This window comes from Eubalaena glacialis, chromosome 17 (assembly GCF_028564815.1).
Source record: "Eubalaena glacialis isolate mEubGla1 chromosome 17, mEubGla1.1.hap2.+ XY, whole genome shotgun sequence".
Classification (NCBI taxonomy): domain Eukaryota; kingdom Metazoa; phylum Chordata; class Mammalia; order Artiodactyla; family Balaenidae; genus Eubalaena; species Eubalaena glacialis.
The window spans coordinates 46,566,493-46,710,671 of NC_083732.1; the positions used below are offsets into that span (position 1 = coordinate 46,566,493).

General features: G+C 40.3%; 1 protein-coding gene and 1 pseudogene across 7 annotated transcripts; one reads left to right on the top strand and one right to left on the bottom strand.

The window, feature by feature from the left end:
* Positions 1-18,937: 18,937 nt before the first annotated feature.
* Positions 18,938-90,823, bottom strand: CDH17 (cadherin 17). 7 transcript variants are annotated; one of them, XM_061171626.1, is made up of 17 exons: positions 90,773-90,823; positions 85,414-85,512; positions 67,395-67,529; positions 66,327-66,465; positions 64,223-64,381; positions 63,916-64,115; positions 59,768-59,899; positions 59,303-59,453; positions 54,068-54,283; positions 50,399-50,475; positions 48,239-48,430; positions 32,602-32,846; positions 29,392-29,522; positions 27,009-27,248; positions 22,330-22,446; positions 22,082-22,195; positions 18,938-19,038 (listed from the first exon to the last, which is right to left on the bottom strand). In XM_061171626.1, the coding sequence occupies exons 1-17, from the start codon at positions 90,821-90,823 to the stop codon at positions 18,938-18,940; spliced, it is 2,499 nt and encodes an 832-aa protein (XP_061027609.1). The 7 variants fall into 7 exon arrangements, with proteins under 7 accessions (XP_061027609.1, XP_061027612.1, XP_061027611.1 ...); XM_061171629.1 differs by lacking the exon at positions 64,223-64,381; XM_061171628.1 differs by lacking the exon at positions 59,768-59,899.
* Positions 68,483-80,355, top strand: LOC133077425 (formiminotransferase N-terminal subdomain-containing protein-like; annotated as a pseudogene).
* Positions 90,824-144,179: the final 53,356 nt, after the last annotated feature.

Here is a 144,179-nt window from a genome sequence, read left to right on the forward strand (position 1 = left end):
TGTTTTGGAATTTTTAGCAATAAAATATTTTAAAATTAAAAAAAAAGATACATGCACCCCAATGTTCATAGCAGCATTGTTTATAATTGTCAGGATATGGAAGCAACCTAAGTGTCCATCAACAGATAAATGGATAAAAAGAGATGGTATGTATACACATTGGAATATTTCTCAGCCATAAAAAAATGAAATTTTGCCATTTGCAACAGCATGGATATATTGTACAACACAGGGAATATAGCCAATATTGTATAACTATAAATGGAATATAACCTTTAAAAATTGTGAGTAACTATGTTGTACACCTGAAACTTACCTAATATTGTACATCAACTATACCTCAATAAAAAAAAATAAATATCAAAAATAAATTTAAAAAAAGAAAAAAGAAAAAGAAGCAATGTCCCCATTCTTTTCCCCTCCTTTTCCTTCCTGCTGCTTGGAATGCAGACATGATGGCAGGAGCAGGGGTACCATCTAGAATCATGAAGTGGAAGCCACATATTCAGGATGGCAGAGCAGCAACATAGAAGGAGCTAGGACCGTGATGATTATGTAGCTGCCATATCAACCTTGGACTATCTCTCTGTACTTTTACCTGAGAGGGAAGTCAACTTATCATTTAAATCACTGTTATTTAGGTCTCTTTGTTAAAGACACCAATTAATAGAAATGTGAACACAAATACCTGTAAATCAGTGCTCAATAACTGGGTAAGCCCCGTTTGCATAATGGTGTCCCCACTTACTCCTGGGAGCCCCAGAAGGTGCTTTACAAGTGGCCCACAACTAGTTTGTTAATGTGCACACTTCTTCTATCCTTCCTTTTCTGCTCCGTCACCCACATTGCCTTCAGCCTAGCCTGCCTTGCCACAGTCACAGCCCATCACAAGATGGCCACTACCCAGGCCAAGAGACTATTTCCCCCACTTCCAACCTCTCCAGCCTTCTGGGTAAATAGTGGTGCCAAAGTTCTTTACAAGGTAAGTAGGGACTCTTTTGCAAATCTGGCCACCTTGTGTCTCCTGGGGCATCTGGGCAGCTCTACCCAGAACCCCTCCAGACACTGGTGTCAGCTTCAGGCTCTCCCTCTTCACCATGAGGCACACTCAGTCCATAGGGCCAGCCCTTGAGGAAGAGACCAAATCATCCTTTCTAATGTCCTCCTCCTCCTCTTCTCCCTGCCCCCACCAAGGCTCCTCCTCCTCTACCGCTCACCAACCAAAAGCTCAGACACATATGAACAGAGGGGAATAGACCCCAAGATGCAATCACGGTGTAGGCAGTCAAAGTTAAACCATATATATAGCCAAAGCTGACTGAAGTGTGTGTGTGTGTGTGTGTGTGTGTATGTGTGTGTGTGTGTGTGTTGAGTTTGAGGGTCCTGTATTAGCAGGAGCAACCATGGAAGACTTCATGGAGGAAGCATTAGCTCCAGATCCTGGCCAGTTACAGGAAGCTCAGAGAGACTTACAATTTGCCATTCACTCCAAATTCTTAATAGATAGCCAGAGGACGGAGCTGATAGGAAAACTGATGGAGAAATTGAAGAGTCTATCTCTGCTTGATCCAATTGTCTTGGTTCATTTATCAAGAGTTCATAAAACAAAAGTACCTAGAGGGTCCACGGAGGAAATGTCAATGAGTGAAGTGGAAAACTGGGGACATGTGTCCTCCCCATGGTGACAGTGGATGCTCAGATCCTCTAAGTGTTGCCATATAGGAATAGGGACCCAGATCAAATTAAATCAGATTTGTCCAAAAAATGACCAAAACATATGAATATTTTATGTGAAATATCCCAATTTTAAAAAGCCGATTATTAAATCTTTTAAAGTAACTAAGTGGGACAAATTAAATTAACCTTTGGGCCACATTCAGACTTTGGGCCTGCATCCTGACATTTTGAGGCCATGTTTCTATCTGTGCTCATTGTTGCTAAATACTAGCTTTGAGCAGGGCACTGTATTAGTTCTAGGTTGTATGTGTATATATGTATGTGGAGAAAGAGATAAAAACAAAGTCACTGCACTCAAGGAATTAATAATCTAGAACAGATATGACATAGACACATGCAATTGCAGGAAGGAGGAAGTCACATCTCATTTGGGGAAATCAGGGATAGACAGCTACCCCAAGGAAGCACCTCTGTCAGGAAGAGGAGCCAGAAGAAGGAAGAGAATTTCAGGAAGGGTGTGGTGAGTAAACAGCACCAAATAGTACCGAGTGCTTAAGGAGGACAAAAACCAGGGAAAGGTTGTTGACTTTGACAAGTAGGAGGTCATAGGTCATCAAGCAGAGGGTATTTTTAAAGGGAAATAAGACTGAGGTAGTGGCAAAGCTGAAACTACAAGTGATACCACTTGTTGGAGAGAACTGACCACTGTGGGAAGGAAGTAAGAAGACAGCAGAGGGGACTAGTGTGCTAAAGGGACAAGAGGTCAATGAGACTGTGGGAAGTGGGGACACAGGAGAGGGAGTGATGGATGATGGTGGAAGAGAAGAGTAAGAGTGGACTCAAAGGGGAAGAAGGAGAGAAGGAGCCAAGGGTGTGCACAGGAGGTTAACCTTGGTCAGAGGGCAAGACCTCTGGGAAAGGAAGGAGTCATCTCTCTGAGAATATTACAAATCACAAGATAGTTCCCAAAGGTCCCATATATCAGAACAGAAAGCTGTGTTGGAGAGTTGTAAAAAAGAAAGAAAAAAAAAACCTTAAAATTATTTCCATGAAGTTCATTAAGGAATAAATCTTTTTGATTGCAGAAAAAATCTTTGAGAAAATAGCTCAGTGAATAGTTCTAAACTGGGTTGGAGGCGATACAAGTAAAGATGCATAAAATTCAGCTTGGCTAAAGATGAAATCAAGAGTGGATTAGCAGTAAGTATATCTTGGGGAATGGAAAAAATGTTCTAAGAGTCCATATTAATAGAAGGGGTTGTCTGGGGAGCAGAAAGATAGCCAGTGACTCTTTAATTATGAAATAGAAAAACAAAAGGATTAGATCACTGTAGATTATTTTGGAAAGAAGTGGGAATGTGTCTGTTTCAGGGTTACCCACTTTACATTCTCTTATAGCTCCCCTGCCATTGTGAGAATTCAGCATTTGTTTCTCTCCTAAGCTTGACTTTAGTTCTCCATTGACAATGGCTCTGTATCTGGTTTGTGCTGGCTGCTTCTCCCGAAAGGCTTCCAAGAAAACTGTTGCAACTGCCTTACCCAACATGTTCCTATCCCACTAACTTGGTTTTCAATGAAAAGATTCAGTGCTTTTATTTGTGGTACTTTCCCTACTCATGGCCTCCAATAGATTCCTATAATTGTTTCTAAGGTGACATCATGGGCAAAAGGTGACCTAAAAATAACAACTAGCATTTATCATGGCACATACCTACTACGTGCCAGGCAAGGCTTTACATACATACATTATTGCATTCAATCCTGACAGTGACCCTCTATCTAATCTCTGCCACTTACCAGCTATGTGACCTCAGGAAGGTTCTTACCCTTTCTTGAATTTTTTTCAACATAAAATACAATAATGATAATAGAGTCTACGTCATAGAGTTGTGAAGATTACAGGAGTTTAACATACTTAATGTGCTTAAAATAGTGTTCTGTATGAAGTAAACGCTCAATAAATTTAATATTATTGTTATTATTATTATTATTATTATTGAGGGGCTATTATTATCCTTATTTTACATATGACAAAACTGAGACACAACTTGTTTATTTCCCCAATATCAACTCAGCCGGTTGGTAAGTGGTGGAGCTGGGTGATGTCAGAGCCCTTCTTTTTATACAAGAAACCAATTAGACTAGCAAGCTAACAGAGCTCCATGCTTCAAGAAAGAAAGGTAAGGCACCATGGTTGTGTGTATTCCAATCTTATTACCTTTCCTTTTCAACTGGAAGTGGCGCATGACTGTGGCTTTCTCTGTTTGCTTACATGCCCATTTGGTTTGCATGGATTTCCCTGGGCAGTTGCAGTCTTCTGAAATTCCATGAGCCCTCCTTTCCTCCAGCTGGATAGAGCACAAGCCATTTATGGGCAAAAATCTTCTCTGAACCTTGACCACAAATATCTGCTAAACAAGGAGTTATTCTGGGGGAACCCTGGTGGTTTGTCATGTAAAAAGAAACACGGGTCATGGGATTTGCAGTGAATCACAGAGGCAAAGATTCCTTCATATGAAATATTGTCACAGGCTTCTGTTGGGGGAACACTGAATGTGCTTAATTTACTTTTCCTGTTCCTCTTAGGAGTTGACTCCTTCTTAGTGTCAGTGCCTCTAAAAAATTTCAAGACTCTTCATATTCATACTAAAGCTGATGCTTAGTGAAGTTTTCTTATGCCACATGGAGAATCACAGCCTAGATTTAGCAATTCTGTTGTGTAAAAAATTCCTGTATTGACATACTGTCTTTCTTTCCAGTGGCCAAAAGGGATTCTGAAGCCTCTTTCTTCCCTCTCTCAGCACTGTTTTTACTAGATAGCTATTATTGTTGTTATTATTTTCATTAATCTATTGGTGTCAAAACTCAGGTTCATTGATGCTAAGTAAAGGTTCTAAGATTTTGTAGCCAGTCAAGGGAAGAGCTGAATGATGGTTCCTTTTTTGCCTTAGTTGTTTCCTTCATTATGGGGGTATATAAATGTGCCCTAGTTTTCTTTGGTTAAGACTGTGTTTAGTTGCAAGTAAATGAAAGCTCAACATCAACTGTTTAAATAAATATTTTTCTCACATAACAACAATAAAAAATCAATAAGAAGGCCATTACTTCCATTACTGATTCAACAGCTAAAAATGTTAGGACTACTGTCTCTGCAATTTTCTCATTTGCAAGATGGCTGCTGAACTTTGTTTCCTTTTATCAAGGTGTTTCCCCCACCCTCTGGCAGACATCTGCTTATAACTCTTGCCAGATTGGTGCATATGGCCACCTTTATTTAGCTGCAAGGGAGGCTTAGAAAATAAGCAAGAGGGAAGGGGAAAGGCTGTTGAGTAAGCCAACCCACAGTGCCTTCACATCTAAATCTTGAAGGTTAGGTTTATAAAACTCCTAAATAACTGACTCAAGTTGTTCAGCAACTCAATGAAAAATATTTGATTTGTTTGGTGGTGCAGCCATCAATTGCATTGTATATTTTATTATTTAATGGGTTGTTTGGCTTTATTTGGACACCCTAATCTTGTTCAAATCTTCTGTAATTTTGATCCACTGATGTATTTAGATAAAATCTGATCAAAACTAGTCATTTTCAATAGCATTCAGTGAATCAGTGCTAGGTTGACTCCATAAGTATCATCTACTTATTCCTGAGTCAGTTTTGGTAATTTGAGTCTTTCAAGAATTTGTCCATTTTGTCTAAATTTTTAAATTTGTTGGTATAAAGTTGCCCATAATATTACCTTATTATCATTTTAATGTCTATAAGATCTATAGTGATGTTCCTTCTTTCATTTCTGATATTGGTAATTTGTGTCTTCTCTCTCTCTCTCTCTCTCTCTCTCTCTGTGATCAGTCCAGCTAAATGTTCATCAATTTCATTGATCTTTTTTTTTAAATTAATTAATTAATTTATTTATGGCTGTGTTGGGTCTTCGTTTCTGTGCGAGGGCTTTCTCTAGTTGTGGCAAGCAGGGGCCACTCTTCATCACGGTGCGCAGGCCTCTCACTATCGTGGCCTCTCTTATTGCGGAGCACAGGCTCCAGACGCGCAAGCTCAGTAATTGTGGCTCACGGGCCCAGTTGCTCCGCAGCATGTGGGATCTTCCCAGACAACGGCTCGAACCCGTGTCCCCTGCATTGGCAGGCAGATTCTCAACCACTGCGTCACCAGGGAAGCCCCTCATTGATCTTTTCAAAGAATCAGCTTTTACATAAATTGATTTTTGCTATTTCTTTCCATTTTCTAATTTATTGTTTTCTGCTCTTTATTATTTTCTTCCTTCTTGTTACTTTAGGTTTAACTTACCCTTCTTTTTCTTGTTTTTTAAGGTGAACTTTTAGATCATTGATTTTGGCCCTCCTTTTTTATAATATAAGCTTGTAGAGTTATAAAATTCCCTCTTAGGAACTGCTTTAGCTGAATCCTACACATTTTATATGTTGTGTTTTAATTTTCATTTAAATCTAAATGTTTTCTAAATTTTTTGTAGTGGTGTCTCATTGTTTTTTTAATTTGCAATTCCCTAATGACATATGATGTTGACTATATTTTCATGTACATTTTTATCTGTATATCTTCTTTAGTGTGGTCTCTGTTTAGGTCTTTTGCCCATTTTTAAATCAGGTTCATTTTCTTATTGTTGAGTTTTATGAGTTATTCATGTATTTTGGGTAACAATCCCTTTTCATATATGTCTTTTGCAAATATTTCTTCACAGTCTGTGACTTGTCTTTTCATTCTACTGAGTTGCTCATTTTTTACAGTCTTTTTTCTCTCTGCTTCAGTTTGTATAGATTCTATTGTTATGTCTTCAAATTCACTAATCTTTTCTTCTGTAGTGGCTAATTGGCTATTAATATCATCCAGTGAACTTTTTAAAATTTCAGATATTGAAGTTTTTATCTCTAGAATTTCCATTTCAGTTCTTATTTATAGCTCTACTGATCTCAATATTTTGTCTTTAAACACTCAAATACAGCTGTTTTACCATCCTTGTCTGCTAGTTCCTTGTAATGTAAAATTTTACATTTTAAATATTATTCTGCGATATTGTGAAGTTGTCGTCCTTACCCAATCCCCAAGTTTCATCCCATCGTCAACTTGTACCTGGAAATTAAGATCAAAGTGATCTAGGATGGGGGAGGATCAGAGTAGAAATATCCACTAATTTATTGGGTATATCAGTCGGTAATTTTAAAAAATAAACAGTAATTTTTCATTCTGTTGAAGCAACAGAATACTGTGATCAAAACAGTTACATCAAAATACTTCCTATATCAAAATAACCACAACCAAATGGCTGTGTTAATCAATCCTGTTAAAATGTTTTTCTTCAGGTATTTTTTTTCAAAAGAGAAAGTGACTTTAAAACACATCCCATTTTAAAAGATCACAATTTCTGAAATATTTTGTTTTGGCTCTTAGTTATCTATTTTGTCTATTTAGTCAAAACAGATTGGAATTTTCTAAATGGACCTTGAAGCAATAGGTGAAACCATGAATTGAGAGACTAAAGCGTAAACTGAATATGAGAAGACATACATCTTCTTAGCTCAGTCATTTAGGAGGGATGTCTTCCATAGTTATCCTTAAGCCCATAGGGCCACCACTCTTTGCTGTTAGGTGAGAGAATGGCTACCCTGTGATCTTCAGCAATAGCATAGCAGTACTTCTTGAGACCAATGAAAATAGTCCATGTCTATTAATACATATTCCTAACAGGGTAAGTGACTGCAGAAATGTGCTTGGGTACATATGGCTGCTGGCAGGCCTCAGGTCCACCCTGGCTACCAGCCAGAAACATTAGGGGTTTTGTTATGTGACTCTCTCCTTAGGACAGCTCACAACGTGGCAGCTGGCTTCCCCAGAAAAAGCAAATCAGAGAGTAAGAATGAGAGGGCAGCCCAAGAGAGAAGCCACAGTCTTTCTGCTACCTAACACCAGAAGTGACATCCATAACTTCTGCCAGATTCTATTCACTAGGATTCTGTCACTAAATCCAGCCCACGCTCCTGGTAGGAGATTATACAAGGGTGTGAACGCAGGAAGTTGGAGGTAGTGGTAAAGGCTGCCTACTTAATTGGTCTCATATGCACATTGCAACTATCATCATCCAGATTACCACTTTGTTATTAAATCCACTTGACACTTATCAGTCCAAGGCATCTCACTACATTTGATCTTGTCAACCACTTACTCCTTTTTGTAATTTTCTTCTCTGATTGTTGTCAACCCTTTAGTCTGCAAGTTTTTGTCTTACTTTTTTGACCTCTGTTTTTATCCTCTTTCATAGGGCTATCTTATGCCCTTTATCCTTATCTTAAAATAAGGAGTTTTCACCTTATTCTCTTCATCACATGTTATTTATCCATGTGTTTATGTATCAGTGAAATGAACATTACTGAACATCTACCACGTATGAAGTGTCCTGACATTAACCACTCTAATTGGCAGAACCATTTAAAGATTAAACTCCTTGGAATCAGTGGTCCAAGCTTATTCACATTATTGGCGCTGGTGGCAGACATACTGGAGATTTCTTTGTGTTAAATCTGAAATCACCTGCATAAGCCAGTGAGGGAACAGACCTTTCTGCTTTATTGTTTTCCATTTTACTTTTGGAACATATGATGTAGTTTAAAAGCTTGGTAATGTTTGCTCTGAATTTGCTCATCTGAAAGTGATTTCAGTTGAGTAATTTAATGATTGGAACATTTCAGAGCTTTTTCCAGGGCACCAAAACTTTTAACATGGTTTATGAATTCTGCATCACTCTCTGGCTGACTGTTCCCAGCTGCTGGGGAGAATTTACTAAGTCTCTCTGTAATTCCGTAGTTCCGCCCTCACAAAGGGATTTTACCTTTTATTTCCTTAAAATGTTTCCCAGTTGATCTTAGGATCAGGCTCTGATTGTGGTGAAATACCAGAGATAGGAACAGTCGAAAGTGGGTAAATATTACTGCAAACATTTACTTAATAATCGCTTGGTGGAAGAGTCCTTGAACCTGGAGTCTGGGAACATCCACAATTCCTTCTGAAGACTTGACAGAGTTCTGTTGAATGAGAAGATTAATGGAGAGGAAATTGCATGAACAAAAGCTATAGGGGTTGTTACCACTGTTTCTGCCTGCTTCGTAGGAATAAAAAAGTAATAAATAGTCGTTTGTGGATTAAGTGAATAATGCATGAATCTGAAGAAGATAATCCTTAGCTAAATTCAGAGTGTCCTAATTCAGGGAGCAAATGTCATGTCAATCATTGGGATGACTCTTTGGATAAGGCTCTCATTGACAGAGCAATCTCATCATGCACTCTCAGGGTAAATGCTCACTCATCCTCAACAACTGCTTTTTTTCCTTACTTTTCTCTCCTTTCCCTGACTCTGAGCATTTTTCCATGCTTCCTTTATATTCTAAACATGATTTTTATAAACAAACTATGAGTATTACTAATGTTAAGCTGTATTAAAGAGCTGGACATATGTCAAGAAGAAAACTATTCAGGGCACAGTTCCAGAAAACACATACCAAAATGACTTCATTCCTAGCTCCATTGCATGGTGTTGTCCTTGGCTGAAAAGTGGCGATTAATATTCCCTACAAATTCTGAAATAACTAGATGCTTTTTAAAGGGTTGAAGTTTATGGCAAAGAGTTTTGCTTAAATTTTTAAATTGTTGTTCCAATATAGCAGAAAGTTATTTTAGTTCATTCTTCTGTATTCTTGTTCAATAATGTCTAATCTTGGGTAAGGCAAGGTTTCCCAAATTAAGTCACAGATCAATTAAAGCTAAAATGAGATTTCTGCTCTTTAATAGTCTTTGCCAAGGAGGACACGAATTTGGTTTATATGGTTAACAGGCAACAACCTTGGGCTCAGGTGAATTGAGGCAACTTGCTCTGCTAAAAAGAGAACTGAACTTCTGGACGGTCTTGGAACTCTTCAATTTAATTCAACATTTACCAAGAAACTTTTATTAAAGATGCTTTGCTAGCAGCAGAGTTACAATGATAATAAGACATGATCTCCTGCCCTCAGGAGGTGGGGTGAGGAGAGGTAAACACATGAATAAATAATAAAAATAAGACTTGATACTCTATAGACAGACATCCTTCTAGACATGTAAGATAAATAAGGCAAAACATGTATAAAATGGTAACAAACCTTGACCTTCAAAATTTATGGTGTGGAAATCCATGAAATTCAAAGTTGTACAACTATTAAGAGAGTGAATCAAATGATGTGCTCTATTAGATCTGTGGGTGGGTGGAGAGGGGACAGGAATAGCTGACTGAAGACACTGTAATTGTTGAGCTGTATCTCTGCTTCTAAAATCCTTGAAGGGGGCTTCCCTGGTGGCGCAGTGGTTGAGAGTCTGCCTGCCAATGCAGGGGACATGGGTTCAAGCCCTGGTCTGGGAAGATCCCACATGCCGCGGAGCAACTAGGCCCTTGAGCGACAACTACTGAGCCTGCGCGTCTGGAGCCTGTGCTCCTCAACAAGAGAGGCCGCGATAGTGAGAGGCCCGCGCACCGCGATGAAGAGTGGCCCCCGCTTGCCGCAACTAGAGAAAACCCTCGCACAGAAACGAAGACCCAACACAGCCAAAAATAAAAATAAATAAAATCCTTCCCTCTACTTTAAAAAAAATAAAACATAAAAAAAAAAAATCTTGAAGGGATTCTAAAATATGGCCATCTGAGGTCCTTTCTGGACATTGGGAATCACTTTGTTCATGATGCTCGAAGTGAGCACAGCATCCATAATGGTTTCCGCCAAACATCCTCATTCCTAGGCTGAGGAGCCATATGAGAGTTCAGTCTCAATGTTGTGTTTGGTCCCCGAAGGGAGTCCACCAAAGCACTCTGCAGAGAGATGTCTGGACAACTGGCCACCATGGCTTTCACCCATGTTACAGTAAGTTGAAGGAGAGCTCAGGAGGTAAGGAAAGCTAGAGTGATTCCAGATACTGAAAATAAAGGTGCTTCAAACCTGCAGGAAAGAGAAAACTATTTTTTGTACTCCCACAGACTGCATTATCTCCCCCAGCTGGTTCTTCTCCAAGGCCATCCCTAAGTCTCTGAATTCTGCCCACGCTGTTCAATGCTTGTGTCTCCTTGACAGTTTCCACCCACATCAATCTCTCCATTCCTTGAGAAGTTCAGCAGCTATTTTCTGTATCATAGATGTACCTCTTGGCTCCATGATTAGATTCGAAGCTAAGCCATTCATCCATTCAAATAGGGAGTGTCTACTATATGCCAGCACCATGCTCAGTGCTGGGACAAAACAGTGAACAAAATTTCTGCCCCCAAAGATGCAAACTAATAAAGGACATATTATACACTATGAAAAGTGCTAGGAAGAAAATTAACAGGTAGAAAATAACTGACAGGACAGCTCGGAGGAGACCAACTTTACAGAGACCTAAAGCAAGAGAAAAGGCAAGCCATACAAAAGAGGCTGAAGCTGGGAGAATGTTCCAGGCAAGGCACGCATAAAGGAACGAAATGGAAGGCATTCAGCCTTCTCAAGGAAGTGCCGGATGGTCAGTGTGGCTAAAGCATGGTGAGCAAGAGGAAGGAGGCAGGAGACCAGGTCAGAGTGCCGCACCAGGCAGGCCTGTGAAGGGATTCAACGCTATACTTCTTTCATTCAGCATTTGGCTCTCAGGCCACGACTTCCTTCAACAGTCCCCTTAATGCCTGGCACAGACCTTTGCTCAGGATGAGATTTCAGCAGATACTTGATAGTTGAAATGACTGAGGTCCTGGTCTTGAGCAACCCTTCCAGAACCTCCCACCCATCAGTCATTCTCTGCCCAAATTCAGAGTCAGGTCTCCCAAAGGTCTCTCTTCAATCCTTGTGTTTGACAATGTCCAGCCCTCACTCGTGCTTATCCCAGGAAATGGAGAGCTCAGTGGATGAGAATGACTTTGGTGAGCATGTCTCATCACTAACTCTCCTCTTTTTCTTTTTTTCAGTTTTATTGAGATGTATAGTAATTGACAAATAAAATAAAATTTGATTGGCCAAAAAATTCGTCCGAGTTTTTCTGTAAGATGTTACAAATGAACTTTTTGGCCAATCCAGTATTCAAAAGTGTACAACGTGATGATTTGAGTTACGTACACATTATGAAAGGATTCCTCCCATTGAACTATTTAAATTAACACAATCATCACCACACATATTTACCTTTTGTGTGTGTGTGTGTGTGAGAACATTGAAGTTCTACTGTCTTCCAAATTTCAGTTATACAATACAGTGTTATCAGACTAATTTACTTCTGAGAGTTGGTCCAGCAGTGTGGTTAAAGTCTGAAACTTGGGAGTCAGGCTTCCGGAGACCCTTATCCTGGTATATTTCCCTCTAGCTGTGCCCTGCAGGATGAATCGGTTCACCTCCTTAGCCTCAGGTTTCTTCCTGACAAGAGTGCTTTTCTCGTAGAGTTTTTGTGGGGATTAAACGGGATGATGCATAGAAAGCCCTTAGGCAGTGCCTGGCACACAGTGAGTGCTTCATGATTAGCTGTTGTTAGCTATAGCTATATTATTAGCATTAGCATTATCAACCATGGCCCTTAAAATGCCCCAGATTTCCCATTTCGTCCTCCCCTTCTGTATTTGGAGAAACGCTAAGGCACAGCTGGGTGTCACTTCTGTGATGGGTTCCCAGACCCTCAGGCAAAAGTGAAGGTCTCTCTTCTCTCATCACCGCAGCGATCTGTGTGCTCCACCTTGGTGTTACCTGATGCTCACCTCAGTGCATGATGACTGTTTAGGTTGTCTCTCCTGTGCAACTGTGCAGCCCATGAGAACAGGGAAAGTGCCTCTGTGTAACAACTGTCGATTCAAGACTCACATTTTTTCACATTTTAACATCTCTGAAGTTGAGGATGCAATCATATAATGGTACAGCAAAGTTAACTGATAGTGCTCTTTTCTTTTTTTTTTTTTTTTTGAAGTGGTTTATTTATTTATTTATTTATTTATTTATTTATTTATGGCTGTGTTGGGTCTTCGTTTCGTGCGAGGGCTTTCTCTAGTTGTGGTGAGCGGGGGCCACTCTTCATCGTGGTGCGCGGGCCTCTCACTATCGCGGCCTCTCTTGTTGCCGAGCACAGGCTCCAGATGCGCAGGCTCAGTAGTTGTGGCTCACGGGCCTAGTTGCTCCGCGGCATGTGGGATCTTCCCAGACCAGGGCTCGAACCCGTGTCCCCTGCATTGGCAGGCAGATTCTCAACCACTGCGCCACCAGGGAAGCCCGATAGTGCTCTTTTCTTTCTTAGTGTCACATAAAATAACAACACATCTTACAATATACGGTTCCATAGATTAGATGAAATATGGTAGCTTTGGGCATGGCCTTCAGAGTAAGACTTCTGGGATCGTTTATTTGTGACCTTGAGCAAGTTACATGCTTAAGCTTTCTCTATCACTGTTTCTGATCTGTACAATAAACATAATAATTGTATCTCACTCATACAATTGTTGTAAGGATTCAATGACAATATTTTGTAAGGCATTTAGAATAGTTCAGGGCACATTATAAATGTTGTAGAATTATTAGCTACTGCTGTTTGTGTTCCTAGTGACCAACTCAGTATCTGGCCATGATGGGGGTTCGATAAATATCTGACAAATAAGCAAAAGAGCAAAACAGCAAACTAACTATGACAGCCATGGGAGGGCAGGCTCAGACCTTCCCTCAAGAGGCCCCCACTGCAGGAGCTGGCTGACTGCCATCTTCACCTTCAGGATCACACCCCTAGTCAGCAACCTGGCAGAGTAGGGGTTCTAAGATCAGTGGTTTCTGCCGAACATGGGTTCCTCCATCAGTCTTTGCTTCGGGGCTCTGCTCCTGCCTGGCCCAGGCTCTCTCAGAGCTGTATAATGGGCCTGAGGCTCTTCACATCAATACCCCCTCCCTCCTTCTCTTCTTTAACACCTGTCAACCTTCCATCATGGCTCAAGGTCAAAATCCCTGTGCTGGGATTTCTGCGAGCATATACCAAGCCACGTTTGCTTACTCAGGGGAATCCCTCCCCCTCGTAGGCCCCAGGAAGGCTGTCTGAGACTCCACCACAAAAGGCAAAACTCAGCAGGGAACCTCAGCTGGGGCCTCTCCCCTCCTGCCCCACAGTGGACCTTCCCCTGGTTCTTTGTGTCCACCGCCAACCAAGGCCATGGCTGACTCTGGCTGTCCCAGAGCAGAGCCCCCGAAAACTCTGCCTCCGGGATCTCTTCTTGGCCAGGAGCCAAAGAGGCGCAGTTTAACTTCCGTTACTAAAAATATATTCTGTTTTCTCCCTGTCCTGTGCTTAATTCAAGAGACTAACTGAAATGCTGGGTACACACAGGGGCTATTTTTATTCCCACCTCCTTCTGCATACCCTCCTCCCCTTCCAAATGCAGCCCTCCAAATCCTGGACTTACCCTCAGCCCAAGTGTTGCAATGGAAAAAACGAGAACTCTTTCTCTCAATCAGATGAACGCTTGTTTCCATAACCGGCCATTCGTCACACCCCTTCCTGTCGCACTGTGCACTCAGTCGGCCCTTCCAGGATAAGGACCACGTGAAAAAAACGAGAGTTTTGATTTCCGCCCAAAGAAACCAATGACTGTTCGAGGCAAGGAACTTGTGGAGGCCTAAAGTGGGACTTGTGCTTTAGCCATAGACATTATTAGCCCTGGATTCCAGGGCAGCATCTTACCCTTTAGAATTATCTACCATCTCGGGAAGCCGTCCTCCTTGTCTTAAGGGCCCAGATGGCTGACACACGACTAACACATAGCATATAGTCATTTTGAAATGTTGAATGGAGCCTGAACTATGCTAGGAGGTAAAAGTGGAAAACCAATAAAATGGGAAATAATTGTTTGTGTTATAAAAAATGTTATTTATTTTTGTTAACACTGTCAGGAATTTCCCTTTAAATAGCCAGTTCTCCAAGCACAAGCGCAAGAAGATCACTTTACAGAAATGTGTGTTTTCACAGTAATTTTTGCTCTGGTCTACAAAGGGGCGACTCTCCTTCAGGTGAAACCAGCTTCTTTCTTCTCAGCTTCGTGGCTGGAGTTCATAGGCTCCGATGTGCTGGCAAGAGTGACCTGGGTCTGGACCCACCAGGCTGCTCTTAGCTGAAGGATCTCTGTGGGCCAAGGAGTGGCTCTTTTGACAGCATCCCTTCCTACCTTCCCTGAACTCTGGGGCATGGCCCATGTTTGCATTGGGAAAGGGTCTAAGCAGGCCTGGTTAGGATTAAAGGTGCCCAGAAAGTTGAGAGGATTGGGAAGCTGATGTTCTGAAGAAAGACGCTGATTCAGACCCTACAAAAGATCATATTCCACACCAGTCTGGTACTAACTCCTCTGGGGATTGTCTGGAATAAGGGATCTCAGCTGTGGTTGCACATTAGACTCACATGGGGATATTTTTTCAGAATATTAAAGCTAGGGCGCCCTGCCCAGAGATGCTGACTCAGTTGGGGATAGGACTCTGGAATGAGTATTTTTGAAAAACTCCCCCAGGTGTTTCTAACCTGCAACCATTGAGCACTCCTGTGGTAGAGAGCTGGGTATCCGACACCTGACCACAGTCTTGAGACTCAGTCAGAATAAGACAAGCTTTCGTGAGAAGAAATTTAGGAGCAATGAGTGGTGTTTGGAGAACACACCTGCATTGTGTATACATTGTATGGATATCTTCACAGGTGTGTAAAATGTATATTTAAGTATATACAATGTGTGACACATTTGAATGCAACAAAATAAAAAATAGCATTAGTCTTGAGAGAGTCTCCTCATAAGATAACTTTTAGGTTTGAATTCTATTTTTTTCTCTCTTACTATTTTAAAACCTGTTTTAAAACATTGATATTATGAACAAATATTGTATGATTCCATTTATACCTAGCACACTCAAATTCATGGAGACAGAAAGTTAGAATAGTGGTTACCAGGGACTGGAGGTAGGAAGGAATGGGGAGTTCTTATTTAATGAGTAGAGTTTCATTTAGGAAGATGAAAAGGTTCTGGAGGTGGATGATGGTGATGATTGCCCAACAACGTGAACGGACTTAATGCAACTGAACTGTACATTTCAAAACAGTTTAAATGAGTTTTTAAAATCAAATTGTAAGATATTGTATCTTTTCAGGTAACTTTTAAGGTTCCAAGTTTAACAAGTTCCCATGATGCATATGGCATTACACAGAATCTTGGAAACAAATTATTTCCTTCTTGCCCTAGATACTTCAGAGGTAATCTCAGCTTCCTGCTTGTGAGCTATCTAGACCATGGACCAGCACCCTGAGATCTCTACTCTTAATTTACTGCTCTCCAGAAACCCCTGAGACTTTCTACGTAGCTGCTCACAGGAGTTGCCCCTATACTTCCCACCCCCACCCTGAGACCCTCTCACTCTCCCTGCTATTTCTTAACCATCCAGAAATTCTTGAGGGCTTTGTCACTCACAGCCTCATTCACCACTGCATTCAGCTCTGAGGATGTTTGAACGGAGCATCAGAGTTTGTATGTAGGGAAACGGAGTGTAGTGAAGTGGGAGTTTAAGGCCTCTTTGAGGATACTGTAACTAAAAACAGAGAGAGGATTAGTTTCAGTTTTGTCAAGTGGGTGGCTCTAAGACGACAACAGCATAAGTGGCCTACATGAATCAGCTATTTCATGTATTCATTCTTCAAAAACTTATAAAGGAGCCACTATGAGCCAAGACTTGTCATAGAGACATTGAAAGGATTCCAAGAAGTCCCAGACTAGTTGGGGGGATCAAATGGGCTCTAACTGTAGAACATAAGGTCCATAAGCAAGGCACAAATATGCACTCCTGGTTGCAAGGGCAGAAATATATTGAGCTTTAAGTAATAAGGAGTGTACTGGCTCACAGGATAGGAAAGTCCAGGGCAAGGTTGCCTTCAGACACAGCTGGATCCAGGCACTCAACATCTTCAGAATCTTCTCTCAAGTGTCTGTGGTCCTTGTTCTGGGGTAGGCTTACCTTTTGTGGTAACTAGAATGCTCTGAGTTTATTTTCTACTAGTTTAGCAAATTCCACTTAAAGAGAGCTATTTTCTAAGAGTTTCAACAAAATTCTAGAAGTGAGAGATGGGAAGATGGGGGAAAACAGGAAGTTGACTCTACTCAAACCATACAGACTAGGTGTGGAAGAGCCAGGTGAAGGGGAGGGGAAGATGTTTTTCAGTGGAAATGGAACTATCTTTACCAGAAGAGGGAATAGATCCTAGAATTTTCCTCACCACAGTATAGAAGTTTAGATGAGGTAGTGGCCTGGTACCCTGTAGTTTCCTAAGACAAGGCTTCCCAAAGGGACCAGTATGTAAGTTGGTCTTTAAGCCTTTAGGAATGGGTGGGATCTGGTCGTGGAAGGAAGAGAAGGTTTAGAGGGAAGGCCCACCCAGAGGAAGAACAGCACAAGAAATGTGAATACTAATCAGTGATTTTAGACAAGAAGGTTATGTGTGATCAGTCTATTATTAGGTGATACAAGTTGGTCCAGAGAGAACAACCCTGAACTGAGGCAGGAGGCATCCCTGAGCCCTCTGAGCAGACCTGCCTTGGGACTGCCTCAGTCTTTCAGGAATGATAAAGTGATTTCCGGAAAATAAGCAGGGCTAGCAATGATGCAATTTTAAGTGAACTAAATGTCATATCACAGTCACTCTTGGTCAAAAACACACAAGAAAATACCTATAGAAGTTGCTGAGAAAGTTAAACCATTCCTTAGGTTGCAGTATAATTTGCTGTTGGTGCTCTTAGATTTTTGTTTTCTTGTTTTGTCTTTCAGCGTATGGTGAGACAAGAGAGAACCTCACCATTATGAGATTTCCGATGAGCCTTGTGTGGAAAAAAAACAGGTGAAAGAGCTCAATATCATCCTGAAGCACGGGATAACATTATATCAATACAAGAAAGTAATACTGAGGTCTTAGAAATAGAGTTTGGATATTTTCTTTTGTTTTACTTTTTTGTCTTTAAAAAATATAATAAAAGCCCACAAAGAGGATTATTTATGAAAAACAGAACTCCATGGCCTGCTTCAGCCATCATTGTAGGAGCACCTTTTCAGATACAAGTTGTTTTCCCAAAAATTCTTGAAAATTCTGAGAGGCTGTGTAATGTTAAATGCTTTCAAGCCTTGAATAAGGAGCCAGAAAACAGCTCCAGGGCCTCGAAATGCTTCCAAATCTCTAAGGTTTTCTTATTTAAAATTTTAAAATTCCTAGTGTATCTGCCTTGAACACCCCAATCCACAGTCATGAGCACAGGGAATTTTTATTTCATTGTGGACCCCCTCTTTATGGGTTAATTCTACATGGGAGGCAATTTTGATAAATGACAGATAACCATTGTTATCTAGTCCTTCCCTCAACAAATGCAGAGAACCAGGAAGCAGAGACAAAGAGATCCAAGAAACAAAACCAAAGCCAATGTTTATTCTTGATTTTTGTCACTACATCTTTTGTGCTTCCTTATCTTCCTCTACTGTTAAATATATAATAACCGAAACTTTATTAATATACACATAAAGAAAACATGCGCAGCATGCGAGCATGGTAGGTAGTGAGTAAACACGGTTAGCAGCTGGTGTTGGCACCAGGGTTTATGAAGCAGGCCTCTGCATGGTCTGCAGTGGGTTCATGCTGTTCCCAAGTGCAAAATCCTCCAAGGAAAAGCAACATAAGCCACGTGGGGCTAAAGGAGGCTAATAACAACAAAGAGTTTCCGTTCAAACTAAGGGACAGGTCTGCGCTTTAACGTTTTTCCTGAGACTTAGCTTTGTTCTTTCCTCCAACAAATGTTTTAAAATTAGTGAAATACCAAAGGAGATATGGAGGAAGGAGACACGGGATGGAATTAGAAAAAGCATAAATGGAATCCAGGATGCGCTGTGATGGATGACTGATAGATCTCTTGATGACGAAAAAATGCACAGAGTATTTCATCAGCCCCTCTTTCCCTAAGAGGGAAAAGCACATACATTTTTGTGTTTGGATAAATAGCTAAGGCTTTTGCAGGGTGGAAAAGTGTCATGAGAAAATGGAAAATATCTCTAATGTCTATAGCACATGAAATATCTAAGAGTAATAAAATAGTAAAGGGCAAGAGGGTATATCGTAAAAAATTATAGTGCACATGTTGGATGAAAAGCAAAATTATGGGATTAAATGGTTGTGTTACTGAAATAGCACTTGGTACATAGACTCAAACATTCCTTTTCATATTCAGTTTCTCAGAGGCTTGACTTCAGATGCCTGAGCACTTTCAACATTACGTTGGCCTTTATTCTTCTTTATCTGGAAAAACACAACTGCTAAAATTATACCTAAAAGAGAAAATTCAGAGTCAAATAGATGGAGTCTTAAAATGTACTGTCACATTCATTTATAAAGTAGCACCCACATAGGAAAAAATGACTCATATAATTTCATTTTTGTTTGTGGTTCAACAAAGTTTCATTGTCCTGGTGATTAAGGGATTCTAGGCATGGGCTTTCTTAGATAAGTAAGCTTACCACTTATCTTGTTGTCAGTAAGTATGTAACAAGTCCCAAGTCATATCGAAGCTGGTGGCTATCGCTGGGTCTCTATCAAGGAATATAGGACCTAATGCCCGCACTACCCTGAAGACTAAGTGTATGAGCATCGGACAGAATTCCTGAACTTCAGACACAGTCAATAAATGTTGATTCCAGTTCTTCTTCCTCTTCCCTAGAGGAAGTAGTCCAATGAGAAAAACCAGAAAGCTGTTCTTAGACCAATTCACCTACCTAAAGCCTACTTTCACCATGTCCACATCAAGTATTACATTTTCTTTGCCGTCTTCCTCATCGTTCCAGCTTGAGTAGACTACCTAACCTCTCTGGTTTCCCCAATCTCTGACCTCCTACAAAATTACATTGTGCATTTTAGCACTAAATGTATACTATAAATCAGAGACTTATCTGGAAAAGTAAGTTGTTTTTAAGAAATTAACCTGTCACTAAGTTTACAAGAGGAATCATGGCAAAAAAGACTGGTTGCTCAGAAGCCCGTTAAGAATCTTGCAATATTCCCAACCCTCCTATTTTGAAAAAAGTAAGGATATGAAACTACAAGATCCTATTACTTCTATCTTTAGATCACCAAACTCATCCAATCTTTAACTTGTGGTAAAATTATGAGAGTAAATGGTCATGTTAGAAAACCATGGCATATAAACTCAAAAATCCTTCCAAGATGAGAGGACAAATAGAATAAGAAAAGGCATAGAGGTAGAGGGGAGTTTGATAAGTGAGTAAACCTCAAAAGCCAGCTCAATTAGTATAAAAGGTGTGCACCAAACTGGTTCTCAAAGAGAAATGATGGTCACCATGCAATATTAGGATGCATAATGGTCATGTCACAAAGGCCCTTCTATGTCATAATAATGAGGAATTCGAATGGAAGGGTATAAGGAAATGAGATCCCTTTTAGAGATGTGAATCAGAGTCCAATGTGGTAGATTGGATGGCAGCAGAAAAGACCAGATGCCAAGAGAGCAATTAAGAAGACTTAGAATAATCCCAGCTCTTCCTTTAAAAGAGAAAGGATGTGGAACTGTATAAACCCCTTTACACAGGTGAATTGATGAAGTATCTACTTTTTATTTTTAATACATCTTTTTTGGAGTATAATTGCTTCCCAATGCTGTGTTAGTTTCTGTTGTACAACAAAATGAATCAGCCATATGCATACATATATCCCCATATCCCCTCCCTCTTGAGCCTCCCTCCCACCCTCCCTATCCCATCCCTCTAGGTTGTCGCAAAGCACCGAGCTGATCTCCCTGTGCTATGCTGCTGCATCCCACTAGCTATCTATTTTACATTTGGTAGTGTACATACGTTGATGCTACTCTCACTTCACCCCAGCTTCCCCCTCCCCACCCTGTGTCCTCAAGTCTATCCTCTATGTCTACGTCTTTATTCCTGCCCTGCCACTAGGTTCATCAGTACCTTTTTTTTTTTTTTTAGATTCCATATGTATATATACGTTAGCATACAGTATTTGTTTTTCTCTTTCTGACTTACTTCACTCTGTATGACAGACATTAGCATACAGTTTTGTTTTTCTCTTTCTGACTTACTTCACTCTGTATGACAGACTCTAGGTCCACCCACCTCACTACAAATAACTCAATTTCGTTTCTTTTCATGGCTGAGTAATATTCCATTGTATATATGTGCCACATCTTCTTTATCCATTCATCTGTTGATGGACACTTAGGTTGCTTCCATGTCCTGGCTATTGTAAATAGTGCTGCAATGAATATTGGGGTACATGTCTCTTTTTGAATTATGGTTTTCTCAGGGTATATGCCCAGTAGTGGGATTGCTGGGTCATATGGTAGTTCTATTTTTAGTTTTTTAAGGAACCTCCATACTGTTCTCCATAGTGGTTGTATCAATTTACATTTCCACCAACAGTGCAGGAGGGTTCCCTTTTCACCACACCCTTTCCAGCATTCATTGTTTGTAGATTTTTTGATGATGGCCATTCTGACCCGTGTGAGGTGATACCTCATTGTAGTTTTGATTTGCATTTCTCTAATAATTAGTGATTTTGAGCATCTTTTCATGTGCCTCTTGGCCACCTATATGTCTTCTTTGGTGAAATACAAGTAGCTCATGGAGCTCAACAGCAAAAAAACAAACAACTCAATTAAAAAATGGGCAGAAGAAGTATCTACTTCTAATACTTAACTTGTGGTGAGGACATCAGTTGAAAGAGGGTAAGGACTACAGTAGGCACTGAGCTGTTTACAAAAAAGAAGACAGGGAACTCTGCTGTCTAGCATGGCCTGTGATGCAGTGGGATTATTCTGAGATAATAAAGAATCAAGGCCCACAGTCACGAAACATAAAAAGGGGAGTTCTGCAAAATTTCAGGTATGCCAGCATCTCCACTGGAAGGCTAGCTTCTACCTATTCCAACAATGGCAGACTAGACCATAAGCTCTGTGAGTGAAGGATCTGTGTATGTCTGTCACTGTGTTCCCCACCAAGCACAGTGCCTGACACACAGCAGAGGCACAGCTACTGCATTTCTTTCTCTTTCATCATGAAAGCTTGGTAACTAGGCATAAAATACATTAATTTATTCTTTAAAGCCTCTTATGTTGTATTTCCCAAACTAACCAGCAAGGAAGTGATAGGTAGAGGGTGGTACTAAAGCAGTAGTTCCCAATCAGGAAAGTTGGATATGGTTTACTGGTGATCTATATTCTTGGTTATTGCATAGATTGCCATTTGAGGAGCCCCAGACCAGTCCATGAAGTCAGACCCTGATGTGAGCTTATGTTTCCAAGGCCCAGAACAGAAATCCTTGAATCTGAGAAATTATACTCACCAATGACCAAAAAGGTGGTAAGGAGTACACCAACTGTCACGCCCACAGTGGGTATCCCAGGCATGTGACCTGCTGGTTGGAAACAACTATCTTCCACACACTTGCAGAAAGTAACTGAAAAACAGAACAATATTTCGTAGATAAATTTTCGAGCGAACAATTGCAGAATCCCATATCAAAGACAAGAATTCCTACAAACTACCATATTGACAGACATTATCCCAAGTTGCCTGCAGCAAAATATCTACCTGGTAAAGAGACAGTCCCTTCCAAGGGTGGCCGACCACCATCATTGATGCGGACTGGGATGTGGTAAACTCTCTCCTCAAAGTCCGTGTGCTTGGTGGAGAGGCTGGCATGAGTTCCTGTCAGAATAGGGAAAAAATGACTGACATGAAAACACAACTGTAGGCCCCTGGATGAGCAGGAATAAAGCTCATCTCTGTATCATATAATACTAAAGTTGACTGGGAAATGGTTAGATATAAGTATGAGTTAAACTACCAAAAGTATCACCACTCCACAGGTACCCTCCATAATGTCAAAAAGGATGCTAAAGCATCCTTCAAGTTCTCAATTCATGACTTCTCTGTAGAAATGAATACTAAATATAGTAGGTTGTCATTACTCATGGTAGTTATGTTCTATATAGTGACCGCAAACACTGAATTAGAAAGAGAAAACATATTTGAAAAAATAACTGCTAACTTTTTTCCAAATTTGATGAAAAGTCTAAATCCTCAGATCCAAGAAGACAGACAAATCTTAGGAAAAAGAAAAACGAACAAAACTACACCAAGGCACATAATACTCAAATTACTTAAAACTAGTGAAAAAGAAAATCTTAAAGACATCCAGAGAAAAAAGACACATGACATTCAAAGGAACGAAGAAGAAACAATACAATCCAGAACACAATGGAGAAATATCTTTAAAGTACTCAAAGAAAAAAGTCTCAATAAGTTTAAAAATATTCCAGTCAAATGTTCTCTGTTCACTACAGAATTAAATTAGAAATCAGTAACCAGGAATATGTGGGAAATCCCCACATATATGAGAACTAAATAGCCCACTTCTAAATAACCCATGTGTCACAGGAGAAATCTAAAGGGAAATTAGAAAGTATTTTGAACTGAATGAAAATGAAAACATATCAAACTTTATAGAATACAGCTAACATGACACTAAGAGATAAATTTATAGCACCAAATGCCTGTGTTAACAAAGAAAAAGTTCTCAATTGTCTCAGCTTCCATCTAAATAAAAATAGAACCAGAAGAACAAGCTAAATACAACATAAGAATAATAAAGGAAATAACAAAGATCTGAACAATGAAATACAAAACAAAAAAATAGAGCAAAATCAATGAAACCAAAAGCTGGTTCATTGAGAATATATCAACAAAATTAATAACCTCTAGCCAGCTTGATCAGGACCAAAAAAGAGGCAAAATTTTCCAATATCGGAATGAGGTGATATCACTACATATTCTGCAGATATTAAAAGAATAATAAAATAACATTATGAATAACTTTGTGCCAATAAATTAGACAAATCAAATGAAATAGAGAAATTATTTGAAAGATACAAACTAACAAGCTCAACCAAAAATAAATCTATAACTTGAATAGCCCTATATCTATTAAAGAAATTGAATTTGTAGTTAACTTATGGTAAGGACACCAGTTGAAAGAGGGTAAGGACTACAGTAGGCACTGAGTCCTACTGTAGAAAACTTTGGGCCAGAAACCTTCACTGGTGAATTCTATCAAACATTAAGGAAGAAATAAAAAACAATTTTACACAAACTTCCAGGTAATTGAAGAGGTAGAACCCTTCCTAACTCATTCTATGAAGCCAGCACTACTCTGATACCAAAATCAGACGAAGACACTGCAAGAAGAGAAAAATACAGACCAATATCCCTTATGAATATAGATAGAAATATCCTTAAAATTTTAGCAGATAAAATCCAACCGCATATAAAAATGCTAATATTTCACCACCAAGTAAGCTTTATCCCAGGAAGAGAAGATTGAATTAACATCCAAAAGTTGATTGATATACTTCTCCAATTAACAGACAAAAACAACAACAACCAAAACCCCAAATCAACCATACAATCATCTCAATAGATGCAGAAAAAAACCCTGAAATTTTTAGCACCCATTCCTAATTTAAAAAAACCAAAAAACACCTCTCAGCAAGTTAAGAATAGAATATAAAGTCCTTAGTCTGATAAAGGGCATCTACAAAAAACCTATAGCTAACTTTATACTTAATGGTGAAAGACTATGAATGCCTTCTCCCTAAGATCAGGAACAAGCTAAGTTGTTTCTGCTCTCACTACCTTCATTCAATATTGTCCTGAAGATTTTAGCCGCTAAGAAAGCAAGCTAAAGATATAAAAGCCATCCAGACTGGAAAGGAAATAAAACATAATTCACAGACAACATGACTGTCTATGTAGAAAATCTATGAAAATGTAAGAAAAAGAGGGAGAGAGAACTTACAAGTGAGGTCAGCAATGTTATAGGCTACAAGATCAATATACAAAAATCATCAATTATATTTCCACATCCTGGAATTACTTAAAAATTTTAAATTTTTAAATATTTAAAATAGCATAAACATATGAAATGCTTAGGGGAAATTCTATAAGAACTATACATTGAAAATTAAAACACATTGCTCAGAGAAAGTAACGAGGACCTAAATAAGTGGAGACATAATCATATTCATGGATTGGAAAATTCAATTTTGTTCAGATGTAAATTCTCCCCCAAATTCAGCTATAGATTCACACAATCTCAATCACAATCTGCATAGGTTTTTTGGGTAGAAATAGACAAGTTCAATTCTAAAATTTATATAGAAATGCAAAATAAATGTTTTGAAAAAGAACAAAGCAAGGACATTTACACTACCTGATTTCAAGTCCTATTATTGAGCTGCAGTAATCAAAACATTAGAGTATTGCTATAAAGACAAAGAGATCAGTGAAACAAAAAAGAAAGTCCAGAAATAGACTCATATATATGTGGTCACTTGATTTTTGACAAAGCTGCCAAGACAATTCAATAGTGTTTAAACAATTAGATAGCCGTAACTGTAAAAGCTAAAACTATAAGACCTCTGAGAGAAAAAAAATTAGAAAAATTTAGTGACCTTGGCAAAAATTTCTTAATACCCAAAATAGTCACAGATTATAGAAGAAAAAAATCAGTAAACCAGATGTCATCAAAAAATTTTAATTTGCTCTTCAAAAGGCACTGTTACAAAATAAAAACATAAGCCATGGCCTGGGAAAAAATATTTATAAACATATATCTGACAAAGAACTTGAATCTAGACTATATAAAGAATGTTTACGACGCAACAACGGAAGTCAAACTGCTAAATATTTTAAGCAGGCACAATATTTGACCAGACACTATACCAGTGAAGATATATGGATGGCAAATAAGCATATGAAAAGATGTTCAACACCATTAGTCATTAAGAAAATATAAATTAAAACCATAATGAAATACTACACTCTCACTACAATGGCTAAAATTAAAAAGACTGAGCATAGCAAGCATTGGGAAGAATACTAAGCAACTAGAATTCTCATTCACTGGTGGGAATGTAAAATGTTACAGACTATTCGGGAAGCAATTTGATATTCTCTTAAAAATTGGACTGTATAGCTACCACATGATGACTTGTAGGTATTTAACCAAGAAAAATGAAAGCATAGCTCCTACAAAGCACTTGTTCACAAATGTTCATAGCAGCTTTATTTGAAATAGCAAAAATTGGAAGCAATTTAAGTAATAATCAATATGTTAATGAATAATAAATCATGATATAGTCATACAATGCAATACTACTCTACAATATAAAGGAGTGAAGTGTTGATATATGCAACAACATGGTGAAATCCCCAAATAAGTATACTAAGTGATATTCGCCAAACAAAAAAAGAGTACATGCTCTTATTTTATTTAGATCAAATTCTTGAAAATGCAAACGAATCTATAGTGACAGGAAGCAGATCAGTGATTACCTGGGGATGAGGGATGGACAGTGTGGGGTGGAAAATAGGGATTGCAGCAGAGCATGAATAAAACTTTGGGGGTGGTGGAACTGTTCTTATCTGATTGTGCTGATGGCTTCAATGGTATATACATATATTGATTTTTATAAAATTGTATGCTTTAAATATGTGCTGTTAATTGTAAGTCAATTACATTTCAATAAAGCTCTTTTTGAAAATCATGATGAGCGGGTTTCCCTAGTGTGCAGTGGTTAAGAATCCACCTGCCAATGCAGGGGACACGGGTTCGAGCCCTGGTCCGGGAAGATCCCACATGCCGTGGAGCAACTAAGCCCATGTGCCACACTACTGAGCCTGCACTCTAGAGCCCACGTGCCACAACTACTGAGCCCGTGCACCACAACTACTGAAGCCCTCATGCCTAGAGCCCATGCTCGGCAACAAGAGAAGCCACCGCAATGAGAAACCCGCGCGCCGCAACCAAGAGTAGCCCCCGCTCGCCGCAACTAGAGAAAGCCCGCGCAGCAAGGAAAACCCAACACAGCCAAAAATAAAAATAAATAAAATAAATAAATTTATTTTTTTTAAAATCATGATGAAACCTGTTTCTCAGCTGCCGCTGGAAATTTTGCAGTGCTGCTCTGATTGTCCAACTATTCATGTACACTAAGAGAGAGGTTGTGTATTAAAAATCTTTCTTTCCTCCAAACGCCGGGGGCTTTCAACCCTCCGGAGAGCTTGCCTGTGCAAGTTTCCACAGCATGAACTTCCTTCCTGGAGCGTGGAAGAAAGCTCTGTGTTGAGTGCTGCATGCATACCAAGGCAAATAAAAACTCATTCCATCGCCCATCAGTGTTTTTCTCGATGTTCTTTTGACAACTCACCATTGATTTTGGAAACTTCCCAGTCTTTTTGTAAGCTTTCACTGCCAAGGGAAAATGTAAAGTGTCGACCCCGAAATGACTGCTGATCATCATCAGTGGCCTCGAAAATGAGACTTTCAGGTGCTTTAGGGGGATAGCAGAAGAACAAGCCTGTGTACTCCTTGGCCAGCCGCGGCGGGTTGTCGTTCACATCCATGAGGGTCAGGTGCAATTGCGCCGTGGAGCTTAAGGAGGCTCCACCTAAGGAATTGAATCATTGAAATATGGTATCTGCTTTCTCATTCTCCTCTCAATAAGAAAGGATATTTCCTTTTCTTTAAACAAGAATTTACAATTCAGACCTAGTTTCATTTTCTGCTTAGAAAGTCTTGATAATAATAAGAACTATGTGCTAATATTTTATATACTTACTTCAAAACAACAATGGTGTACATTTACAGATGAGAAGACAGGTTCAGAGAAGTTGTGTGACTTGCCCAAGGTCACATAGTGGTAGAGAGGCTTCCAACCCAGGGGATCTGACTCTAGAGCCCACACCTTTAATTGCTCAACACTGACTTAGGCATGTTCGTTAAGTTTTCTAAGGCTCATTTCTTCAGCTGTAAAACGTGACTTTATGAGGATCTGACATGTATTCTTAGAAAATTGTACAGAGCTGTACAAATGTTATTTGCTGTGGTATCGTGGAGAAAATTTTGACCTCTGTAGCCTGAACAATTTGTAACTGTGTGATCATGGGCAAGTTACTTCTCAGTACCTTGGTTTCTTCATACATCAAATACGGTCAATAACAGTACCTACCCCCATAGTGTTGTATGAGGGGTAAGTGCTTAGAACAGGACGGTCAGTACAACGTAAACACTTACTGTTCTCATTCTCCCTGATGTTTCTACAATTTCTGACTCCGACCTGCTTCCATTCCAGTAAACCCTATCTGCCTGCTTTTCTTGTCGGCTGTCTCCTTAACCAAAGGAGGAAGTCATTTCATCAATGTGTATCATTTCAGGGCCAACAACTGCAAGCAGAGCAGGGTTTTGAACCCTGGTTTTGATTCATGAAACTTCTAAAATGTGAGACGCCTTTAGGACACATCCAAAGCGAAGTGCTGACCCCACAGTACATTTTAGCAGAAGGCACAGCACAAAGGCTTAGCCAGAAATTTCCTGCTGATTAAATCAGGAACTTTTAAATTGAGAGTTAGATTTATAGAGTGTGATAGTGGTATGTGCTAGAAGCACATCAACTAGAAGTAAGAGAGCGAGCCAGTCCCCGACCTGCCTCAGCGAGGCCGGTCCACTCACACACCATCATTCCAAGTTCGACACACGCTTCTGCATGTCTACCCTCATTGGTTTAACGTGACTGCAGTACTTTCGTTTTTCTTCATCTTTTCACAGACAGGGACCATTTTCATGATTCCCACCTATTGGAATGTTCCGCATTCCAGCTCCCAACCCTGGGCTTCACATTTTGAAAGTTTCCTTCTTTGGTATAAAACTATATTTATTTAGTCATAATTTGTTCAATTCTAATTTTTTGGTAAGCCAGGCAGATATATTTATTGTCTAATTAGAGGCTCTGACCAGCATAAGATCAACAGAATCCCGACTCCAAGTTGGAAAATTCCATTTAAACGTAAAGAAACTCAGTGTTTTCATCACGAGCCTTATCCCTGGTAAGCATAATATTCCTGTGAGTTTATTTTTATAGATTATATAAGATTCAAACATCCTTGGCTTATCTTTATAATAAATCTTTCCTTTCAAAAGTTCACCCGGTTTCATCAAAACAGATATCCAGGGCCACCCAAATCTACCAAATCAGAATCTGCAAGGTGAATTCCTATCTGTATTGAACAAGCTCCCGGGTGATTCTGGCATATATAAAGTTGAGAACATTGAACAAAACATTTTATGTTTCAAAAGGATGAGACCTCGGTCACTGCAATTTAAGCTTGAAGGAGCAAGTAATAGTCTAGGTCAGCAGGGCAGTGGTTTGACCCTGCTCCCTGGAGAAACCCACAGCCACTTTGGAGGAAGGGAGGTAGCTCAGTGGGGACACAGGAACCTTCCTAGAAGCTGTGGTCCCTTCAGGACACCCCAGAGTGAGCAGCAGCCCTGAAGCCTAGCCAGCCTCCAGGTGCATCCCTGCCTGAAAGAGCCCTGCTACCGAGCACGGGAGTTCTCATCTTGAACAAAACTGAGGTGTGAGCACTTCTCTCCACTTGTGTACCCTTCTCATTTTTCCAATGTAAGATATTCTGACAATTCGACCCAGTTTCCCACCCACCTCACCCTCCTTCCCATTTCTACTGATGTAGCCCCTAATCATTTGTGTTACCTTTTATATTATTTTTTTAATTTATTTATCTATTTAGGCTCACCTACTTCTGTTGCCACCACTTGTACCCGATACAGACTTTCAGCTTCCCTGTCCAGCGGAGCCACACTAAAGATCTCGCCGGTGACGGGGTCAATTTTTAGCCAACCTCTCTTGTCACCTCTTAATGAATAACTTTAGTAAGAGAAAAGAGCAAAAGGAAGCCCACGTTACTCTGCATGAAAATGTAAAGATAGTTTATGCATCACTATGCTATTATATCAGCACTATCCCTTGCATATTACTGACAACATATTTAAAGAAGCATGATCTAATATTATTACTGCTTTATTTGTATACCATCTGCCTTCAAAGGGAGGATTTGTTCATCCTTACAAAGTGGTTTTTGTACTTGTTTAAAAGAAAAGGTATAGTCACAAACCCTAGCAGAAAAAAAGTTAAACTTTTCTGGCAATCAAAGATTTTCAATTAAAACAACCTGGAATTATCTTTTAAAATTGATTAGCAAACCGCCCCCTCTCAGAAAACTTGAACACTCATTGGTGGAAATGTGTGAATGGGTGGATACTCAGAGGCTACTGGTGGGTGGCGCAGTAAATTCCTCATTCAGCAGACATCTATTGAGGGCTTAGCAAATATCAGGCTGTGGACCAAGAGAGGAGATTACAAAAAGGGGTTCTAGGCCAGTGGAGGAGACAGACACAGAGACAGATAATTCCAGTAAAATGTGGTGAATACAAAGAGGCCATGTGGAATCCCAGATAAGTTAATGGGAATCAGAGAAGTCTTTCTGAAAGAGTAGATGTTAACTAAAGCAAGAAAAAGAGGGATGCTTTAAGCAGAAGGAATTGTATGAACTAAGGCTGAGAGGCCAAGGAGTAGCTTAGGGTGTGGAGGAATCAGACATTCCAGCAGTGGTGGAATAAAATATCAATAGGACGCAGTGGATGGCACAAGATGAAGCCAGAGAGATTGGAAAGAGCTGGATCATGAGTAGCAGTGGGCAGCCAGGGAATGGTGGTAAGCAGGACAGTGACCTAGTCATGTTTGTGTCTTCAGTGGGACTCATTGGTAGGTGTATGAAAGGTGAATTTGAGAGAGACAAGCCCAGAACCACAGGAAAACCAATTTCTATAGCCTTTTGGGAACAACACATCAGAGCCATAAGGATGTCTATATCTTTAGGTCAAAGAATCCCACCTCTGGAAATGTTCTCCAAATAAAAAACAATTGAATAGAAGTTAAAAAAAAGAATTATATACATACATTCAAAACTTTTCTAGAATTAAAAAAAAAAAAAAACTGGAAGCAACCTACATGTCCAGTAGTAGGAGAATGATTAAGAAGTTATGATGTGATGATGTGTTAGTTCAAATTAATTTTTCCCCAGTGTTAGAATATTCTATATGCCAAGCACTGTGTTAGGTTATGTGTATGGTCAGTGAATTAAAAATTCCTATGTAGTTGGGATTTCTGAGTGAGACAGACACCCTTTGGAGGGTTTTCAGAGGAGTCACATGATCTGATTTACTTTTTTAAAGACCCACACTCTGATTGCAGTGAATGGACTCAGGGAGGGGTGGAGGAGATGATTATGGTGACCTGGACCATTGCAGAAGTGGTGAGAAGCAGGTGGATTCTGGATATATTTCAATGAAAGAATCTCTAATATTTACTGATACATTGGATTAGGAGCCATTGGGTGCTAATGGATTCTAAGTTTGTGGACCTGAAAGAAAGAAAAGAATTAAACTGCTCAGGCTTTGGCAGCTTTGGAGTCATCCTTAATTCTTAACTGACTCATTACTAGCATTCGAACTATTGATTATTCCTCATTCATGAAGTATTTTTTTCATTTGTCTCTTACAGGACACTCCCTTTCTCAGTCTTCTTTCTCATCTTCCTGATTTTAACTTAATAGTACATGCGTTATATCTTTTCCTGGATCCATCTAAGGAATGATCTTAAATGCCTTTGTTTTCTCCACTCATAAACTCAAATTTTTACTCACTTGTCTCTGACTAATAACTTTCATAGCATTCTCATAAGGGAGATAGAAGCATTTGTTAAACAATAAATGGTTGTTAAATTAGGAACATTTTGTGCCCCATCATAATTAGTGACTCTGATGTATGGAGCAGTATCTACACTATCCATACAGTACAACCCAAGTCTTCTTTCCTTTCTCATATTTGTTTTTTTATGAAAGGTGACAAGTGCTTGCAGAGCAAAACAGTAGGTGGGAACTTTACTCTGACAGACAATAAGAAAAAGGTTTTGGAACTGATTCCAATTGCCTAAATGATCGCTCAATGGGAGGCAAAACTCCCCTTAAATGTTTAGAGGCACTTAAGGAATTGTCATTCATAACCACATGCATGGGTTTTAAGTCATGCTAAAATATTTGTCATGCCATGGACAGTAGGACTGATGTTATACAATAGAAGCAAAAGATCCGGGTTCAAGTCCTATCTGTGTGCTTACTAACTAGATGATCTTAAAAAGGTTATAGATATTGATACAGATATGGTTACATACACATACATATGTCATCTTGGAAAAATTAATTATCATTGTACATATTTAAGGCAAATCTGTGTGGGTTTTATTGCACTGGAAAAAAAAAAAAAGATTGAGAATTCCTAAGATAGAAAGAGTTATACATCTTGTTTAACCTTCTTAGCCCATGTACTCATCTCTCCAGGGCTGAGTTCTGGAATGAGCCTTGTTGCCCCAGACCTGCTCTCTGCAACGCTGAGGATCCTATACAACCCCCTTTGAGAAGATTCCCTTCACCCTGGCAGGTGGCTGAGTCTGCCCAGTCAGGTTTTTGCTTCATTCTTTTTTTAGAACTCCAGTCCGCCTTAGGGGCTGGAACTCTTCCCCAGATCCTGGTCCCATGACTGGTCCAGACAGAGGGCCTAGCTTTGGACAGTCTAGTCTCTAGACCCCACCTCCTGAACTCACCAGCTCTCAGCTGGGACCTGCAGTAGGCAGGCTGGGGTGGAATCTGACCCACTTCCCGCTTGCCCGAGCCTGGATTCTCACTGATGCCCCCCAGGGTACTGGCACCTGCCAGAACCAAGGGCAGATTCACCAAGTGCACTGGGACATGGCCTCAGATTGCTGGCTGCTCCCTTAGGGGAGAGTCCTGGAGTCAGGCCAGCTTCTCTGCCCCTCCCAGCCCTTCTTCCTCCCCACCATCTGTGGTCATAGCGCGCGGCTAGGTCTGCCCAGCACTTCTCTCCTCTACCTTATGTCCAGACCTTCCGGATCCTTGGCAGTCACGTTGCCCACTTTAGTGCCTTTAGCCACATCCTCACTGACTTTTGCTTGGTATACTTGTTGGGAAAATTGTGGTGCTTCATTCACATCTGTCACAGTAAGTCTGAATGTAGCAGAAGAGCTGGCATTGTACTGTACACCAAGCACCAGAGGCTCAGGATTTTCTGCTTGGAACACAATATTGTGAACGGCTACTGCTTCAAAATCAAGAGGCTGTGTAGGGAAAAAAAAGAAGGAAAATTAATTGGGGGATAATTAGCTCTCTTAAGATTCATTCCCTATGTTCCTTGAAAAACGCTTACAGAGCAGCAGTTCTTAATCTAGTGTCAGCAAAAACTTACTTTTCAGGATAATAGAGCCATGGAAAAGTTTTTGCTGCAGGACTTCTCAGGACTTTTAAGATGCTAATGTGTGTTCTGACTCTCCTAGAAGAGGAAATCAATGCAGTACTCCTCAAATTTATTAACCCTGGAGTAATTCATTCATTCAGCGGAAACTTACTGATTCTCTCAAGACGGTTCTCAGAAGTCATTGGGAAATGCTTATGCAGAGATTTTCACGTTGGTGGAGGATGATTTCCCAGAAACCTCAGGACTCAAACCTCAAAATAAAAGACTTTAAACTCATGGGGGTGGGAGAGGTTAGCAGAGACAATCAAGAAATCGATGGTCTGCTCTGGTTCAAGCCATGTCGGACAGGACCAGGAATGAAAATCAAGAAACTAATTTTGGTTTCGTTTGAGGAAGAATTTAACGGTTAGGGTTACCCAAGACAGAAAGAGTTGCTTCAAAAAGCAAGTTCGTAACTCTGGAAGCTTTCAAGAATAGGCTTAAACAATACATGTCAGGCTAGCATAAAAGGACTTAAGTATCATTTAAGCAATTGGTTTTTTTAAAAATATCACCCAAACGATTGGTTTACATTCTTTTAAGGTTCCTCTCAAGGCAGAGTTCATAATTCTATGGGGAAAAAGTCCTAATCCTAGAGACCTGCTGAGGAGTGAGACAGACCCTAAAGTAGGGCTTCTAAAGGGGGAAAAAGGGGCTTCCTGGGATCCATGAACTCCTAGAAACCAAAATCTAAATATTGTATTGTTAAAAAGAAACAGGAGGCCCAAAATGGGGTCACTTGTGCTAAACCCCATGTCAACAAACCAAAACTTAATACCTAACCTAATTACAGTCTCAACCCCCACCCAGAAATGCAACCTTTAACCAATCAACCTGGAATTACCTCATCAGAACTAGTGAGGTAATCTGCCCAATAGGCCCTTTTGTTCCCTTTAGGAGGGCAACCTTGTCTGCAACAATGCATTCTTTGCTAATAATTTCCTTTTTCCGCCTCGTTTCTGCCTTTAATAAACTCTCCTTTTCTACAGCTTGGCAGAGGTTCTTTCTACTTGCTAGATTGCTAATGCCCAATCCATTAATTGTTTACTAAAGCCAATTGGATCCTTAAATTTCCTCAGTTGAATTTTTGTTAACAAATTTGGTGGCAGTGGTGGGATTGAAGGAGACTTATAACAACTTTGAGGACAATGAGAAACACAGGTGTGGTACCCCTCAAAAAACTCTAAGTTCACCGTCCTTCTTGCCATTTCCAAGAGCTGGGGGTAAACCCCTCTGAGCTCCACTCTCTTTGTGTTTAGCTCCTGATCCAATTGGCTTTCCAGTCCAGGGCTCAGTGGGTCAACTTGAGCTGGCAGAGGGTTCCATGCAGAATCTGAGCCCCTAGCCCTTGGTTCTGTCTGAAGTTCCCCTCGGTTGTATAGAATCCCTTTCCCTAGTTCCACTCCACAGTCCCCATTTAATGGAGTCTGTTGACTTAATCCATGCTGGGAATTGCTGATGGTGTGCACAGCCTTCTCTTGGTCAGTCTGCAGTAACATCTCTTGGTTACCTCTGGTGTGTTAAGGTGTACATGTTTGTTTGTCTTATTTTGTGTAGATAAGGGCTATTGCTAGCAGAGATCTCAGAAGCCAAAAACAAAAAAGCTGCAAAATTTGGTGGGTACAGATGGAGCATTTAAGGGCTGTTAGAGTGCTCACCACCTAACTCAAAGACTCCTGTATTAGGATAAGTTGGTCATAGAACAGGTTAGATTGATACAGACCACCTGCCAACCTAAAGAAAATTTCTGTGCAACAAGGTACAATACATGGTAAAACAATGCACAATCCCCAAGTAAGTGGCACAGCCCTTTTAGGTATTAGTTCAGCATAGCTAATGGGATCCATAAACTCTAAAGAGTTAAGTGCACCACCTTCCAGCATACCTGCTTATTTTATGTCTAAAAACTATGTCTCAGGAGCTATAAATACCTACCAAAAAATGGCCAAAATTTTACTAAAGACAACCTAGAATTTTGTGCATAAGAACTTGGCTTGGTAACCATCGGACTGAGGTCCCAAATATGGCTGAACAGAAAGTAATGGAAGTTGAACTCCATTTGCTGCTAAGGGTCCTAGCAAACTGCTGCCAGCCCTCAGGGGAATGACAATGACCATCATGAGGAACGTTCCAATTAGATAAAAGCATTTAAGAATTGCACTTAAAATCAAGGAATACCTATTTTAATTGGCATGCAGAAGCCTCCAAAAGACTTAAAAATTCCAAAATAATGTCATTGAAAATTTCATTGCAAGAGACTAATAAAAAATTAGAGATATAAAAGGTACCCAAAAAAGACTATAGGACTGACATAATTCCTACTACTCCCCTCCATCCTCCTTTATTTGAATATTCATTCTGGTAATCTTCTGTCTGAATTGCCTCTCCACTCTGAAGAAACTATTAATTAGTTACCTTTTATTAATAAAATAAGAGCTTGGCTTGGCTTTCTTCCTACCTAGGGCAAGCAGGCTGTCAGTTTTTTCCTTTCGCTATCTTTGGGAGTAACTCTGGACCTTGGAAAGGTAGTAACCTTTGCACCCTCTTTGAGGATACCTCTTGGGTCTATGGAGTTCTTTAATACTGCCAGAAACATTTACCATTTAAACAGGCTGAAAACTGACAAGCTATTTATGATGTCATTTAGGTTTCAACCCAATTCCTTGAGGAATCAAGAGCAATTCTTTTCATCTTACAAATCTTTGCAAAACTAGATATGCAGCTCTAGAGGTGATTCAAAGTTCACCTATTCCTTCTACCAATCTCCAAACCTCCCCTATTTTATCTTAAAAGGCTTATAACTTGCATTCTTTCCTTGTGCCTCTGAGATGTAAATGTTAAAGTACGAACTTCAGGGAGGTAAGTTTTATCAGAAGAAAAACAAAAAGGTGAAAGGTCATTTGAAATTTAGGACCAAAAAAAGCAACTTAAATTCAACTCTTTTAATAGCTAGTAAAACAAGCGATAAGGTCTCTGCGTCCGTCTGTATGTTCGTGTGTGTCTACATATACATGTGTTGCAGATGTATGGTATTGCTAAAACTCATTTACAAAAGAGTTCTATTTAGCTGGCTTAAACAAACAAGCATTTATATAAATTTAGTCTTCATAGAAAGTCTCAAAAATATAATAGAGGCTAATCCAAATGTTTTTCAGGTTTATATATTCTGGGAAAATATTTTATATCAAAGTTAATTTAAAGTTGCTGGTTTGATTAAAATAGAATGTGTCTAGAATTACACTGAATATAATACAGGCACACAAATTTTATTCTACATGGGTTTATTAGTCAAATAAGTCCATGTTATCTCTGTTACAAAATTTGTCAGCAAAAAATTAAAAAAAAAATAGCTTGGGGTGATGGCTGACTTTGTCTAATGTCTCATGAAGTTTTCATGGGTAATCTAAACATAATAGTTGGGAGCAAGTGATTTAGATAGATGTAACTGGGATAAGAGTTTTTAGGTAAACTTTTTTCTGCAATAATTATATTTTATGGTATGTGTACTTAGTCTCCCAAATCTCTTTAATAACTTACACCCTTAGCGTTTTGCTAAATTAAATGATAGTTCATTGAATATCTAGATCACTTCTAAATAATATAAAATACTAAAACATTAATTACTGAACATAGATTTTTTACCTACTTTTGGTTTCCTTTTGCAGAGGAACTAAAGGTATTTGGCTCTATTAGTATATACGGTTTGTGCCACATTAAAAGTTTTACTATGAAGAAGCATGTATTTCTAAAAATTATGAAATATATTCACAAATTTGCTAATCTAAAGAATGCTAGTGTAATAGTTCACAACTGCTTACTAAGTTTTCACTATAAATTAAGGTTTCTAAGGGTTAAGAATTCTAATATATGCAATTTAAAATAATAAGAAACAACTCTGTATGCAAGGAAAATTGAATGTGTTTTTTGTTTTGGAGTTGGTGTGTTTTTTTTGGTTAAAAGGGTATGAAGTATGGAGATACATTTTGTTGAGGGAAATAAAAGTGATTTTGCTCGAAAGTAAAACTAGTTATTTCAAAATGGGAAGAAAAAAAAAGGACAAACTATGGACATAGGAAGTTAAGAAGAATGAAAGAGAGAAAAAGAAAAAGAGAGGAAAAAAGAGGAAATCTTGTGTGGTCAAGTTGGCTAAAAATTAAATTGTTATTATAAGGGTTTTAAAATAAGCTTTAATACCAATAGTATACTTATGTAAAACTAAAACTTAATTTTCTTTCCTCTGTTAAAAGGACAAAGTTTTATTAGATTTACTAATAAATGAGATCTACTCTTAATAAGAAATTTAAACAAAGTTTTTTCTTTATCTTTAAAATAACCTGCCTGGAAAGCAAAGATTTTGTGTTTTCTCAAAATAACTTTTTGTGTTTTATATCTTTATTATCAGGTCTTTGATTACTTACTGAGTCTTCTCAATATTAAAAGAGCAAAGTTTGGCTCAGAAGTATGTAACATATTGCATTTGCTCTTGAAATCTTTTATTGTCACTTTGGATAATTAAGTGGATAATTAAGTATTGTTTCATAATGATCTGTGATCCTTTTTAGCCAAGTGTCCAAAACCTTTTGAATTTTTTGGCAAACTTCCCCAAACCAAATTCTAAGTGAAGCCTTTTTGACCTGGAAATAACTTTGGGATTTTCCAGAGGGCCTTTGGAAAAATCAGAAAAGATTTCTTCTTTCTCCTTATAAAAAGAGAGATGTTACACTAATTAGGCTTATTTGATATTTAAATTACATGGGAAAAATCGTCAAACAAGTAATACCGAGCCTTCTTTATGTTATATTTGTATAGGTACATGTTATAAGTGTTACAGAAATGGAATAAAATTCCTGGAAACCTATTATTTCCTGGTGTGATGTTATCAGTCATAATTGTAATTATTATCTTAAACATTACATACTACAAAAATAACCAAATTTCCTTGTCAATTCCATTATAATGAATTCTCATCAGATCTTTAATAATGGGCATTTTAAGGATTTTGTCATTTACAGATAGTTAATTTTTTTATTCTAATGCTTTTGCAAAAATGTTCCTACAAAATTGCTTCATCTTCAGAGAAATCCATAAAAAGGACTCTGACAGGTATTCTAGAATACAGGTTTCTGATCATTTTAAGATCATAAAACTAAACTGAGTAAGAATTTCCAGAACTAGTGGAAAAACTAGATTCAAATAGAGCATGTATTAATTACATTGGAATAAATAAACTGAGGAGGATGATTGATTATAATTTGTATGACTTTTAAAACACTGCTGGTTCCTTAATGTTTTGGTTTTCCAGATTTAAAGAAATCTTTTCTCTTAAGCAATCTATGACTTACAGCAATTGATACACTATGACTTTGTAAACAAAAATGACATTTTTTTCTACATGATCTCTCCAGAATTCAGAAACTCTTAATGTATTCTTTTCATGGCAATATAGGTAGTCATTCACATAAGTTCAATAAGAATCTGTTCTCCTGTAATGGAACACAACTGGAAACATTGACCATATTACCAAGGCTTGGACTGAATTGTCACATTTGAGAGAGATGTACATAGACTCAGAGAGTACCTTGCTTCCAAGGTTCCAGCAAAGCAATCTTAAAAAGAGCTTATATAGTCAATCACTATTCTTGCTGCACTTATGTAAATAATCAAGGCAAATTTAATGCAAACAAATTAAGTTTTAGTGGGATTATCCTTAAAAAGAATTTTTTTAAAAATCAGGAATAACTGCTTAAATTTATTAACTGCTTAATAAATTATGTTTCCACCTTTATCTATATTAGATTCTAATCCTTCTAATTATCTTTAAGGATTTGTTATATACCTGTAAACTGGACTGGATCCTGAATTTTTCTACTTTCCTCAAATATCTGGCTACAACTTTCCAAACTAATGTTTCCAGTTTTCTCCCACCCTTCTGAATTGGAATCACTAAGAACAAAGACTGCCCTTGAATCGCCTTGGAATGGACTATACCAGGTCCCCCTCACTACCCAGATGGCAGCCAAACTTCAGGGTCTTAAACCTTGGATACACATCTCACAGCTGAAGAAGACTCCACCTGACATCTGGTCTTGCACAAATGCTGGAAATCTCCAAATCAAATTGACTGGGAAGAGAAGTAGCTGACACTGAGGTAGATGCCTCCTTCCAAGACACCACATCAAGACTTCACCCTTCAACTGAACAAGAAACTTTTTTTTTCTTTCCCTTTCTTTACTCTGGCATTGGCCTGGAAAGGTAACACCATTATCTGTATCTTCCAGGCCATTGCTAAGGGAGGTAACCTCTGAAATTTAAAACAACTACTATTTTAGGCTAGGAGAAAACCTAACTGACATCTGGCTTGAACAGGCAAATGCAACTATCCCTGCAAGTGAATCTATTAACAGTGCCACCTTGGTGGAAGTGATTTGTGTCCCGACAGGATTTATCTTTGTCTGTGGTGGTTGTCATTCTTCTTATGTACCTAGACGGCTGGTACATATCAGGCAATGTCTCTTAGGTTATCTAACTGTTCCCCTAACTGTTCACAAACAAACTGAGACACCTCATTGGTTGACTCCCCTGGATTTACATCATTGAGTTAGAAAGGAATTATCAAGACGTATTCATGACTCAGGATTCACTTCCTTTAGCAGGGCCATACTTCCCCGGTTAAGAGTATATGTAAATAAGAGGGAAAAAAAAGAGTATATGTAAATGAGACTAGATCAGGAACCTTTCCTTAACTCTTGAAAATATTGAAACATATTGAAAAATCCTCTGTTAGAGCAATAGCTGCCCAAAAAAAAATCTTTAGACTTTCTGGCCAAAGTTGTTCTTGATAATAATACAGCCCTTGATTCTCTGTTAGCTGAGCAAGGAGGTGTCTGCACTGTGGCCAACACCACCTGCTGCACCTGGAGTAACACTTCTGGGGAAGCTGAAATTCAGTTCCATAAGATCACTGAGCAAGCCACTCCTCTTGGCTTAAAAGGGTGACTCCTGCAATGGAGTCTTTCTTTGACTTATTTGATTTGATTGGTTTGGGTCTTGGAGACCATGGCTCCAAAGTGCACTCCAAACATTGGGAATTATCCTGCTTGTTAGAATCAGAGTACTCTCCCTCATGCGCTGTATTCTCTCAAAAGCATTAAATGCATGCTCACAACTGTTAACTACCAAGTCTCCCTAAGACTAGAACATCAGAAAAGAGACAAAGAGAATGACCAACTTAAAAATTGTGAACCTGAAGCTGATGCCTGTGACTATCACAGAGATTAAGCAAAAAAACATTATGACTTGTGAATACCACACAGAGGATCAACAGAAGCTGAGAGAACTACAGAGAGGTATGTGATAGTGGCATTTAATGCCTTAAATTTTGATCACATCTCTCAGATAAGCTGAGAGTCTGATCAAAAGGGGAAAATTGTTAAAAAGAAACAGCAGGCCCAAAATGGAGTCACTTGTGCTAAACCCCATGTAAGCAAATCAAAACTTAATAACTAACCTATTGCAGTTTCAATCCCTGCTCCAGGAATGCAACCTTTAACCAGTCAGTCTTGAATTATCTGGTCAGCACTAGTGAGGTAATCCACCCCATAGGCCCTTTTGTTCCCCTTAGGGGGGCAACCTTGTCTGAAACAATGAATTCTTTGCTAATAATTTCCTTTGTCCGCCCCCTTTCTACCTTTAAAAAATCTTTTCTTTTCTACAGCTTGGTGGAGCTTCTTTCTTTTTGCTAAATGGGATGACACTTGATTTATGAAGTATTTAATAAAGCCAATTTGATCCTTAAATTTACTCAACTGAATTTTTGTTGTTTAACAATACATATGTTCATATGTGAATCTTTTGGTAGGGAGAGGATAGCTTTTGTCAGAGTCTCAGAGGGACCCATGACCTCAAAAAGATGAAGGAACCAAAGTAAAGCCCAAAAGGCACATTATAGATTATGGGAACTGCACTGTTTTATTCCCTCTTCCAGGCCTGGAGCACCCAGGATTTCCTGGTGAGCTGTCAGCTCTTTAACTTGAGTTTATATCAGTTTCTCATCAGTTAAACAAAAATGGTAGTATCCTTTCATGAAGAGAAAAAACTGACACGATTGCATTAGCTTGGCCTGCCCTTCTCCAACATCTGAAAAAATTCTCCCCCTCAATCAAAAATTGGCTCAATGCTGTCCTCTCCATATTGGCTTCCCTGGACCTTCCTCTCTATCCCCAAATGGGTGAGCTCCATGTCCTCTGTAATCTCATCGTACTTAACTCAGGATTCTAATTGTTTGGTTATGTATTCTAGATCCTTATTGACCATGAGCTCTCTGAGAAGAGGAATTGTGTTATATTCTTCCTTGCTTCTCATCACTGCCCTGACATGCAGTGCCCATAGTATATCCATTAGGAAAGATAAAAATGAGAAGGCCTTGGTCCTTCTCAAGCCCTTGCAGACTCCAGTGGGAAAGAGATTCTGGAGAAAATCCCCACTCTCTAGAAACCCTCTCCTCCATGTACACACAAACACACACAACATCACAACCCAAGTTCAAAAGAAAGTATAATAGAAAGTTTGCCCATATGGAAGAGAAAGAATTATGTATGAAGACTCAAGGTCATTTGAGATAGAAAATAAGAATCAATTGACCTTTGTTAAAATACAGGATATAAAATTTTGTATAATTTTGTAAGCTAGCTAAGATGTAAAAAAAGAGGTTTTTTCAGAGAGATAAGCACCCACTGCCTGCAGGGCACAACCCAATGATGACCCCTTGATCACTACCACATGGTCTGAAAGGGCCCCTCACCTGGAGGGTTGTGAGGAGGTGTGTGCAACCTGGAGCATCTGACTCCCAGGGACCCATTCATCATCTCAGGGGATAAGGTCAGGGGTGTCAAACTGAGAAGGTCTGGTTGATGGAGCAGGAAGGCAGCGGCCTCCAGAGCAAGCCTGCCATGTGGATAAAGGACACAGCACTCTGTTCCTTGTGGGTCCAGCCACACCCAGGCTCAGACAGGCAACACAGCATTCTATGTGCTCAGGCAGAGGATGCACCCCCCCCCCATTCTTACCATCAGGTCCTAAGTCCCCTCCCTGGCTTTTCCATCCCTTCATGTGGTCACCAGAGGTGAGGGGTAAAGAAATGAGATGGTATATCTGCAGATGAGGAGCAGCCTGTGTTACCAAAACAGAACATGTGAAGCTGAGAGAAGAGAGAGATGACAGAGAAGATGCACATCAAGCTAAGAAGTTGGGACTTTATTCTTGATGAGCAGAGAGAGGTGGTGAGCACAAGACTGACAAGGCAGGGATTTGTATTGTAGAAAGTTAACTCTGGGAGCAGCCATGGGAGGGATGGATTTGAATTTATCTGACCTGGGCAGGGAGACCAGTGTCAGTCTCCTGGGAGTCACCCTCCTAGGAGAGGGTGTCAGTGCTCCTGAAACACTTACTGAATGGAAGAATCAGCCTGCCATCAATCAGTCTGCTTAACTTTCACACCAGGAAAAACACTGAACCAAATTTTCCAGGGATAAAATTAGAAATGGAAGATGCTAAATTTGCAAATGATAATCAGCAGAGTTTAATCAAGGACAAGCCTTGTCAAACCACATATACTGTCTTTCATGACATGGCAGGCCTGCAAAGCCAAGTCAAGAGACCCTCACGGCCTCTTGGGATTACCTCGGGCCCATCTGGGCAACTTACTCATCAGGTAAGCTGAAAACACACACTCATGCCACAATCCTTCTTCTGCATACAACTGCTCAAAAGGTCAAACCCCATGATTTAGATTCAACCTGGAAGCAGAGATAAAGTGCTGAAGGAAAGGACTTGAGACTGGGGATATTTAACATTTTCACCAATCATCAGTGATGAGAAAAAAGTGCACATTAGTTTTCCAGATGATACTCTGGCTGGTTAAAAATAAGTCACGTACTAAGAATTAAAAAGGATCAGCCATAATGAAGAAGTGACAAAATTTGTATATAAAAAAAAAATTAAACCCAAAACAAACCCCTGAATTTCAAGAAAGGGGGTGCCAGGAGAATTATTGATGAGCCAGGCAGGGCTCAAAGAAATAGCCTTCCTGGCTCCTGACACCTGCTTTGTCCCAAGAGTATGATGATCTACCACACAACAGGTGAGAGCTTGGGGCAGCAGTAAACAGAGAGAGGACAGCACTTCTAAAACTTGCTTAATCCTAAGCATCACTTGGGGCAAGTGAAACAATAAAAAATGTATATATTGGTCTCTGCCCCTGGTTCCTGACACTGAGCTCCTAAATCCCTTGGAATTTCCTGGATGATAGGAGCGCCTTTTATTCTAATGAGGTGACTCTTGGTGGCTCCTTGAATGGTTTCAGGATGGGGGCTGGTTACCAGAAAGACCAAGCCATGATTAGAAGCTTGGAACTTTCAGCCCCACACACCCCCCACCCCGGAAGGGGAGAGGGGCTGGAGATTGAGTTAATGATCAATCATGTCTACATGATGAAGCCTCAGTAAAAATCCCCAAAGTAAGGCCTTCAGAGAGTTTGTGGGTTAGTGAACACATCCATGTGCTGGGAAAGTGATACACACCCTAACTCCATGGGACAGAAGCTCCTACTCTTGGGGCCCTCCCAGACCTCGCCCTATGTATCTCCTCATCTGGCTGCTCATCTGTATCCCTTATCATATCCTTTATTAAATAAAAATTGGTAAATATGTTTCCCTGAGCTCTGTGAGCTGTTCTAGCAAATGATCCAACCCAAGGAGAGAGTCATGGGAACCTCTGCTTTATAGCCAGTCAGTCAGAAGTACAGGTGACAACCTAGGACTTGCAATTGACTCTTGCAGTGGGGTGGGGGGAGTCTTGTGGGACTGAGCCCTTAACCTGTGGGGTCTGATGTTATCTCCAGGTAGACAGTGTCAGAACTGAGTTAAATTGTAGGACATCAGGCTGGTGTTGGAGAATGGCTTGATGTGTGGAAAACCCACAAACCTGGTGTCAAAAGGGAAGTGTGGTAGTAATGCAAGAGTAAAGGAGGAACATTTTGCAGGGCACTAAAATTACTGATTTCCAGGTCCTCCCATAGAGAGGCTGAGTCAGCAGTCCCCAGTGGGTGCCATTTGATTCTTGGATTAGACAAGTTTGGTCCCCTTGGCAAGAAGCGAAAACACATCTGTCCACAGGCAGAATCCTGGCTTCTGCCCTCACTCTAATTAATTAGAATTAAGAATGCTGGACATTTATTAAATTGACTGCTACCTTCTGGGGGCTGTGTTAAGAGCTATATATGTATTTTCACACTGAATCCTCCAATGTCCTTATCAAGAGGGTGCTGCCATTTCACCAATGTTTTAGATCAGAAAACTGAGGTCTGAGGTTACAACATTTGGTCAAGGTCGCAGAGCTAGTAAATGGCAATGCCAGGCCCCAACAGAAATCATTTCCTGAAGGGAGTCAGAAGCCTGGGGTCAAGTTCCCAACTCTGCCATCCCTGGGGGACTGACTGTATCTTGCTGTGGGCCTGAACCTCATCTGTACAACGGGGCTATTTCTGCCTCCCTCAGAGTCGGCGTGAGAAGAAAAGGAGCGTGTGCAGAAGTGCTTCATGAAGCACAAGGGGCTTCAGCTGTGGAGTGTGTGCTCCTCAGTGAATTTTACCTGCCATTAGCACATTTGTAATTCAGATGAACAGGTGTTGATAGAATTGTGATTAAGCAAATATCAGGGAGAGGGCCTTCAAGATGGCAGAGGAGTAAGCTGAGATCACCTTCCTCCCCACAAATACATCAGAAATACATCTACATGTGGAACAACTCCTACAGAACACCTACTGAACGCTGGCAGAAGACCTCAGACTTCCCAAAAGGCAAGAAACTCCCCACGTACCTGGGTAGGGCAAAAGAAACAAGAAAAAACAGAGACAAAAGAATAGGGACGGGACCTGCCCCTCTGAGAGGGAGTGGTGAAGGAGGAAAAGTTTCCACACACTAGGAAGCCCCTTCACTGGTGGAGATGGGGGGTGGAGTTTCCTTAAAAAACTAGAAATAGAACTACCATACGACCCAGCAATCCCACTACTGGGCATATACCCTGAAAAAAACCATAATTCAAAAAGAGACATGTACCATAATGTTCATTGCAGCTCTATTTACAATAGCCAGGATATGGAAGCAACCTAAGTATCCATCGACAGATGAATGGATAAATAAGATGTGGCACATATATACAATGGAATATTACTCAGCCATAAAAAGAAACAAAATTGAGTTATTTGTAGTGAGGTGGATGGACCTAGAGACTGTCATACAGAGTGAAGTAAGTCAGAAAGAGAAAAACAAATACTATATGCTAACACATATATATGGAATCTAAAAAAAAAAAAAACAATAGTTCTGAAGAACCTAGGAGCAGGACAGGAATAAAGACACAGAAGTAGAGAGTGGACCTGAGGACATGGGGAGGGGTAGGGTAAGCTGAGACAAAGTGAGAGAGTGGCATGGTCATATATACACTACCAAATGTAAAATAGATAGCTAGTGGGAAGCAGCTGCATAGCACAGGGAAATCAGCTCAGTGCTTTGTGAGCACCTAGGGGGTGGGATAGCGAGGGTGGGAGGGAGACGCAAGAGGGAGGGGATATGGGGATATATGTATATGTATAGCTGATTCACTTTGTTATACAGCAGCAAATAACACAACAATGTAAACCAGTTATACTCCAATAAAGATGTTAAAAAAAAAGAAGAAGAAAATATCAGGAAATAAAAGTAGTCTACACTGGGATTTTAAATTTTTAAAAAATGGTCAACACAATGGTTCTGAAGCAATGGATGGCTTAATGGGGAGGGAATTAGAAGTAAGGCTAAGCTACACACGAAAAACCACATAATAGAGTCTAATTTATTTAAAATACTGAAAACTGTATGAATACATACATCTGTCAATGTGAGTACACACATCCTAGGGGCAGTTGGCTAACATCTAGTGTATCCTCATCAAGAATCCACACCTCTGGGCTGGCTGTCACTTAGCATTTGACAGATCCTAATCAGAGATCCACACTCCAGGGGCAGCAACTACAGGCTTTGAGCTCATACTATCTCAAGCTGCACTAGAAGGTTTGTTAATTAGCAAAGTGATCTCACAAAGAGGTTTTGTGATATTAGTGGTATTCAAGACAGGCAGTTTGGTTAAAAATATAGTATATCTCTTGGTCATTAAATGAACAAGAGTGTAGCATCTGGCTAGTCCAGCAGCTTATACCCTTCATAGTTCCAGAGTGCCAGTTCTGTTCTGTCTATCAACACCTTTTCTGTGGACAGTCAGATGAATCCTCTCACTAGAGTACTGTGCCCACAGTGTCTGCGGGACAGAGAGCTGGGACATCACAAGCCTAAAGCACAAGTTGGATGATGGTTTTTGTCCCTGCTTGTTATTAATTGTACGTGGCACAGAATTCAATTATTTATTCAACGCAACCAATGTTTATTGAACCTCCACTGTGTGCCAGGCAATATTCTGGACATTTGGAATATAACCACAAACAAAATAAGGATGTGACAAAGATTTTGGCCAGAGGCCTGCTGTACTGTAACATACCTCCTCATGTCAAGAGCGTGTGGGAGGATACTTACAGCCCTCACCTACTGCTAATCATCAACGTTGCCAATTTTTCCCTATAGGTGCCCTTTAGCCACAAATGGTCCAATTAACTTAAGTTGATTCACAACAAGCCACCATGAAAAATTACTGACATGTGGGACTCATTCATACTGAGATGGACAGGGCTTTATCTTCTCTTAGATGCCTAGAGAGCTCTGGGCCTGTGGGAGGATAGAAGCTATCTGCCCCCACCTCCTGCAAAAAGATCACGTATGTTGCCTGGACCACCCACTGCAAACTCTGAAAACTGCCCTTTCCTTCTGGGTTCTTTGTCTCCATGTAGGCAGCCATGAATAGAGGGGGAAGATGTTATGGCACCTTTTCCAAATGTCTAGACTCACACAAAATACTAATGGCTTGAGTAGGTCCACACAAAAACCTCGCAGCTAAAACCCAGCGAGGCCCTTTGTCAGAGGTGGGTTATATAGTCATAATGGTATCAGAATTATGAGATTCTGCCCCAGGGCTTCTTTCAGCACTAGTACTTTTCTCCCTGTGCTTCTATCCATTTTCTGGGAAATTATTCTATTTTGTCTTCATTTTTAGCATCTACTTCAGCTTTCCTTTATTCTGGGTCAAAACATTCCTCCAGAGCTTTCTTTTGCAGCCTCCAACACACTGCCCTACAAACCTTCAGCATTCAACCATGTCTGCGAAGTCTCTATTGCTGTAACTCTGACCCCTTTTAATTCTAACTACATTGGATGACAAGTGCTGCTTCCTATTGAGTCATCTGGTAAACGGTTTACATGCTCTAAAGCATAAATGAGGTAGCCATGGAGGAAAGGGTCAAACTTCAGCTGTACACAGTGGGGGATGGGAGTAGATTGAGGGAAGGATGGGAAGACCCTCTATTAAAAAGCAAGTATCATGATAATCAAGATTTTGGCTCTAGACTACCCAGTCCTTACAAAGGGAGAGACGAAGCAAGAGCCAGTGGACTCAGCAATACCATAAAAGATGAAAGTAAGGGGTAGGCAGGGAAGAAGCCATGAAAGAATAAACTTGTTTATTAAAACTTGTCTATTAAAGGAGACCTACCAATTTCCAGTCATTATTAAAGAGGAGCCAATGGCTGGCCCATTAGAATAAAGAGTCTACAGCCTAAAGGGCTCATAGGGTTCGTCTAGTCTAATACCCCACATTTGCAAAGAGAGAAATAAAGCCCGGAGCACCACCTTGCCCAAGATTTAGCAAATAAAAATATAGAACAACTGGTTATATTGGAATTTCAGGTAAACAACAAGCAATTTTTTAGTATAAGTATGTCCCAAGTATTTCATGGGACATACTTATACTGAAAATTTTTCTATCTTGTAGTTTATATATTTTATATGTCAATTCTACCTCACTCTGCAAAGGCTGCTTGGTCAGTTAGTGACAGACCCAGAACAAGAATCCTGCCTTCTGTCTTTTGGGAGGACAGGAATGACTGAGAGTGTTCCAGGAGTCCATCACACACCTGAGAGGTCACTGCTAATATGTCACCTCTGCTTATAGGTCCTTGAATGGTCCTAAGTAAATTAACCTTTGAAAAAGACAAATTCCATTCAATGTGCTATTTACCTTTTTAACCTTGACATATCCAGTATTGGTTTCGGGATCTGTTTCAATCTCCAAACGTCCCTCACTGTCTCCCTGTGTAATTCGGTACAGGATTTTAGAACTTCCCGTATGTGGTTCATCGGCATCGGTGGCCTGGATGGTTAAGATGACAGTTCCAATGGCTGTATCTTCAGGGAGAGTTAGGTTTCCATACTAAGAAGGAAACAGGGGAAGGAAACAATGAGAATGTCCATTGTCAGCGAGTACAATTGTCAAAGGGCAAACTTGTCTCCTTGGTTTCAGAATGGACACAAGTCACAGTTTGCATCAATACTTACCAAGCATGTTTCTTTCTATTAATGAGTGGGTTACAGTTGATTTTGACATCAGTCATACTTGTAGACTGATATCCATCGTACCAGGAAACACAACGTCTCAGAGATCTACTGATAGGATTCTAAAACATATCCCTCCACTCACATCCAATATGTTTAATAACTGTAATTATCATTATAGTTGAGACAAATAGATAGCTACTATGTATGGCGTACCTACAATGTGGCAGGCACTTTACATTATTTTAATTAATTCTTAAATCAATCAGGGAATAGTGGTTAAGAGCCTGAACTTCGGAGTCAAATGGCCTGGGTATGAATCCTAGGCTTGTCACTTATGACCTGGGTGAACTGAAATAAGTTATCTAATTTTTTAAAGTCTCAGGTTCATCATCTGTCCTTGGAGATGATGATGATGATAATAATAATAATAATAATAACAGAACCTACTTCATGTGTGCTGTGGTGATTTACAGAGACAATGCATATAAAACCCCTGAATGCCTGGCACATAATAAGTGCTCAATAAAGATAAGCAACAAAACAAAGCACCCTACTGAGTAGCTATATTATCATCTCCATTTGACAGAGGAGCAAAAGACTGGAGAGGTAAAACCCACCCAAGACCACACAGCTAGCTGGTCACAGAATTGGGATTCAAACCAATGTTTGTCCAACTCCAAAGCAGGTGCTCTTAATTAACACTGACCTAGACCATCTCCCACTCCTCCGCTGAAAATCCCCCAGATCATGTCTCTTGGCATGATGATCATGAAGATGGTAACAGGCAGAGTCCAGGAAAGGACCACGGCAATGAAAGAAGTGGACTCACCTTTCTAAGGCCCAGTTTGCCTTTCGAAGCTCTGAGATTCCCAAAGCAGGACTCTTACCCTCAATCTAAAAACACTGTCTAGATGTAATGCAAGGAAACTACAACACACAGAAAGGACCAAATGCCCAAGAGAATGGAGGCAGAGTAGAAACAGGCTCTTAGTCTCACACTTGCTTAACCTCAGTGCCTACTATACAAGTTATATTGTCACACCTTTTACCTCCTCAAACCCTCCCATAAATCAATTCCCGTTCTGTGTCACTGCCTTATCCCTATTGTGATTTATGAACATAATCACAAGGCTCTGGGCTGCCTCATAAACTGACTTCAAACATAACAATCCAGCCAAAAGGGCTTCTCTCTTCTCCAGAATAAATAAATAGAGGCATCCATTTTAAGGGAAGCAACGGTCAAACTACCCCCACATTAATAATAAGTTAACTTGAATTCTTCTTGATATACTCAACTGATCTTTTTTCTCCTGCTCTTTTCTCCCAATTCTAATTCTTGCAGATGTCTTGGGCACATTTTTTGGCATAAACCAGAGATTAGTTTTTTCTTCCCCTTTTCTCTTATCCAATAATTACAAAATGAGTTTAAATTGCCAATATTCAAAATTTTAAATTCTGACTACACATGCTTGTTTGAGACCTAGCAGTAATCTATTTATTGTCCTACTACCCACAAAATATATAATGACAAACTGCAAGCAGCCACTCAACTCCTTTCAATTGGACAAAGATTGTGGTTGTAGCTTCCAAGCAGTCCTTGAAATAAATGAGTTGTTGGCAAAAGTTTCTAATAAAAAGAATAGATGATCCCAGATACTATAACAGTGATTGTTACTGTTCCCTGAAGATTTCCACTGAAGATGATGCTTGAGTTTGGTACCAGTGCATTGACTAAGATATTAAGTCTGGCATTTTCCCTAACTACTGTTTGTGTCTTTATTCCAGAAGTAGGGGTCAGGTAATATGAACAAAGTAAAGAAAAAACAAGGTGATAACTACTCACATCTGGTTTTTCAAAGATGGGGATCTGATCATTGATATCAATAATGTTGATCTGCACAAAGCAGAGGGTCTTGAAATCTGAAAATCAAAGTCATATCACAAAAATTTTCACTGAAAATCATGCATTAAAATCAGAAATCTGCAAGAAAAACAGTTGGCATGTAAAGTGACAGCCATAGCCACAATTTTACTATTGACATGCTATTTGTGTGGTGAGGGGATTCTCTGCTCCCCACCTGCACCCATGAGCAGGTCACCAAGGGCTGAAGAAAACCCCATGAGAGGCTCCCCTGGGCTTCCCACTCCCTCTACCTGCCCCCTCCTCAGTAAGGCTTGTCCCTGAGCAAGATGGTTTCTTTTCTGTGAAGCAGCCTCTTTTCTGGCTAGTGAAACTTATGTAGCCTTCAAAGCCCAGTACAAAACTATCCTTCTAGAAAGACTTCTTTGAGCATCCCAGAGGGTTGTCTTTCCTACTCTGAACACTTCCAGCACTTACTGTCCTGTATCCCTTCTGCCCCCCTAAAGGGAAGGCCCAAGTGAGGGAGGAAAGGTACAATTAGCCCCCTTCAAAAGGCCTGGCTGCCCAGCCTACAGAGGCAGAGGTAGCTCATAGAACTCTGGGAGATGGCATAGGCTTTGAGGGGTGGGTTTGACAATTCAGAGACCTAGTCAGAGACATCAGGTTCAACCTAGGTCCAAGATGAGCATGGAGTACACGTGGGGATGGGGTCCCCAGGGAAATATCCACAGTGAGAACCAATATGATAGGTTTTTTGTTGGGGTTTCCATTGTTCTAGCTATGAAGTAGTGTATTATACAAGGGCTAAGACTCTGGGCTTTGAAACCCCACTGTTCAAATTCTGTCTCTGCTACTTATCAGACGTGTGAGAACTTGGGAATGTCACTCAAAATTTCTGTACAGCAGTCAGTTTATCTAGAAAATGTAGATTGCAACAGAGCCAAGGTTCTCATCCTAACTGACATTGTTAGCACTCTCTATGTACTAGGCACCATATTAAGTGCTTTGCTTGCATGACTCATTTCATCTTCATTCTAACTCCGTGATGTAGGTACAATTATCATTCTCATTGAGTTCACAAACGAGGAAGCCAAGGACAGAGAAGTTGGTGACCTGACCAAGGTCATACAACGAACTAGTGGTCCAGCCAGAATTCAAATCCATGTGCTTCTTTTCCCTCTCTGTCCACTCTACGCCCTTCACCCTGCTTTGTGCCCTGGAGGCTGACCTTACGAACTGCATCAGTGGGCATCCTGGCCCTCTGGGTTCTACCAGTGGGAGCACTGGCAGGAGATCTAAGGAAGGGCAGGACGAACAGGGTCAGGGTCTAGTTCCCCACCTGCCAGCAGCCTTTTCTATAGTCAAAGGAACAGGCTTTGCTCCTTCAGGGAATGTTACCTTCTCTCATCCCTTCTCACCTTCAGGTAAGAAAGGCTGCCATTGTGCTTCACACTTCCTGTTGGTTTCCCATAACCCCTACCCCCAGCCTTTACAAATAATCCCCTCTCTAAACACTTTTTGGTTACTTCTTTTGAGGGGGCTGTCTGTTTCCTGCTGGGATCCTGACAAATATACTCACACAGCCTAGCTCTAAAGCTTGCACTCGACGCACTGAGCACAAAGCCAGGCATGCAATCTAATAATAACAGTATTACAAAGAAGTGGATGTTAACTCAAGTCAGGTCCAGTCCCCAGAACGTTTGTAGACAGCAAGAATGGCTGAAGATTTCAGGAGGTCCCAGGGCCTGAACTCACTGGCTCCCTGCTCTGCACAAACCTTATTTGGGCCAGCAGTGGACCTCCTGGCTAACAGACCTTCCCTGATTTTAGGTAAAACTATGTTCATTACAGCCTACCAGTCTAATTTTCTATAGTACACAACTGGATGTTTAACTCCATCAATACACATCTATAGTTATATATAAATATACTGTATAATCTGGTCCATATAGTCTATAGATGTACTCAGGTACATAGACAATTTGTAATCTGATGCTCTTGCAGCCTCAAACTGCTTCAGGTCCCCATGCATTTTCACATGGGCTTTCTTCTCCTCTGTAAGCCTCTACACTATTTTGTAACTTGTCATATTCATCCATCAAAATTCAGATCAATGACACCTCTTCCAGAAAGCTTTATCAGCTCTCTCCCTCTCCACTGAGTCACTCATTGCCTTCATGGGCTACCTTGTACATATTTCTTACAATTTATTTAGTCTCATGTCCATCTCCTCTACCACAAATGCTCCTTGAGGACAGACACTGGGTCTTATTCATTTGTGTATCCCTAGTACCTTGAATGGTGCCTCAATCATGGTAAATGCTCAATAGCTGCTGAAAGAATGGCTGGCTAATGGTGTGAGATTGTCAGCTCATCATGGACAGGGATGATTTATTATACCCACTTCTGTTGTACCTCTTAACGTAATGCTAGACATTATGTTAGGCCCTCAATATTTGCCTAATCACTATGTCTCAAACATTCTGCTTCGGGGGCCTGCTAAACCCCAGCTCTCTTCAGTATCTCAGCAACTGTGTAATGAAAAAAAAAAAGTGAAGCACAGTATGAAATGATGCTCTTCACTTCAGCACACCTATATAATCTCTCTCTCGTAGCATAACAATCACTGAACTATTTGGTAATCTAAGATTCAGTGCTAGTTAAAGAAAGATTCTTAACCTAGGAGTATTAATGATCTTAAAATAAGCCTGCCCCTGAGTTCATGTAAGTTTGTGTGTCTGTGCGATTTGTTGATAATGTGTACATTTGTTTAGGAATTCATAGTTTCCATCAGATTCTCAAAGGGTCTCATGACTTAACAAAGATTAAAAACCACTTGCTTTGAAATTGTATAAGGCGTAAGGTAGAATGTCTCCAGATATCGTCAAATGGCCAACTAGAAGCTAATATAAGAAGACAAAACTTCCCAAACGATACATTTTTCCTTCACTGTCATACAGTAGAATCCTTTGAGTCTGAAAGGGAGACTTGGGAAATACAACTAATTTTCTTGTTTGTGACCATGGTGGCCATGACAACGTGCCTTGCCAACCCCTAACACCAGGGATCTTAATTGACAACATGCCGCCTTGCTCTGAAACCCATCACCACATTTGCACCAAGGCCTTGCTTCCCATTGGCTGCCCCAAGCCAGTGACAGAGCAAGGCCGGCAGGCTAAGGTAGGCCTGTTTTGGAGATCACAGACTCCTTCCACGGCCAACTTTGGACTCCTAATGACCTTGCTGAGCTTCCCTTTGACTGCTTAGTGGTCTACGGTACTCCCACCACTGTCCTTCCTTCTCTCCTTCACTCAGCGTCCAGCTTGTATTGAGGACTGATGGCTCTCCCAGCCTTCTCTGTATCCCTCCCCATTTTTTCTCATAGGCAATTCCCCTAATAAAATCCTTATATATTTAATCCCCTCTTGGGCATCTTCTTCTCAGGGAACCAACATAATAACATTGCCTAAGCTGCAACTCTGGCCGTTACCATGTTGGACCTGCTGCCTTTGTGCTGTGTTTTACATAGGAAGCAAGAACTCTTAAACAGCATCCTTCTGTAATACACCCAGGCATTAGAGAAGCCTAACAAATCACAACTAGAAAGAAAACAAGTGTTATCACTCTTGACACAGTGAAGGCGATACTAACCTTTGTCAGACACCTCTACTGTCAAATTGTACTGCGGAGTGTCTCGCTTCCGCAAAGACTGCACAGCTAACTGGAACGTTCCCAAGTAGGTTTGGACCAGGAAGAGTCCATCTCTAGGCACTTTGGGGGTTTGATCCACAATTCTGTATCTTAAAACACTGTTGACAGTGTTTTCTTCATCCATGTCATGAGCAATAAGTGTTCCAATACTGCTCCCTGTAGAGAAGAAAAGAAGGAAACCCATCCATTATAGGCTCTTTTTACTCTATTAAAAAATGATCTCACTGAAGAATCAGGTTCCTAGAAAGCACTGGAAGTAACTTTGAGTAGCAGACTAAAGTTCTTAGATCGATGTTGGTTCTTCTAACCCTTTCAGTAGTGCAGTGTGTGGAGAAGTGTCTTAATCTGCTTGGGGCACCATAACAAAGTACCACAAACTGGATGGCTTTAACAACAGAAACTTATTTTCTCACTGTTTCTGGATACTAGAGGTCTGAGATCAAGGTGTCAGCAGGGCTGATGTCTTCTGAGACCTTTCTCCTTGGCTTGTAGATAGCTGTCTGGTGCATGTTTTCACATGGTCTTCCCCAGTACTTGTATCTATCCAGATTTTTTCTTCTTAGAAGGACACCAGTCATATTGGCTTAAGACCCATACTAATGACATCATTTTAACTTAATTATCTCTTTAAAGACCCAATCTCTAAATAATAGTCACCCTTTGAGGTGCTGGAGGTTAGAACTTCATCATATAAATTTTGGGAGGACACAATCCAGGATCTTGAGATGAAATCATCTTGGATTTGCTTTTTTTTTTTTTTTTTTAATTTACTTTTGGCTATGTTGGGTCTTCTTGCTGTGCACGGGCTTTCTCTAGTTGTAGCAAGAGGGGGCTACTCTTCGTTGCAGTGTGTGGGCTTCTCATTGCGGTGGCTTCTCTTGTTGCAGAGCACAGGTTCTAGGCACACGGGCTTCAATAGTTATGGCACACAGGCTCAGTAGTTGTGGTTCACGGGCTCTAGAGCGCAAGCTCAGTAGTTGTGGCACGCGGCTTAATTGCTCCACAGCATGTGGGATCTCCCCGGACCAGGGATCGAACCTGTGTCCCCTGCATTGGCAGGCAGATTCTTAACCACTGCACCACCAGGGAAGTCCCTCATCCTGGACTTGGAGTGGGCCTTAAATCCAGTGATGGGCGTTCTTATAAGAGGAAGAGAAGACACAGAGATGCCCACGGAGGAGGAGGAGGCAATGTGAAGAGAGCACAGAGACTGCAGCGATGCTGCCACAAGCAGCCAAGGAGCAACAAGAAGCCAGAAGAGGCAAGGAAGAATTCTCCCCTAGCTGGCACCTTGATTTCAGACTTCTGGTCTCCAGAACTCTTAGCAAATAAATTTCTGTTGTTTTAAGTCACCAAGTCTGTGGTAATTTGTTACGGCCACCCTCAGATACTAATACACAAGGCAAATGGTAAAACTAAACAAGGACAAGCCAACTGTGGTTACTTCTAAGTAACTTTCTGGAAAAATGGCAGAGACTGACTCCACCCCAAAGATAAAGACAGGCATGGGACAGAGAGCAGGCAGACACCGTCTCTGCCTTGCTGCAGTTTATGGTCCTAAGTTTTATTTCTATTGACGTCTCAGTCCAGGGAGTTCCAGAAGTCCGGCTCTGACTCAGTGCTCCACCCAGGTCTGGGTGAGTTCTGGTAGGTGCTGGGTCATCTTGCTCCATGAAATGGGAATTGTGGGTTTCTCTACACACAGCCAGAATCCCATGTGAGGGCTAAAACTTGAGTATGTATTCCCCACTTGTGGAGGTCGGTTTCATCCCCTCCCCCATGTTACTTTGCATCTACTGATTTATTGGGAGATTTGGAGGGTTTGTGAGGGGAGGAATGGAAGTACCTATGTTATGTCTATAATGGAGCTGGCACGAGCAGATGTGTCTCATGGGCTGGGGAGGAGGGGTAACGTGGGTAGCAGAAGAGAACACGTATCTAGTGTTGCAGCTGCTGCCATTTCTGCTTTCACAAACAACCGAGTCACCTTTGGAATATGCGTCTCCCCTTGTAAGAAAAGCATCTGTGTGTTGGAATGAAAGAGTGTCTTGCAAACTTCTGTGATTGTTTGGTGTCTGAGCAGCCCTGCTCTGGACCTTTCCCCCAGCAAGTGAGCAGAACACAGAGGACACTGTCCTTCTCTCACCACGGAGGAAACCTCCAGCTGTCAGAGGCACCGTGAAGACTGTTGATGTCAGTGACAGGGAAATTCCAGTAGGAGACGCCACTCAGTGGGAGCAGAGAACTTATGAATGAGCCAGGAGTCAAAGAAGTGCCATGTCCCTGAGTGATAAAGGCCAGGAACAAGTGGCAGCCCAAATTGATTCAGAGGTACATACAGCAACTCTTGGGGCACTCAGAAATACTTTAGGGAGGTGGGGCTTTTACAAGAGGATAAAGTTCCTGTATGAACACAAAGGTCTTGGTAGCAGGTGGGATTTCAGAATTAATGTTGTTATTGCTGAGACTTGGGGACATAAGTCCCACAAGATTCTGGCCAATATAAGACACCAAACAGGAGAATATAAATACACTAAGGAATAATTGAGTATTTTATTGAGCTAGACGGTAAGCCCCCAAAAGGCAGGGACATTTTTTGTACCCCTTTGGGCTACATATAGAGAATAGACTCAATCTGTGTTGATTTATAAGAATTCCTGGTCCATTAAGTCCACAATTCAAGACTTTGTGAAATATTGTTACAAAATACATTGTCACTTTTGGAGATGCAAAGAGCATGCTGCACCTCTGAACAATTTGTTTTACCAACAATGACATCCTTAACAGCTTCAGAAAACTAGTACTGTCCTCCTCCCAAATAAGGCAGGCAGCCTCTACGGTGGCTCCCAGCAATCCCCCCAACCCTGATATTGATGCCTTGGTGTAACCTCCTCCTTTTGAGTGTGAACTGGGCCTAGTGACTCATTTCTAATGAATATGGCAAAAGTTATGGGATGTTACTTCGGAGATTAGTTATAAGAAGACTGACTTCCATCTTACTTGCGATTTTTTGATCTCTCTCTCTTTCTCTTTCTCTCTCTCTCTGAATCAAAGACACTCACCTCACATCCAGATTCTGAATCAAAGGCATGCACCCCATATCCAGATTCCTGACTCATAGAAACTGTGAGATAATAAATGTTTGCTGTTTTAAGCTGCTAAATTTTGGGACAATTTGTTATGCAACATAGATGACTAATACACTAAATGTTAGGCCCTGTGCAAAGAGACTTGAGGTGTCATCTACAAAGGTCTTCAAAGGTCTTCTGCCTTCATTCAGCATCACAGACCATCCCATGTTTTCAAAAAGGGTGATGCCATAAGTGTTTCTTGGCTATTGTCACACATTTCATTGTTACTCCACTGTCACTTTAGAAGATTCTTCCTTATAATTAACTGAAATCCTTCAAACTGTCATTTAATACTTCCTGTTGTAAGAATAACTGGAATAAGTGAAAAAGAGAAGACCTAAGCAGAACACACTGACAATAGGTAGCCTACATATGACTCTTGACAGCAAGAAGGAAAAAAAGTGAGCATTGAGCAAGCAAGCCATGTGAGCAGTGTCCACCAAGCCACCAAGACAGCACCCACTGTGTGAAAAGTGTGTGGCAAGAAGAGTAAAGAGATCAAAAGAAAATGATGAGAATGCCCATGAGGCAGGTGAGGATCTGCCTACAAGGGCAGCCAAGCCTGGGGAATGGTAGTCATGAGAGCCTGCTAACCCTGTAAGCCCTGAAACTTACACGAAACAGACAAAAACATTTCAAGCAATGCCAGCCTGTTCAGCCAATGGGCTCAACACCAAGGGGGTGATAGACAATAGGTGTCCCAAATCCAGCAAAGTCATAAAACTCCCAGAAATCACAGCGCTCTAATAGTAGTTGTCCCTGCACAAAACTAAAGCTATCCTGGCACAGTACAAGGAAACAAAACAAGTCAAGAACAAAAGGACAAAAACAGATAGGATTTGAACTTCATCTTCCAGCCTCATGCGCTATTATCAGCTTCCTAGAGAGGGACAATCAAGGGTCAATTGCAGGATATCTGACACTGGGTGTGAATGTTTGTTTAAATTATTTAGCAAATTTGATGGGATTTTACCTGTCACTGAGTTTGTTGAAGGCAAATAAGAATCTATGGAAAAACCTTGCAGGGGCTTCCCTGGTGGTGCAGTGGTTAAGAATCCGCCTGCCAATGCGGGAGACGCAGGTTCGGGCCCTGGTCCGGGAGGATCCCACGTGCCGCGGAGCTACTGAGCCCGTGTGCCACGACTGCTGAGCCCGTGTGTCACAACTACTGAAGCCCGTGAGCCTGGAGCGCGTGCTCCGCAACAAGAGAAGCCACCACAATAGGCATGCGTACCGCAACGAAGAGTGGCCCACGCTCTCCACAACTGGAGAGGGCCCGCGCGCACCAACGGAGACCCAACGCAGCCAAAAATAAATAAAATAGATGAATTATAAAAAAAAAAAAAAAAAAGAATCCACCTGCCAATGCAGGGGACACAGGTTCGAGCCCTGGTCCGGGAAGATCCCACATGCTGCGGAGCAACTAAGCCCGTGTGCCACAACTACTGAGCCTGCACTCTTCAGCCAGTGAGCCACAACTACTGAAGCCCGTGTGCCACAACTACTGAAGCTTGCGTGCCTAGAGCCTGTGCTCCACAACAAGAGAAGCCACTGCAATGAAAAGCCCTCGCACAGCAATGAAGACTAGCCCCCACTCGCTGTAACTAGAGAAAGCCGGCGCACAGCAACGGAAGACCCAACGCAGCCAATAAATAAATAAATAAATAAATAAATAAATAAATAAAATCTTAAAAAAAACCTTGCAAAGAGATAACCTTATACATGTATACAGGATACTGGTGTAAATGGTTATGGTGCTAGTGGTAGTGGTAAGGGTGGTAGTAGTAGTAGTAATAGTAGTGGCAGTAACAGTGCTAGGAGTAGGGGTAGTAGTTATAAAATCTCCAATTTTAAAACACTTCCCAGATATTGCTTGAAATTAAATACTGTACCTATGTGAGTCCCAAAGTCTATTCTACCTCTATGCTGTGCTGGGCATGGATCACTGATCCCCAGTCAGGTTTACCCGCCCACCTTTTACCTGACAAAGAGGAGAAAGGGATTACAGAGTTAACATAGGGAGGACAGATACACGGTTTCTTACCTATTTGTTCATTCTCCTGGACCTCAAGTACAGTCACTGTAGATGGACATGTAGGTGGATTATCATTAATGTCTTTAACTTTCACTTGAATTTGCAGTGGAAATGCGAGTGGTTTTCCATGCTCATCCTTTGCAACCGCATAAAAAACATACTACAACGAGATCAGAGTTAAGACATGAATCCTTCATCATCCCCTTTAAAAGGCAGAGAAAACAACTATTTCAATGCTATTTCATTTATCCCCTTACGATCAATTCGCTTAGAATTGGGAAATGAGAAAATATAAAATGGGTTGAATTTTTCGGGGTATTATCATGTCTCTGAGAGCAATAATGCACTGAGGTTCAGAACACAGTTTGGGGGATATTGGTGGGGGGCGGGGTGTTAAGTAAAATTGTTTCTGCTCTCAGATATCCATGGGCCCAGGATCTCATCACCTGTGAAACTCCTCCTAATTTTACTTACTGCGTCCTTTTCTTCTCGGTCCAAGGGCTGAGTCACATAGATATCTCCTTCCTGGTCGATTAAAAATGGGAATTTTGATGGCTTCTCCTTGTCCACTAAAGAATATAGTGCCCCTGGATCGTTCCACTGCACCTACAGGGCCCAAAGTGAATTGTTAGGAAAGATACATCCAGACAGAGAGAACTGGAAAGGAAATAAACAATTTTCTGGTTCTCGATTTGAAATTTCTGACAACCTTGTTTAGATGTCTGTGGTTTCTTATAACTACTAAATTACATTGTTCATTTTCAGCTTAAAATAATCCCTCCCCTTTTTTCTCCTTTTTACTAAGTTATATTGCTCCAAATAAGCACATAGGGGTATTTTTCTTTTCTAAAGCAATTCTTTGTGAACCCTCTAAAGAGTTTGTGGGTTGTTCTTTTGGAAGTCCGAATGTGAAGACTTCATGTCATGAAACACCAATTTAAGAAACAAAATGTACTTAGTAGCAGCATTATCTGAGCACTAAGCCATGATGGACAACAAGCTCCCAGAACTCACCAGTGAAGATGATGAGACACTTTCAGTTCTTCACCATGCTATTATTTAAGCAAGACAAATGACACATAAGTAAAGAATATTCCTCCCTTAAATCTTTAGTCTTAAAGACTTCAGGGATAAGAATATTTGCCAACGGACTTCCCTGGTGGTGCAGTGGTTAAGAATCCACCTGCCAATGCAGGCGACACGGGTTCGATCCCTGGTGAGGGAAGATCCCACATGCTGCGGAGCAACTAAGCCCACGCACCACAACTACTGAGCCTGCGCTCTAGAGCCCGCGAGCCACAACTACTGAAGCCCGCGTGCCTAGAGCCCATGATCCACAACAAGAGAAGCCACCGCAATGTGAAGCCTGCGCACCGCAACGAAGAGCAGCCCCCACTCACCACAACTAGAGAAAAGCCTGCGTGCAGCAACGAAGACCCAACGCAGCCAAAAAGAAATAAATTAACTAATTAATTACTTTTTTAAAACAAAGAATATTTGCCAACTCCTAGAGTTATTTTGTGAACAACTTGGCAAAAAAAATCAATAAAGTGGTTCTGGGAAAACTGGACAACTACATGTAAAAGAATTAACTTAGAACACTTCCTAACACCATACACAAAAATAAACTCAAAATGGATTAAAGACCTAAATGTAAGGCCAGACACTATAAAACTCTTAGAGGAAAACATAGGCAGAATACTCTATGACATAAGTCACAGCAAGATCCTTTTTGACCCACCTCCTAAAGAAATGGAAATAAAAACAAAAATAAACAAATGGGAAAGGAAACCATAAACAAGATGAAAAGACAACCCTCAGAATGGGAGAAAATATTGCAAACCAAGCAACTGACAAAGGATTAATCTCCAAAATATACAAGCAGCTCATGCAGCTCAATATCAAAAAAATAAACAACCCAATCCGAAAATGGGCAGAAGACCTAAATAGACATTTCTCCAAAGAAGACATACAGATTGCCAACAAACACATGAAAGGATGCTCAACATCACTAATCATTAGAGAAATGTAAATCAAAACCACAATGAGGTATCACGTCACACCGGTCAGAATGGCCATCATCAAAAAATCTAGAAACAATAAATGCTGGAAAGGGTGTGGTGAAAAGGGAACCCTCCTGCATTGTTGGTGGGAATGTAAATTGATACAGCCACTATGGAGAACAGTATGGAGGTTCCTTAAAACACTAAAAATAGAACTACCATATGACCCAGCAATCCCACTACTGGGCATATACCCTGAGAAAACCATAATTTAAAAAGAGACATGTACCACAATATTCATTGCAGCACTATTTACAATAGCCAGGACATGGAAGCAACCTAAGTGTCCATTGATAGATGAATGGATAAAGAAGCTGTGGCACATATATACAATGGAATATTACTCAGCCATAAAAAGAAACAAAATTGAGTTATTTGTAGTGAGGTGGATGGACCTAGAGTCTGTCATACAGAGTGAAGTAAGTCAGAAAGAGAAAAACAAATCCCATATGCTAACACATGTATATGGAATCTAAGAAAAAAATGGTTCTGATGAACCTAGGGGCAGGACAGGAATAAAGACGCAGACATAGAGAATGGACTTGAGGCCATGGGGAGGGGGAAGGGTAAGCTGGGACGAAGTGAGAGAGTAGCATGGACATATATACACTACCAAATGTAAAATAGATAGCTAGTGGGAAGCAGCTGCATAGCACAGGGAGATCAGCTCGGTGCTCTGTGACCCCGTAGAAGGGTGGGATAGGGAGGGTGGGAGGGAGGTGTAAGAGGGAGGGGATATGGGGATATAAGTGAATATAGCTGATTCACTTTGTTATACAGCAGAAACTAACACAACATTGTAAAGCAATTATACTCCAATAAAGATGTTTGAAAAAAAAAATCAGTAAACTCAATAGTAAGACCTGTCTACTTGCTACAGACAGAGCCTGGCCTATCTGATAGTCTACTACTAATAACAACAAGTATTGAGGGTTTTACCCCATTCCAGACATAATTCTAAACACTTTTATATGTTATCTCATTAAATCCTCAAACAGCCCCATGAGGTAGAGACTATTGTTATCCCCACCTTATAAATGGGGAAACTAGGGCACAAAAATTTAAGTGACTTGCCTATAGTCTTACAGCCATTTGAAATTTCCACACTAAACTATTCTCTCAAGCCAGGCTGGGAAGGGTATCCCTTTCTAGTTATTTAAGCACACCCTCTGTCCAAGCCAAAGACCATGTTCTTAGTTGTAAGCGAGCTCCTTTTATACCCTAAAAATTCAGCCTAAGTTCTTCTCTCTTGAGCTGTCCCCCTCCACTTTCTTCAGTTTCAAGACACACAAAGTACCTTTCCCAGGCCTAGGTATTGGGTGTGGCTCTTTAGATTTTCTTTTCTTTGACAGCCTTAAGAGAAAACAAGTGTATGTGTTCTTTTTAGCATTTACAAATCCTTATGAAGGTAACCTAAACAATAAACAGGAAGACTTTAATAAAGGAACCCAATCTGAAATTCTCATGGTAAAGAGTCCTGACATACTTTCTTAGCTGGTAAAGCAGAATATTTCTTGCTTTCATTCTTTTTTTTTTTTTCCTCTGAAGGTGAAATTCATTAATTCAACGTTTAATAAATAAAAATCCTTTTAAGTTAGACAATAGATATGGTGGGATAGGCGATTCCAGGACCCCTTAACAACAACAGTGTCATCTAAAAAAAATTAGGGCTACTACAGACCACAACTCCTTCATAACATTAATACCTTTTATTCACTTCCACAGATACTAATTAATTTCCACAACAACCCAAAGATCTGTTATTATCCCCATTTTATTGGTGAGAAGTTGGGGCTCATAACAGTTTATCTGTTTCCAAATCCAGTGCTCTCCCACTAACTCACAGCTTTTGTGTCAAGAAACTTCCTGATCTTCCAGAAAAGATCAGATCTGGGTGAACCCCAGCGTGGATTTCCAGGAGCTAAAGAAAGAGGAGGGGGCTCAGGATGAACACCAGCCATACAGGTGGGACCAGGGGAGGGTTTGAATGGAGGGGAGAGGTACCCACAGGAGATGGAGTTGGCAGGGGTGGGCTCCAAGGGTAAAGGTTGTCTACTCAGCTTTTACACTTGACCAGTCTTATCTCTGTTCCTCAGCCTGTGATGGGTTGAGTCTTTCGCATAGAGATTTTTCCCAAAGGAACAAGAAACAGCTTTTCAAAAATAATTTGCAGCCCCAAATTTGAATCATGTACATGTACCATATACAACCCACTCTAGGGCAGCCATATCCTACACTATTGACAGGGAACAACAGTATTATCTACTTGGAAGGTGAAGGTGAGTGAAGTTCTCTTTTAAAACTCATATATATATATATATATATACATATATACATATATATATCTACATATATACATATATATATCTGAATCCAAGTTGTAAAGTCCAGAGTTTACCCATGATGGCAAACTCCAGAGACTTGGGGCCAGAGACCTTGTCTATTTAGTTTGCTTCATAATGATGCTATGCAAAAATGTCAGTGAAGACCATGAGGGTGGGCCCCTACAATGTGAGTGCTGATTGACTGGGTAGGCTCTAGGTATTCCTTGGGCACTACCTGAGTGATTTTAATGGGGTAAGGATTAGTTGAGTTTTCTTCAATCTCCACTGGTTCTGGTGCTTTCCAAATATTCTCCTTCACCGTAATATCCACAGATGTGCTGTCACTAAAGGAATGCTCCTTCTGGCCTCCCATGTCCTCCACTGAGACCACCAGATTGTAGAAAGGATTCTTCAAAGGATCCAGTTCCTGGGATCCTATGGGAAGTAGGAGAGAAAAGAAAAGGAAATGTCTCTGAAGGTGATACAGATCTAGGTCCTTTTTACTGACTCAGAGAGTCATATGAGGGCATCACTTAACTTACCTTCTCGAGTAAGTGAAATTGCCCCCGTTTTGTTGTTGATCTGAAAGTACATGACATTGTTGACCTTGGGAAGCTGCATGATAATTTGATAAATAAGCTGGCCATTGGGTGTGGCTGGATCATCCAAGTCTGTAGCGTTGACATACATAAAGGGCTTTCCTGTTTAACAAAATGTACCCAGAAAAAAAAGATATTAATTGAAACCCAAACCAACCATAGACACATTTGCCTTCTAAGAGGCAGAAATAGAATGGAGGAAGGTGCCATAATTCATATCAGTGGTGGAATAATTCTTTATTCTGCCCCTTTCCTCTAGGATGAGGTTTCTTAAAGTATTGTCCAGGGACCTCTAGAGGTCTTTGAGACTGTTTTTAGGGTCATACATGTGTAAAAGACCCATTCAAATCAAAACATAATTTGATGGATTTTAGCATAAAGGAATATCCCCAAAAAGGCATTAATATGGTTTCAGATTCTACACTGCAACTAGCATTTAAGAAACCACCACTTGTTGAGTTTTGGTTTAGTATCAAAGAATATCCACAATTATCTGAAGCGTTATTACACTATTAACACTGTGTAAGGAGAGTTTTTCTTTAAATGTTTCAACCAAAACAGCATACAGCAACAAAATGAATGCAGAAACAGAAATGAGAATCCAACTGTTCTCAATTAATCCAGACATTAAGAGATGTGCAAAGATTAAAACAATGCCATTCTTCTTAACATTCCTTTTGTCTTTGAAAATAGTTATTTTTATTAAAATATGCTTATTACTTTAAATCAATTACTAAATAAATATTTTTTAATTTCTCAGTTTTAATTTCAAATACGATAAATATTGATAGATATAACCAGTGATGTATTGGAGTCAACTCGTGAGACCTAGTTGAATTTTCAGAAATTTTGTGAGCCAATTATTAACACCAGTGGTAGCTTAAAATAGGTTATGGTGAGAGTACTTATACCACAGAAATTGACAAATTCTACAAATCAGGGTTTTTTCTCCCCAGAGAGACAGCTATTAAAATTTACCAGCACACCACTGGACATAACCAAAAGTTTCTTGGAGTCCACAATAGTTTTTATGAGAATACAAGGGCCCTGAGACCAAAAAGTTTGAGAATCACTGAATTAGAAAACCCTATTGGTAAAGAATAAGACCTGGAAGATTATTACTTGGCAGAGTTTAGTGGTGAGCCTTTGGTATACAACCTCAGGGACAGAGACACGTGAAATTGCTCCACATAATAAAGTGGAAGGAATATTCTTCCTGAGTTATTGGAAGTGGGCATTGAAGAGTGAGAGATAGCGATTAAGTGACACAGAGGGAAGCTTGACAGTGAGTTGATGGAAATGGCCAAAAGTCTTTCTGAGAACTCACAGTCTAATATTCATGCTTATTTTGTGCTCTGTTATGACATGATGCTCCTTCATTCCTCTAAATCTTCAGTAAAGCCTGCCACACACACCTATGCTTTGATGAGGGGCTTTTGTAGAAATGAAAAGTAAAAGAGTGAAGGGATGAGCCATAGCTAGGAGCTGAAGACAGAGAAGAATAAGAACTGGAAGCCAGCAGTGACCATGAGAATGTGGATTTCTGGGAGGATGTGGGAGAGTAAGCTTACCTTTCCAGAGTGTTCTAGAGTGTTCTAAAGCTGTAAGGTGTTCTAAATTCTCACCCTAAAATGGTGATTCTTAACTAGGGGTGATTTTGCCCCCCAGGGGACATTTGGCGATGTCTGAAGACGTCTTTGCTGTCACAATTTAGAAGGGAAGTGTTGCTCCTGGCATCTGGTGCATTGATAGATGTCAGGGATGCTGCCTAACATCCTATAATGCACAGAACAGCCCCTAACAAAAAAAGAATTATCAGGCCCAAGATGTCAATAGTGCCAACGTGGAGAAGTTGTGTCCTAGAGCAATGGGGATAATAAAACAACTCCCAGAGGATTGCTGTGAAGTTTAAATAAGATAAATAAAATTTAAATAAGATGGTAAGTACTTAATGAATGATAGTTACACATGTTAGCCACACAAATCTGCCACTCTGCCTGTTACACTTCCATCTTTCTACAGATATCTCCAGGCTCCTGCCTATTACCTGGGCGAGAATTCTGCCTTACTGAGCCTTCATACTTTGGCTGGAGAAACACAGGTCGATTGTCGTTGATGTCCTTCACTTCTATGGTGATGGGGACTGGGCCCTCCACTGTATTGCCATGAGCATCCAGGGCTGAGACCTGATGTTGACAGGAAAAGGAAACCTCCTTGGTGAGTCTGGACCTCATATCACACAGTCAAAAGTCACTTGAAGGAAATTAGAGCCCAAATAACCAATAACCTGGTCACTACAGGGGAGAAAGACACCCATAAGAGCCCAAATTGGGAGCTGCTAAAATAGAGGCCCTATCAGTTAAACCAATCTAATCATGACTATGTTTTTCCAGCAGTGGGGTTGGCTGGACACTGGACATGCTTTTTTTCTAAATAGCTGGAATCAGTAAAATAAGAACACTTTGACCCTTGAGGGTATGAAAATATGTCCTGTTACAGAGGCATTTTAGTGGTTGATCTGCAGAGCCAGTAGTAAAATTTAAACAGAAAGCTTTTGGCTTGCTCTTTTCCCCACAATTAGCTCTCTATCATTCAGGTAGAGATACAAACCATGAAAACTAAGGGGGAAAGAGAGAGAGAAGGGTCTCTCTAGGCAGCCTCTGACTTTGGTCATTGATTACTTCTGCTTCTTGCAAGGCCCAAAGGAGCTCCATCTAGTACCAGTGCTGCCTTCTTTGTGGGTCCAGAGCCCACCCAACAGCCATAGGCAGACACCAGTGAAATATCAGAGAAGTACTGGCTAGTTTTGATCCAGGTGCCATCCACGTTTCCTCTCATTTTGATGAGTAATGCCATCTAAGAGCCTTAGCAATATAAATTGGGTTACTCCGGTCAAAAAGCCTAAAAAAGAGGATACCTTTGCCACACGCCTCTCTAGTTGTTAAAAAATAAAATAAAATTAAAAAAAGACAAATGAGATTTGCAAAGCATGTCATTAGTGTCAGGAGAGCTGAAACAGGATTCTGTGCTAGGAAAGAAGGTGCCAGTGATACTTCCAGGACAAAGAGTGCTCAGAGAGATTAGAGTTAGTGTTCTTTGTCTGGTCTCAGTTCACCTGGAGTTTGTGAACAGCTCTTGTTTCCCTGTCCAGGGCTTTGTTGTGATACAGAAGTCCATCTGGTTGTATCTGAAATATGTCATCTGTCTCCCCAGTTAGTTTGAAAGTCACAGCAAGAGGACTGGCCTTAAACTGGGAAAAAGCAAACATTAGATTAGGTTGTAAGGAAAAACAATGTTGTAGAATTTGTAGTAAGTCACCAATTTCAAGTAACGTTTTCATTTGTACAATCACTAAAATAAGAAATTCTAAGCTTTTAAAGTGATACATTCTAAAAGTCTGCTTGAACGTTAGCTATGTACATTCAAAATACATTTTCCTCAAGAAACAATGTGTGACATAATTCAGTACATTGAAGAAAGCCAATAGATGCTTTAAATTGTAGCTAAAGTTAGATGAGATTTTTCCGGGAATATCGGAAAGCTATAACACTACTAGCTTTTAAGTAACATTAAAAAGGGTAGCTTCATTGCTAGGATAAAAAAGATGTCATTTAGTACTTCTAAAAATTGTGACAAAGATTAAAAGACATTTTAATATTAAGGAAAACAACTTAAAAGTGGCTTTAATTGATAAAGTTCTATATGACAATCTCACTTACTTTTTCAGAAGTAAAGAAAATCCCAATGATTATTCATGGGATAGCTATAATACTTTTAAGACCACAAGAATAGAAAATTCACATAAATAAAGCAGATGTAAAAGTTGTTCAACCTCATTAATAATTTTCAATATATTTTTATATATTTAAAAAATAAAAACTAATAGTCAATGTTGTAAAGGATGTAAGTAAACACACATATTATTGATGAAAATATAAATTAGCATAACACTTTTGGAAATAACTTGAGGCATAAAATGTTTGTAGCCTTTGATAGCAAATATTACTAAACAGAATTTATTCTAAGGAAATATTTTTTAAACAATAAACTGCATGCTTGTAGTATAGTAGCCTACAATACTGGTAAAAGGTATAAAATTATATAACACATAAACTTAATGAATTTTAAGCATTAAAATGTTCATTCTATAAATTATGAATCAGCAAAAGAACAATGATATGGTGTAAGTAACAAAAGGAGAACATGAGTAAGTCTAGACTATGATTGTAACAGTACCAACTGTATTCATGTCAGTTGGCAAGAAATGGAATTAAAAAAAAAAACAGCTGATGTGTTACATGGGTAGAACTGTGGGTGAAGAGGTTTTTATGAGTGTTTGCTTGTTGATATTACGTTGTTTATATAATAAATGAAAGTGTTACTATTTTGCATTTTAATTAAAAAGCCTGGAAATCAGTGGAAAGGTGGAGTAAGGATCTACAAAAACTCCCCCTCCATAAAAGTAATGAGAAACTGGCAAAAATTGTAAATATCAACTTTTTCATAACCTTGGAAATTAACCAAATGCTTGCAAAATCCAAGGACTGTTTATTTAAGAAAATTACTGACTATCAGTTAGAACCAAGCTTTGTAGCTGCTTTGACTTGCCCTAATTCCATCATCCTTTCTCAGGATATGCAGTGGCCTTGAAAACCAACAGCCTCACAACCACGGTACTATGTAGGGGGTAGAAGGAGTTTGGAGTTTGGAGTTTCCCAGAAGTCCTGTCCCCAAAGAACTGATATTATCTAACCTATCTGGAAGCTCCCTGGAAACACCTACTCATGCAGCTTGTCTTTATTTGACCCAACTCAGAGCTCACTCACTGCAAACAATTTTCCTCCTGGGGAATTTGTTGAAAATAATCATCAGCAGTTGCTTAACACTGCAGCTACCTGAGACAGTGATAACAGTTGATGCAAACAAGACTCTAACTAAAACACTTAAAAAGTAAAACTTGAGAATGAGATGTCCCTTGCAGGGGCCGGGGGAGCATCAAAAATCTCCAATAGATTTCTGGGCGTCTAAAAGACCACATTCATAAGTAGAGCTGTGCACATGCCCAGGAAAAACCTTAGAAGGCCCTAATCTCTCACCTCTGACTGACCTTGAGGCTCTGTGCAAGCAGGAAGTAAAGGCTAACGCAGAGTTGTAAACTGTTTGCCACATCTTTGAAGATGTACCCAACAAGTACACAGAGCCTATTGGCAAAGGTTGGAAGACTTATTGATTCTAGGTTTGTAAGGAAATCTTAATTCAATCATTAGCTGAACACTAAGCTAACCAAACAGACTTCAGTGGCTACATATGGCAAAGAATACAGACTTTACATAATTTTTTCAGGAAAGTCATTAAACAAACAAACAGCAACAACAACAAATCCTGGGAATACAATGGGATATGATTTCTGGCGTTGCCACATCATATTATTTATAAAGTCCAGTTTTCAATAAATGATTGTGAGACATGCAAATAAAAGTAAGGCCCATATATAGGAAAAATAGCAGTCAACAGAAACTGTCCCCAAGGAAGTCTAGATGTTAGACTTACTAAATAGGATTTTAAATTAACTATTTTAAACAGGTTCAAAAACAAAAGGAAACTATCTCTAAAGAACTAAAGTATTATAACAATGTCTCACCAAATAGAGAATATAAATAAAGACATGGAAATTATTTTTTAAAAAAACAAATAAGAATTCTAGAGTTGACAAGCGTAATAACTGAAATGAAAAATTCATTAGAAAAGGCCCAACAGTAAGTCTCAGCTAGCAGGAGAAGAATTTATGAATTTGATAATAGATCAATTGAGGTTATCCATCCTGACAGAAAGAAAGAAGAAATATTAACAGAACCCTAGAGACAAATGGAACATCATCAAGCAAACATGCATAATGAGAGTCATAGAAGAAAAGGAAAGAGTGAAAGGGGCAGAAAGATTATTTGAAGAAAGACTAATCAAAAACTTCCCAAATTTGAGAAAAACATTAATCTATGCTTCCAAGAATTTCACTGAACTCGAAATACAATAAACTCAAAGAGACTCAAACTTAGACTCATCATAATAAAACACAAAACAAACAAACAGGGACTTTTCTGGTGGTGCAGTGGTTAAGAATCCACCTGCTAATGCAGGGGACATGGGTTCGATCCTTGGTCCAGGAAGATCCCATGTGCCGTGGAGCAACTAAGCCCATGTGCCACAACTACTGAGCCTATGCTCTAGAGCCTGTGAGCCACAACTACTGAGCTGCATGACACAATTACTGAAGCCCGCGCACCTAGAGCCCATGCTCCACAACAAGAGAAGCCACTGCAATGAGAAGCCCGCCCACTGCAACGAAGAGTAGCCCCCACTCGCCGCAACTAGAGGAAGCCCGCGTGCAGCAACGGAGAACCAATGCAACCAAAAATAAATAAATAAAAATAAATAAATTTATTAAAAAAAACAAAAAGAGAATTTGGAAGTGCAGAGACTCATCACATACAAAGGATCCTCAATAAACTGAACAGCTGATTTCTCATGGAGGCCAGAAGACAGTGAAATGACATATTCAAAGTGCTAAAAGAAAAAGACTGCCAACTAAGAATTGTATATGCAACAAAACTATCCTTCAAAATGAGGGTGAAATTAAGCTATACTACTATTAGAACAAACAAACTTTAAGATAAAAGTTATTACTAGAGAAATAAAGGATATTCTATACTGATACAAGTGTCAATCCATCAAGATTCTATAACAATTATAAACATATATGCACCTACCAACAGATCCCAAAATACATGAAGCAAAAACTGACAGAATTGAAGATAAAATATACAATTCAACAATAATAGTTGGTGACTTGAAAACTTCACTTTCAATAATGAATATAACAAACAGACAGAAGATCAACAAGAAAATAGAAGACTTGAACAACACTATAAACCAACTAGAAGCTAACAGACATCTATGGAACACTCCATCCAACAAAATCCTAACACACATTTTTCTTAAATATACATTAAACATTCTCCAGTCTAGATCATATGATAGATCACAAAACAAGTCTCAGTAAATTTAAAGCATTGAAATCATACAAAATATGTTCTCTAACCACAATGGAGAAACTGAAACCAAATAGCAAGAAATGTGGGAAAACCACAAATATATGGAAATAACAATACACTCTAATAACCAATAGGTCAAAGAGGAAATTAAAAGTGAAATTAGAATATACTTTTAGATGAATGAAAATGAAAACACAGCATACCAAACTCTATGGGATACAGATTAAGCAGTACATGGAGGCAAATCTATAGCTGTAAATGCCTATAAAAGAAGAAAATCTCAAATCAATAATCTTCTACCTTAAGAGGCTAGAAGAAGATGAATAAACTAACCCAAAGCAAGCAGAAGGAAATAAAGATTAGAGTGGAAATTAATCAAATGGAGAATACAAAAGCAAAGGTGAATATCAGCAAAACCAAAAGTTGGTCTTTTGAAAAGATCAACAAAATGGACAAATCTTCAACTGGACTTACCAAGAAAAAAATAGACACAAGAGGGACTTCCCTGGTGGTCCAGTGGGTAAGACCCCCTGCTTCCAATGCAGAGGGCCTGGATTTGATCCCTGGTCAGGGAACTAGATCTCGCATGCACGCCACTACTAAGAAGTCCACATGCCGCAACTAAGAAGCCCTCACACCGCAACTAAAAAAAAAAAAGATCCCGCGTGCCAAAACTAAGACCCAGCACAGCTAAAATAAATAAATAAGCAAATAAATATTTTTTTTAAAAACACAAGACTCAAACAACTAAAATCAGGAATGTAAGAGGGGACAGTACTACCAAACTTACAGAGATAAAAAGGATGAAATAGAATACTATAAGCAATTGTTTTCCCACAAATCAGACAACCTAAGTGAAATGGATGAATTCTTAGATAAAAACTACCAAAATTGACCAAAGAATAAGTAGAAAGTCTGAATAGAACTATAACAAGTAAAGAGCTTGAGTTAGTAATCAAAAAAATGCCCACAGGGCTTCCCTGGTGGCACAGAGGTTGAGAATCTGCCTGCCAATGCAGGGGACACGGGTTCGAGCCCTGGTCTGGGAAGATCCCACATGCCTCAGAGCAACTAGGCCCGTGAGCCACAACTACTGAGCCTGCGCGTCTGGAGCCTGTGCTCCACAACAAGAGAGGCCGCGACAGTGAGAGGCCCACGCACCGCGATGAAGAGTGGCCCCCACTTGCCGCAACAAGAGAAAGCCCTCGCACAGAAATGAAGACCCAATGCAGCCATAAATAAATAAATAAATAAAAGTTAAAAAAAAAAAAAATGCCCACAAAGGAAAGCCCAGGACCAGGTAACTTCACTGGTGAATTCTACCTAACAAGTATGGGAGAATTAACATCAAACCTTCACAAATGCTTCCAAAAAGTAGAAGAGTATGGAATACTTCCCAACTTATTCTATGAGGCCAGTGTCATCCTTATATGCAAAACAGAAAAAAATAAATAACACAATAAAACTACAGAGCAATATCTCATAAATATAGATGCAAAAGTTTTCAACAGAATACTAGCAAACTGAATCCAGCAACATATAAAAAGAACTACATATCATGACCAAGTGGAATTTATCTCAGAATACAAGCCTAGTTCAACATATGAAAATCAATTAATTTAATACCCCATATTAAGAGAATAAAGGACAAAACCAGATGAGTATCTCTATAGAGGCAGAAAATCATTTGACAAAATCCAGCATCCTTTTATGATAAAAAAATACACAACAAAGTAGGAATAGATAATTACCTTAAATGTAAATGGATTAAATGCTCCCACCAAAAGACACAGACTGGCTGAATGGATACAAAAACAAGATCCGTATATATGCTGTCTACAAGAGACCCACTTCAGACCTAGGGACACATACAGACTGAAAGTGAGGGGATGGAAAAAGATATTCCATGCAAATGGAAATCAAAAGAAAGCTGGAGTAGCAGTTCTCATATCAGACAAAATAGACTTTAAAATAAAGACTATTACAAGAGACAAAGAAGAACACTACATAATGATCAAGGGATCGATCCAAGAAGAAGATATAACAATTGTAAATATTTATGCACCCAACATAGGAACACTTCAATACATAAGGCAAATACTAACAGCCATAAAAGGGGAAATTGACAGTAACACAATCATAGTAGGGGATTTTAACACCCCACTTTCACCAATGGACAGATCATCCAAAATGAAAATAAATAAGGAAACACAAGCTTTAAATGATACATTAAACAAGATGGACTTAATTGATATTTATAGGACATTCCACCCAAAAACAACAGAATACACTTTCTTCTCAAGTGCTCATGGAACATTCTCCAAGATAGATCACATCTTGGGTCACAAATCAAGCCTTGGTAAATTTAAGAAAATTGAAATTGTATCAAGTATCTTTTCTGACCACAACACTATGAGACTAGATATCAATTACAGGAAAAGATCTGTAAGATATACAAACACATGGAGGCTAAACAATACATTACTTAATAACGAAGTGATCACTGAAGAAATCAAAGGGGAAATCAAAAAATACCTAGAAACAAATGACAATGGAAACACGACGACCCAAAACTTATAGGATTCAGCAAAAGCAGTTCTAAGAGGGAAGTTTATAGCTATACAAGCCTACATCAAGAAACAAGAAAAATCTCAAATAAACAATCTAACCTTACACCTAAAGGAACTAGAGAAAGAAGAACAAACAAAACCCAAGGTTAGCAGAAGGAAAGAAATCATAAAGATCAGAGCAGAAATAATGAAATAGAAACAAAGAAAACAATAGCAAAGATCAATAAAACTAAAAGCTGGTTCTTTGAGAAGATAAACAAAATTGATAAACCATTAGCCAGACTCATCAAGAAAAAAAGGGAGAAGACTCAAATCAATAGAATTAGAAATGAAAAAGGGGAAGTAACAACGGACACTGCAGAAATACAAACGATCATGAGAGATTACTACAAGCAACTCTATGCCAATAAAATGGACAACCTGGAAGAAATGGACAAATTCTAAGAAATGCACAACCTGCCAAGACTGAACCAGGAAGAAATAGAAAATATGAACAGACCAATCACAAGCACTGAAATTGAAACTGTGATTAAAAATCTTCCAACAAACAAAAGCCCAGGACCAGATGGCTTCACAGGCGAATTCTATCAAACATTTAGAGAAGAGCTAACACCTATCCTTCTCAAACTGTTCCAAAATATAGCAGAGGGAGGAACACTCCCCAACTCATTCTATGAGGCCACCATCACCCTGATGCCAAAACCAGACAAAGATGTCACAAAGAAAGAAAACTACAGGCCAATATCACTGATGAATATAGATGTAAAAATCCACAACAAAATACTAGCAAACAGAATCCAACAGCACATTAAAAGGATCATACACCACGATCAAGTGGGGTTTATTCTAGGAATGCAAGGATTCTTCAATATATGCAAATCAATCAATGTGATACACCATATTAACAAACTGAAGGAGAAAAACCATATGATCATCTCAATAGATGCAGAGAAAGCTTTCGACAAAATTCAACACCCATTTATGATAAAAGCCCTGCAGAAAGTAGGCATAGAGGGAACTTTCCTCAAAATAATAAAGGCCATATATGACAAACCCACAGCCAACATCGTCCTCAATGGTGAAAAACTGAAACCATTTCCACCAAGATCAGGAACAAGACAAGGTTGCCCACTCTCACCACTATTATTCAACATAGTTTTGGAAGTGTTAGCCACAGCAATCAGAGAAGAAAAAGAAATAAAAGGAATCCAAATCGGAAAAGAAGAAGTAAAGCTGTCACTGTTTGAAGATGACATGATACTATACATAGAGAATCCTAAAGATGCTACTAGAAAACTACTAGAGCTAATCAATGAATTTGGTAAAGTAGCAGGATACAAAATTAATGCACAGAAATCTCTTGCATTCCTCTACACTAATGATTAAAAATCTGAAAGTGAAATTAAGAAAACACTCCCATTTACCATTGCAACAAAAAGAATAAAATATCTAGGAATAAACCTACCTAAGGAGACAAAAGACCTGTATGCAGAAAATTATAAGACACATAAGATGAAAGAAAGTAAAGATGATACAAATAGATGGAGAGATATACCATGTTCTTGGATTGGAAGGATCAACATTGTGAAAATGACTCTACTACCCAAAGCAATCTACAGATTCAATGCAATCCCTATCAAACTAGCACTGGCATTCTTCACAGAAGTAGAACAAAAAATTTCACAATTTGTATGGAAACACAAAAGACCCCAAATAGCCAAAGCAATCTTGAGAACGAAAAATGGAGCTGGAGGAATCAGGCTCCCTGACTTCAGACTATACTACAAAGCTACAGTAATCAAGACAGTATGGTACTGGCACAAAAACAGAAATATAGATCAATGGAACAGGATAGAAAGCCCAGAGATAAACCCATGCACATATGGTCACCTTATCTTTGATAAAGGAGGCAAGCATATAGAGTGGAGAAAAGACAGCCTCTTCAATAAGTGGTGCTGGGAAAAATGGACAGCTACATGTAAAAGTATGAAATTAGAACACTCCCTAACACCATACACAAAAATAAACTCAAAATGGATTAAAGACCTAAATGTAAGGCCAGACACTATAAAACTCTTGGAGGAAAACATAGGCAGAACACTCTATGACATAAATCACAGCAAGATCCTTTTTGACCCAGCTCCTAGAGAAATTGAAATAAAAACAAAAATAAACAAATGGGACCTAATGAAACTTAAATCTTTTGCACAACAAAGGAAACCACAAACAAGACCAAAAGACAACCCTCAGAATGGGATAAAATATTTGCAAATGAAGCAACTGACAAAGGATTAATCTCCAAAATTTACAAGCAGCTCATGTAGCTCAATAACAAAAAAACAAACAACCCAATCCAAAAATGGGCAGACGACCTAAATAGACATTTCTCCAAAGAAGATATACAGATTGCCAACAAACACATGAAAGAATGCTCAACATCATTAATCATTAGAGAAATGCAAATCAAAACTACAATGAGATATCTCACACCAGTCAGAATGGCCATCATCAAAAAATCTAGAAACAATAAATGTTGGAGAGGGTGTGGAGAAAAGGGAACACTCTTGCACTGTTGCTGGGAATGTAAATTGATACAGCCACTATGGAGAACAGTATGGAGGTTCCTTAAAAAACTAAAAATAGAACTACCATATGACCCAGCAATCCCACTACTGGGCATATACCCTGAGAAAACCATAATTCAAAAAGAGTCATGTACCAAAATGTTCATTGCAGCTCTATTTACAATAGCCAGGACATGGAAGTAACCTAAGTGTCCATCATCGGATGAATGGATAAAGAAGATGTGGCACATATATACAATGGAATATTACTCAGCTATAAAAAGCAATGAAATTGAGTTATTTGTAGTGAGGTGGATGGAGTTAGAGTCTGTCATACAGAGTGAAGTAAGTCAGAAAGAAAAAAACAGATACAGTATGCTAACACATATATATGGAATCTAAGGGGGAAAAAAAAGGTCATGAAGAACCTAGTGGTAAGACGGGAATAAAGACACAGACCTACTAGAGAATGGACTTGAGGATATGGGGAGGAGGAAGGGTAAGCTGTGACAAAGTGAGAGAGTGGCATGGACATATATACACTACCAAACGTAAAATAGATAGCTAGTGGGAAGCAGCTGCATAGCACAGGGAGATCAGCTCGGTGCTTTGTGATCACCTAGAGGGGTGGGATAGGGAGGGTGGGAGGGAGGGAGATGCAAGAGGGAAGAGATATGGGAACATATGTATATGTATAACTGATTCACTTTGTTATAAAGCAGAAAGTAACACACCATTGTAAAGCAATTATACTTCAATAAAGATGTTTTAAAAAATTAAAATTAAAATTAAAAGAAAAAAAAAAAAGTAGGAATAGAAGGTAACTTCCTCAACCTGATAAAGGGCATCTAAGAAAAACCCACAGCTAATATTATACATAATGGTGAAAGACTGAAAGCTTTCCGTATATGATCAGGAACAAGATAATGATGCCCAATCTTGTCACTTCTATATAACATTGTACTTGAAATCCTAGGCAAGAGAAAGAAATAAAAGTCATCCAGATTGGAAAGAAATGAGTAAAAGTATCTCTATTCACAGATGACATGATCTTACATATGGAAAATCCTAAGGAATCTAAGAAAGTTTTACAGCAAATAAACAAGTCCAGTAAGTTTGCAAGATTAAAGATCAATATACAAAAAAAATCAACTGTATTTCTATACACTAGCAAAAAGAAATCTGAAAATGATGTTAGGAAAACAATTCCATTTACAATAGGATTCAAAGGAATAACATACTTCAGAATAAATTTAACCAAAGAAATACAAGATTTGTAAACTGAAAACTACGAAACATTGTTGAAAGAAATTAAAGAAGATCTAAATAAATGGAAAAACATCCCATGCTCAAAACTTGAAAAACTTAATATTGTTAAGATAGTACTATTCTCCAAGTTGAGATACTAATTCAACACAATCCCTATCAAAATTACTTTTGTCTTGTTTGTAGAATTGACACGATGATCCTAAAATTTATATAAAAATGTATAAGGCCCAGAATAACCAAAACAATCTTGAAAAAGAAGAACAAAGTTGGGAGACTTAACACTGCCCGATTTCAAAATTTACTACAAAGCTACAGTATTCTAGAGAGTGTGGCACTGGCATAAGGACAGACATATAGATCAATGGATTCAAAATCAGGAGTACAGAAATAAATTTTTGTATTTATGGTCAAATTAATTTCTGACGAAGGTGCTAAGATAATTCAATGGGGAAAAAATAGTGTTTTCAACAAATGGTGCTGGAACAACTGGATATCCACATGCAAAAGAATGAAGTTAGATCCCTACCTCTCGTATCATGCACAAAAATTAACTAAAAATAGACCAAAGGCCTAAATGTTAAGAGCTAAAACTATAAAACTGAGAAGAAAATGCAGGCATAAATCTTTGTGACTCTGGATGAGGCAATAGTTTTTTAGATGTTATAGCAAAAGCACAAACAAAAAAGAAAATAAATTGAACTTCATCAAAATTAAAAGCTTTTGTGCTTCAAATGAACTATCAAGAAAGTGAAAAGTAACCTATAGAATGTGAGAAAATATTTGCAAATCATGTGTGTGATAAGGAACTTTATGCAGAATATATAAAGAGCTCTTACAACAATAAAAAGGCAAATAATTCAATTTAAAAAGAGGTAAAGGATTTGAACAGACAGTTCTCCAAAGAAGATATACAAATAGCCAATAAGCACATTAAAAGATATTAACATTAGTCATTAGGGAAATGCAAACCCAAACCACAGAGAAATATCACTTTACTCCACTAGGATAGCTATCAATACAATAAAGAAACAGATAAGTAACAAGTGTTGGCAAGGATGTGGAGAAATCAGAACACTTATATAGTGCTGGTGGGAATGTAAAATGGTTCAGTTGTTTTGCAGAACAGTTTTGCAGTTATTTAAAAAGTTAAAAATTGAATTATCTATGTCCCAGAAATTTTACTCCTAGGTATATATCCAAGAGAATGGAAAACATATATCCTCACAAAAATTGTACATGAATGTCCATAATAGCATTATTTATAATAGCCATAAATGTCCATCAAATGATAACTGGATATTCAAAATGTATTATATTCATACAATGGGATATTAATCAGCCATAAAAAAAGGAACGAAGTACTAATACCTGCTACAATATGGATGAACCTTGAAAACATTATGCTGAGTAAAAGAAATTATACACAAAAGGTCACATGTTACATGATTCTATTTTTATGAAATGTCTATAAAGGAAATCTATAGAGACTGCAAGTCGATTAGTGTTTGCCAGGGGCTGGGAGGAGAGGAGAATAGGGAGTGACTGCTAGTTGGTACAGGGTTTCTTTGAGGCTGCTGAAAGTGTTCTGGGATCAGATAGTGGTGATGGTTGTACTTTTTTGTGATATATTAAAAACCACTGAATTGGACATTTTAAAAGGGTAGATCTTATGATATATAAGCTATATCTCACACAGTACAAAGAAAAAAGAGGCCGTCCTACCGCGACGTCCTCCGCCCCCGCAGGTGGGTCCCCCCAAACCGCGGAGCTGCCGGCGTGGTCGCAGGCTGAAGGCGGGCCCGGGGCAGCGCAGCTGCCGGCCGCCCCTCGCTCTGGGCCCCACCGCCCGCAGTCGCTGATCCCTCTGCTGGAGTCTCCCGGGGCCCTCAGCGAGTCCCTCGGGTTACCCTTCGGCCCACGTGGGTCTGGGCCACTCCACACCAGAACCTGGGCGGGACCGCGCAGGGGGTCCCAGCGCCGGTGTCTGCCCAGACCTCGCACTACGGCCTCCTCGGAGAGCCTCTGCCGCCCTAAAGGTGGCAACGGTGGTGTGTGCGCAGGACACAGACTGGGGCTCCGTTTGGCTGCCTGTTTATGAAACATTTCAGAAGCCAGAAGAAAATACATTGCTGAGAACGCAGCGAAAGCAGCTTTTCTTGAAAAGAAATGGACAGAAACATCCTGAGGTCTCAGTGCTCAATATATTTTCTGATCAAGGGTGCAACAGATCAGTCATTACAATAGCAGCTTCTCTTGCTGAGTTAGGCAATTCCCTTCTGGCTGCCTGCCTGGAGGCCTTCCAGTCAATTGATATGGAGGTTCAAGAGGGGATCCATCCTTGCCTGGGAGCAGTGGACCTGATTCCCATTTACCCTGTCTCTGGTGTTGGGGTGGAGGAGTGTGGAGCTGTGGCCAGAAGCCTTGCTGAGAATCTGGTCCAGCGTGTTCCTGGCTGCAGTGTGTTTCTCTTTGGTGAGGCTGACCTGCCTGAGAAGCGCACTCTTGTCCAGAGAAGGAAGCAACTGGGCTGGTTCACAAGGAGGGATTTCAGTGCTCTTAAACCTGACCTGGGAGCTGCACCTGCCCAAAGATGTGGTTTAACAGCTTGCTTCAGGGCGTTGTGACAGTTGCGTTGGAATAAAATTGGAATTTCAGCTTTGCAGTGAGGAGATTCATGCTGCCGCTAGAGCAGCTGAGAGCCAGTCTGCGGGAGGCAGGAGCTGAGCGAAACCGCAAACTGAGAAACAAACTTTCACGTCAGACATCGATTGTAGCTAGCCTGTATGTAATGAACTGCAATGTTACCATAGATTCTCAAGACTTGGCTCTGGGAAAAGAGATCGCTAGTGCCATTCGGGGCTCAAATGTGAATGGACTGAAGGGCGTCCAAACGATGGCTTTTCTCACGAAGGGAAAATGGAGATAGCTTGTAATGTAGAGAGTTTTGAAGATCAAGAAGTCACAGAAACCTCAGAAGGCTCTCAATACATGGCTTACAGTGCCCTTGGGGACCATTTTTATTATGCATCTCCTCATTACCTAGAAGCTCAAGTTAAAAAATTGACAAGTGATCGGGGAATTGGTACTACAGGGAGAGCATTAATTGGATTTACACCCCAAGAGTGCAAGAACTGTGCTGAATATGCTATTAAGGAAGGTATTGGGGAGTTCTGGAAGATACGCGGAGGCATTTTCATGTGATCCAATCTAAGGCTTCATTGAAATTGTAAGGAAAAAATATCAGCCATTACAAAGTTTTCCTTTGGCCAGTGAAGACAAGTGGAAGATCCAAGAGCTTGGTTCCAGCTGTGAATTGGAAAACTGGAAGCATTCTCTGTCCAGTGACAACAACAGGTGTTTATAGATTGTCCATAGTCGCCTTATGATATTTCTAGTCGTCATTAAAACTTCGTGAAATCCTCCTCTGTATCAAGTTCATGCACTTGCATGTACTAGAAGCCCTCCTGAATGAGCTGGGTAAAATGGCCATCGTTGCTGAATCATCTTTAATTATCATGAACAAAACTAAAAACGGACTCAATTTATTTGGTATTCCTGACCTCTTTATTCCAAAGTCCTGTATTCAACTCTCATTTTTTAAGTAATCATTTTTTTAATGTGCAGTTTTAAAAATCAAGTACTAAGTAACTAAAAAATGGGGAGAATTATAAAATAAAATTACTCCTTCGAAGCAAAAAAAAAAAAGAAGAAGAAAAATAATTACCTATCTGAGATATGTATCATACTATCCTTAGATCTGGAAGCCCCTGAGAGTACAGAGCTGGGGATAGTTGAAAATCCTCAGTGAGAGAAGTCTGTAGGTGTTTAGTTCTTTTTTCTTTCTTTCCTTCTTTCTTTCTTTTTTTTTTTTTTTTTTGGAGGACATGTTAATAACCCAAGGATCAACCTCATGGGGCAAAAAGCTTGCTTTGTGCCTCCCTGACTTCAGGTAAGAACATTTCAAGTGATACAGATGAGGGAACTGGGAGAACTCCTTCCCACCACTGTAATAAAGAGCTCAAAGTACATCTTACCAAGGCTGGGTTTTCCACATCATTTCCACATAAGAAGATGGAGAGAGCATGGTATGCTATTTTTTTTTGTATATGCCAGATTTTACTTTATTTTTTTGCTATGTAACCTACTTTTTATTTTGACCTTTTTTTTAATTGAAGTATAGTTGATGTACAATACTACATAAATTATAGGTGTACAACATAGTGATTCACAATGTTTAAAGGTTATATTCCACTAATAGTTACTACAAAATACTGGCTGTATTCCCTGTGTTGTACAAGACATCCTTGTAGCTTATTTATTTTATACATAATGGTTTGTACCTCTTAATCCCCTACTCCTGTCTTGCCCCTCTCCCCTGCACTCCCCCCACTGGTAACAACTAGTTTGTTTTCTGTATCTGTCTTTTCTTTTTTGTTATATTCACTAGTTTGTTTTATTTTTTAGATTCCACATGTGATATCATACAGTATTTATCTTTCTCTGTCTGACTTATTTCACTAAGCATAATACCCTCCAAGTCCATCCATGTTGTTGCAAATGGCAAAATTTCATTCTTTTTTATGCTGAGTAGTATTCCATTGTGTGTGTGTGTGTGTGCATATATATATATATATATATATAATATCTTCTTTATCCATTCATTCATTGATGGACACTTAGGTTGCTTCCATATCTTGGCAACTGTAAATAATACTACTATGAATATTGGGGTGAATGTATCTTTTCAAATTAGTATTTTCATTTTTTTCAGATATATACCCCAGGAGTGGAATTGCTGGGTCATATAGTAGTTCTATTTCTAGTTTTTTGAGAAAGCTCCACACTGTTTTCCTTGGCTGCACCAATTTACACTCCCACCAACAGTGCATGAAGGTTCCCTTTTCTCGACATCCTCACCAACATTTGTTATTTGTGTTCTTTTTAATGATAGCCATTTGACAGGTGTGAGGTGATACCTCATTGCGGTTTTAACTTGCATTTCTCTGATGATTAATGATGTTGAACATCTTTTCATGTGCCTGTTGGCCTTCTACATGTCCTCTTTGGAAAAATGTCTATTCAGGTCTTCCACCCATTTTTTAATTGGGTTGTTCACTTTTTGATGTTGAGTTGTATGATCTCTTTCTATATTTTTGATATTAACCTCTTATCAGTCATATCATTTGCAAACATTTTCTCCCATTCAGTAGTTTGTCTTTTCATTTTGTCAATGGTTTCCTTTGCTGTGCAAAAGCTTTTGAGTTTAATTAGTTTCCATTTGTTTATTTTTGCTTTTATTTCCTTTGCTTTAGGAGACAGATCCAAAAAATATTCCTACAATTTATATCAAAGAGTGTTCTGCTTATGTGTTCTTCTAAGAGTTTAATGGTTTCAGTCTTACATTCGGGTCTTTAATCCATTTTGAGTTAATGGATTACTCAATGGTAGAGCTACTACCCTATGAGCTCACTGGGGGCAGGGATGGTGTTGGGGTCATCTTGTATCCTCAGTCCCAGCATAGTGTCTTGTAACAATAGGCACCATCAGGAATGAAATTGGGTCATTTGTAGAGACGTGAATGGACCTAGAGTCTGTCATACAGAGTGAAGTAAATCAGAAGGAGAAAAATAAAGATTGTATCTTAACACATATATGTGGAATTTAGAAAAATGGTACAGATGAACCTATTCGCAACACAGGAATAGAGACACACACATAGAGAACTGACGTGTGGACACGGGGCAGGGGCGTAGGGGGGTGGGATGAATTGGGAGGTTGGGAATGACATATATACACTACCATGTGTAAAACAGATAGCTAGTGGGAACCTGCTATATAGCGCAGGGAGCTCAGCTCGGTGCTCTGTTGTGACCTAGATGGGTGGGATGGGAGGGGGAGGTCCAAGAGGGAGGGGATATATGTATATGTATAGCTGATTCACTCTGTTGTACAGCAGAAACTAACGCAATATTGTAAAGCAACTGTACCCCAATAAAAATAAATAAATAAATACAAATATATCAAATTCAAAAAAAAAGATGAACGTGTGCCTAGCCCGCAGCATTCTTACCAGCTTATGAAGCATAAAAATACACAAACGAACAGAATGGTTTTTTATTGGAGTATAGTTGTTCTACAATGTTGTGTTAGTTTCTACTGTACAGCGAAGTGGAGTTCCCTATGCTATACAGTAGGTTCTCATCAGTTATCTATTTTATACATATCAGTGTATATATGTCAATCCCAATCTCCCAATTCATCCCACCCTCCCCTTCCCTCCTTGGTGTCCATATGTTTGTTCTCTACATCTTGAACAGAATTTTTTTAATGTAAGCGAGATATCTATAACTAAGTGCTCCCTGGCAAGGGAAGGAAAGTTAGTTAAAGAGATCACCTCTTGTGTGAGCCCTGCCATAGACTCCCAACCAGTTCCTTTGCAACCTCTTCCGTTTCCCGCCCCCCTCCAGTTTGTAGCCCTGCATGGAAACTTGATTCAGGCCCGCTGCTTTGAGGAGAAAATCTAAGAGCCTTAGAAGTCAGGGCCCTTCCTGTCTCTGCAGCCTCCTCTCCTACCTTCTTCTCTAGGCTCTCTGCTGGCCTTCTGCCAAAACTTGGGGCATGCCCTGCCCTCTCCCAGCACAGGGCAGGTGTCCAAGCTGTGCCTTTGCTGGGACACTCTTCTCTTATTAGCCTCCAGCTCTCAAAGCATTTGCTCCTCGCTCTGTGGCGGCTTTCCTGACTGGAGAGGTCAAAGCCCCTAAAATACCCACAGCAGGGCACAGAGATACACGTGCACCCCCAGCAGCTCATACTATGGAGCCCCTTGGCACTAATTTGGTACCAAATGAGAGAAGGTGGGATGAGGCAGCTTTCTGTCTCTCCTCTGTGGACGGGAACTGCCGAAACAAATGCTTGGACAGTTAACAGAAGGCATCCACCTTAGATGGTAGTTTAGCAACCCTGTGTTGCTCCCCCAGTGCATGGGATGGGAGATCATGGGCACACCCAGAGGCTCATCAAAGTATCCTCAACCACTCCAAGGCCAAGCAGGCTTCCCCAGGGGATTTCTGGTCCATGCAGTAGTATGTTTTTCTCCCTCTCTCCATCACATTTCCGGGATTATTTCAGTGCCCTTAAAGCTGAAGTCTCTTGCAGTCCTCCCCTCAATCTGATGCTTTTCTCAGTTAACTAACTAAATGAGATGACTGCCTCCCAGTGTGCCTTGTCCAACCCATGGGTGAGGGCCCTGGGATGGGCTCAGAGGAGGCGGTGAAGAAAGCAGGCCATTCCAGCGCTAATCCAGAGAACCCGCATCTTCAAATGCTTCAAGCAGCCAGCTCATTGAAGAGACAGATACTCAGATGGCCATGCCACTCCAGAGACAGGTTCCCTTCCCACCCTGGGAGAAGAGGCGGAGTCTACAGGCACCAAGGTCCCCACCCCAGAGATGGGAGTACTTGCCCCAGACACCACTGAGGAAGTCCGAATGAGGATGTCAGGTACAACGTCCTACAACACTGAAGCCACTCATCTCTGTGTTTAACTTAGCTTCTGAAATCGTCCTTGATAATGAGATCTACTATGCCTATATTTTATTTCTGGGTGTACAGTAGATAAAGGAGTAAAAGTCCACTGAGAGAGCCTGTAAAATCAAGATGACAGTGATCAAGAGTAGCCATTACCTGGAATATGATTTGACTCGGTCCTTGGCCTTCAAAAATAGAAAAGGTCATGGGCTTCAGGGGTCCACTAAACTTTCCCTCTTGGCCATATCCAGTTGTCTGTTAAAAAAAGAAAGAAAAAGAAAATTAGCATCACCATCTACTATGAATGTATATGTGTCACTTGCTGATTTTCTTATGGTTCCAGGACTGATATATGAAACCTAAGATTCTAACCTGGCTCAAAACAATGTGAAATCTAGTCAAAACAGGCAGGAAGGGGTCTAATATTTGTTGAGGCTCTACTATGTCAAAATGGTTTGCTTAGAGCCTAGCACTGCTTTTCTCATTTAACCATTCAAGCAATCACCCTGTGGGGAGAAATTAACACTCCCGTTTTATAAATGAGGCTCACAGAGGTTAGCTACTTGCCCAGAGTAAAACCCATAAGCAGTTGACATGGCACACACACTGGGTTCTAACTGAAGGAAAGCTCATGATCTTCCCACAGTGCCACTATGCTGTTAAATTCTACATGGTTTTACATAAGCTTCTTTTTTTAAAAAATTTTTTTAATTTTTGTCTGTGTTGTGTCTTCGTTGCTGCGCACAAGCTTTCTCTGGTTGCGGTGAGCAGGGCCTATTCTTCGTTGTGGTGCCAGGGCTTCTCACTGCGGTGGCTTCTCTTGTTGCGGAGGACGGGATCTAGGCACATGGGCTTCAGTAGTTGCAGCACGCAAGCTCAGTAGTTGTGGCTCGCAGGCTCTAGAGCACAGGCTCAGTAGTTGTGGTGCACGGGCTTAGTTGCTCCACCACATGTGGGATCTTCCCGGACCAGGGCTCGAACCCCTATCCCCTGCATTGGCTGGTGGATTCTTAACCACTGCACCACCAGGGAAGCCCCTACACCAGCTTCTTAAAACCCCTCTATTCCACTCCTGTTAGTTTATAAGGAAATCCATGGCAGATTCCCAGCACGCTAGAGTTCAGGCACCTCAAAGACAATTGAATTTATAAGGGGAAAAAATATGTAGACGTGTTTAGTACAATGCTTGCCTGGCACCCAACAAGAAGAGCTCACACTTGCTAAATTAGTATATGCTGAGCTTTGTCCTAAACACATTGAATCCTGACAACAACCCTACAGGGTAGATTATTATTGCCAGCTCTGTTTCACCGGTGATTAGACTGAGACACAGAGAGGTTAAGTAATTTGCCCAGGTGGTGCAGGAAGCAGGATTCGAACCTGCAACTCCAGACCCGGCCCTCTTAGCCACTACCCCCACTACACACCAGCAAAAGCAGCCGAGACAGCCTGGGGTGGGGGTTGGGGGGGGTGGGAAGCTGGCAGCATGGGGATGTGCAGGAGGGTGCATTCAGCAGTAGTTCCTGCCATCCCTTCGTCTCCCACCACGACTGGTCACTAACGGGAGTCGTGAGGCAGAGCGGAGCAGGCAGAACACAGGAAGGGACAGCCAGCCATAAACCCGCCACAGAGAGCACCCTCTGGAACAAAGGATCTAGCACCCACACCGATGCCAGTCCCCCCCTCCTTCCCGAGTGGTTCTTCAGGTCTCCTACTTGTTATGGGAATCAGGGGTGGGATAGGTTAGAATTAGAAGTATGATAAGGAAAGTTAATGGTTTGGGGAACTGGACAGGTAAAACCAAAAAAGAAAGAAGAACTGGTGAGAAGAGAATTTATTTTCCATTTCTTTATGAGGAGCTAGTACACTCTTATCATATAGAAACACTGGGAATAACCCAAAAACAATTAGGATGAAATCATGGGGGAAAAGGTCTTGTACTATATCCCTTGGTTCATTGAATCTTGATTAAGTTGATCTGGGTTGTCCAACAAAAAAATAGTAACAAACAAGAACACAGAGGACTTTGGAATTTGGTCTCCTCTCCCTCAGAGTTGTGTCAGGCCCTTGGGTTAGCTGCCCCCAGCCATCACCAGCCTCTCTCCCTTGGGAAGACAAGTGCTGTCTTTCCCAGACTCCCTTGCAGCTAGGAGGGTGACCAAGTGACCCAGTTCTGGTTTGTGAAACAAAAGGTGGAGTCTGCTGTGTCTGGGTGGAGGTGGGGGAATGGTTCTGGTCAAGATTTTGTATTCCTGATTAAGAAAGACAGATGTGGCTGGCATCTGCCCTGTTCTTCTTGCTCAAGCAATGGACCTCATGTCTGTAGCTGTGGCAGCCATCATGAAAACACAAGGGGACAAACCAGCTCAAACAACGGTGGAGCAAAGAGAAAGAAGCCCAAATCTCTGATAACATCACAGCACTGCTAAACCTGCCCAGGACTGCCCACCACAGGCTTCTCGTTGTCTGAGAAAAATAAATCCCTATTGACTGGAGACACTCTAAAGTTGCTTGTAGCTAAAAGCATTCTTAACTGACACAATAATTATATAGACTTCTAGCTCATCAGTTCCTCTCAAAGTGTATTTTCCTCTGGGGGCTCTTCCTCCCTTCCACTCCTTTCCACATCTTCTCCAGCTCCATCAGTTCCTCTGGAAGGCAGGACACAAGAAGTGGGTGCCATGGTTGGTACAGGACGAGGGCAGTGATTTTGAGGGGCTACTGCTTAACAGCAAACGGCTTCATCAACTTTCTGCTCACACCAGCAAGCAGTGCATCTTTCAGCTGATCACACCAGTGACGGCATCTATAGGAAAACTACATTAGTCAGGCAAACCTCACAAATAAGCCTGCATTTTTCCCAGGTGGACGAGCTGACTCACCTATGAGAAATAAAGGATAAGTCTCAGTTGCAATGTTCAAAGTTGGGTTGGGTTCTCGTATCAGGGCAACAAATCTCTCTTCCTGCCCATTAACCTGGCTATCTGAGCTATAAAGATTTCAAAATGCATGGGCACATCATGAGTCATCAAGCCATACATCCATAACTGGGAAGAATGCTACGGTGGAAATTTGTGAAAAGAGTTGGAAGAATAAAACCCACCATCTTGCATAAAGAGGTGAAAGGTAGGAAGAGAATGGAACTGATATTTTTGAGTGTTTCCTATATGGCAGCTATGGAACTAGACCCTCCACACACATCATTTCTTCTGATCCTCAACAATATCAGGGAAGCTCTGGAGAAGTCCCACAGCAGAGGCACATATAATTGGTGCTGCTGTGGGATGGTGCCAGCTCTGTTGGACCACCAAGCCCCAACTCTGCACCACGTTGCTCCACTGCCTTCCAGGCCAGCAAAGGATGCATGCTGTTGTCAGATCTGCCTGCCTAGTAGCCACCGTCATTGTACTTTCCAGCAAGAGTTCTCTGCATTGTTTACATAGTAGGTATGTCAGCTCTTCTTCCTTCCGGAAGAAGCATAGTCCCAGGCAAAACTCCAAAATTGTTGGCTTCTCCTTGATTTCCCTGCCTCCCTATTCAGCACTCTTTCCCAAACCCTCTCATCAGTGCCCTTACAATATATTCATGCAGTGTTTCTAACCCCCTATGAGAACCAGTTCTCAGGAAAGGACAGGAGAGCCACTCATAGTATAGAATAAATGACTGGCAATCACTTTAAATGGCTACCTCTGCTGAATAAAGCCTTATGCTGAAGGAAAGAAGCTCCAACGGAACTTCCAGCCTTCACAGGAGGGGGTCTGGGCATAGGGGTCGGTGAAGGCAGAAAAGAAATGGCTCCGTCCCAATGCCCCTGAAATCCCAGCACACAGGTCTCAGCCTCCCTCCTTCACCCAGAGACAGCTGTGCACGTGGCTGTCTCCTGGGCTAGGCTCTTGCTGCCAGCAGTAGTTTGGGCAGTATTTCTTACTCCAGGTAGAAATCCCACTGGGGTGAGAGCAGGGAAAAAGGAAAACTTACTTTCATCCTTTATCTAGGAAGAAAAATGCATGTCCCCTTCTCAGACAAGAAGCTGATGACCTGCTAATGTCAGATTATCGCGGCAGAATCTTCTCTCTCTCTTAGGTCTCACTGTTGTTCCCTAATGTTTCCTAATATAAATCCGTAATTATGTATTTAATTTCTAACTTGTTCCGGGCACCGTGCTATGTGCTGAGGCTGCAAAGATGATTAAAACACAGTCTTCCTCATGGAGGTCAGAGTCCATTTGAGTGTAGACGCTGAATATTTAAAATGTGGTAGTAATAATAATAGCTAATATTTATCAAGCCCTTAGACTGTGCCAGTCATTGATCCAAGGGCTTTATAAATGCATTATCTCATTTAATTGCCACATAAGGCAAGTACTATTATTAGACCCATTTCACAGGGCAGAAAACTGAGGTTCAGAGCTTAGCAACTCACCCAAGTTCTTGTCACCGATCAATAGCAGTGCCAAGTTTGAACTAGGCACTGACTTCACCACCATTCTGAGATAATATAGATAGCAAAGGACATCTGAGAGGGTAGGAAGAGGAGAGAAGTCAAGTGGGGATGTTAGACCCAGTCCTTAGGCAGTCTTAGCTACAAGCTTCCAGCCCAGGTCTGTGAGGATGCACCTTGCTCATAAGGTTTGAACTGCAGATTTTCCCCCCAAGGGGAAAGCTCTGGTAGGTTTGCAAGTTTGCCTGTATTTCACTCTAAATATTTTGAACTGTGTGGGCTCTCAGGGGCTCTCTGGAACTTGAAATTCAATATGTTATATTTGGGTTTTAGAAGAAAGGAACCAAGATTAGAGGTATGAGGATCTAGTAGCTTCCTTTTAAGGAGAAAGCAAATGCTTCCCCATAATCTTGCTTCATAATACAACAGATTTGGCAAGTGTATAACCTTTATGAGCTTCCTAAGGAAAGTGAAGACGGCATCCCTGTCTCTACCGGAGGTTAAGGTCTGGTCTCCCCAGGTTCCATGCAGCTCCAACTTCTAGAAGCCCGAGTCGATAGGGTTAGCTCAACAAGTGACTAAGCACAAATTTGGTCAGAAAACTCCAAGCCATATATGGGAAGAAAAGTACAGAGCGGAGCAGGGTCAAAAATGGAGAAAATACTTTTCTTAATTTTGGTGGTAATTTCTCATGGTCAAAGTTAAAAAAAAAAAAAAAAGTCAAGATTAAGGGACATAGACTAACACATGTATCAGTATACTTTTCTTTCCAGATTCCCTGAGCTGTATGCAATGGTCTAAAGCTAAGTAGGTGGATTTGTTTAAACCTTGCCTGTGAAGTGGCATTGGCTTTTAAGAGCTGAGGAGAAAGCACATCTCTGGTTGAAGGTTGGACATATGATTTGTAGCTATTTCAACAAAAATAGTCCATCGGGGCAAAGTGTCCTTTGTTCACAATGAGTTAATTTTGATAGACTATTTTTTAAATGATGATAGCCGTTGCTTCCCTGGTACGGGGTAGAAGGATGACTGGAAATATTCTACTAAATAAATAAAGAACATTCTCTTCTCTTACCAAGTAAAGTGTAAAGAGACACAAGCAGTGCAGTTGGGCTTGCATCATCATGGTTTTCTTTATTCAAACTCCTGTGAATAAACCGGAGATAAGTTGATTAGTTGCCATCCTGTTAAAACCATGTTTCTCCAAGCATAAAAGATCATTGGATGATATTCATTTATAAACCTAGTAGAATGCACCCCTGAAGTTCAGCCTCTCCTCTGTGGAACAGCCTGGACTTCCAGAAGCTTCCTGATACCTTGTCCACAGCAACTACAAGTCAACATCCAGAAACAAGCATGTGCTAATTCCATCTTTACTAACTGCTTCACTTTATTAGTCTTCTTCATTTAAGTGTCTTAAATGATAGGCAATAAGTATAATTTTCACTCATTATATGTGTGTGGGATATATATTTTGGCAAATGCCACAATAACTAGATACTGAAATTTTAGTGGTGCTGATTCAAAGCTGCAAATAGATGAGCTTCTTCAAGCAGGAAGAATCCAAGAATGTTCACAACCCTTCATTCAAAGACCTCACCAGCTGCCTCTTTGCTCTTCTAAACCTTGCTGTTACCTATGCAATACATCTAAGGAAAAAATGTACTTCTTATTACTTCAAAAGCCACCCAATAAAAATCCAAACTCTGCCCCTCTTCTATTCTGTTCAATGTTATTTTTCCTTTTTCCTTGTGCCTTTGCATTTCACAGAAATTATAACTTTCACCCTAAGACACATCATGACTAACTGATTTTAAGATCTGAGATAAATTTTCCACATGGCCTGTAAAGCAGGGTTGTTGCCTATCATAATATTGGACTGCTAAAACAAAACAAAACAAAAAACCAGGGAAATGAAGAATGCGTTCACTTCACTAAAATTCCAATTATTTTATTGCCTCTAGGGATTGTGGATGATCTTGGTTTATTCCTTTATCTTTTTCTTTATTTTTTAAAGTTTTCTACATTGAACTTATATCATCAATATAATCAGCATGGGAAAATGGTTATAAAATTCTAACTACTCTAAAAATTTAGACCCTGAAATTGTTTAATTCCTTACTTTTGGACAGCTTATATTTGAACTTTAAAAAGGTCAAAGTACTATCCCATTTTAGCTTCACAAATGCCCTGGGAGATAAAGATAGAAATGAACATTTATTAAGCATCATTCTATAGGGTAGATTAGTGGAGGGACCTTTACAAACAGAATGATAGAGTTGTAGAAGGTAAACTCTGAGTCAGCCTGGACCGGAAACCCAGTTTGGCCTTTCATTAACTGTGTGGCCATGGGTGTACTACTTAATCTCTCTGTGCCTCAGTTTCCTCAAATGGAAAATACATAGCAATTGCTCAGTAATAAATGAATGCTCTTATGAGTTTCTCACAGACATAATGAGTTAGGAAATGTTACTCTTATTTTGTCCATGAGGAAATTGAGGTTCAAAGTTAAGCCATTCACCTAAAGACACATAGCTAGGAAGTGATATTGCCGTGTTTCCAACCAGATCTGTCAGATGCCAAAGTCCAAAGAGTCTTTCTAGTCTTTCTGCTATACCCTACACAGTGTGATAGCTGAAGAGACGTAGCTGTAGGTGTAGAGATGTAGAGACGTATAAAGTGTACATATTGCTTGTATATGCTATATAAATGAAGCAACTTGTCCCAAGGATCTACAGCTATTTTAAGGAAGAGCTAGGACTACAACACTTCAGTGCAATTAGATCTGTAAATTTTGTGAATGCTTAGAAATGAGCTTTTGCAACAGAATTAGTCTGGTCTATGTGTCCAAACATCATTTTAGAATTGGCTCCTTGTCAAACACAAACAAGACATTTTTCTGCTGCTTTAGACTGCTCACGGGGTTTGGAAACACACAGAAACAAATAACAATCGCAGGTTCTAGCATATTGCAATATGAAATGTATCTAAATGAATAAATTGGTATTCTTAAGTCTAACTAGTCTTTTTTTATATTAGCCAAATAAACATGATCAGCTATCAACCAATATTTGCTTAAGTAAAAATACAGACAATAATGACACATTTGAGGATCTTTCTCCTCAAACCCCCTCAGCGTTCAAGAACTTTTATTTATTTATTTTTTATTTTTTTTTGGCTGCGTTGGGTCTTCGCTGCTGCACGTGGGTCTTCTCTAGTTGCGGCGAGTGGGGGCTACTCTTCATTGTGGCGCGTGGGTTTCTCACTGCTGTGGCCCCCCATCCCCGTTGCGGAGCACGGGCTCCGGGCGCACAGGCCTCAGCAGTTGTGGCTCACGGGCTCTAGAGCACAGGCTCAGTAGTTGTGGCGCACGGCCTTAGTTGCTCCGCGGCATGTGGGATCCTCCCGGACCAGGGCTCGAACCCGTGTCCCCTGCATTGGCAGGCGGGTTCCCAACCACTGCACCACCAGGGAATTCCCTCAAGATCCTTTAAATGCTGCTCCCACTTTACTCTTCTGGCCTTATCTCTCACACCCACCACACCCAGTAATGCTGAGCACCCCATGGACTTTGCACCGAGCTTCCCTGTCTCCACGCTTTGTCACTGGCTGTTCTCCCCACCCGGCACAGGGCCCCACCCGGAGTAAATGACAATTGATATTTTCTGAATCAAGCTGGATTGAGATTATCCTTTCTCACTTTTACTTTTACTTCTCATACCCTACCATCTAAGACCAACTTATTCATTTATTTTAAAATCACTGAATTTTATAATTCTATTATGTGCCAGATACTGTGCTAAGAACAGGGATGACAAAGTAAGGGGTACAGGGTCTGCTTCATGGAGCTAGAACCTACATCCTTCATGAAATCTCCCTGATTTCCAGCCAGAAGCATCTTCCTCTCAAGGCCCCTCCTGCCTGCCTTTTATTTTTTATCACATATTGCTGCCTCTACTAGAATACAAAATCCTTCAAGACAGAGACCTCATTTTAAAATTATATTTTTTGGGTTTCCCTGGTGGTGCAGTGGTTAAGAATCCGCCTGCCAATGCAGGGGACACGGGTTCGAGCCCTGGTCTGGGAAGATCCCACATGCCGCGGAGCAACTGGGCCCGTGAGCCACAACTACTGAGCCTGCGCATCCGGAGCCTGTGCTCCACAACAAGAGAGGCCGCGATAGTGAGAGGCCCGCGCACCGTGATGAAGAGTGGCCCCCGCTCGCCGCAACTAGAGAGAGCCCTCGCCCAGAAACGAAGACCCAACACAGCCAAATAAATAAATAAATAAATAAATAAATAAATAAATAAACTTATAAAAAAAATTATATTTTTTTAACCTCTCATGGCTCTTCATAGTATGACTTGCACATCCTAAGCTCTTAACAGATGTTTGTTAAATTCTAAAACATTTGTGATTGTCTAACATTGGTATTCTATGAATTTGTCCAATCTATAAGAGCTTTCAGAATAAACAGAAAATGTTAAAGGAAACTAATTTGAGACCTAAAGGTTTATTCTGATGCAAAGTAATAAATTTTTATTGTTGACGAAAAGGATTATTTCTCTTTTAAATACATGAACAGATTTCTGTTCAGTAAATAGGTTAAGAACTGGTTGATATATATACCATCTCCACTTGAAATGATTTTTTTAGCACTTTCAATCTTCCAAAGACATGTAAGTTGAATGATAAAAAACAAATAAAAATAAAATAAATGCCTTATTTTAGTCAGATGCTCAAACAGGCCACCATCCGGGGTGTTTTAATGGAACCTAAAAAGTAAACGTAGCATTACACTCATCCTTTCTTTTGTCGTTTACATTTAGCTTCATCCTTCACAGAAGGGTTTCTGGTGGGAAACAGAAGTAATTGCTTTCTGCTCCCATGCCTAGGGTCTCGTGATTTCTTTGTGGACAAATCTATCACACCATGTGGTTGTTAGATTGGCTGGTTTGGATCCTGGCTCCTTCACTGACTCATGTCTACTCATCTGTAAAGCAAGGATAATAAAAGTATCTACTTTTGAGAGTTATGGGACTCAATAAGTTAATATTTTGAACAGTGTTTGTCAAATAAAAATTCCTTCTGCCACCCAAGTTTGCTTAGTCAGAAATTAAATATTGTCCCACAGGACAGCTCCTATCACAATTCCCAGCTTTCAATGGCCCTGGCCATAAGGATACTCAAGAAGCACCCTTCACAGCAACACCCTCACAGCCAAATGAAGTGGCCAGGCAAAGCCTTCGTGTGAATGATCCAAGGCAAACTACACCACTACTAGGATTATTCCAGAAGAGGACTTCAGCCTCTCAAACAAGTCTTGCCTGTATTTCCTCTTTTTACAGACATAATTTCACTAATGAATACCACATCCTGGATCATAATGATGCTGGAGGGAAACCATGGTTTATAACTGAAATTGCCTAAAATCACCAAACCATACACACTTGATAGATTATTTCACAAACCCTACTTGGCAAAGGATTGGAGTAGATTTCCAGATAATTCAGTGACATTCCGTCTGAACTACCTGAAATAGTTGATACAACCATCTGCTGGGAATTTTTGCTATTTGTCAGGGTTTCCTCAGGTACAAAGACTAAATTCAGACAGTTTCTATGGCAACTATCTGAGACGGCAAGTACATCCTTAGCAACAGAGGTCAAAGGTTTAGGGGGAGTTTTGAAAAGCCACCACCACTTGCTTTAATCTTGGACCATTTACACATGCAGAATCAGGGCTGCTGGACTTGCAGATTAGGGCTGAAGGCTTCGTTTAATTCAGCGTAGCCCAGAAAACACTGAAACCCTCCATATCCTGAATCTGTGTCCAGCCAGGATAACAACACAAAGGCAGCTAACATCTACTAGAAGCCCTTTGTCTCAGCACATGCTGAGAGATTTATATGAATTATCTTATTGATTTTTCATGAGAACCCTATGAAGCAGGTACTGTTAAAATTTCTCTCTCAAAGATCAAAAATCAAGAGGTGAGGGTCAAAAAAGTTACCAGGGGCTTCCCTGGTGGCGCAGTGGTTGAGAATCTGCCTGCCAATGCAGGGACACGGGTTCGAGCCCTGGTCTGGGAAGATCCCACATGCCGCGGAGCAACTAGGCCCGTGAGCCACAATTACTGAGCCTGCGTGTCTGGAGCCTGTGCTCCGCAACAAGAGAGGCCGCGATAATGAGAGGCCCGCGCACCGCGATGAAGAGTGGCCCCCGCTTGCCACAACTAGAGAAAGCCCTCGCACAGAAACGAAGACCCAACACAGACAAAAATAAATAAATAAATAAATAAATAAATAAAATATATATTTAAAAAAACAAAAAAAAGTTACCAGACTTGTCCAAGATCACACTGCCTGGCTAATTTCACACCTATACTCTTATTCATATATTATTCTCTCTATGAAAGCACAAGCATCCTGATAAATAAGACATCTAGCAGCACTGAATCCATTACACATCTTTCCAAAAATTCAAAAAGGTTTTTTTTCACTCCATAGCTGCTCTTCTTCTTCAGATGCTGACATGAGTCTGCCTTCTCAGAGGGCTGTCAGCCTAGGAGATTTGGCTCCTACAGCACATCTATTTCTGATTTGTACCCTCTCTCCTTCTCATTTCCTTCCGACCTTCACCTCAGCAGTCTCTTATTTTTTAACCAAGCCAAGTGTTATGGGTTGAATGGTGTCCCCTGCCTCAAAGTTCATGTTGGAGCCTAACCCCCAAGTACCTCAGAATGTGATCTTACTTGGAGACAGGGTCTTTACAGAGGTAATGAAGTTAGAACTAAGTCATTAGGGTGGGCCCTAATCCAATATGACTGGTGTCCTCATCAAAAGGGAAAATTTGGATGTGGAGACACACATAGAGGAAAGACAACATGAGGACACATGGGGAAGACAGCCGTCTGAGCGCCAAGGAGAAAGGCTTCAAACCAATCCTTATGGCCCTCAGAAGGAACCAGCCCTGCAGACACCTTCATTTTGGACTTCGAGCCTCCAGAACTGTGACACAATAAATTTCTATTGCTTAAGCCACTCGGTCTGTGGTACTTTGTTACAGCAGCCCTAGCAAACTAATATATCAAGGAACTCTAGTTTTGACTGACAAAGGCACTGCCATCCCAGGATAAGGTGGCCTCAGATGGGGCTTTATCCAGTTATTATACATGCAGTGCCCACGGCATCCCAGTGGGTCCACTCCAAGCTTGATCGAATCTCCTGCTGGGCTCCAGAGACTCCAAGAGGCATTTTTAGACACTCCTGTCATTTCCCCATTTATCTGAGTGAGGACAGGAAATTTCTAGGTCCCAGTTCTCAAAATCTGCAAGTAAATCAATACATAAGCATTGATTTTTTTCCCCCCTCTTATGAAAGCTAAGTGATAGGCAAACCTTAAATCGAGTCAGTCATGGCTTATCCTTTTTGTTAAAAAAAAAAGTTAAGGGCTTTGAATTAAAACACTTCACCATGCTCTAAGGCTAAAACACACATTTCCAAAGAACAAAGAAGGTACAGAAGGAGAGGACTGCAAAATTTGTTTTCAAATATCATAGGTGATGTGGACAGGAAAGAATGTGACTAGAATTCATAACATCACCAGAACCAAACAGCACCAAATATCCTGTGTGCCATTTAGTTTACCTCTGCATTGTATATTGCTAAGAGCAGCATAAATTATACAGCAAGGCCAGATATGAATAAAGATCAGATAAAAAGCTTGATCACACCGTTGTTCATCAAGTAATGTTCAGATCAATCATGCCCATCTTTGTGTTCTCACTCACAAATCTCTGGCACCAATTACATCACTTAAGGTTTAGAAAAAATCACAGGAGGATCTGACCAATTTGCACTCTTGGCAAATTAAGGACCCAATGAAAGTGACCATTAATAAGCTAGAAACAAACAGGCAGGCATAAAATCTGGGCTGCTGCCTGGCACTTTGGACTGATTAGGAGGGAGGAAGGAAGGACCAAGGAAGGAAAAGGAAGGGTGGATTGCCCCCTCCCCACCCAACATACACATAAATGTAAGCACTTTGTTGTCTCACTAAACTTTGCAATAAGTATGCCAATCTTTCAGCCTGTGAAAATCTGGATTTACACATATGCAAAATTGAGGGTGATTTCTTACTTAATCAATAGGTTCATGATCAGGTAAATAGTCTTATGAGAGGATAGATGGCTCCTCTTAAAATATTTTAAATTTCTATGATTGACTTAAATACAAATTACAAGCATAATTATTAAAGAAAATAATAACGCGTTCTAAGGACTATTTTAGGAAGTGTGCTCACTCTTACTCCCAGCTGGCTGTTGTCCCCCCCGGCACTCCCCCAGCCTGCAAGGGAAGGGGCAGCAGGGGTGAGAGGTCAGAGGGAAGGGAGGCCCCCCACATGGGGACACAGATGGCGACCCCCCCACCCCATGGTGCTTCTCTGACATCTTAAGCAGGTTGGCAGTAAGGATGTCAGTGTTGAGTTCTCTGAGGTGCACAGGTTTCCACCCCAGAAACTCTACAAGGGAGACAAAGGGAGGACTTTCTTTCTTCCATATCTAGCAGAACAACATCACAAGGGTCTTTTCTGGCCTAAAAAGGAGGGTAGAAATCACTATTTCTCAAAAAAGTGGCTTAATTATTTTTGACAAAGTGTTTCTTCATGCATTATACAACACTTCTTTGTGTATTATAAAGTGCACAGATGAGTATTTTGTCAAGATAATAAAACTACACATTCTGGCCTTAGAAATTCAGTACGAGGTAAATCTCAATTAGATCCCATCCCATATGGTTTAAACACTGAGATTTAAAACAAAACAAAACAAAAGACTTGCTATAATACTAGCTCATTTATGAGGTGACCTTGAGGCAAGGACACGAATGACAAAAATGCACAGTCATGCTCGAGTGTAGTAGGCTAACTTTCTGATTTCTGTAATTAAATCATAATTGACAACTGGGATGGGCAAGAGAGTAAGGCGGAAATAAATTTAGTTCTGTCTTCATAAAGGATGCCATACCACTATGAAATCTCACTCATTGGCTAGTTTTTTTTAATAATTGAAAGTTTAAAAAACTAGCATTTAATGAACATTTACTAAGCTAAGTACTTTGGAAGACTTATTTCATTTAAGTTTCACAACAATCCTATAGGCAGGTCCTGTTGTCGTCCCACAGGGCAGGAAACAGCTCAGAGAGGTTGAGGAAAGGGTGTCAGTCTGACTGCAGAGACCAAGCACAGACCCTGTGTGTGAGGAAGATGTGCTCATCCTTAGTTTAAATATTCTTTAAGGGCATAAATCTACCTTTCTGATTTCTCTTTATCTCTTACTCAGAAACACAAGTCCTAATGTTTTAAAATAATTAACATACGGTAAAAAATCATTGATTCAGAATATCATGGATGAGAGAACTCAGTGTCAGTCTTACAGAATAATATTACAGAATATTTTACTTAATTTTTAAGTCTCTTACAAATAAGAGAAATTAAGTTTTCTTTGTGTCACATACACAATAAGCAAGGATAGCTTCATCTGTTATATATGCATAAGTGAAAAAATCATCTTGAGTATGGTTAAAACCTCAACCACTAGGTGAATGTCTGCTTTTATTAAGTTAATATTTCTTATACCTAAATAAACACTCATGTTTGTTCTCACAAGTAACAAATAGATAGATAGATATTCCCCTAACAAAATTCAGTACTCTTTCCTTGTTTAATCATTGGGGAGACCACAGAACAACTAGCCCCTTCTAAATTCAACACCAGAGGTTTCTGAAGGAACACAATTTTATGCCAACAAATAAACATGTATATTTCTATCTGTGTAAACTAACAGCCATAAAAGCACTTATTTGTCAGCCTTTGGAGAAAGGGACACAGTGGTGCTCAGCTTTCCTTCTCAGAGTCATTTCTCTTGACCTGGAAGAAAAGGTCACCTGCTTGAACTTTGACCTGCGTCACCTGCTTGAACTTTCTCGTGGAAAGAAGACTTAATATTCATTGAATGTCTGCTAACTCCAGAGAGTTCCTTTGACAAAGGAATAGGAAGTCGAGTTGCTGCCAGGATATATTTTGCCTTTCATAAAAGAATGGAGGAGGTACCAGAAATGCAATCTTCACCTTGAATGACAATGACTTTTCCCAGGGGACATCTTAGCAAGTTTCAAAGGATGCCACGCCCACACCTCACCAGAAGGCTTATAGTGAAACATCAGAGGGGCTTTAAAATGCCTCATTAATGCTGTCCCAGAGGTCTCTGAGACTGTCCTCAATTCTTTTCACTCTTTTTTCTTTATTCTGCTCTACAGTAGTTATTTCCACTATTTTATCTTCCAGGTCACTTATCCGTTCTTCAGCCTCAGTTATTCTGCTATTGATTCCTTCTAGAGAATTTTTAATTTCATTTATTGTGTTGTTCATCATTGTTTGTTTGCTCTTTAGTTCTTCTAGGTCCTTGTTAAACGTTTCTTGTATTTTCTCCATTCTATTTCCAAGATTTTGGATCATCTTTACTATCAGTATTCTGAATTCTTTTTCAGGTAGAATGCCTATTTCCTCTTCATTTGTTAGGTCTGGTGGGTTTTTACCTTGCTCCTTCATCTGCTGTGTGTTTCTCTGTTTTCTCATTTTGCTTAACTTACTGTGTTTGGTGTGTCCTTTTCGCAGGCTGCAGGTTTCGTAGTTCCCGTTGTTTTTGGTGTCTGCCCCCAGTGGCTAAGGTTGGTTCAGTGGGTTGCGTAGGCTTCCTGGTGGAGGGGACTAGTGCCTGTGTTCTGGTGGATGAAGCTGGATCTTGTCTTTCTGGTGGGAAGTTCCAATACTGGAGAGGGTGTGGAGAAAAGGGAACCCTCTCGCACTGTTGGTGGGAATGTAAATTGATACAGCCACTATGGAGAACAGTATGGACGTTCCTTAAAAAACTAAAAACAGAACTACCATATGACCCAGCAATCCCACTACTGGGCATATACCCTGAGAAAACCATAATTCAAAAAGAGTCATGTACCATAATGTTCATTGCAGCTCTATTTACAATAGCCAGGACATGGAAGCAACCTAAGTGTCCATCATCGGATGAATGGATAAAGAGGATGTGGCACATATATACAATGGAATATTACTCAACCATAAAAAGAAATGAAATTGAATTATTTGTAGTGAGGTGGATGGACCTAGAGACTGTCATACAGAGTGAAGTAAGTCAGAAAGAGAAAAACAAATACCGTATGCTGACACATATATATGGAATCTAAAAAAAAAAAAAAGGTCATGAAGAACCTAGGGGCAAGACGGGAATAAAGACACAGACCTACTAGAGAATGGACTTGAGGATACGGGGAAGGGGAGGGGGAAGCTGGGACAAAGTGAGAGAGTGGCATGGACATATATACACTACCAAATGTAAAACAGATAGCTAGTGGGAAGCAGCCGCATAGCACACGGAGATCAGCTCCGTGGTTTGTGACCACCTAGAGGGGTGGGATAGGGAGGGTGGGAGGGAGGGAGACGCAAGAGGAAAGAGATATGGGGATATATGTATATGTATAGCTGATTCACTTTGTTATAAAGCAGAAACTAACACACCATTATAAAGCAATTATACTCCAATAAAGATGTTAAAAAAAACAAAAAACCTCAAAAAAGAATAAATAAAATAAAATGCCTCATTGGAAAAAAAAAAGCAAAACTCAAGTGTTTTCTCATCCTCTCATATTATTGGACCCCACTTCTTTGGCATAGAATTGGTTTCTCCCTTGCATGATGGACGATGTAGTTATTGCAGCATTACTGTTTTTTTTCCCCTAGAGAATGAAACAGCAACTTCTCAGTTTGACCTGCGTCACCTGCTTGAACTTTCTCATGGAAAGAAGAGTTAATATTCATTGAACGTCTGTTGGGTGTCAGACAAGGTACTGAGGTCTGTACACGCTGATCTAATTTACTCTCACAACCACTTGGTTAGGCAAATATCTCCATTTTGTAGATGAGAAAATTAAGGTACAGTGAGCTTAAGCAATCTGTTCAGTGCCTGCTGGCTGGTAAATGATGAAACTGGCCTAATCCATGTGCCCAACCCTGAAGACTCATAAACTATATACCCAGCAGTCCATGATAAACCCTCACTCACACTATAGTCCATGATAAACCCTCACTCAGTAAGACTCATTTGTTTCCTGGTGAGAGCTGAATGCCATCCATTTTCCATGTCATCTAAACACATGCTTTCTTCTTCTTTCAGATTATTCCTCTCTTGCTATCTAAGTTTTTGAAGAAAAATAAAGACAAGAAAATATTAGAGAATACATTGCTCTTCCAATCTCCTGTTTGGCATCCCCCATCACAGAGGGCATCTGTTCCCAGAAAGTCACTCACAATGAAGAAAAAACTGAGACAGAGGCAGGGGCTGGACCTTTGAAGACACCAATAAGCTGTACATGTTTTGACATCTCAAAATAATCACACATTAGTTGATGATATGTCTGCCGATGTGGCCGAAAGAATGACCAGAATCTGACCAACATACACACCAGCCTTGCTTTCCCAATTGGGAAGGCAGATCTGTCTGTTTTCAAATCTTATTCCACTTCTTTTAAGAAAGGGCTTTTTTCCTCCTATGCCTTTCCCCTTCCCTGCTGTGTCCTGGGCAGTCAGTCCTAAGAATCCGAAATTGAATCTCACTCTCTGAGAAGTAAAGAGAATGCTCAGTTTTTGAAGACCACATCTGAGAGATGACACTTTGTGAAAATGAGATTCCAGCCCTGATTTGTAGAGTATAAGAGCCCCAGGGCATCTCAGGGCTAGGAACTTTTTTAATATTTTAATTACAAAGAATGGGTGTAATCCACATTTAAACATCCAAAAGCTTATTCTTTTCTTTAATGCCACTACCAAGCTAGATTCAAGCCAAACCACTTCATCAAATGAATTTATAAAAGATACAGACTAATAAAAAGAAACCACGAAAGAAATTATGCTCGGTAAGCAAAACTTATCACACTAGGAATAAACTTTCCTTCCCAGCAAATTATACATAGCACCCCTCAAAGAATAAATTTGTCCAGCAACTTAAGTAATCCCTCCACCATCTATTCTGCCATTCTTAAAGAAATACGCTATCGACATAGTTAAAACATGTCAACGCTTACCTTTCTGTAAGTAACAAAATGGTTGTTAAAAGTTATTTTTCTTCCATTCAACTGTTGAGACTCTTCCTGGGACTTGAGTGTCTTCCCCAGAGGACACTCCGTCTACTCTGCTCTGCTTCCCCAGCCTCTCCCTTCACCTTCAGTCAAACATTAACCATCGACTGGCTTTATTGATTTTCAGGAAACATCAGATGTCATAAAAGGTATTGTACTCCAGGAAAGATATGCGTTTGTACCAAAAGAAGTTAATTCACATCTAATACATCTCAAAGCAGGTTTCTGAATTTTGGAATGTAGGTTTAATAAATTAGAAGACAAGAAGAAGTTAAAGTGGAAAAACTCTCTGTGTATTCAACTATCTGTAGAGTGTGAGGTCCATGACATCCAAGAGTTTCATCCATATTTTGCTCCCCCGCCACTTAGCACAGAAGACTCAGCTGACATATATTTGTGTAGATTCCGTCTTAAACACAGACAAGCACAGGGTGCCATGTCTGAGCAGTGACTCGGTTCATTGATAACCAGCCACGAGAGACGTGGGAAATGATTCAGAAGGTACAGCCAATGATGCAAGCGGGCTGCACCTGCTTCTGAAACCCAAGGGTCCTCTTCAAAGTCTGCATGAAACAACCAGCATTAGCCTTCCCCCAAAACACAAACCAAGTCCTTTTTCTCACCACTCTGAGAATGGATTTGCCTGAGAGCAAGTTACTACTTTTTTCACTCAGAATGAGGTTTCCTATTAAACAACATGGCCCCAGATTTCTTAAGTCAAGGGCTCTCTTAGACAGATTCCTGATTCCCACCCCTCAGTCACTCTTGGAATCTACACTAAAGATGAGAATCAAGGTCACCTTTGTGTCAAATTTGATATCCATTCTGATATTCATTTCTGGGCTTCTCCTGAGCTGTGTTGTGTTTTCCATCTGCCTCTAGGTGTGCATATAGCACAATGAAAGCACAAGAGCACAGCCCACTCTCTAGATGGGCTTCTTGCTTCCCAGATCCCCTTCAGAAGACTTAGTGATTGCTCTAAGCTTCGTTTTTTTTTTTTTTTTAAACAATCACTTTTGTTAATTAATTAATTATTTATTTATTTATGGCTGTGTTGGGTCTTCATTTCTGTGCGAGGGCTTTCTCTAGTTGTGGCAAGCGGGGGCCACTCTTCATCGCGGTGCGCGGGCCTCTCATTATCGCGGCCTCTCTTGTTGCGGAGCACAGGCTTCAGACGCGCAGGCTCAGTAATTGTGGCTCACGGGCCTAGTTGCTCCGCGGCATGTGGGATCTTCCCAGACCAGGGCTCGAACCCGTGTCCCCTGCATTAGCAGGTAGATTCTCAACCACTGCGCCACCAGGGAAGCCCTAAGCTTCGTTTATCTTGGGGACCATGAAGTGAAACCACCTAGTTGCGTGCCAGTGGTTAGCATACTCAATGGACCAGAAGGCCCAGGAAAGATCCTTCTTCCTCTGTCTCACAGCCAAGATAACCACATTTAGGGAAATGAGGTCAGTGAGGCTAAGCAGCTCTCACTTTCTTAACACCTGTGCCCTCCCCTGAGCTGAATGAAATGACCTTGTTCCACAAAATCAAATAGCTTCCTCTTGTATGTTTCACCTCCCGAATCAATGACAAGAATCTCATGGCATTGCTCTGAAAGGAGTTTGCTTCTTCTTTGGAAATATTTGGTACTCTTTAATAAGGTATGCAAAAAGTACATTTAAATCTATAAAGTTTTCTGTAAAAGAATGTATATATATGTATCACTTTTAATCATTGTTTCTTAGCAATATTATACAGCTATGTTCATAGCATATGTTAAAAAAGATGTTTTCTTGTTTAGTCTTTACAACATGGCCTGAAGTGGATTCCATCTTATAAACAGAAAACAAAGGCACAGAGGGGTTTTACCTCTTGCCCAAGTCACGCAGCCTGTGATTACAGAATCAGGACTCCAGCCCTCGTCTATCTGAGTCAAAGCCCAACCTATTCACCACAAGTGTTGAATTTGCCAGATTATTTTCCTTCTGGCTCCAAGTAATAAAAAATCTACAGGGAGAAATCCCTCTGTGTGAGGCCGTTACTGACGGGAGATGGCCAAGTCCTGAACTGGGCTTTCCTATATATTTTATGCTACCTCTAGGCTGTAGCTTCCAAGTCAGAGAATCAGATTGATTAAACTCTAAAAAAGCCATCAGAGAAATTAACAGGTGATTGCATCTCTGAATTATAAAGGCATTTCCTGTGCTTTTCACGATAACAGGTTACCATGGTTCTCAGAGCTGTGTGTTTCATCGTTTATGTATTAAATTATACATTTATAATTTATAAAATTATCTGGATTTTATAATTCTAGATTAAATCCAAAGATTAAGAGCATGCATGTTTTGCCCTGTGTTTCAGAGTGAACACCATTGCATTTTAGGAACCCATTTTCACACAAAAATGGGGCATTTCTAGTTCAGTAGTTTAATACTGGCTCAGTAATAATAGGAATAATAAGGAAAATCTAATTGATGAAGATTACTAATTCCCTGTATCAGAGCAAAGTAGACATAAATTATGTATATGATGGAAACAAGTGAACAATTGGAAAGATTTGGGCAAATACTTCTGACTAACAGCTTCATGGTATTAGAACATATTATCACTTCTGTCTATAATAATGTTTTGTTTTGTTTTTTTCTTTTTGTGAAATATTTATGTAATATATCTCTTGTCCCTATATAATAATGTTTTAACCATTCCTCAAACATTAGCCCTAGAAAATATGTAAGTAATATTTAATTTTTGGACAGTGCTAGTCAGCAATGAATAAAGTTTGGATAGCCTCCCAGATAAAAACTTTATGAAATTTGGAATGATTCTTAAAATTCAAAGTATATTACATTTTTAATATTCCTATTATTTAAAACTCATGGTAAACGAAGTCTATGAACGCTAAATTTTTCCATTTTTCATGCACTTGCACTTTAACATGGACTTTATTTGCATTACATATCATGTGTCTTGAAAACATTTTATCATGGGCCTATCAACATACAGCCTCACCTGACAGAAGTTGTATAATACATACATACGTAACAATAATATTTTTAAATTACTCGATATCTGTCTCTTAAGGTTAACTTAATGATGGCGAAACTTTGTCGTCCATTAACACTCAGTAAATACTTTTTAGAATTGAACTCCTTTCAGTTGTTTAATTCCATAATTCCAAATAGGATTGCAGGCAGGCTCAACCAAGGCTGATGGGAACCCAGACAAGTGAATGATTTTGTATCCCCTCAAACCAATATTTTACATCTTTTGTTCCATATTTATTTAGTGGGATGAGGTGAAACTAATTTTCTGCTAGTGAATGTTTGAGGCTGAAGCAGAATTTTCCCTAATTCCTTTCACTGTCCAGGACAGTGTCCGTTTAAATATAAGCAATACACCCCTTACTTTTACAGCTCTTATACTTGTCTGTGGGTTTGATTGAGTTTGGGATTCTTTTGATGTTGTTGTTTTGGGCAATTTTCTAAACCAGGACACTTAAAGGAATTATTAAATGATTTAAGACCTAGATAAGAAAATAAATCACTAATGCTAAGAAACACCGAACCATACATAATGCAGTTGCAAAATCTTAGCTAAGAGTCACCTGTGTTCAACCTAAAAATATTCAAAAAAGACAGTTTGAGGCTAATAAAGAGGTTTTTTCCCCTGCTATCTATTTTGGCAGAAGTAGATCCGGTTTGCAGTTGTTTATTTCAGGAATATTTTTACTCCATCTATAGATGGTTGCTCCAGGCAATTAGGCAAGGTCCTTAATCTGGCGCTAGTTACCCATGTCAGGAAACTGCTAGAGAATCTTATGACTGGAATGGTTAGTAAATATCCACATCAGCCATACATTGGACAAATGCCGTCTAGAGCTTTCTAAATCTGGAGAGTTTATTAAAACTGGGCCTTATATCATGAGATCCTGGTTCAGTAGGTCTGGGGTGCATCCCAGGGATCAACATTTTTAAAGCGCTCTGGATTGCTTATGTGGGTAATCACATGGACCCTTCTCTGAGAAACACAGCTTAAGGATTCTGTACTTTATCTGCCAGTAAATATTCTTTAGCAAGGCCTGTGTTTGATATTAATTTCCCCCCACCATTTAGGATCCATTTCTGCAGGATCTGTCTCATACAACACTGCAGTTGGCTTGATGTTGTACATGCAGACTGAATCTGGCAGACACAAAGATGCTCATCTTGCCTCAGACATTGTTTTTTCACAGTCTACTGAATGTTTTATTTGACCTCAGTTTTTTTCTTAATTCCAAGAAATTACAATAATCTTGTTGGTTTTCTGAGACCTATCTCTGTCTCTCTTATCAGATTTCACCAGCATGGGTCATTCCTCACATCCAGTTCACTGCCCAGACCATTGCATCTTGTTTCCACTTTCTGTACCCCATTGAAACTGCCCTCGCCAAGGTGATAACACCCCCTCATGATAATCAGAGATGCTCTCCGGGCTGCACCTTACCAGACCTCTTACAACATCTGACACTATCCACAGCTCTCCCTGAATTGCCCTTTACCCTTGGTGTTTTTGCCAGTATTCTGTCCTGGTTTTTCTTCTACCTCTTGAGCCAGTCCCTGGTAGTCCTATCTGTAGCCTCACTAGACTCCTGGGGTCAATCCCAAGTTATCTGGCCTCATCACTCATTCTAGGAGGTTGGATCTGTTCCCATCTGTACACCAAAGTCTCAAGTCTCTCTCACTAGCCCAGATCTCTCTCTTGGTCCGGGCTTCAGTCTTTTTAGTCCAACCAATTTTTGCCAGAGCACCATCTACACTTCCCAAACGCACAACGAAACTCAACATATCCAAAATTAACCGCACGGTTTTAATTCCTCCCAAACTGATCCTTCTGGGACACCACCGCTTCATGCTAGCCCTGGTAGCATGTGTGCTGTGATTGATTAGTAATTCCTGTCATGGGTACAAATAGGAGACTGGCAATGGATATGCCTGGAAATCACCAACCTTGTCTAGGAGGACTCTGTGACTTGGATATTGGGGGCTCAATAAACATTGGTTTCCCTTCTCTGCTTATGAGTCTCTCACTAGACAACAAAACATTGGGATTGCCTCTGAAAATGTTGTCCTTAAGAAGTATTTCTTGGGAAAAAAATAGTCTTTTCAACAAATGGTGTTGAAACAACTGCATATCCACATGCAAAGGAATGAAGTCAAACTCCTACCTCACACCATCCAGAAAAATTAACTCAGAATGGATTAAAGACTTAAGTGTAAGAACTCTGTAAAACCCTTAGAAGAAAACAATGGTAAATCTGTATGTCCTTGGACTTGGCAATGGTTTCTTAGATATAACAGCAAATGCACAAACAATAGAATAAACAAATTGGACTTCATCAAAATTAAGAATTTGTGCTTCAAAGAATACTATTGAAAAAGTGAAAAGGCAACCCACAGGATGGGAGAAAATATTGCAAATCACATATCTGAGAAGGGAATTGTAGCTAGAAGACATAAAAAAAACTCTTACAATTCAAAAATAAATACATAAAAATCTAATAAAAAATAGACAAAGGGTAAGAATAGACATTATTAAAGAAGGTATACAAAAAAAAAAAAGAAGGTATACAAATAGCTAACAAATATATGAAAAGATGGTCAACATGATTAGGCATAAGCAAAATGTAAATCAAAACCACAATAAGATACTACTTTATACCCATTAAGATAGCTATAATAAAAAGGACACACATAATAACAAGTATTGGAGAGGATGTAGAGAAATCAGAATCCTCATACACTTCTGGTGGGAATGTAAAATGATACAGACACTTTGGAAAAAAAATCTGGAAGTTTCCTCAAAAACTTAAACCATTGGACCTAGCAATTTCATTCTTAGGTATGTATCTAAGAAAAATGAAAACATATGTTCAAACAAAAACTTGTACATGTATGTTCCTGGCAGCATTATTCATAATAACCAAAAGTAAAAACAGCCAAATGTCCATTCATTTGACAAATGGATAAACAAAATGTGGTATATCCACATAATAGGATATTTTTCAGCCATAAAAAGGAATGAAACACTGGCATATGCTACAACATGGATGAAGTAAAAGTAGCCAGACAAAAAAAGGCCAAGTACTGTATGATTCTATTCATGTGAAATGTCCGGAACAGGCAAGTTCATAGAGCTAGAAAGTAGATTAATGGTTGCCTGAGGTCAGGGAGTAGGGGGATGGGGTGTAGGGTTATAGTTAAAGGATATGGGGTTTCTTTCTGTGCTGATGAAAATGTTCTAAAATTCATTGTGATGATGGTTGCACAATTCTGTAAATATACTAAAAACTATTGAATTCTATACTTTAAATGGGTGCATTTTATGTACATTAATTTTATCTCAATAAAGCTGTTAACAAAAAAAGGAAGAGGTAAGTCCTGCAGCCAAACCCACCCTGATATGAAATACAAGACACAGGCTAAACATTTGCAGTTACCTCAGACCAGGCATTTCAGAACAAATTCATTGTGTTCTATTATCATAGATGTTTTGAGGGTTTTTAATCATTTTATTTTCACTTAAATATACTTGTTTTACTTATTTTACTTATTATTTGATCTCCTCTTTTATGTTTTACTTTTAAAAATGTGAATAAGAACATTTCAGTACTTGAAGATTATCTTTGCCCTGAGCAAAGAAGGAAAGAGAAGACAGTGTGACCACAGGCCCTTCGGTCTCTCTCCTAATGTTTCAGGTCAGGCAGTTCAACACTAGAGAAACCCTTTAAACTCACTGCCCACCCAAAAGGGAAGACAATTTTCTTTCTACATGACCACACCTAGAAACTCGGAAGAAAAAGGAGACTTTTTTTTCTCCCTTTGGTCTTTCCACTCAGGGTAATATTAAGCCTAGTGTCAGTAACAACCCAGGAGAATTTCTGGAAAACCTCTGTTATCTTAAGCCTGAAATTTTCCAGTTGCTACATGAGAAAATCCAGGAACTGAAATCTCACATCTGCGATCCACTTGGTTCCCCTGCCTCTGCCAGTGCTCAGGAGCTTCTCACAGTGCAGAGGAAGGAGGAGGGGAGGAGGGGAGCCACTGGGGAGAGATTCTCGGGGGTCACCAATGAACGCTCAGGAAGAGCCAGGTCTCCCTCACAAAGCATGGGGGAGGCCCTGCAGAGCATCTTTAATTAAATTGCTTAGAATCCCACTCACCCCCATGCCCCTAATTTAAACCTGATGAGCTTGACCAGTGTGTCACAGAGGCAGGGCTCCAGAGGGACTATTTTTACTCCCATATCCTCCCAAATCTGCTCCCTAAACATGAGAAACAAAGGGGGTTGCCTAGAACCAGGACTACATCCAAACAGACTTACAAGACAGAGGTGGCTGTACCATCTCTAAGTTACAAATACAAAAGAAGACTAATAACAGTTAACAACACAGGACTTGACTAAAAGTTAACCAAAACCCACCACTCTTTTCTAACACCTGAAAGAGTTTTCTGAAGACAAATAATAAATTTTCAGGACTGAGGTTCTTAGCCCTGGCTGCATGGAATCATAGGGATTCTGATAGGATTGGTGTTTGATGACCTAACAGCAACCATCTCTAGGTTCTCCTTGGTACCAAAGGCACAGCTCAGGTTGAGACCCACCGATCTAATGCCTGCCTTTGCCGGGCACTTTCCTAATTGGTCTCAGCATAGTATCTCATTGAATCCTCACAACAAAACTGTGAGGTCATTATTTTTATTACTTTACAAATAAGGAAACTGAGGAACAAAGAAGATAAAAATGGACTCTCCAAGGCTTGAATCCAGGTGTGAATTAAAAAAAAAAAAAAAAAAATCAAAGCACTTCACAGCTGCCCTGGGCTGAGCTCCTGTAGAATGCGTCTCCTACGCAGCTCTACTTACCTACCAGGCACGACAATCAGACGCGCAGCTCAGTCCGCTAGGCAGATACATCAGCTCACAGAGCCACAGCCAAAACATCAACACTTCCACCCCAGCAACATTCTCACCAGCTGTCCCTCCACTCCACCTTTTCTGAGAGTTACTTCACTGGGAATCCTGCCCGGCTGTGAAACCTGCCCGGGTGTCATTTCCATTCACTGATAACATCAACCACTTTATCCCATAGAGCGCTTTCTACCCAGATCTCTTCCCCAGCTGTATCCTCTTAGACGTCCCCCTGACCTCCCTTGTCATGGAACAAGAGCATCCCCTGGCTGACTTGGAGCCAGTCTCTCTCTCAGCTGGTCTGGAGGAAGGTCACCTTCTCTCAGAGCTAATGAGGAAGTGGTTAGCGTCACTGGAGCTCAGCTCAGACCAGTCAGGCCTAGCAGCCAATATTGTTCAAAGAATTAGACGTGACGCCAGGTGCACCTTGCCCCCAGCAGTAACTCAATTACCCTTCACTCAGTGAGCTTTCTACATGTACCCTCCCCTCAGTGACTGAACATTCTCTCCATTACTGGGGTATCATGTGGCTCCCAGTGCAGCAATGCCAACGTGCTGACCTTCCTTCTGGAATTTAACAGGAACCTTGGACTTTGAAAATTAATTTTCTTCTGTCTTTAGAATACAGGACCCTTTGGTCTTTTTTTTTGTTGATCATGAGGGAAAGAATGAAGGGAAAATTACCAGGGAGCCAGTCCCAGGGGGTCTCAGTGTCAATGACACATTTCATGAGACTGACACAGGCAATGAGAACTTACTTCTCCCCATATTTATTTAGCTCCCTAATAAACAAGTCTACTATTCTCTGAGTCAGAGTGTTTAAGACAACAGATTTGGGGTACTGGCAAATTAGGATCTGAATCCCAATTCCAATGCTATTCTTTGACTTCTATATTTATCACCAACATGGATTTGGAAATCTTAGATTAGACCCTCCATCCCTCAGCCCCTAGTCTGTTTGTGCTCATAACTGCAGTGGCCCAAGGGGGTGAAAAACTAAGATGCATGAGGGGTGTTTATAGGGAGCTCTGAACTCTGTCTAAAAATGATACCAAGATATTTAAGAATATATCAACGGTAGAAAGAGGAAATCCCAACATCTTTCATTAATTACTTTTCTAAACAGCCTTTCAACTCTACTCCACCTGCCTTGAGAGTGTTTTTGCCATCTGCCTCCCAAGCCCAGACCAGAAACCAACAGCAATTAGCCTCATCTGTCACAAGCCTAGGAGGCTTGATCACCCTATCTTGTTGTATTACAAAGCCTGCTAGGAAACTAAAATTGGTGTCATTAACATAGCAAACCAAATACAAAGGAAGCCACAGAAAGTTAAGTTCAAATCTTCATATAAGTTTCTATTTAAAAAGTTAAAATGCAGCAAACATCAGTGAGAAAGCTTGAAATGAGTCATTAGACACCACAGTGAACACAATTTGGACATGTTTCTCACCAAATGACTTCTGGAGTTGCGGTGGGAACTCTGATTTCTATTGGTAGCTGACTAGAGAGTTGCCCTCACTTTATAACCCTGCAGCATATTCTTTATATTCTGCAGCATATTCTTTATAACCCTATCTTCATATTCTGTGGAGCCTGCAACTCTCCCCAGCAGGAACCTTGCACAGTTTTCAAATGTAGCCCATCTGATTGCTCCAGAAGTTGTTTTGCCACTTAAAGTGTCCATCTACTGAATTTAGGGATGGTCCCCAGTTCCTGCTTAACTGTTTAGTCTGATCAGTAAGCAGTTACTTTGTTTTTCTTCCATTTATTTGTTTATTTATGCCTTCTCTTTTTTTCCTCCAAACTCCCAGTCCATCCCTCCCCCACCCCACATCCCCCTTGGCAATCACAAGTCTGTTCTCTATGTCTGTGAGCCTGTTTCTGTTTCATAGATAAGTTCATTTGTGTCATATTTTAGATTCTACATATAAGTGATATCATACGGTATTTGTCTTTCTCTTTCTGAATTACTTCTAAACAGTTACTTTGATGATGTCTATTTAGCAAGTGTCTGTTCTGTGCCAGGCACTGGGCAAAGTGCTTGGCTTATGTTATCTCTAATGTACACAAGTCTGAAAGTTAGGTCACGATCTCCAACCCCACTTACAGTTGAGGAAAATGAGGTTCAGAGAAGTACCTTGCTTTGCAAGGTACCTTTGTCCTTGCAAATACCTTGCTAAAGGACACATAGCTGGTAGGTTACAGAGCTAGGATTTGAACTCAGATGTACTGACTCAAGATCTTTGTCATTGTGAACATTGCTCCTGATTTATAGAGATGTCCTAGTCACAGCTTCTACCCTGGACACTGTGACCCCACCTTTTCTCTCATCACTTGGCTTTGAGTGACTCCACCAATCAGAAGAGGCCTTAGTATACAACCAACTTTGTTTTACATAGTCTTAAAAAAAGTTCTGGAGAATTTATGTCAAAACTAAAATTGCTGCTTTGGGTAAACTCACTAATGTTCAAGTAGGCAATATTAAACAAGCCCTATTAATTCATCTACTTCTATAGTCCCTCCTGGACATATTTATATGAATTCATCCATACTGCTCTGTCCAAATGCCGTGCTCTCCATTTCAGAAGCCTCCTGGGCTCACTAAGGCTCTCCTGAGGATGAGGAAGATGGTAACTTCTCTTTTCCTCTTGTACTGGTTAGGTCCTTGGAGGCTTTTTCCAAGTCTATTTGTGCTCAAGTCTGAAGAGGCACCATGCAAGTTACTCTTAACATCACCCATTTGTTGTAGACAATTTGAGGAATTTTGCTCTCTTAATCACAGAAGTTGGTAAGTTCTGCCTCTTAACTAGGAGTTCATGAGTTCTGACTTTGAACACAGAAGTTCATGAGTTGAACAAATGATCTATAGCTGCCTCCAATCAACAACTTAGAATAAGTGACTTCCAGGCTCTAACCAGCTTCTAACCAGCTGAGTCTTGTCTGGCTGCTGCTACCCAGTTCTGATCAAAACCCTGAATGAATATGGGAAAGACTGAATGCTCACACACCAGGATGCTCACACCAGGACAAATTTCAAGTAGACCACAGATTGAATTTTTTAAAGGAAACATACAAGTACCAGAAGAAAACATGGCTGAATTCCTCTACAACTAGGAAATGGAAAAACTTTCCTAACTCAAAATCCAGAAGCAACAATGAAAAGACTAATAAACTTAATAATATTAATTTTTAAAATTTTGCATGGAAATGAACACTAAGAACAAAGTATAAGATATGATAAACTAGGAAAAAAACACATGCAACATATAACAGAGAAAGACTTGAAATATTTAATGTATAAGAGCTTCTAAAAATAGAAACAAAAAAGACCCAAAAGAATAGACAAATGGACAAGCAATAGGAACACTAGTTTACAGGAAAGAAATGAGAATAGCCCTAAAACATATGAGAAAAACACTGTACCTCACTAAAAATAAAAAAAAAAATTGTAAGTTAAAGACTATTTCTTAACTATCAGATTAATAAAAACCTAAAATACAAGTCCTGTTGGAGAGGCTATGGAGAAAGAACTACTCTCATACACTGCTAGTGGGAGCAGCGGGGAATGCGAAATGGTATTACAACGCTGTGGATGGGAATTTGGCAATATTAGCAAAATTACATTTACCCTTTGTCTTGGAAATCTCACTTCTAGGAATATATCCCATAGATACACTGGAAAAATTATCCAAACATGTATGTACAGGGTCATTTATTTCAGCACTAGTTATTACCAAAAATCAAAAAAACTAGAAACAACCAAAATATCCACAATAAGGTTCTGGTTGAATAAAATGTGGTGCACCCACTCAATGAACAGTTTGCAGTTAAAAGGAACAAGGATGATTTCTATATACCATTATGGAGCAATCTCTAGGATAACTATTAAGTGAAAAAAGCAAGATTGAAAAAAGTATATATAGTATGCTACCATTTATCTAATAATGAAGAAGGGGAAGATATAAATTTATATATTTGTATGTATATAAAATTATGTACATATATAAACACATGTAAGTGTGCATTTGCTTATACCTCAGAAAATAGAAGGATAAACTATATTTGTTTAGTAGTTACCTTAGGGGAAGCGAGGGATCAAAGTGGAGAGAATAAGAACAGACGCTAGAACTTCTCTGAATATAACTGACTGTATAGATTTGACATTGGAACCATGTAAATTCTTTACATAACTACAAAACAACATTAAATCAAATTGAAAAGGAGCTATTCCTAAAAATAGAAAGCAAATTAAACAAATGAACTTCGCTGCATATTGAGTCGGAAGCATAACCTGAGAGGAACTAATTTAAAAACAGTAATATCAGGCTTCCTGGTGGCACAGTGGTTAGGAGTCCGCCTGCCAATGCAAGGGACATGGGTTCGAGCCCTGGTCCGGGAGGATCTCCCATGCTGCGGAGCGGCTAGGCCCATGTGCCACAACTACTAAGCCTGGGCTCTAGAGCCTGCAAGCCACAACTGCTGAGCCCGCGTGACACAACTACTGAAGCCTGCAAGACACCACTACTGAAGCCCGTGCTCCTGGAGTCCGTGCTCTACAATAGGAGAGGACACCGCAATGAGAAGCCCGCGCACCGCATCAAGGAGTGGCCCAAGCTTGCTGCAACTGGAGAGAGCCTGCGCGCAGCCCAACACAACAAAAAATAAATTAAAATAAAATAAAATTTTAAAAAAGGAAAAAAAAACCAAACAGTAATATCTCTGTGAACCCTAGTGGGTTAGAACCTAAGGACAAAAATCACTTTAAAAATCTTGAACTGTTTTCAGAAGTCATTCTGCTAGCCATTATATTAATATCATCATTCTGAAACGTAGATAGTAAAGTCAAAAGTAATGATGTTAATATTGTTTGGAACCAAGATTTTAGGCAGAAGAGTGGAAATATACAAATACAAAATCAAAGAAGTTAAAGTCCTGCAGTACTAAGTTCAAATTCAAAATATTAGCAGGAACTCATGATGTATTTTCTCCTAAATATTTTTTATCATTCTGTCCACTGAAACAGCCTAGAAACAATGACCAACTCATAAGCAGTGAGCAGCCCTAAAGCCAGCTTGTGATCTTTAAATATTGTTTTTCACAGAAGGAACTAAGCCTCCTTGGAGAAATTGCTGATTCTAGGTCTGGAGCAGGAAATGTACAAAATGTACCTAGAACATTTGTCATAACGGACAGCAAGGAAGTTATCAAAAAATACTGGGGTTGCGTCAAAGGATTCAGAAGCAAACAGAAAGAGGCTCTCAGAGGCAAAAGGTGGAAATATTTGAAAACCAACAAGAATAATGATGGCAATGAATTGAAACACATCAAATATGTTAAAATCCATGAAGTTGTAATTATACTTGACAACAAAAACTCATTGATCACCTTTGGAGGATGCCTGAGAACCAATTCATTATTCTGAACACATTTAAGAATCAAGGATTTAACCTGTCCTTGGCATACAAACTGTATCTCAGGGTAACCAAATAGTTTTAAGGAAAAGTTTCTCTTTCTAGAAGTCTTCCAGTGAATAAATGAAGGAATGATAGAATTAGAATATTACCATTTTGCAATCCCTACTGAAAAATCGGATCTAATCAAAGATGATAAACTACAACAAACAGACAACTGGTCGCCCAGTTTGCCTCCTGAAAGAAGTATGCAATACCACTTATGAAGAATTCTTGATGGAAAATTATACTTAAATCAGATCAAACCTTCCATTCTAGACTGTAGGTCTAAAGAATTAGTCTATAGGAAATGTTGGTCAGAGGAACAAGTTACAGATGAAATGACACTCAGGGCTGCAAAATAAAATGTGAGAAACTGCAGGACAGATGACTCTGTTTCTTCCATATATAAATTGAAAAGGAAAAAAAGATTAAAAGATTATAGATTAAAAGAAATTTAAGAGAAGGTGTGGACCTTATTTGGACCTGATTGAAACAAACCAATCCTTTCTTTTTTTTTTTGGCCACACCCCGAGGCTTGTGAGATTTTAGTTCACCAACCAGGGATCAAACCCAGGGCCTCGGCAGTGAGAGCACAGAGTCCTAACCACTGGACTGCCAGGAAATTCCCCAAACCAATTCTTTTTTTAAAAAAATACATATAAATAGGGAAATTCTTTTGTTGTCCATTTTTAGGTGTGAAAATGGTTATGTGGTTTCAGTTCTTAAAAGGTTCTCATTTAGCAATACACATAAAAATAGTTATGGGTGAAGTGGTTTGCTATCGTGTATTTGCTTCAAAAGAATCCATTCCGGCTGTCGGGGAGGGTAGTATGGTAGAGGGCAGCAGAAGTGAAACAAGACTAGGCATGAGCTGATAATTGCCAAAGGAACTGGGCAATGATGGTACATGGGAGTTTATTACATTATTCTCTCTAGTTTTGTTTATTTTGACATGTTCTATTAGAAAACTTTAAAACGAAAAAATTTGTTATACACACACACACCCTGACTTTCCCTACCTTCTTGATCATGTTTTGAGCAAAGGATCTGGGTCAATAATGGGTGAGTGGTGATTTTTTTTGTTCAAACAATCAAGACATTTATTTCTTTAGAGAGAGTGATGGGCACATTCTCATTGGAAAGCTGCCGGAGGAGAGACGGTTCCACCGTAACCCCATGTGCTGTTCCTCTAATTTCACATTCTGAATCTGGCCTTTCAGAAAAAGTAAATGAAGATTCCTGAACTGGAAGATAAATTTGGAGGTCAAAGTACTACAATATTAGTATTGAAACAGAAGAACTGTTCTCCTTTGTTAGCGTCTGAACAGAAGTAGTGCTTGTAGACAGAGGAGCTGGTGACCTGGAAGCAAAGGGGGTGTAGGGGGAAGGGGCAGACTGTCCACTTGAGATTAAGCCTCAGGAATTTGCAGACATCTTGGGGATGTCTTTAGCCTTTCACAGCGTGATTTGAGATTCTGTGTCTCCAATGGTCAGGGAAATCTGAGCTGATGGCGGGTTTACAAGCAATTAGACTCACTGCCGTTCATGAATTATCATTCCAGACCATGTACTAAGCATTTTATATTAATTACCTCATTGAATCTTCACAGTCCTTCCCCTCCACCATGGCACAGGAATTATCACCCCAATTTTACAGATAAGAAAAAGGAGGTTCAGAGAGGTCGAATTATCCTCTCAGGGTCACACAGCTAGCAAGTGACTTCATTTGTCCTCGAACCTAGGGAAGTCTGCCTGCAAAACCCTTCCTCCACTGTCTGGGTTTGGCAGGCCTTGGGCAGCACTTTGTGGACACCAGTGATTGGTGTCACTGCAGGCATCATGCACAGAGCATTTCCTGGGTGAAAATCCTACCCCTTGAAATAAGGGCAACGGCACCATCAGGGAAAGGATGAATACCTGTTACAGAAGTTAAATGAGTTCAGAAGACAATGTATGCCGCTGTCGCCTATCCGGGCAGCAAATCCAGGACAAAAACATCCAGAAAGCCCGACAGGTGCTGGTGGGCAGTGAGTAAGGAGAAAGTATATTTCACAGCTCCTTTTTCCCATTATCTTATAACACTTTTAAATAGACCTCAAATGATATTTTTATAGACAAACACAGCCCCTTTTCCCCTGTGGCAAGTAATGCAATAAAGGCTCATTTATTTAGCATCCTATTGATTAGAAAGTAGTGATACACACTAGAGAAATGTAAATCAAAACTACAATGAGGTATCACCTCACACCGGTCAGAATGGCCATCATCAAAAAATCTACAAACAATAAATGCTAGAGAGGGTATGGAGAAAAGGGAACCCTCTTGCACTGTTGGTGGGAATGTAAATTGATACAGCCACTGTGGAGAACAGTATGGAGGTCCCTTAAAAAACTAAAAATAGAACTACTATATGACCCAGCAATCCCACTACTGGGCATATACCCTGAGAAAACCATAATTCAAAAAGAGTCATGTACGACAATGTTCATTGCAGGTCTATTTACAGTAGCCAGGACATGGAAGCCACCTAAGTGTCCATCGAGAGATGAATGGATAAAGAAGATGTGGCACATATATACAATGGAATATTTTTCAGCCACAAAAAGAAACGAAATTGAGTTATTTGTAGTGAGGTGGATGGACCTAGAGTCTGTCATACAGAGTGAAGTAAGTCAGAAAGAGAAAAACCAATACCATATGCTAGCACATATATATGGAATCTAAAAAAAATGGTTCTGAAGAACCTAAGGACAGGACAGGAATAAAGATGTAGACGTAGAGAATGGACTTGAGGACGTGGGGAGGGGGAAGGGTAAGCTGGGATGAAGTGAGAGAGTGTCATTGACATATATACTCTACCAAATGTAAAATAGATAGCTAGTGGGAAGCAGCCACATAGCACAGGGAGATCAGCTCGGTGCTTTGTGACCACCTAGAGGGGTGGGATAGGGAGGGTGGGAGGAAGACACAAAAGGGAGGAGATATGGGGATGTATGTGTACGTATAGCTGATTCACTTTGTTATACAGCAGAAACTAACACAACATTATAAAGCAATTATACTCCAATAAAGTTGTCAAAAAAAAATAAAGAGCATAAAAAATATCAAGGAGACTATTTAAAGCATGTTTAAACAGAGGTTATTTTTCTTTGGCACTTATTCTAGAACAGGGCAGTATGCTAAGAGCTTTAAATGTATCCTGTTATTTCAATATTCTATAGCATTCCTATGTGGTAGCTTCTATTTTTATCCCCAATTACAGAAAAGCAAGCTAACATTTAGGGGAGTTCAGTGATTTACTCAGCATTACACAGCTTGTAAGTAACAGAGCCAGGATTCAAAACCAGGTCTCTCTGGAAGCAGAGACTGCATGAATCTTTGTTCTTGTTTTTTGTTTAAAACAGTTTAGACATGAAGGATGTAAGTTATATATTAAACTCCCATGTTACTATTGCCCAGCTTATGACATAAAATATTAGGAATAAAGTTTATACCCCTGCAAAAAAAAAAAGTAGTGGTACAATACAGTGAGAATTGATGACTGTGAAGATGACCCAAAGGCAGTGAGATATCCTAAAGAGGTTTATGACCCATCAAAATGCAATTACATTCCAGAGGCAGAGCATTAAATATATCTTATTGAATTAGATTTATCTGACAACTGTTCAGCTGCATATGGTTATGTGAAATCTATATAACCAGAATACTTGATTACCCAGAATAAACATATTCTCTGATGATGCTGGCTTTTCTGTCATTGGATCTAGATAAACAAAACCTCCACCGTACATATTTACTCTACCACATGAAGAGTTGAAGATAGATAAAACTGAACTGGAAAGAATCTGGTAGAAAATCATCTGGAGATAGCCCTTTCAAAATGTATCATTTCTAGGGAGATACTAAACACTACAACTTGGAAGCCTGCAGTGATTCCCCGGTACATTTGGGGAGGCTGCCCAAATCTATTATCTTGTTTAAGGAAATAATATATGTAAAGTCCTGTATATGCCCAATAATTGGTAAGGGCTCCTAAGTGGCAGCTATTGTTATTACTATCATAATTATTAAAATGATCTTTGCCTTGTAGGTCCTTATAATAGAACTACGTTGATGGAAACTGGTTTATATTGTCTTTTATTTTGTCATCAGAAGAGGAGTGGGTGTGTGTCTTTGGTCTTAGTTTGAATTAAGATTCCCTTGAACATAGTACAATCTAATAATGACCATATTATTCCCGGTTTTATGCTTTTAATTTATCCCAAGTAAGGAAATACTGAAAAGCAGGTACAAGACAAAAAGACTACAGTATTTCTAAAATGAAGAATCTTTGTGAAAAAAGTGCTATGAGCAGGGTTGTCAAGTGAAGTTCCTCAGCTGATACAAGGCAACAGAGAACACTGATACTCTTATTGTCTCACCAGAATTAGTCAGGGTTCTCCAGGGAAGCAGAACCAACAGCAAGAGATTTCTTTTAAGGAATTGGCTCATGCAATTATGGAGGCTGGCAAATCCAAAATCTGCAGGGTGGGCCAGCAGGCTGGAGAACCAGGAAGAGCAGTTCAAGTCCAAAGGCCATTAACTGACAGAATTCTTGCCCAGGGGAAAATCAGTCTTGTTCTGTTCAGGCCTTCAACTTATTGGGTAAGGCTCACCACACTAGGGAGAGCAATCTGCTTTACTTGAGCCCACCAATTTAAATTTTAATCACATCCAAAAACATTCTCACAGAAACACATATGTTTGACAACATATCTGGGCAGCATGGCCCAGCCAAGTTGTCCCTTAACTGTCACAATCTCTCTCTCTCTTACACACACACACACACACACACACACACACACACTTGATCAAGATTCATCACAAAGTGAGGAAGGAAGTATCTACATCATAATGCCAAGCACCAGGGGTCTTCTGGAGCCCTCCAAAGAGGTCACCTGCCTGATGAGAGCATCTTCATATCAATTTCAAGGTATGATTATTTTATTTCTTCTTCTTTTTTTTTTCACTTGCATAACTTGTTCTTCTTTTTTTTTATTTATTCATTTTTTATACAGCAGGTTCTTATTAGTTATCTATTTTATACATATTAGTGTATATATGTCAATCCCCATCTCCCAATTCATCCCACCACCATCACCCCCCCCCCGGCTTTCCCCTTTTGATGTTCATACGTTTGTTCTCTATATCTGTGTCTCTATTTCTGCCTTGCAAACCGGTTCATCTGTACCATTTTTCTAGATTCCACATATATGCATTAATATACGATATTTGTTTTTCTCGTTCTGACTTACTTCACTCTGTATGACAGTCTTTAGGTCCATCCACGTCTCTACAAATGACACGATTTCATTCCTTTTTATGGCTTTCATTCCTTTTTAAGGAATCCTTTTCTTTCCTAATATTCCATTGTATATATGTACCACATATATACAATGGAATATTATATATACCATTATATATATGTACCACATCTTCTTTTTCCATTCATCTGTTGATGGGCATTTAGGTTGTTTCCATGACCTCGCTATTGTAAATAGTGCTGCAATGAACATTGGGGTGCATGTGTCTTTTTGAATTATGGTTTTCTCTGGGTATATGCCCAGTAATGGGATTGCTCGGTCATATGGTAATTCTATTTTTAGTTTTTTAAGGAACCTCCATACTGTTCTCCATAGTGGTTGTATCAATTTACATCCCCACCAACAGTGCAAGAGGGTTCCCTTTTCTCTACACCCTCTACAGCATTTACTGTTTGTAGATTTTTTGATGATGGCCATTCTGACCCATGTTAGGTGATACCTCACTGGAGTTTTGATTTGCATTTCTCTAATAATTAGTGATGTTGAGCAGCTTTTCATGTGCCTCTTGGCCATCTGTATGTCTTCTTTGCAGAAATGTCTATTTAGGTCTTCTGCCTATTTTTTAATTGGGTTTTTCATTTTTTTAATATTGAGCTGCATGAGCTGTTTATATATTTTGGAGATTAATCCTTTGTCTGCTGATTCATTTGCAAACATTTTCTCCCATTCTGAGGGTTGTCTTTTTGTCTTATTTATAGTTTTCTTTGCTGTGAAAAAGATTTAAAGTTTAATTAGGTCCCATTTGTTTATTTTTGTTTTTATTTCCATTACTCTAAGAGGTGAGTCAAAAAAGATCTTGCTGTGATTTATGTCAAAGAGTGTTCTTCCTATGTTTTCCTCTAGGAGTTTTATAGTGTCCGGTCTTACATTTAGGTCTTTAATCCATTTTGAGTTTATTTTTGTTTATGGTGTAAGGGAGTGTTCTAATTTCATTCTTTTACATGTAGCTGTCCAGTTTTTCCATCACCACTTATTGAAGAGACTCTCTTTTCTCCATTGTATATCCTTGCCTCCTTTGTCATAGATTAGTTGACCATAGGTGTGTGGGTTTATCTCTGGGTTTTCTATCCTGTTGCATTGATCTATGTTTCTGTTTTTGTGCCAGTACCATATTGTCTTGATTACTGTAGCTTTGTAGCATAGTCTGAAGTCAGGGAGTCTGATTCCTCCAGCTCCGTTTTTTTCCCCTCAAGATTGCTTTGGCTACTCGGGGTCTTTTGTGTCTCCATACAAATTTTAAGATTTTTTGTTCTAGTTCTGTAAAAAATGCCATTGGTAATTTGATAGGGATTGCATTGAATCTGTAGATTGCTTTGGGTAGTATAGTCATTTTCACAGTATTGATTCTTCCAATCCAAGAACGTGGTAATAGAAACATTTGTGCTGTTTGCTTTTAAGAGTTTGTGTTGGACCAAGGGGGATTGGGGAGGGGGATAAATTGGGAGATTGGGATTGACATATACACACCACTATATATAAAATAGATAACTAATAAGGACCTACTGTATAGCACAGGGAATTCTACTCAATACTCTGTAATGACCTATATGGGAAAAGAATCTAAAAAAGAGTGGATATATGTATATGTATAATTGATTTCACTTTGCTGTACAGCAGAAACTAACACAACATTGTAAGTCAACTGTACTCCAATAAAAATTAATTTTAAAAAAAGTCTGTGGTGGTATTTTGGCTAGGAAAGCAGTCTATCTCTTTCTTCTCCGTATGGCCCCCAGATAACCCTATTCCTGCCTTAGTGCAATGCCTGATCTCCAGGAGGACCGGGAGTAGGTAAGAGGCTGAGTGCTTGGCAAAGCCTCTGGGTGCAGACATGAAAATAACACACCCATCCATGAGTTACACACCCAACAGACACGTCCAGAGCAAGTGGATATGCCATGGCCACCTTCTGGTGGGAATGACACAGGAGAAACTGCCTTCCCCTCCACAGTGCCTCTTGCTGCAAACAATGGGCCAGTGTACATTTGCCAAAGCTCTGCAAATCATGACTAATGTGAAAAACAATGCAAGAGCAGCTGGTCTAAGCCAAGGCAACCATGGGCAAGTGATAAATTAAAGTTGACAAGAGGTAATCCCAGACATTCCGATGCCAAGATAATGACCAGAAACCAGGAAAGTGGTTGCCTTAAATCAAAAAAACGTATTACTAGCAATAAGGTAACAATTCAGAGAGGATTTCTATTAAGAGAATCCTGCACTGGGAAGAAGATAATAATACATTAACTCAGGGGTCCCCAACCCCAGAGAAGTTAAGTAAACTTACACAAAGTAACATAACTAGTAACATGATACAACCAGAATATGAAACCAGGAAGTGTGACTCCCAAGTCTAAAAACTTAGCCACTCTACTACACGGCATCCTAATTTTGTAATTTTTTTATGCCTGTGAGACATTAATAGGGCTGTTGAGATTTATCTTTTCCTTATCCCCATCTTATAGTTCAAAAATATCACATACATTTGTTTATAAATAATAATAATAAAATTGTATATTTTCTAAGTATTTTATAATTTTGACTTGTTTTCCAACAAATAAGATCTTGTCCATATATGTGACTTGTTCTGGGCTGGCCAAGTTTTAACCCAAATTGGTTCTTTAAAATATGAGATCACACTGCTCATTACCCTGTACCATGTTGCCTCTTTCAGGCCAAACTGAGTTTTAGCTTCTTTCAAGAATGATTTCATTGTATCAGAAATTAAAGCCTTAAGTTGAGCTCTAATTTATTTTCACATATCAATGAGTAAGGTGAGAGGAAACTGAAGTGAGATTTGGGTTTTCTGATTTTCAGTTTTTGGAAAGGATTTTTTTTAAATTTATGGTCTTCCTACAGTCATACCATGGAGATAATTCCATTCTGCATCTGCAGATAGGTGAGCAATTTGTTTCTGGGTGAATAGAAATTTTATAGGAGTTTTTTTTTTTTAAGTCATTCCAATGCCTTAGACAGTCCTTGTGGTGTCACAGGCTCACTGTGTGGTGACCTAACTCTTCATTTAGTTGCTGCAGCATCATAACTTGAAGCCTCAGTTTTCTCAGCTACAAAATGTAGTCAATAATCCCTACTTCCTGGAATTGTGAGATATAACTGAGGTAGTAAAGATAGAGACCCAACACAAGCCTGGCACAAGGAAGGACACAATGACAGTTAACATCCGCATGATTCCCCTAGTCTGAGCTCTACCGGTCACAGTTATGTGATTTTGGATATGCTTAATTCTTCTAAGACTCTGTTTCCCTGTATGTGGGTCTAGACATCAAAGGGTCCCGCTGACTCTCTCTGTGGTTCCAAGATGTCCTCTGTCCTACCCACCACCACCTCAGTGTGCTGACTGTACCCCACCACCCAGGCGGGCACTCAGACCCGGTCCAGGCTCCTGGCAGATTTTCGCATCCTAGTTCACATCTATTATCTTCAGGACATCTGAATTAGCTAAATGTGCCAACTATGCACTACTCAAGTAATTGCACAAGTTTGAAGCTGCCTCCATTAAAATGAATGTTTGGGCTAAAGAAAACTTCATCTTGGAAAAGAAAGACAATTCCCAAGTTTGCGAGAGAATTTTCTTAATGCTGTGACTAATCTAGACTTGGCAGAGCTGAGGGCTCCCCCGAGCAAGGGAAATGTCTCTCTTCCGCATCCTCCAACCCCAGCACGCTCCAGTGTAACTGCACCACCACCTCTCCCCATCCATTGTCATCATATTTGATTTGGAATCTGATCCAAAGAGAAACAAAACTGAACTCAGTTAAAAAAAAAAAGGGGTGCTGAAAGAATAAAACAATAATTACATAGTACCCACCATTTATTGAACACTTACTCTGTGTCTAAGTTCAATCATTAAGACAATCCCCACAACAGTCTTATGAGGTAAGTAGATATTTATGAAGTAAGAATTTTAATTATCCTCATTTTATAGATGAGGAAACTGAGGCAGAGAGAAGTGAAATGGTCTGACTTCAGAGCCCACGTTCCTTACCAACACACTGTCCTATCCCTGATGGCAATAGTAACACTGATGATGGCTCATATTTAGTGAGCCGTCTGCAATGCACTGGACACTACACAAGTGTAGTATGAAAAGGGAATTTGCTCATTTAAAAAAAAATCCAGCTTCTAAGATGTCCACATTTTAAAGAAGGAGCAAAATTCATCTCAGAGATACAAGGTGTTTTTGTTTATTCCAGTGGTTTTCAACCTTAGCTACATATTAGAACCACCTGGAGAGATTTTTTTAAAATACCAACATCAAAGCCTACCCCACATCTGGGGGTGGGACCCAGGCATCAGTAATTTTTGAAAGTTTTGCAGGTGATTCCGATGCCCAGGTTGAGAACCACTGGAATACTTTAATCAACACACTTAGGACTATTTTTGGTGAGAACATGATTGGAAAGGAAAACATTGTCAACAAAGAAAAATAAACATTTTGCATAATAAAGTTACAAGAAGTTGGAGTCTTCTTCAAATAGGAAGAAGAGTTGGGGAACCTAGAAGAGGGAGAAGAGATCTCTTTGGAAAGAGATCCAGACAGTCCAGGAGGAGAGACTGAAGATCCAACAATAAGACAATAGGAGAGACCCTGAGGGGAAAAGATGGAGCCATAGGTTACAAAACATAGATACAGTACTTCACTCTGCCCTGTATCTACACCTTTGGCATGTGGCTTTGCAGCTCCTTGTATCCAAAAGGAGATTCCTTTTTGTCTCCTCTTGAATCGGGGCTGATTCTATGAGTTGCTTTGACCAACAGAATACAGCAAAAGTAGTAGAGTGCCAATTGTAGGCCTACATCTTGGAGACCTTGCATGCTTCCATTCACTTGCCATGTAAACAAACCTGGGCTTAACTGCTGCAAGTTGAGAGACCACATGAAATAGAGCTTACATGTCCCAACCAAGCCCCTGGACATGTGAGATTTCAGCCAAGATCAGCAAACTGACCACAGCTAACTGACGATCCATATGAGAGACCAGCTGAAACCAGCAGAACCACATTGCTGATCATCAATTGCTAATGCACAGAATTGTGACCAAAAATTGTGGGTAATTTGTTATGTAGCAATAGCTAACTGATACAGATGACTAGTGAGACGGACTGTGGAATGGCTGAGAGACATTAGAAGGGTAATACCTAACACTCAGCTTTAGGTTGTTGTCTGGTCTGTGCTGTAAACCCTCTTGAACCACCCCCAACTAGACCCAGATCTTCAGTAAACACAACCACCATGGTGATGATACTTTTCCTAGTAAATAAAAGGGACAGGGGTCAGGGAGTCACAGGAGGGCAGTTACAGCAAGAAAGATGCAGAAGGGGGCTGAAAATTCTTTGGAGGCAGGAAATCAGAGTGAGAAATCATCAGGAGGAAAACAAAATCCCCCCAAGAATTCTGAGAGCCCTGAAGGAGGGGAGATGGGACCAGCCACAGCGTGCGGAGTGGGTCTCAGGTAAGACTTTCAGGGTATCAAGGAAAAGGTGAGTCTCTCAGGCTAAAGGGCTCAGGACACCCCAGCAGGTGACCCCTGGGTATGCTGGTATTATTCCATTTGACCCTCACATCAGCCCTAACAAGGAGATATTTATTACTCTCATATTATAAAGATAAGGATTAGAAAGTTAAATAACCTCCTGAAGATGACTCAACAGGGAGGAGGTGGAACTGCATTTGTCTGACTCAAGCTTTCTGAGTAAATCTGATTAGGAGGTAGGAGTTCTGAACCCTTCTTCCTGAAACTCAAAACTTCCGGGCTTCCCAGGATGTGGCATTCCACTGTACCCCAGCCTTATGTAAAGGTTGAATAAAGTGACCCCAAATCCAGAGATCCAAATCCTCCCATCCCATTCAAGTGCCATCCCAACCAGCTGCCTCGGACTTTTCTCTCTGGTGAACAATTCCATTGGCTTCCCCCATCCCATCCGCCCTGCTTTCAACAAGAGCCAGTGATTCCGAGTTCCTGTGACCACCCCGTCCTCCCCCATGTGGTAGGACTGGACCCTCAGATCAGGAGACCAGCCCGGGGGTCACATTAGCATTCCCTGCTCAACCCAGTGGTCCAATTCTGCCCCAAGATGTGGCGCTTCTCGCCAGAGCCTGTGCTTGGCTGTGCAGCCCGGAGAAAGCCTCACCCACTCCAGCGTGTGCGCCGACCCTCCGCGTGGTGCAGGGGAGGGGAAAATCAAGACATGGGCAAGTTAAAGCCGGGGCATCACAGAAAACATCAGGAACCCACGGCTTGTGTTCCTGCCCCTCTCGCTCTACCAGTGCAGGGTCAATATCATCTCTGGATGCTGGAAATTTTCCCCTAAAAATATGCTTTGTTTGTTTGTTTGTTTTGTTGTTGTTTGTTTTTTCTCACACACACACTGTATTTTATTTTTACAAGAGATAAAAAAACTGACACCAAGCATTGTAAATGTATGACCACAACAAAAGCAACAATAATTGCAATTAACAAACACAAAACACACTCATACTATGTCAGAATATTGACATTCAGTCCAGTAATCCTCCACTGTAACAGTTCCTTTACTTTGCAGTGAAAATTGATTTGTATATTTTTTGCCTCTGAGTCGTTGTGGGATTTTTTTTTTTATTCAAACAGAAAGTCACAAAAATTATAATCATCCTCATCAGTTCACTCAGTCCCATGTAATTAATTTTTTTTATCTTGATCTTTTGTTACCACTTTTATGAATTCATCAGTTTTCCATTAGAGTTCTGAAAATGCTTATTCATTCAGTTCAGCAGTATAGTCAGTTACCAGAAACCTGTACTTGTCAGAGTCTTTTCCATGAATTCCTTGAAGATGAAACCCTTTTATAGGAACATTTTTGCAAAAACATCAGAGTACACCCAGAACTGTCTGTAAATGACAAAAGACTTAAAAATGACCATGGTTAAAGATTTGATGAAAGTTCATAATGCAATTGACAAGGAAATTTAGTTATTTGTGAGATATACATTTTAAAGTAATAACTAGAATTATGACTTATAACATTATACCAGAACATATAAGATTTTTAGAAATTTCATGTAATGTCTGAAACATTTATATTAACATATTTCCATACAAATAACCCAAAGAAAGTTTAGTATTAGTTGGTTTTTTTGTTTGTTTGTTTTTTTATACTGCAGGTTCTTATTAGGCATCAATTTTATACACATCAGTGTACACATGTCAATCCCAATCGCCCAATTCAGCACACCACCACCCCCACCCCACCGCGGTTTTCCCCCCTTGGTGTCCATACGTTTGTTCTCTACATCTGTGTCTCAACCTCTGCCCTGTAAACTGGTTCATCTGTACCATTATTTTAGGTTCCACATACATGCGTTAATATACGATATTTGTTTTTCTCTTTCTGACTTACTTCACTCTGTATGACAGTCTCTAGATCCATCCATGTCTCAACAAATGACTCAGTTTCATTCATTTTTAGGGCTGAGTAATATTCCATTGAATATATGTACCACATCTTCTTTATCCATTCGGTGTCGATAGGCATTTAGGTTGCTTCCATGACCTTGCTATTGTAAATAGTGCTGCAATGAACATTGGGGTGCATGTGTCTTTTTGAATTATGGTTTTCTCTGGGTATATGCCCAGTAGTGGGATTGCTGGATCATATGGTAAATCTATTTTTAGTTTTTTAAGGAACCTCCATACTGTTCTCCATAGTGGCTGTATCAATTTACATTCCCACCAACAGTGCAAGAGGGTTCCCTTTTCTCCACACCCTCCCCAGCATTTGTTGTTTGTAGATTTTCTGATGATGCCCATTCTAACTGGTGTGTGATGATACCTCATTGTAGTTTTGATTTGCATTTCTCTAATAGTTAGTGATGTTGAGCAGCTTTTCATGTGCTTTTGGCCATCTGTATGTCTTCTTTGGAGAAATGTCTACTTAGGTCTTCTGCCCATTTTTGGATTGGGTTGTTTGTTTCTTTAATACTGAGCTGCATGAGCTGTTTATATATTTTAGAGATTAATCCTTTGTCTGTTGATTCTTTTGCAAATATTTTCTCGCATTCTGAGGGTTGTCTTTTCGTCTTGTTTATGGTTTCCTTTGCTGTGCAAAAGCTTTGAAGTTTCATTAGGTCCCATTTGTTTATTTTTGTTTTTATTTCCATTACTCTAGGAGGTGGATCAAAAAAGATCTTGCTGTGATTTATGTCGAAGAGTGTTCTTCCTATGTTTTCCTCTAAGAGTTTTATAGTGTCTGGTCTTACATTTAGGTCTCTAATCCATTTTGAGTTTATTTTTGTGTATTGTGTTAGGGATTGTTCTAATTTCATTCTTTTACATGTAGCTGTCCAGTTTTCCCAGCACCACCTATTGAGGAGACTGTCTTTTCTCCATTGTATATCTTTGCCTCCTTTGTCATACATTAGTTGACCATAGGTGTGTGGGTTTATCTCTGGGATTTCTATCTTGTTCCATTGATCTATGTTTCTGTTTTTGTGCCAGTACCATATTGTCTTGATTACTGTAGCTTTGTAGTATAGTCTGAAGTCAGGGAGTCTGATTCCTCCAGCTCCGTTTTTTTCCCTCAAGCCTGCTTTGGCTATTCAGGGTCTTTTGTGTTTCCATACAAATTTTAAGATAATTTGTTCTAGTTCCATAAAAAATGCCATTGGCACTTTGATAGGGATTGCACTGAATCTGTAGATTGCTTTGGGTAGTATAATCATTTTCACAATATTGATTCTTCCAATCCAAGAACATGGTATATCTCTCCAACTGTTGGTATCATCTTTAATTTCTTTCATCAGTGTCTTATAGTTTTCTGCATACAGGTCTTTTGTCTCCCTAGGTAGGTTTATTCCTAGGTATTTTATTCTTTTTGTTGCAATGGTAAATGAGAGTGTTTCAATAATTTCTCTTTCAGATTTTTCATCATTAGTGTATAGGAATGCAAGAGATTTCTGTGCACTAATTTTGTATCCTGCAACTTTACCAAATTCATTGATAAGCTCTAGTAGTTTTCTGGTGGCATTTTTAGGATTCTCTATGTATAGTATCATGTCATCTGCAAACAGTGACAGTTTTACTTCTTTTCCAATTTGTATTCCTTTTATTTCTTTTTCTTCTCTGATTGCCGTGGCTAGGACTTCCAAAACTATGTTGAATAATAGTGGTGAGAGTGGACATCCTTGTCTTGTTCCTGATCTTAGAGGAAATGCTTTCAGTTTTTCACCATTGACAATGATGTTTGTTGTGGGTTTGTCATATATGGTCTTTATTATGTTGAGGTAGGTTCCCTCTATGCCCACTTTCTGGAGAGTTTTTATCATAAATGGGTGTTGAATTTTGTCAAAAGCTTTTTCTGCATCTATTGAAAAAATATGCTTTCTTGAGGAAAAAACTGTGCCACCTGATTTCTCTTTCAAATTCCAAAGGAACAGGCTCGATTTTACTTCCCCAGGTTTCTGGGTGGGGGGGCGGGGGGGGGAGGGGAGAGGACAGTGAATCTCATTATTCCCCCATCTGCTCGGTTTGCACATCTCACAAATACACTTTCCAGTCTGGAAGGACCCCCAGCTGCAGCTCCCCCCGGCCCTGGCAGAGAATGTAATCCTTACAGCAGCGGCCAAGCTTTGCTGCAGGAGATCAGGCAGGTCAAATAAAAATTAATTGAATGTGAAGCACTGTCTCTTCATGCTAATTGCAAACCCAGCTTGGAGCCTTACATTTGTAAGAAGCTTTTATCATAATTAATCATGTATTTTATAGGAGGGCGGCTCTGGCGACAGCTTGGTTCGGGTCCCAGAGTTTCTGGGCAAGCCTGTGAGTGACTCACAGAGCATGCCTCATGCCCATCTCCATGGAGGCCATGACCTTTGTCCATTAGCATCTGTCATGCAACGGTGACTTCACCGGCCGTCAGAGCCCCCTCTCCTGGGGCCCTGCAGCTTGCAGATTCATCTCTAGGCTGTTCTGCTTACTCCGTTTGAGCTGCTGGTTACCTTAAAGGTCCCTCTGAAGCCTCTGCACATCCCACACACTTCCTTTTGCTAATGAATGAGTCTAAGCTTATCATGGCTGCTTACATGATAATTAAAATCCAGGGCCTGGAGGGTCAGCTATCAATTGGCAATTAGTTCTCCATTTACCAGCCACCTACCATAAAGATGCATCCAGGCTTCACTCACATCCAGTTTACTCCTCCTTACTTTGAACCCTAAAGTCAGGAAAATCACAGGGTGGCAGTAAGGGGAGAGGGGACAATGGGACACACTGGAAAATCAGGATTCAAATCCAGTTCTGCTGCTTCATAGCTGTGTCTCCTTAGACAAGACACTTGACCCCCATGCAGTGGGAAGGATGACACATCTCACAGTGCAGTCGTGATAATGTGTGTGAAAACACAGTGTTCAAGGGCTGCCATGAGTAGGCATCGTTTATAGACTCATAGAAGGCAGGGGCATCAGGAGACCTTGGAAAGCATCATCACAAGAGCATGCGTCAGGCTTTATTTAATGTCACTTCCCTCTAGCACACAGCCTGGTGCATCATCAAAGCTCAGTAAACGTTTACTTTTGAAATAATAGATTTAGCCCAACCCTCCTTACTTTCTAGAGGAAAATATCCTGCATAGAGGTGACGAGACATTTGTGGAAGAGCTGAGGCTTGTCCCAGGTCTCCAGTGTCCTGCCTCCTGGTTCACATTCTAGAAAACACCATCCTCATTACCAGGAATATTCCCACTGCCCATTCTCATTGATCCCAGCTTATTGCACACGGCATGCGGGTCATTCATCCTCAAACCTGACCCTCTGAGAAGCAATGCTGATCCAAGCCTTGAGAGGCTCCCAGCAAAGCCCTGATTGCTGCCTTCTGAAACTCATCCTCAGAGGGTCCGGAATCACCCACCACCTGGCCTTAAGTTTTGGAATTAACAAACATCATTCCTGGTCATGTAAAAGGAATGAAATTACTTGTAAAAGAATGATATTAGAACACTCCCTAACACCATACACAAAAGTAAACTCAAAATGGATTAAAGACATAATGTAAGACCAGACACTATGTAACTCTTAGAGGAAAACATAGGAAGAACACTCTTTGACATAAATCACAGCAAGATCTTTTTTGATCCACCTCCTAGAGTAATGGAAATAAAAACAAAAATAAACAAATGGGACCTCATGAAACTTAGCTTTTGCACAGCAAAAGAAACCATAAACAAGACGAAAAGACAACCCTCAGAATGCGAGAAAAATTTGCAAAAGAATCAACAGACAAAGGATTAATCTCCAAAATATATAAACAGCTCATGCAGCTCAATATTAAAAAAAAGAAAAACCCAATCCAAAAATGGGCAGAAGACCTAAATAGACATTTCTCCAAAGAAGACATACAGATGGCCAAGAGGCACATGAAAAGATCGTGAATTATTAGAGAAATGTAAATCAAAACTACAATGAGGTATCACCTCACACCAGTTAGAATGGGCATCATCAGAAAATCTACAAACAACAAATGCTGGAGAGGGTGTGGAGAAAAGGGAACCCTCTTGCACTGTTGGTGGGAATGTAAATTGATACAGCCACTATGGAGAACAGTATGAAGGTTCCTTAAAAAACTAAAAATAGAATTACTATATGACCCAGCAATCCCACTACTGGACATATACCCAGAGAAAACCATAACTCAAAAAGACACATGCACCCCAATGTTCATTGCAGCACTGTTTACTGGATAAAGAAGATGTGGTACATATATACAATGGAATATTACTCAGCCATAAAAAGGAATGAAGCTGGGTCATTTGTAGAGATGTGGATGGACCTACAGACTGTCATATAGAGTGAAGTAAGTCAGAAAGAGAAAAACAAGTATCGTATATTAACACATATATGTGGAATCTACAAAGATGGTACAGATGAACTGATTTGCAAGGCAGAAATAGAGACACAGATGTAGAGAACAAATGTATGGACACCAAGGGAAGAAAGTGGGGGGTGGTGGTGGGATGAATTGGGAGATTGGGATTGACATGTATACTCTAATATGTATAAAATAGATAACTAATTTTAAAAAAAGAAAACAAATACAAAACTACTAATGCAAAAAACAAAAAACAAACAACACCAAAAAAAGCCTTCATTCCCTCCTTCCCTGAGCTGAGGGGGTTGCTGCAGTCCTGGTGGACAGCCATTCATTTCTCAAACACCAGGATTTGTGAAACAATAGAAATACGGATGCCTGCATGGAATTTGGAGAAGCAGGAAGAAGGGGCACTGGCAACAATAAAAAGGCACCCATTCTGACCATTCTGAAAGTCACAAAAGATCCCCAAATCAACGACGGATTCACAACTGTGCCCTGGGGAAGACAAGCCATGCCCGTGAACACAGGCCCCTGTCCATCCCCCACATTGATCTGCTTCCTATCACTTCAAGCCCACAGCCTCTCAGACACCAAGAGTTAGCAAACCAGGCACCTGGCCAAGGTCCTGCCAGGACCTTCCAGGCCACAATAGCGAGACTCTCTTCTCTCTGTTCACAGGGATTTCCAAAATACAGCTCTACAGAGGTGAGTCATGGCAAATTTAATGAGGATATGGAAATTGAACCATATTTGTTATATGTTGCTACTTTAGAAGCATGCTGTCCATTTTTGGAAGCTAGGAGACTAGCTATGGCATCTCAAAAGACTGAGCTCTTTCCACCGCCAGGAGTCTTGTCAGGCTTTTGTCCCCAGATCTAGGCCAGTGCCCATAAAGTATGGTCAGAAGACCTGCTGAATCAGACTCTCCTGGGAGCTTATTCTGGATCCCACTGCTGTGGAACGGAATCAGAACTTCTGGGGACAGAGCCCTGGGATCTTCAAAAGTCCCAGGAGACTGAAGTTTGATTACTGGGCTGCACTCCCCTTACCCCAAGTGCTGGATCACTAAGTGCCAGAGGAAGAGGAGATGGAGGTGTTGATGCTTTGAAGTAAGAAAGAGAAATGACTCAATGTCAAATGGGATTGGAATCCCAGATCCTGGGGAGGGGAGGGGTCTTCTGAAGGTCTACCCCAGCATTCCACTGTGCCACTCCACACACAAGAGGACTTGAGTTTGGGTTTGGCTTCATGGGTGCCTGCAGAAGCCAATGCTAAGAGATTTGGGAAGCCACACTGAGAGCCCCATGCCGAGTATGAGGTCAGGGGTGAAGAGCACTGTGGGGGGCGGGGCATCTCAGAAGCCCACCTAGAGCGTCAGTGCCCAATACATGGGGGATCAACACATAGTGGAGGTACTGTGTATCAGAAAGCAGAACAGTGATTAAGATAACCATTCCCTAGAGACCAGCTGTTTGGGCCTTGAATAAGTCCCATAGTATCATGAATAAGCCAAAGGAGTGGTGGTCTCCCAAAAAAGACCAGCCCTGCTGAGAAAGTGCTGAACTAAGATTTAATTTTCTTTTAAAAAATAAAGAAACGTATCATTTCTCACATCTCAGTGTCATAGAGAAACGTATTCCCATCACATAGATAATATGTACACCAAAAAATTTTGTGAACTGTTTTTCTGCTTGGCTTATGTGAAGTCATCATTAAATCTGTGAGTTTATGAAAGAGGATTACTTGAATCTGACCCCTAGCTTCCCAGCACGAACTTGGGAAGTCCAGACCCACTTCAGCTCAGTGCTTGGATGTATGTGACATGAATGTGTCCTTGCTCTTTATGTAAGCTGTGTCTAATTTACACACTGAAGAAAAGAGTCAACCTGGATTGAACTTGCTATTGTACAAGTACAGAGCTCTTTTTACTAGCATATGACAGCATTTCCCAAAGCATGTTCTATGGAACATCAATCCTGTAAGATGCACTTAAGAGTATCTTAGACAAATAGATATGGGAAACATTCCACATCCTATTCCTGCCTACTTGAGATTCACAATGTATTCATTATCAGTCAACTTCTGAGAAAGTTTTCAGTGAGGAAAAGTAGCAAGTATTTATTGTTTGGCCTAGCCAATACCCCTTCCCGCGTCCTTTTGTAACCACATTCTGGTTTTCCTTTGGGGAATCACTCCTTCCCTCCCTTCCACCCACCCAAACCCAGCTTTTCATCTGGGCTTGTTTGTTGAGATAATTCAGTCACAATGCTGCCTCATCCTCAATACACACACACACACACACACACACACACACACTTCCACTTACAGGCCTCCCAGCCAAATATGATACACACAAGATTTTTGGAGCTAAGTCTCTCAGATCACAGCATCATTAGAAACAGTCCGTGAGTTCCTGTTACTAAGATTCCTAAATCATTGCCATATTCTGTACTTCCAGAGATTTTACCATTCAGAGCTTCCCTTAATTCCTATGAACAATCTAGAATTATACCAATAATCAGCCTATCTCAGTTTCAGTTGCTTGTAACCAATGAATTCTAGATGATGCAAGAAGACTATTTCCCACATGCAAAAAATATATATATAATGAAGTTGTACCCTTACCTTACACCACATACAAAAATTAACTCAAAATAGATCAAAGACCCAAACATAAGAGTTAAAACTATAAAACTCTTAGAAGAAAACATAGAAGAAAAGTTTCATAACATTGGATTCCGCAAGGATTTTGAAAACAAAGGCAGTCATCAGTTAGATCTCTTAAACCATAACTTGCTTAATAAATAATATCCTGTAACCTGCCTTCACTGATCAAGCTCACCTTAATTGTTCTTGCATATTGCATACTCTCCAAGCTTCATGGAGCTTAGACAATATATCACAAGACTCCTTTAACTGTTCCCTATAGATGACACATCTGATGTATGGTTCTCAACAGTAACAGTTGTTGAAGTTGTTTTTCAGGAACATGGAGCTAGTCTTGCCCAGATCAAACCGATTTTGATGACCAACCATCCAGCTGGGACTGCGCGAGTGTTTGATGGATGACTTTTGATGTTAGAGGGCCCCAAACTCTACCCTTAGATCATGCTAATGCTGCCATTTCCTGAACGTGCATCCCATGAAGAAGCATGTAACTCAGATACGCCACAGAACACCAGTTACTTTACCTTTTTCTTGCCTCCAGTCATCTTTCCCCATTCCTCAGACCACCTCACTTCCTTACCCCATAAATATCCCAAGGCCCTCACCTTTGGGGAGGTGGATTTGAGACTTGTTCTCCCATCTCCTCACTTGGCTGCCTTGTGAATAAACACTTTCTCTGCTGCAAACCTCTCTATTTCAGCATTTGGCTTGCTGCATGTCAGGCAAATGAAACTGGCTTGGTAACAATTTCTTGGCTATGACAACAAAAGCACAGGCAACAAAAGAAAAACTAGGTAAATTGGACTTCATCAAAATTTAAAATGTTTGTGCATCAAAGGACACTATAAGCAAAGTAAAAAGACAACCCACGGAATGGGAGAAAATATTTGCAATTCATATGTCTAAAGAGGGATTAATATCCAGAATATATAAAGAACTCCCACAGCTCAACAACAACAAAAAAACCCGATTAAAAAATCAGCAAAGGACTTGAATAGACATTCCTCCAAAGACAGTATATAAGTGGCCAATAAGCACATGAAAAGACACTCAACATCACTAATCATTAGGGAAATGCAATTCAAAACCACATTGAGATATTGCTTCATATCCAGTAGGATGACTGTTATCAAAAAAAAAACCAAAACAGAATATAGGAAGTGTTGGGAAGAATGTGGAGAAATCAGAACCCTTGTACATTCATTGCTGGTGGGAATGTAAAATGGCGCAGCCACTGTGGAAAATGGTATAGAGATTTCTCAAAAAATTAAAAATAGAAATCCTAAAAGACCGAGCAATTCCATTTCTGGGTATATTCTCAAAAGAATTGAAAACAGAGACTCTAACAGATATTTGTACACCCATGTTCATGACGGTATTTTTCATAATAATCAAAAGGTACAAGCAATCCAAGTGTCTCTTGATAGATGAACAGATAAAAAAAAATGTGGAATACATTTGTGGATACATTCAATGGAATATTATTCAGCCTTAAAAAGGAATGTGAGTCTGACACATGCTACAGTGTGAATGAATCCTGAAAACCTTATGCTAAGTGAAACAAGCCAGTCACAAAAGGACAAATACTGTATGATTCCACTTATCTGAGGCACTTGGAATAATCAAATTCATAGAGACAGAAAGCGGAATGGTGGTTGCCAGGAGCTTGGGGGAAGGGGAATGGATGTTAGTGTTTAATGGATAGTTGGGAAAGATAAAAAAGTTCTGGAGATGAATAGTAGTGATGGTTACACAATAATGTGAATGTGCTTAATGCTACTGAAATCTACACTTAAAAATGGATAGAATGGTAAATGTATGTTCTGTATATTTTACTACAATTTTTTTAAAAGAAGCCTATTTTACTTTCTATAGCTTAATTTTCCCTGAATATATTTGACCGTGGAATTCTCCCTTTTCACCATAACTCACTTGAATACCACAGAGTGCAAGGGACCAGAGATCACACTATGGGAAATGCTGGCATGTGGCGTGGAGGCTGGACCTTCAAGGATAAAACCCCACACTGCAGTAGGGCAAGGATCTCACCTAACATGAGGAAGAGACACATCGGGCCAGGCATCTAGGGAGGGAAGATGCCTGTATCTCACTCAGTAAACTAGGATTAAGAGGGAAAACACTAAACAGCAGGGAGCAGAGCAGGCATCTGCTTCTCTGGAGCTTGATGTCAAGATATCTAGGCGGTAGTTCCTGAGTGGGGGAACTTAGGGAATCCTCTTTTGAAGGCAGGCTTGGAAGCTTGGAAACAAGAAATCCAGGCAAGAGGGCTGAGACAATATGCCCCCAACATACATCCTCAGGGACTGGGAGTTAATTCCCTCCGCCTCTGTTTACATGCAGAACACAGGCTACTTAGTAACCTCAGAACTTACTAAAGGCTTTTTGAAATTTTTAGCCTGTTCTCAGCTACTAAGGGGAACTCTTTTGGCAGAGAGTTTGGTCCACCTTTTGGCTAGGGCATTCAGGCTGGATTACCCATCAGAATGGTATTGACTGCCCAATGGGAAAATGAGAATTTACAATAACAGAGTAAGACAATCTCTTGTTAGACAGCCCCTCCCTGCTTCCAGGCTTCCCTCCTAAGACTAGTCTCTGAAGGCTCTTGGTTTTTGTTTGAATAAAGAAAATAATTAAACATCGCGAAAAGCTTTCATCATGGGCCAGGGGCTGCACTTTTTATGCGCTTTCCCACTATTCCCTGCAAAAACCTAAGAAGTAGATAATCTTAATTCATTTACTCAATTTCTTCCTTCAGATGACAAAACTGCGCCTGAGAAAGATTGTTACTTGCCCAAGTTACCGAGCTGGGAACAGGTGGAGCCAGGATTCAAACCCAGGCAGATGGACTCAGAGCCCAGCCTACTCTCGGTTCATCTCATCTTTTCAGCCACCCTCTCACACGGCTGCACGGTCTGCATCTTCCTTCTCAGTCATAAAGGGGGTGGATTCCGTGTGTCCACTTCTGTCTTCTTTCCTATACTCACAGTTATAACCCGAAGCCCCTATGAAACCCGAGGGTCTCAATTATCCGTTGGGTGGAACACTGTTCCACCTAAAAGCGGGTAAATGGACAAGGTCACTATCAATCTGACTTTTTTTACGAGTCAATCGTCCTCATCTTCCACACCTAAAATAGCATTTCTCATTGCCCAGTCTGTACAGAGACTCTCAAAGACACAATAAAGAAAATCAAATTACAAGTTCTCTCCTTTTGCTGCCAGAAGAGACAGCCTTGGCATTTCCCCAACTGCTAATGTTTTTTAACTGGCTTGAGACATTCCGAGACAGTGATCAAGGCCAGTCCAATATGTCAGCAGAGTAGGTGAGTGTCTACACCGGGGGGGGGGGTGGGGGGCAATCCGCTGCGGGTGGGCACTGAGAGACCCATCTACTCTGGAAGATCTTCTCCATGTGCCAGTCAGACCGATACCAGTGATTCTCCCTCAAACACCGTTGAAGTCATTGATGGGCAAACAAGCCCTAAGGCCACCTCATACGTGCAAAGCACTTTAATAACCCTGTCGAGATTTTAAGACCTTTTAGAGATTGCAAAGCACTTTTACTTATCTCATTCCGTCATCTTAAAAACACTGAGGTTGGTATCACTTTTCTTATTTTATGTATGAGGATTTTGAGGCTCCCTAATAATTAGCAAAGCCAGGACCTGTATCTAAGTCTTTTAACTAAGGTGGCAGGGCAGTTACTCTTGTGGAAAGAGCATTGAAATTCTGGCCCAACTGGGTTCTGGCCCAACTGGGTCACTGAGTTCTGGCCCAACTGGGTCACTGAGCAAATCGCACTTGTCGGGGTCTCAATTTCTCTCTGTGCAAAAAGAAGGCCCTCTGCCAACCGAGGCCGTCTCAAGCTCTAACCTGGAGTCATCTTTTGGAGACAAAAGGTCTGCGTGTACTGCCGTGGGACCAAGAGAGCTCAGTAAACATTCATGTCCAGAGTTTGGCTAAGCTACTCTACTCCAGGGTATTGCTGCCTCTGCATCCATTTTATTTGGTCAAGTGACCTGTGGCAGGCCTTAAACTGACACGAACCCCCTCATGCAAGTGCATGCCCCAGATAATAGCCCACGGAGTCATAAGCAAATGTTAAGTCCCTGATGTGGCTTTCCCAGTAGCCCTGTGAGCACAGTCTCCCTGCACCCCTTAGATAAGACTGCCGTGGAGCTTACCAAAACCCCCGCTCTTTTGTTTGAATTGACCCAACCAGCCTTGCCCCAAGAACCCCAAAGCCCTCCATCCTGGGATCTTAATAAAGGCGTGTGTGCAGGTCCTGCCACTCTGTCTGCACCCTGCCTGGACCTCCCTGTGTGGCCCCTCAAGGCACACTGTGCTTCCTCCAGGACCTGTGAGTAATGAACTTCTCTATTTCACTTCGTCTTGTGGTCCGTTGTTGACTGGGGTTCACCATCCAGCACTCTGTGCTGCATTAACAAATGTTAAGTTAGCAAAGTCATAACAATTAGCTACCACCATCCTTATGGACAACATCGTCTTGGCCATGTCTCCAATAATGCATGCAGGACAGTTAAAATGTGCCCTCCTGCAATGCTGGGTGAAAGTGCACGTGGGGCGACCACCCAGCCGCCGGCCTGCTTCCCCAGGCGGCACATTCACAGCGTGGCAGGTCTTGTCTGAAAGACCTCTGGAGGTCCTGTTTTCACTTATTTTTTCCACCTCAGCTCAGAATTCCTTTTGCCCAATCATTCCCCAAATAATCCAAGTTCCTCACAATGCTGTTTCCAAATATTGAAACACATTATGGCCAGCCACCAGCTCCATCTTACAATCAAATAGATGAATCACAGGCAATTTCCTTTGGATTTTTTTTTTAATAGGATTTCCACTTCTACTTCATTGCCTTGTCCAGCCTGATGCTTACAAAAAAAGAAAGTACTGCTTTCAAGCATATCTGTGTTTTTTTGTTTGTTTGTTTTTGTTTGTTTTTTAAAAGGGAATGCTATTTATTTATTTATTTATGGCTGTGTTGGGTCTTCGTTTCTGTGCGAGGGCCTTCTCTAGTTGCGGCAAGCGGGGGCCACTCTTCATCGCGGTGCACGGGCCTCTCACTATCGCAGCCTCTCTTATTGCGGAGCACAGGCTCCAGACGCGCAGGCTCAGCAATTGTGGCTCACGGGCCCAGTTGCTACGTGGCATGTGGGATCTTCCCAGACCAGGGCTCGAACCCGTGTCCCCTGCATTGGCAGGCAGACTCTCAACCACTGCGCCACCAGGGAAGCCCAGACTGTGTTTTTTAATCAAATAAAAGCTAACCGACTATCAAATTGCACTCCTCACAGCTCTTTGCCTTGCCCATTTTCTGATATTCACAACATGCTTTGTGTCTTTGTGTCTGTGGTAGTCCTGATAAGGTACCTTTTGCCAATATTCACGTGAGGGCTATAGTTCCCTCATCAGATATTTATTTTAAAACATCTGCCATCGGTATTACAATTATGGTTTCTCTTCAAATGAGGCTGCTGTAAATGTGTGCGTGTGTGTACATATACATGCATATATAGGTAGGAAGGTATGTATATGTATATGTGTGTGTAGCTAAAATTACAAATACCCTACAAGAAAGTGCCCTTCAAAACTGTTTCAAATTACCCACAAGGCAGCCAGATTTCTGCAAGTCAAACAACGACCGGGAGGCCTCTGGGTGATGCTAGATCGAGTACATCTCAGGCCGCCTGAATTTCCATGTTTCCGAAAGCCCGACAGTAAGAAGTCGCTTCTCTACTTCTGATCAAGTGGTTAAAAACATCAGCAGCACAGAAGATGCAGGCTCACTTTTGTTTCCACTTATTTGACCACGATCTGAGCAAACTTAAGTTACAAATCATCTTGAGTTTCTGAAAGGGCACACACCTCATGAATACTCAGTTTCCTTAGCAACCGCATAGCACAGGGAGATCAGCTCGGTGCTTTGTGACCACCTAGAGCGGTGGGATAGGGAGGGTGGGAGGGAGGGAGATGCAAGAGGGAAGAGATATGGGAACATATGTATATGTATAACATTCACTTTGTTATAAAGCAGAAACTAACACACCATTGTAAAGCAATTATACTCCAATAAAGATGTTAAAAAAAAAAAAAAAAGACTTCAGACAGAAATCAACACCCTGATTTTGGACTTCCAGGCTCCAGAACTGGGAAAAAACACATTTCTGTTGTTTTAATTCACCCAATTTTGGTACTTTGTTATGGCCACCCTAGGGAACTAATATAGACTCTGTGGCCTTGACCCTTGGCTAGAGCTGCCTGGAGTCTGGAGTGATGGGGGGGCCCACCTCCCACCTGACATGGGGATGGGGAAGCAAAAGAAGCTAATCAGCAAAGAAAATAGAATCACAAAAAAAGCAAAAAAAAAAAAAAATACTCAGTTTCCTTGATAGATGCTGAAGTAAGTAAGACCACTGACAACAGCAGCATTTTGGGAATATACTGGAAAGTGGAGCAAGATGAGAGTCTAGTTGACTTTTGAAGTTATTCTACTTGCAGGGCTCTACTCCCTTAGCTGTGAGCCCTCTCCTTCCCACCTCTGCCCCTCAACACACACACATACACACATACACTTATGCACTGGCACACGTACGTGCACACACACGCACACTCGTGCAGAGTCACGTGCACGTGCAACGGCGCTCCTCAAGTCCTCGGTTTCCATCCTTCTCCCTAGTCACATGACAGGGCAAGCAGGTGTCTAATATTTACTTCCTCAGAGCTTCAGGGGTTAAACTGGACCATTACTGATGGTTTCTGGTGCCTTGTATTGTGGCTGTTTCCTAGGCACTCACAAAGTCGGAATCTTCACCCTTGCTCCGGTATAATCTTGTAACCCAGGGCCTCAGCTGACACCTGGGTCCGCCCCGTTCTGCTATCTTTCTCTCTCTCTCATTTGCATTGCTGTCTGGCTATTTAGGTATCAGACCTGACTGTGTTGGGAGCACTCCTTGTACAAAACCTTGAACCCTGACAGATATGTGTACTCGTAAATCCAAGGGACACATCGATGCTTCTCCTGCTGGACGTCTTCCTTCCCTCTGCCCAGGGCACAGTACTCGGTACACTAGGCCAGGTGTTCCCGAGGCTTCCTCAACGGTCTCCTTGCGGGGAGGGGATGGTCTTGTGCCTCTTGGTTCCTGCCAGGTCAGCTCTCCTGAGGCACGTACTGAAGCGGCGCCACTCATCTGTCACACCCTATTTGGCAATATTCAAATACTGCATTGCCTTCTGAACCAAGTCCAAACTTCTCAGCCTGAAAAGTGACGTAGTCTATGACTGCTCCCCTCTTATCTTCCTGGTTAGTCACTCTCGAGCTTTACATTTAATCCTCGTGATAATCCTTTGAGATGGGTATTATCCTTGTTTCTCAGATGAAGAAATTGAGGCTTATAGAGGCTAAGTTGCCCTAAATAACCCAGTGTATTTCATTTCCTAGGGTTACGGATGTTACCATAAACTTGGTGGCTTAAAACAACAGAAATGTATTCTCTTGCAGTTCTGGAGGCTAAAAATCTAAAATCATGATGTCAGCAGAGCCATACTTCCTCAGAATGCTTTAGAGGAGAATCCTTCTTCCCTCTGCAGCTTCTGGTTGTGCCAGACATTCCTTGGCGTTGCTTGCTTGCAATTGCATCACTCCAATCTCTGCCTTCGTCTTCATGTGGCCTTCTTCCCTACGTGTCTCTTCTGTGTCCAAATCTGTCTCCCTCTCTTTTCTCTTATAAAGGCATCACTCATTGGATTTAGGGCCCACCACAAATCCAGAATGATTTCATCTCAAGATCCTTAACTAAGTACACCTACAAAGACTCTATTTCCAAATAAGGTCACATTTTGAGGCAGACATGGATTTTGGGGGAGCACAATTCAACCCACTACACCTAACAAGTAAGAATGTGAAGCTACATTTTTCTGACTCCGAGCCTCACATATTTAACCATTTACATAACCACCTTCCA

Excerpts from the sequence above, each read along its gene's own strand:
- CDH17 (XM_061171626.1), bottom strand. The coding sequence starts at position 90,823 with ATGATGATGCAAGCCCAACTGCACTGCTTGTGTCTCTTTACACTTTAC. Across the intron at positions 64,116-64,222 it reads AATTTCACTTACTCGAGAAG|GATCCCAGGAACTGGATCCT; the intron begins GTAAGTTAAGTG and ends TACTTCCCATAG. Across the intron at positions 54,284-59,302 it reads CCAGGAGAATGAACAAATAG|GGAGCAGTATTGGAACACTT; the intron begins GTAAGAAACCGT and ends TCTTCTCTACAG.